Raw genomic sequence first — 120,877 nt, 5'->3', positions numbered from 1 at the left:
AGTTTCTGCTTGGCTAGTATGAATGAAACACATTTCCTGTGGCATAAGTGAAAACCAGAACAATAGTTAGGAAAATCAAACTGCAACAGATGGAGATCTTTACAGAAAACTACAACCAAACAAAATTCAGGGCTATGGAGACTAGTTCCAATGGATACATCTACCAAACACTACCAAATGTAAGCTTCAGAGAACATTGAGGAAGGGGGTGTGTGTGAAGACTGTAAGAGCCGGAGGAACAGTGTTCTATGAGACTGTCTCCTAGGAATGTCACAAGTTATACTTATAAAGTATTACCAACATGACTGCCAAAACATGAACTGAACAAGGACAACTATAGATGAGCTAATGTGAATGAGGGTGGAGAAGCCCAGGATGCCTCAACCCAACACAAAGAACTAAGGAATGCAGAGAGTGGGAGGAGAACACTAATTAGCTATCCAATACCAAATGACCAGTCCTGAAAACATAAATGTACAAGTAACATTATACAGACTGTGTAGGTTTACGAATAACAACAACAATTAATGGAAAAAGAGGCCATGAATTTGAAAGTGAGTAAGAAGGGGCATATGAGAAGGTTTGGAGAGAGGAAAGAGAAGGGAGAAATGTTATAATTTCAAAAATTAAAAAAGATAATTAAACCAAACCATAACTTTTCAAGTAATAAGTCATTAAACATTAGAAAAGAGGAGTGAAGAATTCTTCATACTAACAACAAAATGCATTCTCTGAAGTGAGGGAGAAGCTCAACTACCAGTGAATGGGTTACACACCTGACTGTGCTACTGAGAGAGAAATATCTCAAGCAGGATCCTGGTGATATTCTCAGTGATAAATTCGCCATGTTGTCCCATTTTTGATTTGGGAAGATTTCTAAAATATGCACTGACTATTCCTGTCCTCATGGAACAAAAATTTAGGGCAGGGGCACTGACTCATGATGACAAGAAACCAAACACATTAAAAATTAATTCTACCACAATATAGTTTGTAATGATTCATCCTTAGAAAGACTTTAAATATGTGAATATGAAGTGGCTCAGCCATTTCCAAAGAGAAGGTGTAAATATAACTTTATTGTCAACTTGAATGGGTACATTTTCAAGTCCAAGTACTAGGATTAAAGGTTTTTGTCAACACACCTGGCTCCCTGTCCAATATTTTTTTTTTTTTTTTGGTTTTTCGAGACGGGGTTTCTCTGTGGCTTTGGAGCCTGTCCTGGAACTAGCTCTGTAGACCAGGCTGGTCTCGAACTCACAGAGATCCGCCTGCCTCTGCCTCCCGAGTGCTGGGATTAAAGGCGTGCGCCACCATCGCCCGGCTCCCTGTCCAATTTTTATGTGAATTCTAGAGATCTAAATTCTAGTACTCATGCTTGTGTGGCCAGCTTTTTATCCACGGAGCCATCTCTCTAGCCCTATGGTAAGCTTTGCATGTTTTACAATCCTAATGCATTCACGTGCACAGTCACCTGTTGTTAGGGTCCCATGAATCCTAAGCTTGCTTAAAACTATTAATATAGCTGAAGGTGACCTTGAAATATTGACCTTCCTGGCTCCATCTCCTAAATGCTAAGATTTTAGGTGTGTGCTACTATGACCAGTTTATATGGTGCAGGGGATCAAACCCAGGGCCTCATGCATCCTAGGTAAATACACTAGCACCCTCAGCATCTAGAACCAAATTTTATATTTTATGCTAGGAAAACAAACAAACAAAACTCTCATAAGTTCAAAACTTGGCATTCTTTAAACATATCTTAGTATTGGCTGCCTAAACAGCATGCTCTGTGGAGATGGCATCACTTGGATAGAAAACAGTGCAGTGAGGAATTGCTCAGAACATGGCCAGGTCTTCCAGGCCACGTGGTAAGGGTTGTCACCGCCTGAAAAAACCACAGACCAACAAAACATGAACACAACATTATCAGGAACCCACCTTCAACTCCATCATTTTTGAGAAGCTGTTACTCTTACTGCTCCAAAGCACCCTGTACTACAGCAAAGCCCTGCATGGTTCAACCCTTGCTGTAATTTACATAACAATATTCCTTGAAAGCTCACTAAAATATTCTAGGTTAGACTATCAAATGATCTTTCAGATCAGATTTCAGTTGGCTGGTCACACAGTAGTAGTAGTAGTAGTAGTAGTAGTAGTAGTAGTAGTAGTAGTAGTAGTAGTAGTACTGTTCAAGTTAATCCAATGCTCTTTTTTTCCCTAAATGTTACTGGCTGGAGTCAGCCCTGCCCAGTCTCTGATCCTGTGTCCCTCTCTTCTTAAAAGCACCCTAAGGCATTTCTGGCATTTATTCTACTTTTCATCCTCAAGAAAACAGATTTTTCTAGATTGGAGTGTCTTATTCATTTTGGCAGGCCTTTCAAGTACCAGATAACATACTTTTGGTTTACCCTAGGATGCTGCTGTGACTAAGAATGCCTTGGGTATGTGGGCTCAGTGTATAGAAATCACAATGTACTCTAGAGGGAGTCTATCTCTTCCTGGGAGGAGTGTCCTGTGTACACCGTGTTGCCTAGGACAACTGCCTAATCTCAGAAGTCCAGATCCTCTCTACATTAGATACACTTATCTCTGTAGCTGTCCTGATTTTCAAATTCTCACTGAACCCAGTTTTGGTTAAAGATTTTAGGGCACTTTCTCAGGCTGCTATCCCTGCCCAAACTAAAGTGCTGCTATGTCTCAGCTGACTTGTCTTTCAGTTATACTGTTCCCTGGACTACTGTTTGTGTCTCACTTCACATTCACTTAGCTATCTTCACACCCAGCTCTAGCCAGAGCTACTTTCTACAGTTTAGTTCTCCGAGGTAGTCACCTGTGCAGTTCCTGAGTGCACATCAGCAGCATTCTAGCTGCAAATGTAAGCTGCCCAACTCTCTAGATGACTTGGCCCACAAGCTGAATCATCTTTCCCATGTAATTTCTGTAATTCATGAATAGGATTTCCTGCCATCTGTAAACCAAGAAACTCCTGGATACTTGTTTTTTTTCTTTTTATATAACTCCAGATCCTCCTAGTAGTCAGCAACATTTATTATTTTCTTCACTCTTTCAGGACCACCTTTGGTTTTCTACTCTCTTGCTAGTTCCCACTTTTCTTCAATCCTATCTTAGACTTTCCTGTTTCCAGCAATCCCTGGCAGGTTACTGATACTAGAAGGAAGTTTTCATTAGCATAATTTCCTGCATTATATTCCACAAAGGTTCCCATTGCACAAAGCAAAAAGGTGGAACAGCAATTCTGCTCTGCTTCAAACTAAATGTGTGTTCAGCTGTTCACAATTCTCCCTTCTCTCTACTCATGTTGCTTATTCCAATTAGCTTGTGATCAAACAGAGCACAGAAAGCAATTCTGGGATGTATGTGTCTCAGATCAATGTAATAAGATGGCCGTGGGTCAAGCCTGGGGCCTTCCCTGAACTGGAAATTGGGTGACAAAGATAAGGATGACACCCACTGCCACAAAATCCACAGTATGGTGACGGCAAGTGGAGCTTTTAGAACACAGAGGAAGGAACCTAAGTGCAAAACAGAAAATGCAAAGCATTTTTATAGTCTTTGGTCTACCTGTGCACAAGTCAGATGCTAAATTTTTTGAGAATATGGGTTTTTAACTATAAACACAAAAGCATTTGAGTATTCTAGGCAGTGCCAATGTTTGTGACTAACTTTCTGTCACTCTACTTCCCCTTGGCTAATATCTGTTACTCTATATACAGCAGGTTACTAGTATTCCATGGGGAGAATGTATTCTCCTACAGGATGAAAATCCATGCCAAAATGCTGCTGCTTTGGTGGGAGACACCTTGCTCCTAAGCTTCCAGACATACAAAATTTACTTGTTGCCACTATTCACCAAGGACAGGAGCAGATGTGAAGTGGTGTAAACCTGAGCCTAGGAGACAAACTGCAAGTGCTGCAGATGCCAGAATTCAGGAGGTGGAGCTACCCAAGCCCTATGGAGCCCAGAGGATCGTATTATGAGTGACTGAGATAATGGACATTGAGCTACAGGATTTGACGTATACTGCTTAATTTTAATTTTGGGTTTTGTTTTCACTGTTTCTATGTCCTGGTTCTCCCTTTTAGAGGAAGAAAGTATATACCTTTTTTTTACTTTGTAGGATCCCAGTTAAGAGACATTGATCTTTTAAAAGAGACACTGAACTTGTAAAGTGTTGGAAGGTGATTTGTAAAGTTGTACTGTATTTTATAATGTGATATTAACGTGAACGCTAGGAAACAAGCAAGAAAGGAAAAGTTATGGTTTAACAGTGACATGTTTGTGTCAAGTTAAGAGATGGAGCATGCTGGTTAGTTTTTATTGTCAAGTTGATAACTTAGTGTCATCTAAGAAGGAGCCTCAATTAAAGAATTGCCTCAGTAAGACCGACCCATTTCTATGTCTGATATAGACTATTTTGATTGATGATTGATTTTGGAAGGCCCAGCTGCACCCCACTGTTGGCAGTACCATCCCCAGGCAAGGGGATCTAGATTGTGTATGAAAGCTATCTGTGTATGAGTCAGAGAGGAAAGCAAGCCAGTAAAGCAGCTTGAGTTTCTGTTTTGACTTCTTTAAATGATAGGCTGTGACCTAGAAGTTGAAGTCAAATAAATCCTTTCCCCTGAAGTTGTTTTTGGCCAGAGTGTTTCATTAGCAACAGAAAAACAGCTAGAGTAAGAAGCCCTGGCTTCCAGATGTCTTACATGCCCTTGGAGCACAGACCTACAATATCTCTGCTTCCTCCTAGCTATGGAGCAAGAAGGCAAATAAGTCTTAGGACTTCATCTTTTGGCATGAAGTCAGAGCCTCCACTCAGGAGTAGGAGATTATAGGACAGATTGAGACTGGGTGTGGTGCCAGTAAGAAGTCTGATGTGGCACAAGGGTCCAAAAAGGATTCTTACCCCCCATTTTTTGATATGCTATTTTTTGTAGCCCAGTCTGGCCTGGAGCTACACAGTTTAGGCTGGCCTCAAACTTGGTAATTTTCCTGTCTCAGCTGCCAGAGTGTATAGATTACAGGTGTGTGTCATATCCAAATAGGGTTTTTTTTCTTATCAACTACTATGCATTGAGAGGTACAACTCAGTGGTAGCAACTAGAATAAAGGTATGGACGCTCCCACGGGGAAGAATTTGCTTCCAGGGAGTGCTTATCTTTGTTCCAGCACCAAGTAGTTTTCAAGAAGTTGTTCATACAAAGATCTTTTGGCTACTCCTCAGGCTTGCTTAGTTAAAAAAAAGACAAAGACAAAAACAAAATAAAAACAAAAAAAGAGAAAACTTGTGAAACTGAAAGCTCTTCAGTTTTGGGTTGATGCTTCTTCTAAGTCATCTTCAGTTTTCTGCAAGTTCAGCAAGGCAGATTTATTGAAGTCACCTACCTCTCAAAGCAGCACAGAGAAAAGTCCTTCCTGCCATACATGTCGTATGGCTCCAAATGGGCCTCACTAGAACAATTCTGTACTGTGAATAAAAAAGACAACAAAATAGCAAATGGCCCATTTTAAGGGCCCACTTCAAAAGACATCTATTGCCATATGGTGCCTTTAAAGTGTAGTTTAAGAAGCAAGCATCAAGCAAGGTACACAACTCTAATTCCAGAACTCAGAAGTTAGAGGTAGGAAGATAAGGATTTATGGTCAGTCTGGGTTACATGGAGTTGGAGGCTAGCTAGGGCTACACAAGCCCTTGTCTCAGAATGTAACAAAACAAAGAAAAACCCCACCCCTGAAAAAACAACAACAAGCAGCAGTATTCCCCTGTCATGACAGGCAGACACAAGTCATTTCTCACAGGCAAATGTTCCCAGTGCGTACCTTGTACTTTTATGTACAGCAAAGGTACACTGTGTCTTTGAACTAAACGCAGCAGTCATTTCCCTACCCTGCTGAATTCAACCAAGCATCAGAGATGCTGGGTCATGGCTTTTTATGCCTGAGGCACTAAAGGCTATTTGAGAGGCCAATGACTTCCCAATATTTCTCTCTACACAGTGATACACTCTTCTATCAGAGGAGCATCATGCACTTGGGCTTAGTTCAATTTGTTATTGATTTGAGTATTCTCTTCCTCATATGCTATCATATGCAGAACTTCCATATGCTTCACTCTATCAGAACCATCACACAGATTCCATTTTACTACCTAAAATGAATTTAGAGATTTATTTATTTATATACTTTATGTATATGGGTGTTTTTGTTGGCATGTACTTGTAAACACCAGAAGAGGGCATCAGATCCCATGGAATTGTAGTTAGATGGTTGTGAGCCAACATGTGGATTCTGGGAATTGAATTCAAGAACTATGCAGTCAAATGCTCTACCACTGAGCTATACCCCCCGAATTCAAGAACTATGAAAGAGCAGTCAGTGCTCTTAACCACTGAGCTAATTCTCCTGCCCTTCCTTCCTTCCTTCCTTCCTTCCTTCCTTCCTTCCTTCCTTCCTTCCTTCCTTCCTTCCCTCCCTCCCTCCCTCCCTCCCTCCCTCCCTCCCTCCCTCCTTCCTTCCTTCCTTTCTTTTTTTCTTTTTTGAGATAAGGTTTTTCTGTAGCTTTGGAGCCTGTCCTGGCACTAGCTCTTGTTGTAGACCAGGCTGGCCTCAAACTCACAGAGATCTGCCTGCCTCTGCCTCCTGAGTGCTGGGATTAAAGGTGTGAGCCACCACTGCCTGGCTCTAAAATGAATTTCTTATAGGGTAGAGAGAACCTACTCCCTGAAAAGATTTCCCAACTATTCATTTGACAAAGCATTAACATTTGAAAGATGAGGAACACAAAACTTCAGCAACTAATTAAACTGAGTAAATAATCTAAACAGATTTTTCAAAGAAAGAAGTGTGTAAGGCCAACAAGTTTATAAAAATATTGGCAGAGGCAGAGAGGCCAATCTCTGTGAGTTAGAGATCAGCCTGTTCTACAGAGTGAGTTTCAAGATAGCCAGGGTTACACAGCAAAACCCTGTCGTGAAAAAAAAAATAGCATCATTAGTTACCAAGAACATGTAAATATAAACTACAATCATGGTGACTGATACCTGTAATCCTAGGATTCAAGAGGCTGAGGCTGGAAGCCAGCTTAGTGATAGAGTGTTGCCCAGCAGGTGGGTGATCAAGATCTATCCCTACCATCACAAAAATCAAACAAGCAAACAACTCTGATGAAATATCATCTCACCTCAGCCAAAAAACAAAGCCGGAACTTGGGAGCTACTTTTATCAGTAAAGTGTTTGCCAATTACCACCAGAACCCATGCTTTAAAAAACAAAAAACAAACAAAACAAAACAAACAAACAAAACCAAAACCAAACCAAAAAAACAACAACCAAAAAAAAAACTGGAGCAACTTCTGTATTATTTAATGATCTCTCTGCTTTAAGGTAAGATAGACAAGCTGGGTAGTGATGGGCACACTCCTTTAATCCCAGCACTTGGGAGGCAGAGGCAGTTGGAAAAACCAAAAAAAAAAGAAAGAAAGAAAGAAAAAGATAAAATAGACTTGTAACAAGCATTTCTGTCCATCTACCTATCTATCTACTTATTTATTTGAGACAGGGTTTAGCTGAGCATTTCTTTTAAAATGAGTGTCCTGGAACTAACTCTGTAGACCAGGCTGCTTTCCAAATCAGAGATCTACCTGCCTCTGCCTCCCAAGTGCTGGGATTAAAGGCATGTGCCAGTATGCTCTGCTAATATTTGTCTTCTTAAATCTGCTTTTCTGTATTTGATAAAATTAAAAGACATAAATAAACGTTATTTGCTTCATTAAAAAAAAAGCCTGGTGTTATACCCTGTAATTGTAACCTCAGCAGGGGTGGTGGTGAATAACATTAAGATGACAATGTGACTGTATTTAAGACCCATAAAACAAAACAAAATCTTGTGTCTTTTTTTCTCCCCCATGAGACAGGGTTTCCTTGTGTAGCCCTGGCTGTCCTGGAACTCACTCTGTAGACCAGGCTGGCCTCGGTCTCAGACATCAACCTGCCTCTGCCTCCCAAGTGCTGGGATTAGAGGTGTGTGGCACCACTACCTAGCTAAATCTTGTGTCTTAAAATGCAACTACATTGTCCTCTTAATGTCATAGTTCAGGTTTCAGTTTGCAGTGCTGGGGGCTAGGGTCTTGCCCATGGTAGGCAAATAGTCTGCTACTGAGCTGCACTCTGAACACCAAGGCAGAATAAAAAGGAAAAACCATGCAGAGTACTTTGTGACTACAAGGACAGAAAAACAGAAAACTGTAGTGATATTTTGCTTGTGTTTTAACAAATTAAGTTTGCCTGAAGATCAGAAGAAAAGCAAAGCAGTCAGCCACTAAAGAGTTCTTACTGTGCCGGGCGTTGGTGGCGCACGCCTTTAATCCCAGCACTCGGGAGGCAGAGGCAGGCGGATCTCTGTGAGTTCGAGACCAGCCTGGTCTACAGAGCTAGTTCCAGGACAGGCTCCAAAACCACAGAGAAACCCTGTCTCGAAAAACTAAAAAAAAAAAAAAAAAAAAAAAAAAAAAAAAAAAAAAAGAGTTCTTACTGTTACCAATGTTCAGACCAAAGGGGCAATCCCATCCTCTGACTGCATCTCCAGACTGTATCTGTCTCCACCAAACACCAGGCTGCATCCAAGGTCCTGCCTCTTCCTGCCTTATAGTCCCCTCTCCTCCCAGCCATATCCCTTTCTGTCTCCACCTTCCTAGTGCTAGGATTAAAGGTGTGAGTCGTCACTGTCTGGCCTTTAGTAGCTTGGTTCTGCACTCTGATCTTCAGGCAAGCTTTATTTGTTAAAACACAAACAAAATATCACTACATAAAACATCCAACAGACTTGTGGAAATTAAATAATGAACTCATACAAACTAAAGGAAAAATATTACAAGGAAAATCAGAAACAGATGTACAAAATAAAAGCAAAAATCCAAAACCTATGCAGCAAAAGCGGCTCTAAGCAAAATGTAAAGCTAAAACTTATATTAAATAATTTCTAATCAACAACCTAACTACAAAAGAACTAAACCAAAATCCTTTAAGAAAGGAAAGAATAATAAAGATCATAGCAGAAATAAAAAAGAGTGTAGCAAAAGAGGCAGAAAATCTAATAAACTAAACTTAGTTCCTTTTTGTGCAGTGTTAATTATCAAGGCCAAGGTATACTAGGCAAGTGATTTGCACTGAAGTACAACCCACAGTATCCAAAGTTGGCTCTTGCAAAATATTAACAGAGCTTTAGCTAGACAGGCAAAGCTGTGAAAAGACTGAAATAATCCAGAAAATAAAATGAGGCTATTCTTGTCACCCTTAAAGAAATGAAAAGGAATTTTTAAAAAATAATGTGGACAATTGTATCTTAAAATCTTGTTAATCAAAATAACTGAAAAAATTCTATAAAGAGAAAATCTAACAGGACCTAATCAGTATTAGGAAGCTGAATAGACATACAGCTAGTAGTTTAGTCATTGAAAAACTGCAGAGAAGCTGGGTATAGTTGTGCATGCCTTTGCTTTAATCCCAGCACTCAGCAGGCAGAGGCAAGCGAATCTTTGTGAGTTCAAAGTCAGCCTGGCCTACACTTCAAATTTTAGGACAGCCAGGGCTATGTAGAGCAACATCTATCTCAAAACACAAATACCAAACCCCCAAACAAACAAGCCTCAAAAAGAGAGAGAAGGAGAGAACTGTGGACAAGCAGCGTTATAGTCCTCAATTCCAAATTTTGGGGTGGCAGGAGACTTCCTTGTATCCACTTCAGTACCAGTCTGGACTATAGACCCCTCCCTAACCTTTGTCAATATCGGTGCAAAATTACCTTCAACAAACAACAAACACCAGCAAATCCATTAACCGATTTTTTTTCAAGCCATTAACTACTTCTTTTGGAAAGCACACCTGTTGTGTGTTGCCTCTCATATTTCCTCTCTTTCTCTCCTCACCTCTTGGAGCACTACCTTTTTCCACAGAGCATGGTTTGTTTGTTTTTCATCCTAATATCCTGAGTAAGGGTCCATTCGACCACGACCACCCCCAATTCCATTGCAACTTACACACAAAACTCCATTCCCTGCTAAAATGCCAAATTAGAACTACCCTAATAAATACCAGGAAATACTGCTCACTCAGTCAACCGAGTTCTAGATTTTTCCTTACTAAGGAGGTCTTGTAGGCTTCCAGAACCTTTGGCCACAAAGTAGTCAGGGGAGTGCTCCTGCGACCAGGGCTGAAGATGACAGTACTTTATGGGCATCTAGCAGCAGTAGGTGATCCCAGAAGGCAGAAAATGGGGGATAACGGCAGGTTCCATTCACCTCACAACTTCAGTAAGGACCGGAAGAACTGCATGGTAAGGTAATCCCAGGCAGCAGGTAGAGGGACTTATGGCCCTGATGGAACAGATTGGCAGGCAGTTGGCCATGTCCCAGCATCGCGGGCCATCCCACCACCGGCCTCAGCTTCTGACACACTAGCAAAGCATCATGCTCCGCCGCATTAAATGGCTGCCTCAGCCTGTGACTCTCCGGGAACTAGCTGATCCCTCCGCACGCATGCCACAGGCTTACGCCTCAACTCTACAAGTCCATTCCTCCGCCACAAGTCCGTGACTCAGTTATAAGTCTATCCAGGTTATATATCTATCCCTCCAAGTATATATATATCCCTCCACCATACATGTACTCTTTTGTTGTTGCACATATAGTCTTCTACCGCACTGCACGTGTAGTCTTCTTTTTTTGCACGTGCATTGCCGCATCACATGTATCCTTCCGCTTTCCACAGCTGCGTCTGCTTTTCACTGTAGGTTTATCCCTCCGCCACACGCCTATCTGCTGCTTCTGTGTGGCCATTTCTAAAGAATTTTGAAATCTATCGTTTGAATTTTCAGTTCTCTACAGACTAGTTCTAGTTTTTTAAAAAATATTTTTCTTTGTGTTATCAATTCTTCAAAGGGGCTATCTCCATGTTCAGGTACAGTTTTCCTTCCGGGGTGATGAAAAAAGTTCTGTAATTAGAGGATAGTTGTGACTGGAGATGTAGAGAACATAGTGAATGTTGTAAAACTGAAGCTTGCAATTTAAAATAGTTATAATTGTGAACTCGATATTCACAATTTATCACCATATTAAAAAGTACACCTCGAAATTCCAACGTTTTCGGGTGGTTACTCCTCACATACAGTAGCCCAGCCTCCAAGAGGTTTTTTAGCTGGTGATGTGAGCTGGCCATCATGAGACTTTAAGATGTTTCTGAGCTATTTTCCTTTCTAGAACGTTCTGTCCAACAAGCCCGGAGTGACTGTTTAGTCCAAATCTGTCCTGTAACTTGACCGTGGAGCCTGACTTGGGTGAGTTTCCGTTATAGTAGAATGTGTACACTTTTTCTTTGAACTTTTGGGACGAGTCTCTTTCACACCAGCATGGCACCCAGTCTCGGTGTGCTGAAATTCAGTAACATGGGAGTCCAAATGCAGTATCTTGAAACAAAAGTTAGGAGTTCCGGTGTAAGAGCTCCAAAGTTATCACCCGATTGCCACTGGACTTTGCTGTTCTTGCTAGGTTAAAAGATTCCTGCATTTAATTTTCAGTAGATGCTGCCTTATTTAGCATGGTAAAGAATCTGAACTGATCTTATTTTCAGAGTATGTGAGTATTCTTTTCCTTACATTCTCATAACTACTGGATATTATTAGTGCTTTTAATTTTTGGCAACCTCATGGATAAGTGAATGGTATTTAATTAATGCTTCGATTTGCAAATTGCTAATCAATTTTTAGTGTTTTTAATTTTTTTATTTTTTATGTGTATGAATGTTTTGCCTGCATATATGTATGTGCACCATATATATGTCTGGTGTCTGAAGAAGTCAGAAGAGGGCTTTGAATCTCCTGAAACAGGAATTATGAATGGCTGTGAGCCACCTTCTGGGTTCTGGGAATCCAACCAAGATCTTCTGTAAGAGTAGCAAGTGCTCTTAACCATTGCACAGTTTCTCCAACCCCCTTATTATTTTTTTGTGAAGTATTTGTTTTTCATCCGAAGTTCAGCCTATCTGAAGTATGTGGTACTATCTTTTGATGTTTTATTGTTCTTAGATTACTAATTTGTATGATTTCCTTAAATATGATGTTAATTAATCCTTTACTACATATATTTAGTCTTTGTCACTCAATCTATATCTGTTTTTAGTTTTTAATGGTAAGGTAGATATTTTATTTTTTTAAAAAAGTGAAAAAACCCTAAATTTTATCTTTTTTTCTTCCTTCCATACAGTAGGTTATTAAGAGTTTTTAAGGTAATAAAATATGTAAATCTTTTTTCATGACATTTAGGCCTGAACATTGCTTAGAAAGGTCTTCTCTATTCAAAAATTGTAAAATGTTTATTATATACTTTTATTTTTAAATTATCCATTTAATTAATTTATTTTATGTGTATGAGAGTTTTGCCTGCATGTATGTGTGTGCTCCACATGCATGCTTAGTGCCTAAGGAAATCAGAATAAGGGATCAGATCCCCTGGAACTGGAGTTACAGATGGTTGTAAGAGTTACCATGTGGGTGTTGGGAACTGAACCCAGGTCTTCTGGAAGAGCAACAAATGCTTTTAACTGCTAAGCATCCCTCCACCCACCTCTTTAAAAATATTTTTAATACCTTAGTGGTTGTGTTTCTTATGTTTAGTTCTTTATTCTTTCTGTATTATATTCTTGTACTAAAAGTAGCACTCTTGAGTAGCCTAAGACCCTAATTCAGTATTTTCTCCCAATTTTCTTAGCTTCTTTGCATTTTCTCTTCTAAACTTTGAAATCAGTTAATTTAACTCTCAAGATATTCTCATTTGATGTTTTTGCTTATTTGGTTGGCTTTCTTTCTTTCTTTCTTTCTTTCTTTCTTTCTTTCTTTCTTTTTTTGAGATAGGATCTCACTGTGTGGCCCAGGCTGACCTTGAATTCTTTCTGCTGCCTCCGAAGTAATGAGATTGCAGGTATGTGCCTGCAATCTATACATGGTATACACTATACATGATACCATTTGATTTTTAATTGTCATTTCATGGAATGTAGAAATTAGTAAATGGCTGGGATATTTATAATATTAAGTAATTTCCCCAAGATCATGATATATAGCTATTTATAATTACAGTTTATTAACATCCTATTTTATATTTTTTTTTGTTGGTGATGGAGATCAAACATTAGGCCCCATAAATCCCAGGTAAGTGCTCTATTACTAAGATACATTCCAGCTCTTTAAAAAAAAATCCATTTAGTATGTATATGCATGTGTGTGTAGGTCAGGGGACAACTTTATGGAGTTAGCTGTCTTCTACTTTTTTGTAAGTTTAGGGGTTTGAACTCAGGTCTATAGGCTTTCATGGCAGGCAACCTCACCCACTGAGCTGTCTTTATGGCTCCTCTTGTGGATTTTTTAAACACCTGGTTTCAGTAACCTAGGCTGACCTGAAACTGGAGATCCTCATTTCTCAGTTTCCCAATTGCTGGGGTTACAGGTGCCACTAGGCTATGCTTTCTTTTTTATATTTTTATTTACAGTGATATTACTACTACTACTTCTATTACTATTTTGTTTTTAGAGACAGGGTTTTTCTGTGCAACAGTCCTGGCTCTCCTGAAACTCCTCTGTAGACCAGGCTAGCCTCGAACTCACAGAGTTCTGCCTGTAGTGCTGGGATTAATGGTGTATACCACTACTGCTTGGTTTACACTTTATTATTATTATTAGTAGTATGGTGTGTGTGTGTGTGTGTGTGTGTGTGTGTGTGAGAGAGAGAGAGAGAGAGAGAGAGAGAGAGAGAGAGAGAGAGAGAGAGAGAGATGCATGTGTCCATGCTTGCATTTGAATACAAATGCAGGAATATATAGATACACAAACACACATATATGGTGCATGTGTGCGGGTGTGAGAGGACAACTTTCAGTAGTTGGCTCTTTCTACTATAAGTTCTGAGGATCCAAGTTAGGTTGTCAGGCTTTGAAGCAAGAACTTTTACCTACTAAGGCATTTCTGCCAATCCTTACCCTGAATTTTTTTGCTTTTACTTTTCTTCCTAATTATTTTTTATTTCATGTGCATTGGTATTTTGCTTGCATTTATGAGGGTGTTAGATCCCCTGGAATTACAGTTGTGAGCTGCTCTGTGGGTGCTGGGAATTGAACCCAGGTTATCTGGAAGTACAACCAGTGCTCTTAACTACTGAGCCATCTCTCCAGCCTCCTTTTTTTGCTTTTTAAATTATAGAAGCAGGGACAATTTCTTAAGAGACAGTATACTTCCAAGGGAGAGGAAGCAGGGCAGAGCAAATAAAGTTTTAATTCCTTTCCTTTTTTTTGTTTTATTTTCTTTGTGTTTTGTTATTTTGTTTGTTTACATTTAGGTTGAACTTTACTTTTGTTGATTTGAGACAGGGTCTAATGTGGCCAAGGTGGGACTCAAGCTGGCTGAGGCCAAGGTTGAGCTTGAAGTTTGCTCCTCCAGCTTCCTCTTTTTGGAGGTGCTGGGATTAAAGGCCTATGTGCCTTTATCACCTCATTTTAAGCAATGCTGGAATCTAACCCAAGGCCTTTAGTGTGCTAGATGGGCCCTCTGAGCAACATTCCCAGCACTTTCTTTTAGTTACTTATTTGTGTATGTGTGTGTGGGGTCATGTGAGTGTTCGCATGTCATACACAAAGTGGAGGCCAAAGGATAAGTCAGTGGGAATTAGTTTTCTTCTTCCACCATGTAGGTTCCACGAATGGAACTCAGGTTATCAGCTTGGTGGCAACCACTGTTACCCTAGGAGCCATCTCACTAGCCTGTTTTTTAAATATAAATTTATTATTATTGTGTGTGTGGCAGTATGTACGAAGGTCAGAGAGCAATTAATTGGAATCAGCTCTTTTTCTCCACCTTTATGTGGGTTCTGGGGATTGAACTCAGATTGTCAGGTTGTACAGCAAGTGCTTTTTACCCATTAAACCATCTTGCTGGCCTCTGTTTTGTTTGCTTTTTTGAGAAAAGGTCTTGCTATGTGCCCCTAAACTTCTAGGCTTAGACAACTGAGGGGCTGGGACTACACTGTGTGTACCTCATGACTGGTTCCTTTCTTTTTTCTGGACCAAGCAAGTTCCATTTTTTTCCTTCTTGATTGTTTGGATGTTATATATTCTGTTTCTGTTCTAGTAGTCAGTGATTACTTTTAAGTTTGTGTGTGCGTGGTGTAGCATGTGTGGTATATATATACATATGCGTTGTGTATATACATATATATGTGCATACAGTAGTGCACACATGCAAAGGCTAGAGGAGGCTGTCTAATTTCCTCTTCTATCACTCTTCACCTTATTTTTTGACACCAGGTCTTTCACTGAACCTACACTGGTGACCAGTAAGCCCAAGCGATCCTCCTGTTTCCATTCTTCCACAGCACTGGGGTTACAGGTACAAGTATGGCCATTCCCACTTTTTAACATAGGTACCATGATCTGAAATCAGGTTCTCATGTTTTTGTAATTACCCACTGAACCATCTCTCCAGTGCCTTACTTTGCATTTTTTACACCAACATATTTCTTCTCAATTTTGAGCCTTATATTGTGTCTATAAAATTCCCTCTAGAAAAGTTTATAAGCAAATTTTTATTCTTCATATTTACAACTCTCTCCTTGAGAAATTATTCAGTTTGTTCACTTGCCAAAGGTATACATGAACATAGTTTAAGTGTATGTCAACAAAGTTTTCTATAAATAGCCAGATAGCATTTATAGAAAACTTAGGAGCCTTAGGTTGTGGGGAAGTAAATAAAATGGCTCTGGGAAAATAACTTTCTTTTTATGAATATCGAGGTTTCTTTCTTGATTTTCTTTTTTTTTTAAATGTAGCCCTGGCCGTCCTGGAACTAGCTCTGTAGACCAGGCTGGCCTCGAACTCAGATTTGCTTTCTCTATCTCCTGAGTGCCGGGCTTAAAGGTATGTGCCACCACTATCCAGTTGAATACTGAGGTTTCAATGCCATGTAATTTTTATATGTTCTGAATTGTCCCATTTCTTTTCAAATATTTAAAAGGTATAAATATGAGCCATGCAGGAGGCAGAGGCAGGCACATATCTGTAAATCCAAGGCTAGCCTGTTCTACATAGAAAGTTCCATGGCTACATAGAAAGAACCTATCTCAAAAAAAAAAAAAGGTATGCATGCCGTTAAAAACCAGGTAGTGGACCTATAGGGTAGATTTTGTCAACTCTTGGTGCTAGAGTTAAATATTTCTACTAAGCTTATTAACCAAAACTTAGCAACTTGATTTTTTAATTAAAGGATGATATCATTTAACATTAAAAATTAGCAACATCAAGGCTCCAACTACACCCTGTCCACTCTCCAGAATCAAACAATTTTCAACATTTTTGCTGTTTTACCTGTCACTTGCCTCAAGTTACCTAAACAATTTGATGATATAATCCTGATTAATTGTCTTTTTGTATTTTAGGAACTGATGTTAACTTCTTAAAGAAAAGATGATGATATAGCTCTTTCACATACCTTCTCTCTATCCAACACACACTTCATCTTTGGCCTTCCTTCCTGCACAGTACACAGTGATGATTTCAGGCGCATCATTTCTTGGGATTTACATGGCCAAATCTTCAAATTCAAGGGGATACTAGTTAGAAATGAATAATTAATGTGATTTATTCTCTCTCTCTCTCTCTCTCTCTCTCTCTCTCTCTCTCTCTCTCTCCCTCCCTCCCTCCCTCCCTCCCTCCCTTCCTCCCTCCCTTTTTGTTTTCTCAAGACAGGGTTTCTCTGTGTAGCTCTGACTGTCCTGGAACTCACTCTGTAGACCAGACTGGCCTGTGCTTCTGCCTCCTGGGTGTTGGGATTAAAGGCATGTGGCACGACTGCCAGCTTTTTTTTTGAATTATTTATTTATAGTGTTCTGCCTGATTGTATGCCTGCACTCCTGAAGAGGGTACCAGATTTCATTATAGATGACCCATCATGTGGTTGCTGGGTGTTGAACTCAGGACCTTTAGAAGAGCAGCCAGTGCTTTTTACCTCTGAGCCATCTCTCCAGCATGTGATTTATTTTCTTTCCTTGTTTAACATTTTCTTTTCCTTGGAGTCAATATTTGTACCCCCTTCTGCTTGTCCCCTATTACCTGTATTGAGTTCAGCACTTCCACCAACTGTATATACAAAAATCTTCTACCTATGTATTAAAATTACCCTGACTGCTCTTTGGACTGGAGAGGGAGGGGGAGAGGAGTGGGGGGTAGGGGAGAGGGGTGGGAGGAGGGGGAGAAGAGTGGGAGGAGGGGGAGAAGAGTGGGAGGAGGGGGAGAAGAGTGGGAGGAGGGGGAGGGAAATGGGAGGCTGGGAGGAGGTGGAAATTTGTTTTTTTCTTTCTTTATTGTCTTTTTATCAATAAAAAAATTTTTTTTTCTGACATTCTACTCACTTGGTTCCCAGTAGTTCTCTGAAGGAACTTTGTTTGTATGTGTGCAGGCTAGGAGTAGACGTCAGGATGTCTTCCTCTATCTCTCCCCTATATTTTTTATAACTTTTATTTAATAATTACCTTATGTATATGCATGTTTTGCCTGCTTGTATGTATGTGCACCATATGCGTTCCTGGTACCAGCAGAAGGCTGAAGTAGGCATCAGGTCTCCCGGAACTGGAGTTATGGATATTTGTAAACTACCATGTGGGTGCTAAGAACCGAACCCTGGTCCTCTGAAAGAACAAATGCTTTTAAACATTGAGCCATCTCTAGCCCCTCCGACTTCTTCTTAATTCCTTCCTTCCTTCCTTCCTTCCTTCCTTCCTTCCTTCCTTCCTTCCTTCCTTCCTTCCTTCCTTTTTGAGACAAGGTCTTTCTCTCAAAACCTGGAGCTCACCAATTAGGCTAGGCTGGCTGACCAATGAGCCACTGCTATTCTTCTGTTTTTACCCCTCAGCACTGGGGTTACAGATGTTGGGGATCCAAACTCAGGCCCTCAATTTATCCACTGATCCACTTCCCCAGCCCCAAAGGAGCCTTTAATTTGCTTTCCAGGCCTGTTGCCCAATTATGAACACAGGCTCTCCTTTTGTCATCTGGGAAATAAAAAATGTTTGCTTTTCTACTTCCTCCTTCCCCTCTCCATCCCTTCATCTAGTACCCTGTTTTCTAAATCCCTTGTTCATTGTGGTGGTTCACTATATGTGTCATAAAAAATCTGGAGAAAGATTGAAGAGGAAGTAAACCACTTTGGTTCTGTCATGTCTAAAAATGTTTCACTGTACATTCACAGTTAGGGTTGGGAATGTGAGCAACAAGTTTTACCTTATTTGAGGACTTGGGTTCAATACCTAGAATGGGAAAGGGTGAAGGAAAGTAGAGGTAGGAGAGACAACAGAAAAGAAGGCAAAGGAAATGGAAGGGAGAAAAGGAAGGAAAAGGGAAAAGAAGACTCCTTAACTCAGAGAATGGCTTTGTTATAAAATCATTTACCTTTCAAGCTTTGAAGGCATTTCTTCATTGGCTAGTGGTTGTGCTGAAGACATTCTGATTTCCAATTCTTTGAATCTGACTTGATTTATGTTTCTCCAACAGCATATCTCTTACGGTACTGAAGAACTGTTCAGCCATATTCTTGATTTTACTGATGCTATTAAGAAGTCAGATTGCAGGCTAAACGTCATGGTCTTAAAGGTAATATGTTTTTACCTCTCTAATATCTTGTCTCTTTATACAGATCTATTTCTGAGTTTGTTTTGTTCTACTTGGAATTTACTAAGCTTCTTAATGTGTTTATTTGTCACCTTTATTAGTTCTAGAAAGTTCTTATGGATTACCTTGTAATATTCTATCTTCTCACTCTGGTACAGTGAGAAGATTTTTATTAGGCCTCCCCATCCTGTCTTCTGTTTCTACTTCAAAAAGTTTCTATTTCTTTATATTTCTGTGCTGGATTCCAGATAATTTTTTTCAGCTGTTTTACTATTTAGCAACTTTATCTAATCATATAAAATCTGCTATTAAATCCATCTATTGAACACTTAAAACATTTTTTAAAATCGCAGAATCTGGCATACAAAGGTGCAGAAAACATAAACATGTATCTTAAGAAATAATAAGTAACTGCTATCAAGCACTACAGTCTCCACCTGCCTTACAGTCACAATCCCCTTCAGGGAATTCTTCCTCCTGATGCTTGTACTCCTCACGACTAGGTTTTGCCTTTATAGTTTGTCCTCTATGTAGACATCCCTATACAACCTCACTGCATTTTGCATGTTCTTGAAATTTATCCAAATAGAACAAAGCACAATGTGGTTTTCTGTTCAACATTATGCTTGTTAAGATTCCTTACTATTTATCAAGGATGCAGTTTATTTCCTTTGTTGTATAGTAATGTATTGCCCTCATTTGACTCCCTGACTATTTTGTCTCATTAATGCTCAGAAAATAATGTGTGGGGCAAATGATTTTAAGAGTGGATAAACCTGTTAGCATAGAAATTTTTCTAACTACCATTTCCTCAGAAGTAGCAATACAGAAAGCTATATAGATTAATGGGAAGAAATTTACTGCTACTTTAAAAGAACAGCCCCTAATAAGTGAGAGACGTAACTCATAATTCTTGGAAGAGATAATAGGAAGATAGGTTCAAGGCCAGGAGAGGCAGATGTAGAGGACAAATTTTACCCATTTGAGTTTGTAGTAAGTTATGGGCAAGGAGTTAAGTGTTTAAAAGGCAGGAGTTCAGGGCCTAAGAAATGAACTCCATTTCCACACAGTCTGTGTTTGGTCCATCTTGAATACACAAGCCTTGTACACATCACTGTCTATGCACACATGCATTTTTTCTGAAGTGACTCCATACATTTTCAAATCTTCTATTTGAAGCTCACAGAGGACCTGTTGCATGTTTTATTGTTTCCCAATGCAGGTGGAAAGCAACAAGAGCTCAAGTGCAACCCTCCCTCTGAACATGCCCTCCTACAAGTCCCTGTCCTCCCGTGAGGATTGCCCTAGCAGTCACACCAGCTTCTCAGATGGTGAGCTTACCCGTAATGTGAGGGAAGGTGTCAAGCATCGAATCTTCTACCTCTCAGAGCAGCTGAGAGTGGAGAAGGCCAGTAGGGATGAGAATACCATGAGCTACCTCAAGCTGGTATCCAAAGCTGACCGACACCAGGCCCCACATATCCGGCAGGCCTTTGAGAGGGTGAACCAGCGCGCCTCTGCCACCATTGCTCACATAGAACGGAAACTCTATCAGTGCCACCTGCAGCTGAAGGAACTGGAAGAGGGCTGCAACACTACAAGCTCAGTGCTGAAAGTGGAAAATGCTGTGGACAATCATAAGCAGCCTGGTGATAAGGTCTCATATTCCAAGTTGTCCAAGACAGGTGGGAAAGATAACCTGCCCCTAAACATAGCTAGGCCCTCCTCTCTGGAGAGTCACTTGACAGGCATGCAGCAGAGGAAATTCTCAGACAAAATGTATGTGGTTCAGCAACGAAAGCTACTGTTGCAGAAGATGAAAGAAGAACTGACAGAAGCGAGGAAGGTCCATGCTGGCCTTCAGGTCTCCCATCAAAGCTTCAAGGAAAGTCATGTGACTGATGTTCGGGAGATACTGGAGTCCCTCCAGGAAAAGAAAACCAGGTGAGGAAAACCCCTTTTTACACCTTGACTCCCAAGACATGAAGCAGTCGAGATAATCTGAGATCCACCTAAGAAGGGTTGAGAAGGAGAAGGTGAGAAAAGCAGGTCTGTGCTTCTCTTTGGTGCCTGTTACCTATAGTGGAATGAGTGGTTCTTTTTGCCTCCTGCCCCACACCAACCTTTGCCCCTTGCTGGTTAAATAGGCTGTAGCTAGGGTGCCTGCTATGCAGTCTGCTTGGTGCAATGGAACAATAGAGGCATCCATGTGCAGTGGGAGCCTGGCAGACTGCTAGTATTAGAGAGGTAATGTCCCCTAGGTCCCATTTGCTAGAAAACTTTGTTGGGACTTAAATCTAAACTGGAGTATAATGTCAAGCACTGGATGTATTGGATATTCAGTTTGAAAGTGACTACCTTTTGTGGGTGCTTTCTCTTCAATATGGTGTGGCTTGAATTTATTTTTACCTCTGACAAAAAAGGGATCCAACATTTTAAAATAGATGCAAACTATGAATTTGCTATCTAGTGCTTTCACGGCCAGCCTTTGATACATAGTGAGACCCTGTCTCAAAACAACAACAAACAACAAAACATAAATGTAGACTTTCAATGGTTCCATACCACTCCCATTGTACTCCTTCTTTGGTTCCCAACCAGCCTTGGATACCTTGACCCCTCTGATGTCACTGTCAAAACATTTATCATAGTCAATGACAAATTAATTCAAATACACTTAACATCCTAGCAAGAGAGGGAGAGGTTGCGTTCAATAATCCAAGAGTCCCAGCATATTCATGAAAATAAGGACTCTGTTGTCATTTTAGTGCCTACGCACATTAGGAGGAAAATGCAAATGGAACCATTGTCTTGAATTTTCCCAAGGACTACTAGGAGCATTTATTGTAACATGGACAAGCCTGGCTTGTTTGTTGTTGGGGTTTTCTGTCCTGCCCTGTACCCCACAACTGTTTAGCTCCAAAGAAAATCACACATAGATCTCTGTAAGTTATAAAGCTGATTGGCCCATTAGCTCTACCCTCTCACTGGCTAACTCTTACATCTTGATTAACCCATTTTTCTGATCTATGTTAGCCATGTGGCTCAGTACCTTTTTTCAGTGGGGCAGATCATATCCTGCTGCTTCGGTGGTCTGGGCAGGAGTGGGAGGAATCAACTTCCTCCTTCCCAGAATTCTCCTGTTTTTATTGTATCATTTTTATTTCCTGTCTGGTTTTCCCGCCTATACTTTCTGCCTGGCCAATCAGCATTTATTTAAAACATGATTGACAGAATACAGACAATTCTCCCACACCAATTTATATATTTTAAGAATCTGTGAGTGAAAATTAGTGTCATAAAGAAGCCTATCATTAAGTAAACTAGCCACTGAGAAATACAGGTTTCATTACTATTATTATTTTTATTCTGTCTGTTCATAGACACATATTTCTACTTTAATTTTACATATACATATGTGATTTTATGCATTTTTAGCTCTTTATTTTTTGTTTTTATTCGCTTCCATTTTTTTTGAGACAGTGTTTCTCTGTGTAGTCTTGGCTGTCCTAGAACTCACTCTGTAGACCAGGCTGGCCTCAAACTCAGAGATCTGTCTGCCTCTGCCTCCCGGGTGCTGGAATTAAAGGTGTGCACTAATATACATCTCTGTTTTTAGTTTTTTTTGAAAACCTTCTACTGATGATCTCCATAGTAGCTGGGACTAGTCTTATATTCCAACCAAAAATATAAAAAGAGTCCTTTTTGTCCACATCCTCACCAGAATCTGTTGTTATTCTGACAGTCATTCGGGGCTCTCAATGTACTTATTATTTGCTTTGAGGTGGAATACCTTTTATATGTTTCTTGGCTATTTATGTTTTATCTTTTGAGAACCATCTGTTCATTAACCAATTTATTGAGTTGTTTTGAATGTTTTAATTTATGCATTTTGTGGGTGTGTGGGTGTGTGCATGTGTGTACAGCACACAAGTAGAGGTCTGTAAACAGATTGTTCCCTGTCCCACCTGTTTGTTCCCAAATAATTGACTAAGAGGCTTAATATAAATTATAAATGCTTGGCCAGTAGCTCAGGCTTATTAATAACTAGCTCTTACATTTTAATTTAACCAGTATTCCTTATTTACAATCTGCCATGTTTTAGTATATTATTAACATGACACGTTCATCTGCTCCCTCTACATCTGCCTGGTGACTCCAGATTCTACTCTTCTCCTTCCCAGCATTCTCAATTTGGCTCTCCCGCCTAACTTAATCTTGTTCATCTATTGGCCAGTCAGCTTCTTTATAAGCCAATAACAGCAACAAATCTTCACAGTGTACAAAAGAGTATTCCACATCACTCTTACACTTAAATTAACCCATAATTCTTATCGCTGCTTAGTCTTGTGGCTTGGTACCTTTTCTCAGTACAGCATTCTCATCTTGCTTCTCTGCAATTGCTGATTCTCTGACTCTGCACTTCCTCTTCCCAGCATTCTCAGTTTGGCTTTTCAACCTAATTTCCTGCCAAGCTACTGGCCTGTCAGCTTTTTAAAAATTTATTAGATTAAAAAAATACCAACCCAAGTTCCCACTCCCCCCTCCTCCCATTCCCTTCACAGCCCTCCCACCGTACCCCCATCAAATCCTCAGAGAGGGTAAGGCACATTGCTTTGGAGAAGGTCCAAGGCCCTCCCTACTATATCCAGGCTGAGCAAGGTATCCATCCAAAGAGAATAGGATCCCAAAAAGCCAGTACATGCAATAGGGATAAATCCCGGTGCCATTGCCAGTGGCCTCTCACTCTGGCTAGCCATGCAACTGTCAACCACATTCATAAGTTTGGTCCTATGCTGGTTCCTTCCCAGTCCAGCTTGAGTTGGTGACCTCCTGTTAGCTCAGGTAAACTATTTCAGTGGGTGAACCCATCATGGTCTTGACCTCTTTGCTCATATTCTCATTCCTTCCACTCTTCAGCTGGACTTTGGGAGCTCAGTCCAGTGCTCCAATGTGGGTCTCTGCCTCTGTTTCCATCAGTTGCTGGATGTAGGTTCTATGGTAATATTTCAGATAATCATCAGTCTGACTACAGGGCAAGTCAAGATCGGACCCCTCTCCTCTATTTCTTAGGGTCTTAGCTGGGGTCATCCTTGTGGATTCCTGGGAATTTTTCTAAAGCCAGGTTTCTGCTAACCCTATAATGGCTCTCTCAATCAAGGTATCTCTTTTCTTGCTCTTATCTTTGTCCTTCCTCCAACTCGACTATCCCATTCCCTCAAGTTCTCCTCAACCCTCCCCTTCTCCCCTCCTATTCCCCTTAACCCTTCCTTCTCCTCCCACCCCCATGCTCCCAATTTTCTCAGGCAATCTTGTCTGTTTCCAGTTTCCAGGTGTGTCTATCTGTGCTTTTCATTGGGCTCACATTATTACTTAGCTTCTCTAGGATCATGAATTATTGGCTTAATGTCCTTTGTTTATAGCTAGTATCTACTTAAGAGTGAGTACATACAATATTTTGGGGTCTGGGTACTCACTCAGGATAGTGTTTTCTAATTCTATCCATTTGCACACAAAATTCAAGATGTCATTGGTTTTTTGTTCATCTGAGTAGTATTCTAATGTGCAAATGTGCCACATTTTCTTTATCCATTCTTCGGTTGAAGGACATCTAGGTTGTTTCCAGGTTTTGGCTATTACAAATAATCCTGCTATGAACATAGTTGAACAAAGGCTTTTATAGTATGATTGAGCATCTTTTTGGTATATGCCCAAGAGTGGTATTGCTGGATCTTGAGGTAGGTTGAGGTAGGTTGACTCCCAATGTTCTGAGAAACAGCCATATTGATTTCCAAAGTGGTTGTATGAAGGTGTAAGTCACAAACAATGCCACACCAGTTTGGAATTATGATTAATAGGGTGGTATTTATTTAAAGGGGAAAAAACTTACAGATCGCTGTCCCAGACAACAGCCCTCTACGCAACCAGGAAGGGAATCTAGTCGCCGGCGGAGCAGGAAGTGAAGAGAGAGAGGTGAGGGAAGTGGCCCCCTTTTTAAAGGGAGGGAGACCACGCCCCAATGGGCTGGTATCTCAGCGGCTATAGGCTGGAGGAGTGGGAGGACCTCCCCGCAACACCTCCCCCTTTTGTTTAAATAAGAGAGTTCTAAACCTACTATGAAATTATATACAATAAGTACAAATATCCTATTCTAACTAGCTTAGGTCTTGTATAATAAATAACTTGGCCAAGTCATGAGAGAAAGTAACTACATTTATATAGTCTTCAACCGCATCGAAGATCTGAGAAGGGAAATAATGTTACCTGGGTAATTAGGAAGTTCAGTAAAACAACTTCCAAAACATGCAACAAATCACAGAGACAACTAGCTACCTGGGCAATCACCCAAAGTCACGTTAGCAGCGTTGAAGCAACCAACTTTGGCTAAGGCCTAACATAACTGACATACCATTTTCAAAGGCAAGCAACTTTTCAAAACTATCTTACCCTGTCTTGGCAGGATATGACAGTCCTGTTTTATCCATTGATGCATGCTCTGTATCTCTGTCAGTGGTTGAGGTATGGGCATTTCTTTGCCCAAAGGCCAGTTCTGCCAAAAAGAAAGGCTCCAGGTGGAGTGTCTTTGGTGCTCAACATTCTCTCCGAATAGAGTGGTGTTGCCAGGAACAATTGTGTCTCACTACCACAAAACTCTGATTTAGATTAAAGGCCATTTTCTACAGCTCTTTGAAGAAGTTGAAGATTATCTCTCTCTCTTTTTTTTTAATATTTATTTATTTATTATGTATACGATATTCTGTCTGTGTGTATGTCTGCAGGCCAGAAGAGGGCACCAGACCTCATTCCAGATGGTTGTGAGCCACCATGTGGTTGCTGGGAATTGAACTCAGGACCTTTGGAAGAGCAGGCAATGCTCTTAACCACTGAGCCATCTCTCCAGCCCCGAAGATTATCTCTCTATACTGAGTATAATCTCTATATATCTAAAGAACCTGATTAGTCTAATTATAAATGACAAACTTAGATGACTATTAATCTATATAATTCTTAATATCTATCTAACTTAAAGACTAAGAAAATAAACGACTGTGAAACAAATGAGGACAATGACCTCCAAATATAAACAATGTACAAATATACATTGCAGTAGGTAAATATATATCAATACACAAACATTATATAAGTATCTTAATCAGAGGTAGAAATGTACACTGCAATATGGTAAATATATACAATATCAATACAATATATGCCAATACATAAAAAATGTTTTAAACAGAGGTAGAAACATGCATGCATACAATAGTCAATATAATTTAACTTTGTATCAATATACAAGAATCAATACCAATATATTTGTCTAAAAACAGTAACTCACAATTATAAATCTATTATCCCATCATCCCTCTTTTTTTTTTCAAAATGATCCCTGAGCTTATAAAATTCCTCCCCCAACCCTCAATCATATACTAATTATAATCAACCCCTAAATGATGTCCGTAACCCAAGGGCAAACTTTACTGGGAGAGGGGACGTCGTCCTCTAGAATTACTTCCAGCTGTCATGGGGGCGACGTTCTTTCTGGGGGATCCTGTGAAAGTGAAATGATGGTTAAATTTCAAGATCAATGTCTTTAAAAATTGCAAATAGTCTCTGAGTATTTTGTGCAGGTCTGGCCAAAATGTTGTATAAGATGTGCACCATTTCAGCTAACCAAGTTGGAACTGTCTTGTGCAGCTGGTACCCAAAGCAGGTCTTGTAGTAGCGCTATCAGTATCATGACGTCATATCAACCAGGTGGAGCTGTTGTTATGGGGCCCCATCTTCTTCCTGGAAAATTCAAATGTCACTTCAGGAAAAACTCATTATTCATTGTGAAAAACTTAAACATTAATCATATAGACATATATAGACATATATGTATATATTCACTGAAAGGCATGATAGATATATTCAATGAAAAGTATGATAGATATGAAGAAAAGCAACGATGTTTTCTAAACTCATATTTCTTTCTTTCCCATATTATGGCTCTTGACATGAGACAGAAACTCCAGAAACTCTGGGTTTTTCTCTTACTAACAGGCTTGGAATTGGAGAGGGACTGAGCCAGAGTCCAACTTCAAAACCAGCTTTATAAATTTAGAAATATGGTTTAATATTACTTACACAATCCACTCAGTTTTCTTGATATTTCCTATTGGGCAGGTATTTTTCCATCTGTCAGTATCCAAACATCCAGGGTCCTTGAATTTTTCAAAGATGAGTGTTTTCCTGTGGAGATAAGAACAGAACCCTGCCCCCATTCTATATGTTTTTCTTACCACCTGTATGAATATCATCATTGTGGATGAGTTGTCATTTCTCCTTTCCAAGAGGTTTCTCCTCTTCAAATCGAAACTTTATTAATTTTGATGGTATCCACAATTTTTCTTCTCCTGTGGAAACAAGAGCAAAACCCCTTCCCCAACGTAGCACATCTCCTGGCTTCCATTGAGAGGTCAGCACATCTTTGAAATAAATCGGTTGATTTAGTTCAGCAGACTTTTCCATTATTCAATGTCTTTCTGCTGCTGTCATCCCTTTCTCATTAGTGTTAAGAAAATTCAAGGTTAATGAAGCATTATGTAATCTATTTCTGGGGGTATTTTTGGTCCCTTTCTGTTTGTTCAGCATATCCTTTATAGTACGATTTGATCTTTCTATAACTGCCTGACCTGTAGGATTATTTGGTATACCTGTAATGTGTTTTATATTATAATAATCAAAAAAGCGTTTCATTTTCTTAGATACATATGCTGGACCATTATCTGTCTTTATTTGTGCAGGTATACCCATGATGGCCATAACTTCCAATAAATGTGTGATTACTGAATCAGCCTTTTCTGAGCTCAGGGCAGTAGCCCATTGAAAACCTGAATACGTGTCTATGGTGTGGTGTACATATTTTAATTTACCAAATTCCATAAAGTGGAACACATCCATCTGCCAGATTTCATTTCTCTTAATACCCTTTGGGTTACTCCCTGCAGGCAACGGTGTTTGATTATAGAAAGAACAAGTAGGACATCTCTTTATAATGTCCTTAGCTTGTTGCCAAGTAATGGAAAATTCTTTCTTTAGGCCTTTACTATTGACATGATGCTTCTTATGAAATTCTGAAGCCTGCAACACACTTCCAATCAATAATTGATCAATCTCAGCGTTGCCTTGGGCTAGAGGACCAGGCAGACCTGTATGGGACTGGATGTGTGTTATGTACATCGGACAAAGCCTGTTCCTGATTATGTCTTGTACCTGGATAAACAATGAAGTCAACTCTGTGTCATCTGGTATAAATTCGGCGGTTTCAATATGCAAGATAACTCTTTCTGCATATTGTGAATCTGTAACTATATTAAGAGGTTCTTTAAAATCCCTTAGCACCATAAGAATGGCATATAATTCTGCCTTCTGGACAGAATTATAAGGGCTTTGTTCCACCTTACTCAATTCATCTGACTTGTAACCTGCTTTCCCTGATTTATTTGCATCAGTATAGAACGTACGGGCTCCAGTTATTGGAGCATCACGTACAATTCTAGGAAGAATCCAAGAACTTCTTTTTATGAGGTTAAATCTACCACTTTTGGGATAGTTGCTATTAATTTCTCCCAAAAAATTAGCACAAGCTCTTTGCCACGGTTCATTGTCTTCCCATAACTTTTTTATTTCTTCAGTAGTTAAAGGCACTATAATTTCTGCTGGGTTTATACCTGCTAGTTGACGAAGTCTCAGCTTACCTTTTATAATTAATTCAGAGAATTTTTCCACATAAGTTTTTAATTTTTTACTTGGTTTATTAGGTATAAATATCCACTCTAAAATAATATCTTCCCTCTGCATTAGAATCCCTGTAGGAGAAATTCTGGAAGGCAATATGACTAGGATGCAGCTAAGATTTGGGTTCACCCTATCCACATGTGCCTCCTGTAATTTTTCCTCAATCATTGTCAGTTCCTTTTCTGCTTCAGCTGTCAGTTTTCTTGGACTATTCAAATCTTTATCACCATCTAAGGTTTTGTTTAAATGAACTATTAGATCAGGTGTTATCCCAACAGCTGGTCATAGACTGGAAATGTCTCCTAACAATCTTTGGAAGTCATTAAGAGTCTTTAACCGGTCTCTCCTAATTTGTGCCTTTTGCGTTTTAATTTTCTCTAACCCTATTCTGTAACCTAGGTAATTAATAGAATTTCCTCTTTGAATCTTTTCAGGGGCAATTTGTAATCCCCATCTAGGCAAGACTTTCTTTTTTATTTATTTATTTATTTTTAATTTATTTATTTATTAAAGATTTCTGCCTCTTCCCCCCCACTGCCTCCCATTTCCCTCCCCCTCCTCCAATTACCCCCCCCATCAGCCCCGAAGAGCAATCAGGGTTCCCTGCCCTGTGGGAAGTCCAAGGAACCCCCACCTCCATCCAGGTCTAGTAAGTTGAGCATCCAAACTGCCTAGACTCGCACAAAGCCAGTATGTGCAGTAGGATCAGAAACCCATTGCCATTGTTCTTGAGTTCTCAGTAGTCCTCATTGTCCGCTATATTCAGAGAGTCCGGTTTTATCCCAGGCTTTTTCAGCCCCAGACCAGCTGGCCTTGGTGAGTTCCCAATAGAACATCCCCATTGCCTCAGTGTGTGGGTGCAAGACTTTCTTTACTTCTTCAAACATCCTTTCTAAAGTATCTTTATTTGAATCAGCTAACAAGATGTCATCCATGTAATGATAAATTATGGACTTGGGGAATTATTTACGAATTATTTCCAATGGCTTACTTACAAAATATTGGCACAATGTAGGACTATTGAGCATATGCTGTGGGAGAATAGTCCATTGATATCTCCTATTAGGCTGAGAATTATTATAAGTAGGCACTGTGAAGGCAAATTTTTCTCTATCCTTTTCTTGTAACGGTATAGTGAAAAAACAATCTTTCAAATCAATAACTATAAGAGGCCATCCTTTTGGTAACAGAGAAGGCAAAGGAATTCCAGATTGTAGTGGGCCCATAGGTTGAATTACTTTGTTGACAGCTCTTAGATTGTCACCATTCTCCATTTACCAGATTTCTTTTTTACAACAAACACAGGAGAATTCCAAGGGCTGGTTGATTCTTCAATATGGTGAGCATCTAGTTACTCTTGCACCAGCTGTTCCAATGCCTGTAATTTATCTTCAGCTAGAGGCCACTGTTTGATCCATATTGGCTTCTCAGTTAGCCATTTTAAAGGTAGGGCTGTTGGTACCTCTAAAGGTTTGGTATTTGCTGTATGTTCTTGTACAGCCTGAATGGCTGGTGACCTTTTTCCATAATACCTCATCATATCTTTCCCAGAATTATGAGTTCCTGGAACTACAGGAATGTTAATCTGGGTATTCCAGTGCTGTAGCAGGTCACGGCCCCATAAATTTATGGCAATATTGGCTATATATGGCCTTAGTCTTCCTATTTGCCCTTCGGGCCCTATGCATTCAACCCATCTTGTGGTTGGTTTTACATGAGATAGGGTTCCAATTCCCAGGAACTGAACATCTACCTCTTGAAGAGGCCAATTTGGATGCCAAGATTCTGGGTTAATGATACTTACATCCGCACCTGTGTCTAATAAGCCTTCAATAAAAGTGTCATTTATACAGACTCTTAGCTTTGGTCTTTGATCATTAATAGAAGTCTGCCAAAATATACGTTTACTCTGTCCTACTGGGTTTTTTGATTCATCCTCCACACGTAATTCATCATTTAGACCAGTATTACTTTTTACAGCAGAAATTGGAGCTTTTAATTTTCTTGGTGATGCACGTTCTCCACTGTGACTGGGAATGACTGGGCCACTGTTGGCTTGGGGGCCTGTGAGAGGCCCCCCAAGGAGTTTCCCGATGATATCGGATTGCCCCGTCTGTCTGTTGTTGACCTACATTCGTTGGATCAATGCCGGCCTTTACAGCATCTCCTACATATACCTGAAGGCCGAGATCTCCTATTTTTGTCATTCCCAGAAGAGATATTATTCCTAGAAATTCTTTGCCTGCAATCCCTTTGCAAATGTCCTAATTTACCACAATTAAAACACCTGGCAGTTTGATGTCTCCTCATTGCTTTGGAAACTGCTTCTCCTACCCAAGAGTTGTTTTGACTTGTATTTTCCTGATAGCTAAGGATGTTGAACATTTCCTTAAGTATCCTTTGGCTATTTGAGATTCTTCTGTTGAAAATACTCTGTTTAGTTCTGTACCCCATTTTTAATTGGGTTATTTAGAATTTTAATGTCTAATTTTTTGAGTTCTTTTTATATTTTGGAGATCAGTCCTCTATCTGATGTGGGGTTGGTGACGATCTTCTCCCATTCAGTGGGCTGCCTTTTTGCCATATTGACTATGTCCTTTGCTTTACAGAAGCTTCTCAGTTTCAGGAGGTCCCACTTATTTATTGTCGCTCTCAGTGTCTGTACTACGGGGGTTATACGTAGGAAGTGGTCTCTTGTGCCCATGCATTGAAGGCTATTTCCCACTTTCTCTTCTATCAGTTTCAGTGTGGTTGGATTTATATTGAAGTTTTTAATCCATTTGGACTTGAGTTTTGTGCATGGCGATAGATATGGAGTTGATTATTGTTCTTTCAAGGTCTGTGAAGAATTGTGTTGGGATTTTGATTTTGATGGGGATTGCTTTGAATCTATAGATTGCTTTTGGTAGGATTGCCATTTTTACTATGTTATCCTACCTATCCAAGAGCATGGGAGATCTTTCCATTTTCTGGTATCTTCTTTAATTTCTTTCTTCAAAGACTTAAAGTTCTTGTCAAGTAGATCTTTCACTTCTTTCGTTTGTTAATCCCAATATATTTTATGTTATTTGTGGCTATTGTGAAAGGTAATGTTTCTCTGATTTCCCTCTCAGCTTCTTTATCATTTGTGTATAGAAGGGTTACTGAATTTTTTGAGTTGATCTTATATCCTGCCACATCACTGAAGGTGTTTATCAGCTATAGAAGTTCTCTGGTAGGGTTTTTGGGGTCACTTATATACACTATCATATCATCTACAAATAATGAAAATTTGACTTTTTCCTTTCCAATTTGAATCTCCTTGATCTCCTTTTGTTGTCTTATTGCTATTGCTAAAACTTCAAGAACTATGTTGAAGAGATATGGAAAGAGTGGACAGCCTTGTATTGTTCCTGATTTTAGTGGGATGGCTTTGAGTTTCTCTCCATTAAATTTGATGTTGGCTGCCGGCTTGCTGTATATTGCTTTTATTATGTTTAGATATATTTTTTTATATCCCTGATCTCTCCTAGACCTTTATCATGAAGGGCTGTTGGAATTTTTCAAATGCTTTTCCAGCATCTAATGAAATGATCACATGGTTTTTCTTTCAGTCTATTTATATAATGGATTACATTGATAGATTTTTGTATGTTGAACCAGCTCTGCATCTCTGGGATGAAGCCTACTTGATCATGATGGATAATTTTTTTTGATGTGTTCTTGGATTCAGTTTGCCAGTATTTTATTGAGAATTTTTCATCAATGTTCATGAGTGAGATTGGTCTGTAATTCTCTTTCTTGGTTGAGTCTTCGTGTGGTTTTGGTATTAGGGTAACTGTAGCCTCATAAGAAGAGTTTGGTAATGTCCCTTCTGTTTCTATTATGTGGAACACTTTGAGGAGTATAGGTATTAGATGTTCTTGGAAGTTCTGGTAGAATTCTGCAGTAAAACCATCCAGCCCTGGGCTTTTTTTGGTTGGGAGGTTTTTGATGACAGCTTCTATTTCCTTGCAGTTTATAGGTCTATTTAAATTGCCCACCTGGTCTTGATTTAATTTTGGTATATGGAATCTATCTAAAAATTTGTCCATTTCTTTTTCATTTTCCAACTTTGTGGAGTACAGGTTTTTTTTGTAGTATGACCTAATTATTCTCTGAATTTCCCCATTGTTATTATGTCCCCCTCTTCATTTCTGATTTTGTTAATTTGGATGTTCTCTCTCTGCCTTTTGATTAGTTTGAATTAGGGTGTATCTATCTTGTTGATTTTCTCAAAGAACCAGCTCTTTGTTTCACTGATTCTTTGGATTGTTTTCTTTGTTTCTATTTTGTTGGATTTCAGCCCTCAATTTGATTACTTCCTGTCTTCTACTCCTCCTTGGTGAGTCAGCTTCTTTTTGTTCTAGAGCTTTCAGATGTGCTGTTAAGTCAATAATGTGAGCTCTCTCCATTTTCTTTATGTGGGTACTTAGTGCTGTGAACTTTCCTCTTAGCACTGATTTCATAGTGTCCCATAGGTTTGGGTATGTTGTGTCTTTATTTTCATTGAATTCAAGGAAGACTTTAATTTCTTTCTTTATTTTTTCCTTGACCCAGGGTTGGTTCAGTAGTTCACTGTTCAATTGCCATGAATTTGTAGGCTTTCTGAAAGTAGTATTGTTGTTAAATTCTAAATTTAATCCGTGGTGATCTTATAAGACACAGGGTGTTACTCCAATTTTTTTGCTGTCTGTGGAGGTTTGCTTTGTTACTGAGTATATGATCAGTTTTAGAGAAGGTTCCATGTGGTGCTGAGAAGAATGTATATTCTTTTGTGTTTGGGTGGAATGTTCTATAACTGTCTGTTAAGTCCATTTGATTCATGACATCTGTTAGTTCTCTTATTTCTCTGTTAATTTCTGTTTGGTTGACCTGTTCATTGGTGAGAGAAGAGTGCTGAAGTCTCCTACTATTAGAATGTGGGCTTTGATGTGTGATTTAAGCTTTAGTGAAGTTTCTTTCACATATGTGGGTGCTCTTTGTAGCGGCGTAAATGAATGCAGACAGATTGTAAAAAATATACACAGCTTTAATGGGGAAATAGACTTACAGTACCACGGTTCCTGCGGAGAACAGGAAGCAGAAGGGGCGGCTGGGCGCATGTCCAGCAGATTTATAGGTAAACATTAGTCTGAGGCAAACACGCCCCCTAAGGCTGGGCTTAACCCTACATCTCCCCCTTTTGTCTAAATAAGACAGAACTAAACCAAATACAACTATATACAATAATAACAAATAATAAATATAACAAGCAATATTGAGGACAAAAGTTTTGCTAGACATTCTATCTCAAGGAGTCTAAATAATGTAGAGAGTAACTACACTTATATAATCTTCAACTCCGTCAAAGATCTGAGAATGGAATAAATATTACTTAACAAACAAGAGATATCCAAAATGTGCAACAATTGACAGAGACAACTGACTACCTGGGCAATCACCCAAAGTCTCGTTTGCAATGTTGAGTCAACCAACTTTGGCTAAGGCCTAACATAACTGACATACCATTTATAAATGCAAGGAGCTTTCTTAGAATTATCCTACCCTGTCTTGGCAAGATAAGACAATCCTGTTTCATATCTTCGTCAGTAGTTGAGGTATGGGCTTTTCTTAACCAAAAGGCCAGTTCTGCCAAGAAGACAAGCTCCCAGTGGAGTGTCTTTGGTCCTCAACGTTCTCTCGGGAGTAGAGTGGCATTGCCAGGAGTACTTGTGTCTCGTTGGCACAGAATTCTAGGTTAGATTAAAGGCCATTTTCTACAGCTCTTCGAAGAGGCTAAAGATTATACTATTTATACTAAATATAATCTCTATGTATCTAAAAGACCTGATTAACCTAAAAATAAATATGACAAACATATAATTCTCAATACCTATCTAACTTGAAGACTAAAGGAATAAACAACTGTGCAATATATGAAGACATGATCTTCAACTGTAAACAATGTTATTATATAAATAATATCAGAGGTAGAAATGTACATTGTAATATGGTAAATGTATCAATACAATATAGACAAAGTTATAAGCATACTCTTACACAAAAATAGAGGTAGGAACACTCACATTCAATATTCAATATATCAATATACAGGAAACAGTACCAATACAATTTTCTAAAAACAGTAATTCACAAATACCAATCATCCCATCAAACCAGTTAATCCTTTTTTTTTTCGAAAATACCTCTAATTCCATAAAATATCTCTCCATCCCCTCAACCCTGAACCAACCACTAAAAGATGTCCCTAACCCTGAAGGCAAACTCTGTTGGGAGAAGGGATGTCGTCCTCTAAAATTGCTTCTAGCTGACATGGGGATGACGTTCTTCTTAGGGGCTCCTGTGAAAGCAAATGATGGTAAAATTCCCAAATTAACCTTTGACCTAAGAAAATTATAACTATTCTCTGAGCGTTTTGAGAAGGTCTGGCCAGAGTGTTGTCAAAAATGTGCACCATTCGAAATGGTGCAGCTGGTACCAAAAAACAGGTCTAATTTTAGCGCTTAAAAATATTCATGACGTCATAAAAACCAGATTGAGTTGATGTCGTGGGGCCCCATCTTCATCCTGGAAACCTTAAAGATTACTGTAGGGAAAGTTGTTGCTTGTTATGGGAAATTTAAACATTAACAACAAGGACATATAGTGACGTATAAAAAAAGGCACAGATATGAGTAAAGGCAAAGAAAGTTTATCAAGTATATAATTATTCTTATTCTGTCCCATTTCATGGCTCCAAGAAGTTCTCTTTATGATCCTTTTCATATGACCCATTTTGCCACAATTAAAACATTTGGTATTCTGGTGTCTCCTTTTACCATTGGAAATTGCTTCTTCTACCCATGCTTCAGTGCCATAGTCAAATGTATCAACATTCAGTGTATGTAAGACCCATTCTTCCAAGGGCGCTGATCTGAGCTTTAAAGGCCCCCAAATCCTTTTGCATTCTACATTTGCATTTTCATAAGTCAAAGACTCAATCATTATAATTCTTGCTTCTGGGTCAGATATCCCTATTTGTACAGCCTTAGTTAGTCTTTGTAAAAAGTCACTAAAGGGTTCTCTCTGACCCTGTTTAACTCTGACAAATGATTCCATTCTCTGTCCTGGGAATGTACCCTGTCCCAAGCCCTTAAGGCTGCTGTAGTACACATGGAGAGTGTGTTTTCATCCAAATTAGCTTGTTACTGAGGGTCGGAAAAGAGCCCTTCACCTAGAATTTTATCTAGGGAAATGTCAATTCCCTTCGCTTTTTCCTGCTGTTCTAAAAGTCTAGCCTCTTGCCTGAATAAGCATTTCCACTTCAATTGCTGTCCACTCTCAAGTACCGCAGAGCTCAGCTGAAGCCAGTCTGAGGGGGTTGCTCTGCTTGTCGTGGCCCAAGATTTTAGCATCTCTTTAACAAAAGAGGCGTGTATCCCAAAAGTCATGATAGCCTGTTTAATTTCTTTGAGATCATTCATACGGACAGGCTCCCATGTATCTTCCTTGATGACCCTAGGGTTTCTGGAACCAATCACCTTCTCTGTTGTTATTACTGGAAAGGCAGGTAGAGCTGTAGGTAGAGCTTTATGGAAATTGTCCCAGAGGGATTTACCCACAGATGAAGTTAAAATTTGCCTTTTTACCCTTTGCTCTTCTTCATCAGAATTTAGAAATTCCTCAATCTTTTCAATTCTATTCACCATTGCCTTCTGCAATGTCTGAATCTCCTGTCCAGAATTATGTTCCAAAGCCTTCATTGAGGATTTTAAAGTATGAAGTTTGTCCATTAGAGATAACATCTCATCTTTGGACATAATTTTCATGGCATGAATTGTGCCTTCTTGTATTGACAATCTTTCCGCCAATCTGTCATAAGCTTTAGACAAAATTCGATTGTCACATTCAGCAGTTTTGATTCTCTCAGTTAATGTTTCAGTTCTTACAGAAAGGGACTGAAGCTTACGATCCCAATTAGCTGTTCCTTGTTCCATAGTAATGAATTTCTCCTTAACATCAGCCTGTACCTTTTCTAAATTTTGCTCAGTTGACCAAGTCATGTTAAACAAAGATCTGCTCTCTTCCTGGAGAACTTCAAACTGATTCTTGAGAAGATTGTTGTCATTCTCAATTGTTTTTAAACATTCAACCTCTGCCTTAAGAATCCTGGATTCTTCTCATAAAGACTTTATCATATTTCTATTATCAAACCACATAGTACCAAGGAAAACTACGAATCCCAGAAAGATCCATAGATGTGGGATGACAGACACCTCCTGTAAAGTCTCCCACATGGTACACTCAAAAATTCTGTTAAAGTCTTGAATAGTAACGTTTTCAGACATTTTATTTATAAAAGAAAATTTTTTTTACCTGCAATGACCAGTTCCTGCCAGTGGTGGCGAAAGAGTCCACTTGAGTCCACGTGTCCTAAGACTGAAACACTTGACTCAAAACCGAAAGTTGGAGCAGACACCAGGCTGATAAATAGCAATGGGGGGGGGGGAAGGCCAGGAAGCCCAGCAGAGCCAAGGCCGAACTAAGCCACCCGCGGGGAGGGGACGCAGAGCATTTACATTTAAAGTTGTTTTCTTCTACTTCTTCTGGGTTAAGATGATCAAGTCTTCCTGTTGTGTTACCACTGGGTTCTGGTGTTACCATGTTGCTTTTTAGGTTGCTGAAGGAATTCTTGCATTGACACCTACCCATGTCTTTCTTCAAATGTGGTGAGCAGTGTCTTTGATTCTTGGTCCAATCCTTGCAGTGGCTATCTGAGTGTTTGGGAGTTTTTTTTCCCTCCGGTCTGCTCTGTTCTGTCAATGTCTGTCTCAGAAAGCTTCTGAGGTCTCTATAGGCCTGCTCTCTTGGTCTTCTCTCCTGGTTTGCTTTCGGTGCTCTTTCTTAGTCCCCTCAGTGTTATAGCTATTGGTCTCCTCAGTTTTATAGCAAGCTCTCAGCTCTTAGGCGGGGTGTGGTTAGTCACTTGGGGGGTCCATTGATTGGGTTTGGGTTTTGGGGGAGCCTAGCTGCAGGAAACTCTCTGCTGGCTAGCTAGAAAACCCAAGGGAGTTGGGGAGGGGCCTGGGGTTTTGTCCCACTGTGAAGGTCCTATAGAGTGGGGTGTCCTGATGCGTGGCTGTTCACTTGCCTCTTAAGTCCCCTCAAGCCGGGCGATGGTGGCACACGCCTTTAATCCCAGCACTTGGGAGGCAGAGGCAGACGGATCTCTGGGAGTTTGAGACCAGCCTGGTCTACAGAGCTAATTCCAGGATAGGTTCCAAAGCCACAGAGAAACCCTGTCTCGAAAAAACAAAAAAAAGTCCCCTCAATATTGGAGAGAGATTGCAGGAGGATAGGTGGGTTTGGGGTGGGGTGTGGCTAGTAGTTTGGATGGACACTGGATGTGTTTCGGTTTTGGGGGAGCCCAGCTGTAGGAAACTCTCTGCTGGCTGGCTAGAAAAGCCGAGGGAGGTGGGGGAGGAGCCCGGGGGTTTGTCCCACTGTGTAGGTCCTAGAGAGTGGGGCATCCTGTCCTGTGGCTGTTTACTCACCTCTTAAGTCCCTTCAGTATTGGAGCAAGCTGTGTCAGAGTTCCACCGAAGCTGCAGGAGGATGCTGTCACCTTTTTTTTTAAACCAATGAGAATAATAGTCATAGTTTAAAAAAGATTGTTCCACAGCAGAGGTCAGAAGACAATTTGCAAGAGTTTGTTCTCTTCCTTCCACCATGTAGGTCCCAGAGCTCCAATAGGGGAGTGCTTGTTTACCAAGCGCCCTCATCAACACCGACTGAATTGTTTGATTTCTTCTAAGTTTTTTTTTTTAATTCATTGTAGGCTGGGTGGTGGTGGTGCAAACCTTTAATCCTAGCACTTGAGAGACAGAGACAGGCAGACTTCTGTGAGTTAGAGGCCAGTCTGGTCTAAAGAGCTAGTGCCAGGATAGCCAGGGTTACTCAAAGAAACCCTGACTCAAAAAGCCAAAAAAAAAAAATCTTTGTTTATTACAGATACTAATCATCTGTCAGATGTATATCTAGCAAAGATCTCCCATTCTACAGGCTATATCTTCACTCAATTACTCTCTCTTTTGCTGTATAGAAAGCCTTTTAATTTTAAGAAGTCCCATTTGTCATTTGTTTACATTATTTTTTCCAGAATTATGGTCTTATTCAGAAAGACCTCGACTATGTATCTTTTTAAAAAACAATTTATTTAACTTTATTTTATGTGCATGAGAGTATTATATCTCCTGGATCTGGAGTTACAGACAGTTGTGAGACACCATGTGGGTGCTGGGAATTGAACCCCGGTCCTCTGTAAGAACAGCCAGTGCTTTAACCACTAGGCCATTTCTCTAGTCCCCCCCCATGTCTATGTTTTAAAGCATTTTCTTTACCCTTTCCTTTTGTAGTTTTAGTCTTATATTATGGTTTTTGATCTATTTGAGATTGACTTTTTAAAAACCGGATGAGAGATAGGAACCTAGTTTCATTATTCTAATTTTCACAGCACCATTTGTTGAAGAGGCTCTTTTTCTTTTTCTTTTTTTTTGTTTTTTGGATTTTTCGAGTCAGGGTTTCTCCGTAGCTTTTGGTTCCTGTCCTGGAACTAGCTCTTATAGACCAGGCTGGCCTCGAACTCACAGAGATCCGCCTGCCTCTGCCTCCCGAGTGCTGGGATTAAAGGCGTGCGCCACCACTGCCAGGCTAAGAGGCTCTTTTTCTAACATAAGATTTTTTTTTTGCATTTTTGTCAAAATCAAATGTCTATAACTGCATGGGTTTATATCTGAGTCTTTTATCCTATTCCATTGATATCTGTTTCTATATGGTACCATCTTTTTTTTCTTACTATAGCTCTGTAATGCATTCCTTATAATCAGGTGTGGTGATACCTTCAACATTCTTTTTTTTTTTTTTTTAAAAATCGAGATTGCTTTGGCTATGTGGGGTCTTTCAAACTTCCATATAAATAATGACATTGTTTATTTAATGGGCAAGGGAGATGGCTCAGTGGGTAAAGTACTTGCTGTTGAAGTATGAAGGCCTGAGTTCAGATCCTCAGCAATCAGATAAAAATCTGGGCATAGTGGTGCATTCCTATAATCCCAGTATTGGGGTAACAGAGACAGAAGAATCACTAGGGCTTGGTGACCAGGTAGTGTTACAAAATCAGTGAGTTCTAGGTTCAGTGACAGACCCTGTGTTCTAGTTTATTTTCTGTTGCTATAAAAAAAAACCCCATTCTAACCAAAACTACCCTAGAGGAAGTAAGAATTCATGTGGCTTACATTGCCAGGTTAGACACAATCTGTCATTGAGGAAAGTGAGGGTAGGAACTCAAACAGGAGCTTAAAGCAGAAATCATGAAAGAATGCTGTTGTCTGTGGTTTCTGTCCTGCCCAGTTCCCGCAGCCGTTAAGTCGCAAAGAAATCATACAGAGGTCTACATTAGTTATAAACTGATTGACTTCTTATTAACTCTTTTAACTTATATTAACCCATTATTCTTGTCTATGCTAGCCATGTGGCTTGGTACCTTATTCAGCAAGGCAGTCACATCTTGCTTCTTCTGTGGTAAGGTCACAACTGCAGAGGAATGGGGTTCCTTTTCCCCAGAATTCTCTTGTTCTCATTGACCCACCTCTACTTCCTGTCTAGTTGTCCTGCCTATACTTCCTGCCTGGCTACTGGCCAATCAACATTTATTTAAAATGTAATTGACAGAATACAGACCCCTTTCCCACACCAGAATGCTGCTCATTGGCTTGCTTGAAGACTTATGCTATATGCTACACTGGCTTTCTTTTTTTTAAAAAAAAAATTTATGTGTCTAGATGTCTGCATATATGTCTGTGCACCATATATATGCAGTGGACATGGAGGCCAGAAGACGGCATCAGATCCCCTGGAACTAGGTTGTTAACCACCATGTAGGTGCTGGCTATCTGGACATGGATCCTCTGGAAGAGTTGTTAGTACTCTTAACCATTGAGCCAGCTCCACTCAGCCCAACTAAAATTTTTTAAACTGAAAGTTCTGTAACATTTAACAAAGTTAAATCTGTACTCAAAAGGAGCTATTGTCTGAAAGGATTTTCTGTATTTAAGACTGGCCCCAAACTTGTAGCTGAAGATGATCTTGAGTTTCTGATCCTCCATCTCTACCTTTTAAGTGCTGAAGTTACACCACAAGCAGCTGCAGCTACAGTAATGTTTATCATTGTAGTTGTTTTTCCTCTTATAATTTGGTATTAAGGTATCTGTTAAGTGTTGCCCTAAGCCAAGTGTGGTTAGAAACCTAGAACTCGGGCACAGGCAAGATAATCACTATGACTTTGAGGCCAACTGGGTTGACATAGCAAGACTCAAAATGAAACAAAACCAAGAGTGGCAATAAGCTAAAATAACCATTCTCTAGGAGATGTTGGGGTTCTTGTGTCAGGGAATACCTAAAGAAAAGGTGAAGCTAAAATTTAGCAGAAAGCAGAGGAATTTCATTACTCATAGGTGAGGTGTACTGGCTGGAAGTAGCAGGGAGCCAGCCCCTGACCCTCTGTGCCCTCTCTGGCACTGTAAGATGATTGGTACTACATATGGCTTCTACATACCAGATGCCAATAGCACCATCCTACCTTGGCTTCCTTTTGTTGCCATCACATAATGCTCCAACTTGGTGCTTTAAATAATCTGAATTTATTCTCTCACAGTTTTATAGGCTAGACATCTAAAATTAGTTTTACTAAGCAAGGTTGCACTGCCTTCTCTGCTTTCTGGTGGTGCTACATACCTTAATTTGTGGTCATATCTCCAAGACTGGAATCACTCTTCATTTCTCTGTTTCTCCTCTCTATGTCTCTCCCCTCCTCTCCTTTCTTTTCATTTTCTGTCTTCCTTGTTTTGACTTTCTGAGACACGGTTTCACATCTCTCAGACTGCTCTTAAACTTGCTATGTAGTTGAGGATGACCCTGAAACTTCTGGTCCTCCCGCCTCTGTCTGCCAAGTTTTGGGAATAGAGAATGCCACTACACATAGCCCTTCAAAGTTCTCATTTCTTTGTCTTCACAAGACCTTCTCTATGTGTGTTTAATCTCTATCTTCCCAAGACTGAATGTGAACTAGTGGTTTAGCTTTATGGTAGAGCACTTGCACATCACACATAATCCTTGGACTCCATCTCCAGTGCTACACACAAAGAAAAGAATACTCATGATTACATTTAGGGTCCACCCACATAATTTCCACATCTCAGTATCTTTAACTATATCATTTCTAGAAGGACTCTTTTGGGGATTAAGACATGGCTATCTTTTAGGGAACCATTTTTAGCCTGCCAGTTCTCTTCAGTTTGTGACAAGCAAAGATTTCTCCAGACATTTCCAAGTATTACATGAGGAACAAATTGCCTCCTAGAGCCATTACCCTAAGTATATGAGAAGAGAAGTTGTAACTTAACATTTCAATCTCTAGTTATTGGTGATGTCGAGCCTTTTTTATCTGCTTATGGCCATTTGTACATTTTTCTTTATCAAATTCCTATTGAAGTCTTTAGCTTATTTTCAGGCTGTATAGTTTTGTCTTTCTCTTGTTGAATTATAAGAGCTCTTTATATCTTTTTATAAATACTAATCCTGTCAGATAGGCAATTTGAGATCCCCAATCACTCAGGAGAGGATCCTGGATTTAGGTCAGGTCTAGCATCCTCTCTGCTAGAGCTGAATAGCTTTAGTCAAAGATTAAAATAGCAATACTTGTTTCCAAGCTGGTTTTTCTTTATTTTATATTTAAAAGCCACATATGAGTGAATATATATGATATTTGTCTTTCTGGGTCTGGGTTACCTCACTCAATATGATGTTTTCTAGATCGATACATTTTTATACAAATTTCAAGATGCCATTTTTTTCCTCTATGTAGTACTCCAATGTGTAAATGTACCACATTTTCCTTATCCATTCTTCGGTTGAGGGGCATCTAGGTTGTTTCCAGGTTCTAGTTATGAAAAATTAGCAGCAAGTACTCTTAACCACTGGACCATTTCTTGAGTTCTGTAAGTGGTTTTTTAAAAAAAATTTTGGGTTTCAGGTCTTATATTAAGGTCTTTGATTTATTTTGAGTTTTTTTTTACTTTATTTACCACTGTCATATAGTGAATAATTGGAGGGGCACATGTGAGGAGTTCAGAACACAGTTGTATGGACTCAGTTTTCTCCCTCCACTTTTATGGGGATCCTCAGATTTACCAATATCATCCTTTTGCTTAAATTAATTGTTTGTTAAAAATAGGAGTGTAGAGTACAGTAGTGTGGTCGAGAAGCACTATTTTCTTTAGCTCTTTATAATGCACAATTACTATCTATGAATTGTCTGGCTTTCTCATCCTGGAATGCTGCCAAGGAGTTGATTTACTAGTTACCTTTTCTGTCGTGGTGATTAAAAAAGTCCTGACAAACTCAAGGGAGAAAGAGCTTATTTTGGCTCACAGTTTGAGGGTAAAGTTCATCATTTCAGGGAAATCATGGCAGGAGGAGCTTAAAGGTCACCCACAGTCAAGAGACAAAGAATGATGGATGTGCATGCTCAGTTCTCTTTCTTCTTTTAATAGTTTTTGTTACATTTATTTATTTCTATGTGTATATGGGCACATTTATTTATTTCTATGTGTATATGGGCACATGTGGAGGCCACAGGGAAACTTTCAGAAGTCAGTTCTCTCCTACTATGTCACCTTAGGTGGTCAGACTTAGCAGCATTTGTCTTTACCTGCAGAGTCATTTTACCCCTATTTTATTTTTAAAGGATGTCTTTGCTGGGCATAGATTTCTGGGTTAGGATTTATTTCTTTGAAATACTATACATTTGGAAAACAATCTATTCTGGTTTTTCTTTGTGTTGAAAAGGCTGTATTAATACCACTGAACGAGAGTAAATACCACTGTGACAAAAAGTTTTGGTCAAATTAATCAACCTTATTTTCTGTCTGACAGGGCATCTCCCTAAAGCAAGGACTGAGAGAATAGCATTGTAAACAGAAAAAAGTAACTTCATAAAAGGAATTTGGCAATGCCTCTTCTGTTTCTATATTGTGAAATACATTAAGGAGTATAGGTATTAGGGCTTCTTGGAAGTTCTGGTAGAATTCCGCATTGAAACCATCTGGTCCTGGGCTTTTTTTTTGGTAGGGAGGTTTTTGATCACCTCTTCTAATTCTTCGCGACTAACAGGTCTATTTAGATTGTTCACCTGGTCCTGGTTTAACTTTGGTATATGGTATTTATCTAAAAAAGTGTCCATTTCCTTTACATTTTCCAGTTTTGTGGCATATAGGCTTTTGTAGTAAGATCTAATGATTCTCTGAATTTCCTCTGTGTCTGTGGTTATGTCCCCCCTTTTCATTTCTGATCTTATTAATTTGCAAATTCGCTCTCTGCCGTTTGATTAGTTTGGATAGGGGTTTGTCAATCTTGTTGATTTTCTCCAGGAACCAGCTTTTTGTTTCATTGATCCTTTGTATTGTTTTCTGTGTTTCTATTTTGTTGATTTCAGCCCTCAGTTTGATTATTTCCAGTCTTCTACTCCTCCTAGGTGAGTCTGCTTCTTTTTTTTCTAGAGCTTTCAGGTGGGCTGTTAAGTCTCCAATGTGAGCTTTCTCTGTTTTCTTTAAGTGGGCACTTAGTGCTATGAACTTTCCTCTTAGGAATGAGACTTATATAGCTCAAAAATGTCAAGGCTAGGAAGTTTCCAAGGGTTTTTGGTTACAGTGGAACTTGTCAGAACATCTCAACATTATTTGGCAGAACACCTTATTTTATCAGAATGGAGGTCAGAGTATGGTCAGAGTAGAGGGTATGGAACATGTCAAATCCCAGAAAATGGTCAAGATACTGTCAAACTTAAGTTTTACAAAAAATAGGAATGAACTTATTTTGACCTTGTAATAAGATGGCTTCTAATCTTAAAATGGAGTCAAGCTGGTCTATCAGTTGCTGCTGTTTAGATGGTGATGTTTTGAATATGATCAGTTTTATCTTCCTCTGGCTCCTTTTTTTGGAGTTTATAGGATTCTGTTTTGAGACAGGGTTTCTCTGTGTAGACCTGACTATCCTGGAAGTTGCTCTGTTTTGGTGGTCAAAGGTCTTGCTGCAATGATGTTGTGTATGATTTTAATCACCTTAGCCCTGCTTTTTAAATGTTGTTCTTTCTATGAATCCTTTGGTTTTCTTCTTGTTCTTTTGCTGGTTTCTTCTATTTTCTATGACCTTTACAAGTGGGAATATGTCAGCCAAGTTCTGTAGCTCATTCTTCCTCACACTGCCTCAAGATGTTACAAATGTTGCTTAATGAAATTCTGGATTTCTCAAAGAAAGCTCAGTAGGCACAAGCTGATGATTTGAACATCTAAGAAAGTAATGAGGGAGAAGAGAGAACAGAGAAGGTTGGATTGATTAATCTGCTGCCAGTTGACATGGAACCCCTATGTGGGGTAAGGAGAGGTAGCACAGTCTGGCAGGGTTATTATTCAGAGCCAAATGGGGTTGAAGGGACAAGAATCCCATTAGACACTTTGGACTTGACCTCTACTCCATCCCTGTTAGCTAATTGCACCATAGTCACAGCAGAAACTTTGCCAGCCCTTCATGATGTTCCGTTTTCCTGGCATCTTCAAGCTCTGAGTTATCTTGTCACTGCCCTTGCCTAAATTCCCAGAGTTTTTCATCCCTGTGTTATCTGTTCATTAGTCTTCATTAACCCACTGAGATCTTTATCTTGCCACTTCATAGTAATGATAATTTAGCAAACTTTTTAATTACTTAATATTACACATTGTTATCAATATTCTCACCCTTCTAAACACAAATTAATTCAATGACTTGTCTAACCAAGTGTTGGAGATACTCTATCCTATGGTGAAATGATCACAGAACCAGTCCTGAACCATTTCTCCAAATCTATCGATTTATTTTTATGTATTTTTCTTATTTATTAGGAATTTATGTATCTTAATTATATTCATTCCTCACTATTTCCCCATCTCTTCCTAGATGCACTCCCTCTCCAACCCGTTGTTTTTTTTCTTTTTAAAGGAGAGACTATCTTGAAGCACCCGTTTTAGTCCTCAGACTCTTAAAATTTTCTGCCACTTCTTCCACCATGTTCCCTGAGGCTTAAGTGTAAGGATAGTGTTGCAGTGTATTAGTTGGGGACAAGCACCTACCATCAATTGATCTCTGCTTTTTGAGTAGTTGTGGCTTTTTGTAATGATCTGAATCTACTTCAAAAAGAAGCTCCATTAATGAAGGATAGGAGCTAGATTTTATTTTTTTATTTTATGTGTATGGGTGTTTTGCCTGTGTGAATTCCCATGCATCATGTAGTGCAGTCTTCAGGGAGGTGTCAGATCTCATGGATTTGGAGTTACAGAGAGTTGTGAGCTATATTTGTTTTGAGACGGTTCTCATTATGTGACCCAGGCTGTCTTTTAAATTTATCCTACTGTCTTAGCCTTCCAAGTACTGGAATCGGAGAGGTGTGACACCACATGGGCTTGGAGATATTAGGCATCCTGTGTTTTTCATGTGACTGCCATTCCACATACTTTATTGGATTCTATTAGTCCACAGACAGACTACTGATGAGTTGTTTCCATCCACCCTTATGACTTTCTATCCAACCACTCCACCCCCAGTCTTCAGTTTTCCAGCCTTCACTCCGCTTCTCCTGTATAATCACCTGCCTCAGGCTCCTAAGTGGTGTTCTTCCTAGTCTTGTCAACACTATGTCCATTGCCGATTTCACTATCCAGTTATATTTGATGCTTGTTATTATTATACCCTTTCAGACACGTTCTAACCTGGGCTCCTAGGTGAGTCAACTATCATGGGAACTCTCTTGTCTTACATGACTTTTCTTTTACTCCCTATGGCTTTACTTTGACCTGGGTTCAGGGTGATACTACTATGCCTGTTCTACATGGCCCTTTCTGTATCTAGCTTTCTGTTTTTAACTTGCTCCAGGGTGAAAGCCACTGGGTTCTAATTCAACATGCCAATAGCCAGTTCTCAGAAATGGCCAAGACTGTATTTCTGAAATAAATTGTGTTAGAGTAATGTTTTTTTTTTTTGAAAATTTTGTTTTGATTGTTTGTGGTACTAGAGATAGAATCCAGGGCCTAGCATGCAAGAGTATGACTCCCTTCCCTGACCTCACAGGGTGGCAACTCTGCCTTCCTATGGGCTTCATGGAGGAGTCACCAATTCTAACTCAGATCAGACTTTCCTTTGATCTGCCTGGAATGAAAGGATCAGGGAGTCCTCTTTGGTAGCCTGTTTTCTGTTTTCTGGCCTGTCCTTCATGGGGTCCAGAAGAGGAACTTCAAAAAAGTTTTTCTGTTGTAAATAAAATCTTAACACTTGCCACACATTTCCTTCAAAGCCTTTTAAAAAGAAGAAATAAAACTTCAAAAGATTCAGTTGTATTAGCTAGGATGTAGTTCAATGGTCAGGTGCTTGCCTAGTTTGTGCAAGACTCCAGGTTTCATCCACAGTAACACAGACACAGACACAGACAGACAGACAGACAGACAGACACACACACACACACACACACACACACACACACACACACACACAGAGAGAGAGAGAGAGAGAGAGAGAGAGAAAGAGAGAGAGAGAGGCAGGCACTCTCCTAGTATCTCTTACTCCAGGTCCTTTGTCTGACTTCACTACCCTCAATGGGATGCTAATCATTTCTCCTGGTACCTTTTTCTCCAGGTCCTTTGTCTGACCTCACTACCCTCAGTGGGGTGCTAATCTCTTCCATGCATGCTATAATACTTTCTTATTTATGTTTGTATACATAACAGGTAGTATTTTTTTCTTTTTTTAACAGGTAGTATTTTTGCTTGCATTTTTTGAATATCTGTGTTGAGATATAATTTGCATGTCATAAAATGCACCATTTTAATTGCATTTCAGTGGTTTTCATTAAATTTACTGAGTTGTGTAACCATTAATACAATCCAATGCTTGCTTTTATTTGAATAACTTTATCAAATTATAATTCACATCCTTTTTATTTCATTCATTTAAAGTATACAATTCAGCTTGGTTTAGTCATACATGCTTGTAATCCCAGCACTCAGGAGGCAGAGGCAGGAGGATCACAAGTTCAATGCTAACCTAGACTACAGGGTGAAATTCTGTCTCTCCCACCCATGTACACAGTTTTAGTGGGGTTTTAGTACATTCACAGTTGATCCATTATCTAACCTCACTTTTTTATTATCTCTGAAAAAAATAAACCGTATTAGCAGTCACTCCTTGTCACCCTGATTCTTAGCTCCTGGCACCCACTTATTTGTTCATGTTTATGGACATTACATACAAATGGAACTTACTCTGTGATCTTTTGTGACTTCCCATGCTCTATAATAGATATACATTTATGGAGGAACTACTGCATCCTCAACACTGCTCCTGGTAATGTTTGGGGGATTTGATAGCTTAAATTTTCTTTTCTATATTTTCTAGTATATGGAACATTTGGTAAAACTGTTACTAGAGAGTAATTGTAAATAATATGTATTTGTGTAACTGTTCTCAGGCAGAGGTAGAAGAAGCAGTCATCTTTGACTGAGTTCTAGTGGGCAGTGTGGTGCGGGTGGGGGTAGTAAATCCAGCTGCAGTGTACTCTCTGCCAGCATGAGCTCTGAGTAAGCTACAGAGGGAATGTTATTTTCTCTCTTACTTTCTAGACAATCACTGATGGAAGAACAGGTGAATGATCACTTGCAGAGATACCTGGATGAGATCTGCCACCTTAAACAGCATTTGGCATGCACTGAAGAGAAAATGGCCTATTTGTCCTATGAAAGAGCCAAGGAAATATGGGTGAGGGAATCTGGGAGAAAGGGCTGGGGGAAGGGGGCATATATGCTCCCAAGCCAAGACAAGAGAAGATCTTCTAACTGTGCCTGCCCTGATGGTGCAGTAGTAACCTGCACCTTTGCTTTAGAACGAGTAGTGTCTACCTTGCATGTCTGTATGAGCTCCACTTCTCACCATGCAGCCAAGCTGCTTTGTGAACTTTGGACTCTGCTTCTGATCCTGTAGGGGCAATTACTAAGCCATAGTGTTGTGTGATATTTTGTTTGTGTACTGACAAATCAAGCTTGCCAGGAGATCAGAGGGTGGAGCTAGCCACTAGTTAACCATAGAAACTGGGTAGTGGTGGCACACACCTTTAATCCTCGCACTCAGGAGATAGAGACAGGATTTTGGCTTCTTTGGACTGAGGAACAAGAGAGGAAGGAAACAACTGGCAGCTGCTCCTGGTTCTTTGATCTTCAAGATTTTTATCCTGATATCTGACTCCCGGTTTTTCATTGATTAAGATTAATTAGATTAATGCTTCACCATAGCCTGGAGTCTGTGACCTAAAGCTCAGGGGTAAGGCCTGACAAGCCCAAGGGTTACTGAGATATTTGCCATGCTGGTAGAGGGGAAGCTTCTGGGAACCTCCTTTTTGGGTCTAGCTTCCTGCCCCTCAGTCCTTTCACGCTCATAGCTCCTACCTAGGTCCTCAGTCTCAGCAATAGACAAGGACCAGGACCCCTGAGCCTAGAGCTCCACAGTAACTGTTTGTCTTTGCTGTGTATGTCCTAGAAGTTCTCTCTTTCCTAAAAGATTCAACTCATTGGGTGGGATGGCACAGGCCTTTAATTCCAGGACTTGGGAGGAAGATGTAAGCAGATCTCTGAGTTTGAGAATAGCCTTGTCTTCATAACAAGTTTCAGGTCACCTGGAACTATACAGTGAGATCTTGTCTTAAATAAATAAATAAATAAGAAAAGAGAGAGAGATAAAGCAGAAAAAGAAGTGTCTCAACAGTACTTTTTGAACATCCCTAAGCAAATGAATTTACTAAATTAGATAAGTACATTTTTGTTCATTCTTCTGGTGAGAATATATGTTTGTTACCTACAGGATGTAATGGAGACTTTCAAGAGCAGAATAACCAAACTAGAAACTCTACAGCAAGCTACCCAACTGGAGATGATGGCCAGTGTCAGAACCCGTCCCAAAGACTTTTTGTTCAGATTCATAAGCCTGCTTCTCACACTGACCACTATCCTCTTGGTCTTGGTCTCTACCTTGTGTTCTTGTCCCTTGCCACTGCTCAGTTCACGCCTGCGCGCGTTCACTCTGTTAGTGTTAATTGGCCTTGGGACCTTGGTGTGGCAGAAGCGGCATATCATCTCCATCACGGACTGGCAGGCCTGGATCCTCCTTAAGTGGAGACCAGACTTCAAGGATGCTAAGCCTCAATTAGATGTACACTGATGGGCAAGGAGTATCATCCACCTGAATCTGTTCATTACTTCCCTCTTTCCAGATGTTGAGGGCATCCAGTAAGCCCTCCCTAGAGAGCTACTTTGTTACTGTCACTTTCTTAATTCTGTAACCACCTGCCCAGTGTGATACATGCAGATGCCAACTTGCCTTCTCCTTCCAGTTTTCCATGATCTTTTCATAATATCTGTAGACATGGGGATTGGATTAAAGTGAAATAAACCATATGTTATGGTCTCTTTATCTACATTGTACTGTCTCCAGGTCTGGTGCCTGAACACCCAGTAGCTTAGATAACCCCAAACTGTAGTGGCCATCTCTGGGACTTTGATTGGGCATGGGGAAATTATGTTTATTTCACAAGGATGGAGGAGAAGGGAGGCCAAAGCTTTGGTGGATGGGACAGGTTGGAGGCAGACCTCATGCAGGCGACACTGAAGAGACAGATGAGACTTCTGTTTTGGAGGTGCTGGAAAGTTCAGAGCTGTCATCAGTCTTCTTTCCAAAGAGCTGTAAGATGCAGTTTCGAAACTAGAAGGACAGAAAGCATTATTCATCAAAGCAGAAAGGGCTAGTGCACCATGCTAAAGGTGAAGCTTGGAACATGGTACTGTCACTTAGTGGATGTACACCTTCCCTTCTCCCATTGAGAATACTATGAGTGGGATGAGGAAGGCTCAGCTCATTCTTTATACATATGAATGCAGGAGTTATGCATTATCTAATTTAGTAGTTAATGGTGAGTCTAGTTGAATTGTGACCAGTCCTAAAAAATACCAAATCCTAATTACTGGAACCCATGACTGTGCCTTTTTTGGAACTGGCACATATATGTTAATATGAAGTCATATTGGATAAGCATTGTCACTAGTCCAGTGACCAGGGTTCTTGTTAGAAGAGGAAGATTTAGACAACACTACACATACAGAGAAATAGCTATGTGAAGAATAATATTGGGGTAGCATGTCTGTAAGTCATAGGACAAGGAAAACTAGAAGAGAGACACAAGACTGCTACTGTCTTAGCACCCCCAGAAGGAACAATAATAATGCTGACTCCTAGACCCCAGATTTCTCGCCTCTGGAACTGTGAGAAACTTAATTCCTATTTTCTTGTTTTGCTTGCTTGTTTGTTCATTGCACCGCTAGAAATTTAGCTTAGGACTTTGTGTGTACTAGGCAAGTACTTTGCCACTGAGCTATGGGTCTGTTGTTTTAAGTCACAAAGCTTGTGGAATTTATTGTGGTAGCTTTAGGATACTTAGGCAGTGACCAAACCAATGCCATCTAAGGAGCCCAAACTACAAACAAAGTTTTGAGAGCCCAAACTAAAAATGTCACTTAATTTCAGTTCTATTTGTGACTATTTCCACTCCCTCTAACATTAAAGCTTTTGAAATGAAAACATGTGTTGACATTGACAACATTAGAGATGGGCTAAATAACAACATAGACTTGGCTGAAAAACTGGCAAGTAAGGCAGGAAATTCATTCAGCATCTACTTACCGAGTTCTCACTTCATGCTTGACTCTATTCTGAACAAGAATGGAATCCACTGTTCCAATATTCTTGGAATATAGCAGAATGAGTGAAAGCAAAATTTGCACACCTGCCCACCTTTGTTTCCTGTCTTTAACAAGCAACTCTTTCTAGGACTGCTTTCAGTTTCTGGCAGAGAATATCTGGGATGGAGCACTTGCCTGGCATGTACCAGGCCCTGTGTGCCATCGTAAGCAGTAGAGGAAGGAAGACGGTAGAGGAAAGAGGAGTCAATTGGAAGGACTCACAGTCTGATGAAATGAAAGACCCCAGTGAACACTTCTGATTACTAATAACTCACATAGTAAATGTCCCTTAATGAAGTGCATGTGATGAATTCAAGGAAGAGGAAAGCAAATGGCATTCAAGAGGTGATGAACTTCTTCAGGTTTATCTGTAATCTAGTAGGAGGATCTAACAGTCATGAGCAACTTGTGTTAAAGTCCAATATGGCAGCTAAGAATGGTTGCCATCAGACAAGACTTTGGGCAAAGCCATAGCACACTTTCTCTGAACTAATTAATGATCTAATAAAAGCATAAAAGCTCTTGACCTCTTAGCTAGTGTAGCCAAGAAAGTCTAAACTTTTAAGGAGGCAAATATCCCAAAGTCAAGGTTTGAAAATGGAAAAATTTAGAGTTGAGTTTGTAAACAGAAGAGGAACAGGACTAGCTAGGGTCATTGTGTGCTCACTGAGTGCTTAGTACATCTGAATTATAGTGGCCCCTTTAGAAGATTTCTGCCCGTCGTTGTGGGGTCATCAGAAGGGAAGAACTTGCAGTGTCCTGCACCTGAGTAGCAGACTCAGGTGGAGACAGTGCAAAGATTCCAGAGCTCATGGTTGAGAGGAGGAATGGAGAGTGCGGGTTACATGCAGAGCCTTTCCACACTCATTTTCTTGGAGGAGCATCATCAACCCCAACCCCTAGGTTCTCCACAAGGCTTTCTCATTGATGACTTGATTCCAGGTAAGAACCTTCACTGAGTTATGGACCATTTTGATTTTGATCTCTTGCTTACCTGCCGGTTCATAAAGACATAGATAATGGGGTTGTAGATAGTGGCACTTTTTGCAAAGTAGGATGGTATGGAGGCCACAAGAGGGTGGAAGGCATAGCCAGGGTGGGCAGTAGCAAAGCATGCAAAGAAAGTATAGGGCCCCCAGCAGAGGCAGTACGCAAAGACCATCACCACCACCATGCGAGTCACCTCCTTCTCGGCCTTCTGGGTGGACTCAGATTCCTTCTGTTGCTTTGCCACCTAGAGAAGATAAGAGCAGTGAATGGGGGAGTCAGTTAGGGCTCTAGATCTAGAGGGACTATTGCTATTGCTCAGGTACAGAGTCAGGATATTAACAAGAAGAGGTAAACCTAGGGCTCTACAGGGAGTAGGAAGTGGTCCACCCAGTATCCCAACCCTGCCTCCCACCCTCAGTCAGAGAATGACCTGACTTGGGAGCCAGAGTGGTCCTGGAGCTTTGTAGGAGTTCCTGTAGGCCTTGAGGTGACAAGTGGCTGGCTTGGCCAAGATCAACCCTCAGACCAGACTTTTGAATCTGTTCTCTGTAGTTTCACAGAAGCTTGTGAAGGAGAACTAAGGAGACTAAGCTTAGGCTTTATATAATCCTTTCCAAGAAGATCTAGTCTTGTGCTCAGGTTTGAATCTGGAGTCCTGGGACTAGCCCTAGAAGTCAAGTTTCTTTAACTAAACATGGCCTGGCAGGGTGCCCAGTGGCAATACAAGAGCCAAAGTCACACTTCTCCCAGGCTTTCTAGAGGATAGGGGCCAGATATTATCTGCCATGGAATGCTTGCTGATGGCAGATAGCTGGAAAAGGAACAATGAGTGCTAGAATCCAGGGAGAGCTGCAACAGCAGTGATGGGTTTTGCTAGCCAAGAGCTAATTCTATGAAAACTTGAAAGAAACTCAACGGGAGCTAGCTAAATTTATTCTGATACAGGACCACCAACCCAGGGACCAAATTGTAGCCTTCATCACGAGACACTAAGGTGAGTAGAGCTTCCTGGTGGAGCTTGTGATTTTTTTCCAAAAACAGCTTATAAATACCTGTTCATGCAGAGGTGAATATAAAGCAGAAAGTCCCTCCAGCTTGCTACACGGGCTCCCAGCAATGAATAAATGGAACATGAAGTAAATGGTAGGGGAATTGTTTGACAAAGGGACAATTTATGCTGGAGATGGAGACCAACAGAGGAGCACAGAGCTCTCAGATACAGTACCCAGCTCATGCATCCCCTTACTATCATTTTTTGCAGGGGAATCCCTAGTGGTAGACTGGTCTGGGTAGGGATGTTGGTGGGACAGTACTGCAGACAAAACTGGCTCCCTGAGATGGAGCATCAGACACAGGACAGTGGAGAGCAGTGGTTTGAATGAGAATGGCCCCATAGACTCATATTTGAATGTTTGCCCCTAGTTGGCAGAACTGTTTTGGAAGGATTTAGGAGGTTTGGTCTTATTGGAGGGGTAAGTGTAGTGGTCTATTATTTGTATTTTGATACATCTGCCTGAAGACCAGAGGCAAAGCTAAAGCCACTAGAGGTCTGGCAATGGTGATACATGCCTTTAATCCCAGGATTTAGGGCATAGAGTCATATGGATCTCTGTGAGTTCAAGGCTACCCTGGGCTACACAAGATCAATGCAAAAATAAATCCAGGTGATGGCGGCCTACACCTTTGATTCCAGTACTAGGGAGTCATATGCTCTTAATCCCAGCACTAGAGGGAATATAAAATGAGGGGAGAGAGAGGCTGTCTGTCTAGTTTGTGGTTGCCCAGCCTTGGTAAAGGTAAGGCTTCTTTAGTGGCTTGACTGCTTTGCTTTTCTGGTTTTCAGGTTGAAACCCAATTTCTGTCTCTTTTTTAAAATCATGCTACAGGTAAGCTTTGAGGTTTAAAAGACCATGCCAGAGTTAGTCTCTCTCTCTCTGCCTCCAATTTACAGATTAGGATGTAAGCTATCAGCTATGCCTTCTTGCCTGCTGTCATGCTCCCCACGACGATGGTCATGGACTTGCTCTGAAACTATAAGAATCCCCTAACTAAATGTTTTCTTTTATAAGAGTTGTCTTGGTCATGATGTCTCTTCACAGCAATAGAACAGTGACTAAGACACAAGGGGGAATTATAAAACAGTTTAAGCCAGGTGTGGTGGTATACACTCAGGAGGCAGAGGCAAGTGAATCTCTTTGAGTTTGAATCTAGCCTGGTCTACATAGCATGCTTCAGGCCAGTCAGGACTCCAGAGTGAGGCCTTTTCTCAAAAGAAAAGTAGTTTAAGAGACCCAGGTGAGGCTGGGCAGTGGTGGCACATGCCTTTAATACAAGTACTTGGGAGGCAGAGGCAGGCGGATCCCTGTGAGTTCTAGGCCAGCCTGGCTACAAAGCTAGTTTCAGGACAGGTTCCAAAGCTACATGAAGAAACCCTGTCTCAAAATGATTTGTGATCATGGCAGTGTAGAGGCAGGAGAATTACTAGGTGTGCCTCTGAGCTTGCCTGGACATCTTACTAGTACGGGATGAGGACAGGAGGGTGAAGGGCTTACTGCTCGGATGGCCAGCCACACTTGGAGGTAGCAGAGCACGATGATGCTGAGTGGGAAGATGCAGCACGTGACCATGAGGACCATCATATAAGACTGAACACCAGGGTACGAGGTGCCGCTGAACACATCTGGGCCACAGGATGTCTTCAGGCCATAAGGCCAGTACCTAAAGAGAAGGGCCAGCAGCCCATCCTAATTCAAGCTGGGGCAACCTAGAACCTGCCCAACCAGCCAGGGCATACCCCTGATTAGAGTCAAAGGGTTTTTACATGGGGAAGAAATTAACCACTGAGAAGTGAACAAGTCAATGACATTTCATATCTGCACAGTGTTGTATTTTCAGAACATTTTCATTACCTTAAAACTCTTGAGTAGGATTTCTAAATCATTGTCCATTATATGCTGCATTTCGTCTTTCTTCTCTTTGTGGCAAATTATGCGTAATATAAAATTTGCTGTTATGACACTGAAGACTTTTCCAATATTGCACAATTAGCATTACTACCTGGTTCCAGACTATGTAGCATTTAAAATGTTAGGACTTTTCATGACAGTGAGACACATTTGCTCCTGGCAGCACCAATTACTTCAAGAGGAAGATGGGCATTGAAAAAACTCCTTATGGAGTTTGCTAGCCATTTGGGTAAGAAACTGATCTTGCCTGGACTTCTTGATGAACTGGACATGCAGGACCCACAGAGAAATGACTGCTAAACTTGTCTAAAGGTGAGATGGTCCTTTAGGGTTCCTGCTTCATGAAAGAGTCTGCCAGACATTCTGCAGGACACAGAAGAAAGTGACTAACAAATTGCCAATATAGGCAAAACTGTCTTTTAAATGTCTTGCTCCATGAAAATGTCTGCTGGATACTATGGGCCTGTAGGCTGAAGATGGATGCCCCAACAATACAGAACTTTGGGTGACTGTCCAGGTAGAGAGATGTCTCTGTCATTTCTAGAGTTTTGGAAGTTGCTTACAATGTACTTCCTGTTTATTTGGGTAATATTATATCCTTCTGGAGTCTTTGATGGAGTTGAAGAATAAATGGTTATAGTTATAGTTTTCCTTAATTATGATAAAAGACAAAATAGATATAAATATTGTAACTGTAATTCTTGATACCTGTTTTGTTATATGTAATTTTACTATGTTAAAGTTAAAACCTTCCTTTTTATTTAAAAAGAAAAGGGAAAATGGTGTGGGAAGTCCTTCTGTATATGTGTTGCCCTTATTGGTTAATGAATAAAGAAACTGCCTTGGTCTGTTGATAGGGCAGAGTAGAACTAGGTGAGAAAAACTATACTGAATGCTGGGAGAAGGAAGGCGGAATCAGAAGAAGCCACCACCAGAGATAGACATGCTGAAACTTTGCTGGTAAGCCACAACCATGTGGTGATACACAGATTAATGGAGATGGGTTAGTTTAGGATATAAGAGTTAGCCAAAAATATGCTTAAGCTATTGGCTAAACAGTATTGCAAATAATATCATTTCTGTGTGGTTATTTCAAGTCTGGGTAGCCGGTAACAAACAAGTGGCTTCCTTACAACAATTTTCAAAAGAAAGTGAGGAGGCTTCACCTTTCTCTTACTTTTTAGAAACACCTATGAAAATCTGAATTTTTTCTGAGGCCATTATGCCAGGGCTGTAATGAAGGAACATTCTCACTGGGTAACCATGGAGATGAAATTAGATGATCCAGTCTGGGCCTCCATCAGGGTTAGCACTAGGACATTCTTAGTTTCTGGCAGCCATTGTGGTTCTGGAGAAAGACAAACTTTTTACAAGGCTTATTTCACAGAAAGAATGAGCCTGGCCAGGATATGATGACCTGGTGTACCTCCCAAGTGACCTCTGAAGGTGGTAAGCTAAAATACATGAGAGGCGTGGCACAGAACTTGTAAGAGGGCGCTGAAATCTAAATGTGCCCTATATTCACTTACACTATAGCTCTAGGTTGGGAATTTTTAATTTTCTTAGTTTTCTTGTGAGATTCTTATACTTGAGATAAACATTTACATAGTCTAGGAAGTGGGCCATAGGGCCCTTTTGATAGCAAATATATCTACAATTCATGTGCATGCTGCACTGGGAACCTGGGAGTTTCCTCTCTCCTTAGAAGCAAGGTGCCATACAGGCCCAGAAACCAGCAGTGGCTTGACCTTCCTGGAGATCACAGTCTGACTCTCCCCACTTGGTCCTACAGGGCCTACTTTCCTCGCATCATTACACCCTTACCTGCTCCAACCAAAGATTGGTGGGGCTGTCCACAAAGCAGACCAGACCCATGAAAAGACAATTCCCACAGTAGCCAGCTTCGCGTCAAATCTCACATTGCCAAAGGGCTTGCAGACCACCAGCCACCTCTCCCAGGAGATGATGGCCAGGGACCAGAGGCCTGTGATGCCTATGGTGGAGAAGAGAAAGACCAGGGCTTTAAGTCAAACAAACGATTGTTCACACTACTTCGTCCTACTAGCCAACAGCTTTCAAGAGTCTCTGATAGCTACCAGACCAAATCCTTTGAAATGTTTTCAGGTCCAGAGTGAAGTGGACCTCTTGGTGAATTGACTTTTCTCAGTCCATGGTTTTTTTTTTTTTTTTGGATTTTTCGAGACAGGGTTTCTCCATAGCTTTTTTTTGATTCCTGTCCTGGAACTCACTCTTGTAGACCAGGCTGGCCTCGAACTCACAGAGATCCACCTGCCTCTGCTTCCCAAGTGCTGGGATTAAAGGCGTGTGCCACCACCGCCCGGCTCTCAGTCCATTTTTATGACGTGAGTCTCACCTTCTTTTCTCATCTCCTTCAGGCTCTTGTGCTTTGCTTCGCTGCTAAACTCAGTGGCATACCGTCTTTCCCTATGTCTTCCTACTCTCTTCCTCATCATCCTTCTGCTCAGGAACAGAATGTCCTAGCTCTCAGTTTAGTCTGAATCATAGACTCTTGAGGCTGGTACCTTAGAACTGCACACCTCAGCCCCCAAAAGAAGGAAAAAAGGCTATGGCCTTGTACTTATGTGTCCACTGGGGCCCTTCAAGAGCTTTTTGTCCTCTTGGCCCCTGGTAATTTCTTCCTCTGATGCCCTTGATAGAGTTCCTAGAAGCCCAAATCCATACTGCCGTGACCACACTGAGGTGTCATTGCTTCAAAGAAACAGAACATGTCATATGTACCCTTCCTGCTTGTTTTCTTATGCCCAAAGGGTGTGCATGCAGGCTTCAGAGACCCATGAACCAGGATGGGGAAAAGTATTGTTCATTCACCCCACTTCTAAAGGACACTCTGTATTACCTTCTATTGTGAACTAGGCAGTGTTAGAATACTCCTGACTCAGTCCACTAGAGAAAGGACAGATGTTTTCACATCACTCTATTGAGGTGGCAGACATTATAAAATGTCATTCCTGTTCATTGTCACTTAACTGGATTTTTATTGGTAGTCAGATATCAGATCCTTATTTGAAATACGAGTACAGAACACTGTTGCTAGTTGTTTTAGTGCATAATTTTAAAAGATATATTTATTTTAATTTTGTGTATATTGGTGAACAAAGAACACTCTATGAGTAGGACAAAGGTAAGCCTAGTAGAAGCAGAGCCAGACATGAGGATGCCACTTGGGAAAGGCCATGCAACCACTAAGGTGCACATCTCTAATTGAAGTCACTGGAACCTGGGAGATAGACTTTCTTTACTTGATCTTTCCTGATGACTCTACCATATAGATTTGAGGTATTGTCTACTACTCTCTCTGGTCTGAACTTAATCTGCCCAATGGGTGAGGGGCAAGGAGAAACAATGGTGATGAACAAAGAGGGTCAGCTACTGGTAGATGCCTGCTGGGTACACAGCTACGCAAGTGGGGTTCCTACCAGGTCTATTTGTGGGCTTCCCACCCCCAGTTCGGACCTCTCAAAGTCTTTGCTTATATACATGGCATTTAAACCCTCCATCCTCATATATGATCAGCAGAGCCTGTCTTCCAGACTAGATAATCACTCTTGGACTCTCCTTACCCATTTAGAGATAAGGTAAGAGAGGGGTAATGGAGACACTGTGTTGTTACCAACTAGTTACCGGGATCTTTCCAGCACAGAGCCTAGCGCTCTGGTGCTTCTTAATCATTACTTTTTAGAGTGTGTATGTGTGTGTAGCCATGGAGTGTATGTGGAGGTTAGAGGACAATTTTTAGGAGTTTCTCTCTTTCTACCATGTGGGTCCTAGGAATCAAACGCAGCTCATCAGGCTTGGCAGCAAGCATCTTTCCCCATTGAATAATCTCATCAGCCTTTAGCTACCTAACCTAAGCAAATCATAGCCAACAAACAGGTCTTAGTGATGGTTGTAAAGAAAGGTGTCAGAATCCAGTCAATATCTCAAAAGCTCTGGCGTCTTTCCCTGGGAACAGATCACCCATTATTATTAATCAGTCAGGATGAAAACACACATATCTCTGATTTGGGTAGGAGTTCATGCAAGGTGCCCAGAGCCTGCTCTTCGTATGATTCTGGAATTATCTGACTCATGATCTATCTCTTCCCACATGAGCCCCACAGTCTAAAACTGGGTACATATAGTTAGAGCCTGTGTCAATGTTGGACTCAAGCAAACAGTTGAAAATGTTTGCTCAGGTGGAAGAAGCCTTCAGAATTTTGTGAGCCTGTCCTCCAACCCCTGTGCTGCCTGTGATCCAGCTTTTACCATGAGTATATACTGTGCTTCATACATGTGTGAATCTTGGGGTTTGTAGTATGGGTTTTTTTAGGCACACCAGGTTGTGTCTCCTTCAGCTTACCACACAAGGAGACAACGTAGCCTTCCAATACGCACAGAGGGTGGCCCAGCACGAAGTAGCCATAGATTTGGTTCACAACACTGATACTGCTGGCAATGGTGGTCTCTGCTAGGTCAGCAACTGCCAAGTTCACCAGAATCCAGTTCAGAGGATGGCGCAGCTTCTTGAACCTCATGGTGGCTACCAGCACAAGTCCATTAGTGAAGACAGACGCAACGACCACAAGGATCATCCAGGTGCTGGTGAGGTGGTACACCCACCTGGGAGCAATGTGATAATTGGGGCCTTCAAAGGGACCTGGAGGCAAGAGGTACAGAATAAAGGAAGCACTGTACAAAACTTTAACAGCCACATCAGCATCTTGATCCCACTTTTCCTTGCTCTATGTGAGCCCTGCACTGTGAGCCCTAATTCAGAAGGACTGGTGTCCTTATAAAAGAGGAACATTTGCCACTGCTGCTTTTTGCCAGAATAATTGGACAGGGTCACAAGCCCCAATCTCTGCTACTGTATAATAAAGTTTCACAGCACTAGGAAAGTACACACAGAGCCCTATGCTTGCTAGAATTCTGCAAAATTCAGAATTTTGTGAGCCTGTCCTCCGACAACAACAACAATATCAAAGAAACAAGGGAGAGGAAACTGGGATTGCTATGTAAAATAAAAAAGAGTGTTTTTTAAAAAACAAAAATAATCTTGTTGATTTTCTCAAAGAACCAGCTCTTTGTTTCATTGATTCTTTGAATTGTTTTCTGTGTTTCTATTTTGTTGATTTCAGCCCTCAGTTTGAGTATTTCCAGTCTTCTACTCCTCCTGGGTGAGTCTGCTTCTTTTTTTTCTAGAGCTTTCAGGTGTTCTGTTAAGTCTCTAATGTGAGCTTTCTCTGTTTTTTTTTTTAATGTGGGCACTTAGTGCTATGAATTTTCCTCTTAGCACTGCTTTCAAAGTGTCCCGTAGGTTTGGATATGTTGTACCTTCATTTTTGTTAAATTTAAGGAAGTCTTTAATTTCTTTATTTCTTCCTTGACCCAGGGGTGGTTCGGTAGTTGACTGTTCAGTTTCCATGAGTTTGTAGGCTTTCTGAGAGTAGTATTGTTGTTAAATTCTAACTTTAATCCATGGTGATCTTATAAGACACAGGGGGTTACTCCAATTTTTTTGTATATGTGGAGGTGTATGTCTGTCATTTAAAAAAAATGGAACCCGGGCTGGAGAGATGGCTCAGAGGTTAAGAGCATTGCCTACTTTTCCAAAGGTCCTGAGTTCAATTCCCAGCAACCACATGGTGGCTCACAACCATCTGTAATGGGGTCTGGTGCCCTCTTCTGGCCTGCAGGCATTCACACAGACAAAATATTGTATACATAATAAATAAATATTAAAAAAATGGAACCCTGTTGTTGGAGGCCACTTGTTCATTCCCCAGCCATCCAGACTCCTGAAATAACCACACAGAAAAACTGTATTAATTAAATCACTGCTTGGCCCATTATCTCTAGCTTCTTATTGGCTAACTCTTACATCTTAATTTAACCTGTCTCCATTAATCTGTGCATCACCAAAAGGTCGTGGCCTACCAGCAAAGTTTCAGTGCATTTGTCTCTGGTGGCTCCATGGCTTCTCTCTGACTCTGTCTTCTTTCTCCCAGCATTTGGTTTAGTGTTCCCTGCCTAGCTCTGTTCTGCCCTGCTCTGCTATAGGCTCAAAGCAGTTTCTTTACTAACCAATGGTATTCACAGCGTACAGAGGGGAATCCCACATCAGAACCCCTGGTTATCAAAACTCAAACAAGTGAGCCTAAATGCACACATTCAGTCAGTAGCATAACTCCAGAGAGAGGGATTGAAGGCACAGTGTCTCAACTATACAACCTAATGACATATCCCCAGTGTGAAAGGACAGGTACAAATGTTACGTCTTTAGTAATCCTATTTACATTTTAAAAAAAAATTATTTATTTTATGTGTGTAGATGTTTTGCCTGCATGGTGTCTATTCACCATGCTAATGTAATTTCCACAGAAGCCAGAAGAAAATCCCTTAGAACTGGATCTTACAGATGGTTGTGAGCCATTTTGTGGTTGCTGGGAATTAAACCTGGTACCTCTAGAAGAGTAAACAGTTAATCCATCTATCCAGTCCCCTAAAAATTTATTATCACTTTTTTATGTGCATGGGTGTTTTGCCTGGATGTATGTCTATGTACTACGTGAGAGGCCAGAAGCAGATCTCCTGGAATTGGTGTTACAGGTTTTGTGCTTGTTTGTTTTTGTAAGAGAAAGGGTTTATCTAGGTAACAGGTCTGGCTGTTCTGGAACTTACTTTGTAGACCAGGCTGGCTTCAGATCCACAGAGATCCTTCTGCTTCTGTTTCCCAAGTGCTGGGACTAAAGTTATGTACAACTACCACTCAGTCAAGTACAGATGATTTTTAAGCTGCCATATGGATGCTAGGTAGGTCCCTGGAGGAGAAATAAGTGCTTCTAAAGTTTGAGGTGTCACTCTAGCCCTTAGTCATCTTTTCTTGGTGTGTGTGTGTGTGGGGGGGGTAAGTACAAGTATCATATAGGTCAGGTTGGCCTCTGACTTGCTTATTTAGCTGAAAGTGGTTTTGAACACATGATTGTCCTACCTCTCCCACCCAATTTCTGGGATTCCAGATAGGTACCACCATGACCAGTAGATATTATTGTTTATAGTAGTGTTGCTATCACTCTTTTGAGATGAGTCTGTATGTGTTCTGACATAAAGAAAATGAGTAAAATTATATGACATTAAGTTCTAATTCCTGGATAACAAGATTCTTATTGGGAGGAAAAGGAGAGAGATGTAAAACCTATGGTCTTTATTGGTGAACCAAATCACTATGGGAGAATGGAGAAATAAAAGAAAAGAAAACTGGGCATGGTGGTGCATTCTCAAAATCTCACACTCAGGAGGCAGTGGCAGGAGATTTGGTCATGAGTTTGAGGCCAATCTTGTCTACATAGTAAGTTCTAGGCCAGCCAGGCCTATATAGGGAGACCTTGCCTAGAAGCTGAGGGGGAAGAATCCAGCATACACCCTACTTTTCACGCAAGCTCGAGTACTGGTCCTGTAGTGGCATGGGCACTATAGGCGTAGTACCATATAGATCGAGGTAGAGGGCAGGACTGTTTCGGCTTTTTACACTCTTTGTCTGGAGAGAAGCCTTTCTATTCAAGTTGACAGTGTTCTGCTTGAGCTGATGTCCCAATAAAGTTTTGCTATCGAAGCTCTTAACCCAGGGCTTGCTCTCACTTCTATTATTTCTGTCAAAGGATCTTGCCCCTGCTACCAGTTAGACATTCAGATCAACTGTTTGCAAACAACTTTTTTTTTCTGGTTATAGTACTGCATGCCTATAATCCCAGGACTCTTGAAGCTGGGTCAGGGGATTGTGAATTCAAGGCCACTGGGGGATATAAAGTCCCAGGATGGCTTCAGAAGCATAAGAATGCTCTGGCTCAAAATCAAAACAAACAAACACAGTATGGGTCTGTGGAGATGACTCAGTGTGTAAAGGCACTTGCTTCAAACCTGGCAATTTGAGTTTGGTCCCAGGGACACACATAGTGGAAGAAGAGAGCTCACTCTCACAAGTTCTAACCTTTATGTGTATATTGTATATGCCCGCTCAGATAAATAACTAAATTTATGTGTAAAAAGTATGTGCAAAGCATAAACTTTTTTTGAGTCAAGGTCTTGAGAGCTATATATCATTGGCTGTTTTGGAACTTGCTATAGATAAGACTGACCTCAAACTCACAGAGATCCACGTGTCTCTGCCTCCCAAGAGCTAGGACTAAAGGTGTGCACCATTACTACTAGCTGATTTACGTCTTTGACACAGGGTTTCATGCATGGCAGACTGGCCCCAAACTCCATACGTATCAGAGGATGACTGAACTTTTGATCCTTCAGCTTCTACATCTGAGGCATTGGAATTACAAGCATCTGCTACCACGACCAGTTGAAAGTAAGATATTTCTAACAACAACGAAGATAATGCATAATATCCAGGAAACATTGCTAAACTTTTGGTATTAGGATGGCATCATAGTTATGTTTTGTAGAGGCCTTTCATCTTAGAGATACATCCAAATTGCACACAAAAGAAAGGATATGATGCGTTAGATTTGTGTCTAAGATTCAGGAGGAGCCCATAAGACGAATCAGTAGGTAAAGGTGCTAGTTGCCAAGCTGGACAAACTGAGAATGATCCTGAGCCCCACATGGTGGAAAGAGAACTGACTGCCCCAAGTTATCCTCAGACCTCTACACATATGTCCCCAGGTTGTTCTCTGATCTCCACATGCAACACACACTCTTCTCTCTCTCTCTTCCCCCCCTCAATAAATACATAAGCAAGCAAATGAATAAATAAAATGCAAAACTAAAATAAAAAGAATCAGGAAGAAAGAGAGTGGAAGGATCACAGATGAAATAAGATAAAAACCATGGAAACTAAATAACAAGGACCTGACTTCATGATACTCTCCTTATTATTTTGAATATGCTTGAAGCTTTGCACAAAACAAAGCCCCTGGCATTAGAGAACAGGGGTGTTGTGCCTCACTGAAACCTGGAACCACACCAACCCTGTGGAGGTGAGGTACAGAAACCTAACTAGTCTGACCTGAAGTCCCTGTTCCTACAGTGGTGACCCTGGCAACCCCAGAGCAGGGTGTTGCCAACTCAGGGCTCTAGGGAAGCTTTAAGGAGAGACCTGGTGCTGGTGGATGGGGCTGCCTTCAGTCGTTCGATAGTCCCCAGCTTTTTGCGTACATAGCTTCTAAAGCTACCCCAATGAGTCCTCAGTTCCTAGGACTGCTCAAGATAGAAAGATCATTTGTTAGCTCTCCTCCTCAGAAGTGAACAGCTTTGGTGGTGTGCCTTGGGCCCTAGGTTGGATAATATAACTCTCACAACGTCTTCTAACATAGTCATTTGTCTTCTGCTACAGCCTTTCCAGTTTCCTTATCTGGTGTCCCGCACACTCAGATGCCTGCCAAACTTTCCCATTTCTTTGAATGGATCTATGTTCCCCAGACCACCTTTTAAACATCTTTGAGGCTTTAGAGGATACAAAGACAAACTCTGTTATTTCCCAAGGAGAAAGATCTTATGAACCCTTCCAAGGACACAGATTTCCAGAGGCTAGGGGAAGTGCGTGTGGTTTTAGGATGAGCGTTCTTTTATCTGTCCATGATGACATCATCATTAAAGCTAAGGGAGATAGGGTTATGTAGAAGAGAGAAATTAGGGGTGACTGGTAGCTTTTAGCACAGCCACCCTGGTCTGGTGACTGAACCTCCAGGGCATCTGTTGCTCACCTCTGGTGCTGTTGCTGTTCGTATAGGTGAAGATGCTTGCTTGAGTGCTATCCTCATAGTGGTCTGGTGTCTCTCCTCCTGTAAGCCTTTGGGTCATGGCTGTAGAAAACACTGTTCTTGGAATCTGCCAGAGTTGGCACATTGCATGTGGGGTTACAGAACTTTATATCAGCCTGCAGGATCAGTCCAGGACTCCTTACCTTAAGGGCTCCCAAACCCTTCACCATCTGATCTCTTAATTGGGCCTAGGACTTAGATTACCCCCTCTTACCCTCACTTCCCTGTTCCTGAGTTCAACCCACAGGGGTGGCTCAGGGCCATTTGCCCACAATGGAATCTGGATAATGCACACCACCACCCATTCCACCCCTAGCTTGCAGAAGAGTTTGTGGGAGTCTGTATGTCTCCCATCTCTTTCTCCTACTGTAGGTCAGGCAGGCCCTAGGATGGGGTTTGTAGACTAGAGTGTTGAGCAGGAAAGCAGCTCCAAAAAGCCCCTGGAAACCTTTCAGACAGAGGCCTGGAAAAAGACTGTGTTGCAGGATAGAGGCTTTGGTTTTTTTGTTTTTGTTTGTTTTCTGGGATTTGTGCCACAGTGTGTGTTAGCAGGACTGTTCCTGTCTGTGCATCTCTCTTTCGGCTTCAGTCCTTTTCCTCTACCTCTACCAGCTGCAGGTCTTACCATCACCAGGGGCCCATGGAGTCTTACCAGAAGCTTGGCACAGCATTTGAAAGTGCCTACATCACGCCTGACCTTTGACTACACCTGGCTGCTGCCTGCTTCTTGACAGTGTCTAGACAGGACACCTCACTGTCCTCCTTTGCTCATAGCAATGTGACTCCTACTGGCTCCACAATTAGCAAGAGCCACTAATTCCTTGAACATGGCCAGTTACAAGCAAAGCCTTCCAATTTCCTGCTGTGCCCTCCTCAGGAAACACATCCCTTCTTTAGGGTTCTACCAGCTCCTCTCTTCTTGGTCCTGAAATCCAGTTGCCTTGAGGAACCTTCTTAAGGTTGACTTTTGGGGCTCAGTAAAGTCACATGGGCTAGTGGACTTAATGTCCTATCCTCCATGATATCATTCTTCAGTACTCCTGGCTCCAAGCTTAAGGCTGGAGCCAGGTAGAATCTCTGTAATTAACCCCCTCCACCCCCAAGAATGGCTCTTGGAATTAATTGATGCACTCTGTGTCAGTACCAAGCTAGGGGCTCTGTGTGGAATTTAATTCCAGCCACAGCCTTGCCCAGCTGTAGTCTGAAAACCATATGTCTGCGCAAAACTCACACACATATGTGCATAGCAGCACTCTCCAGATGAGACTCAAAAGTCTATGAACAAATGAGCAAATCGGTCACACAAAGGAATATCATCCCTCCATCTCAAGGAATGAAGTGGTTTTTATGCTACAAAGCAAATGAATCTTGAAATAGTATGCTAAATAAAAGAATGCAAACCCCAAAAGCCACATAGATTCTAGGATGGCAAATAAAAACAGAAGACAAATCTATTGAGACAGAAAATGGCTAAGTTATTGCCAGGTCATGGGAGGAGGGGAAATGGGAGTCACTTTTTTAAAACATTAAATCTTTATTTCTAAATTCTTTGGGAAGGGGTCAAAATTGATGCTACCTTTTCAATTGGAGGGCACTTGTGATACAGGATTTTGGAAAACACCACTTAAGAGGTACACGGAAAGTTACCCTAACTACTGCTCTGTATCTTTTGATTTTTGTTAGTCATGATAAATCTTTTATTAAGAATTTAAGGTCTGGAGAGATGATGGTTCAGTGTTTGGAAGCAGTGGCTACTCTTCCAGAGGACCTGGGCTCAATTCCCAGCACCCACATGGCAGCTCATAACTGCCTGGAAATCCAGTTTCAGGGGACCTGACATCTTTAAACAGACAACATGCAGGCAAAACATGAATGTGCATGAAATAAAAATAAATTAAAAAAATTAAAGCTATCTTAGTAGTATGTATTGATTTACATATTAGAGGAATTAGACATAAAAGTTCCACACCGCTCAAAGACAACCTCTTTTGCCCACCCCTCTCCTTTCCCAATATACAGAATATTTTTAAAGATTTATATTTTGTTTTTATCTCCAACATACTGTTTTTATTAATTATTTGGGAATTTCGCACAATGTGCCCCATCACACTCGATTCCCATTCCTCCCAGGTCCACCCTCCCACCCTTGTGTTTCTCCACAAAAATACCCCAACAAGTCCATCTTGTGTTGCCCATATTGTCACTGGAGCATGGTCAAACTCCCAGTGGCCAGTCCCTTATAGAAAACTGAGTCTCCTCCACCCCTCCCAACCCCTGCTGGAAGCCATCCCAGTTTTTAAGAGCTCTCTTCAATGGCTTCCTGTTGGGACTGTTTCTTTTTTGTCTTTTAGGAGGGGGTAGGTTGTCACAGAAACCTTCAATGTCTCTCGTTCTCAGTTATGAGTCTGCAGTTATAGAAACCACTGTAAAAGAAACTTCCTTGCCGATAGCAGCCATTGGCAGCACAGATCACAGAAATCAACATGGCCTTAACAGCAGCATGGGACCATGGACATCAAACGGTCTCCAGCGGTAACTTGGATTACAGACATCCACGTGGTTTCAGATGGAAGCACAGACCACAGATCATGGACTCAGAACTGGTTATAACTCTACTTCCAGGGGATGTAATGCCCTCTTCTGGTCTCTGTGGGCTCTGTATGCATGTGGTATACAGACATTTTGCAAGCAAAACACATATGTAAAAATAAATATTTAAAAAATGTTAAATTAAATTTATTTATTTGTTTGTTTGTTTATGTGTAGGGAGAGCACGTACCATGGCATGTATGTAGAGGATAAGAGGAAAACTTGTGATGTTGTTGTTTTTTCCTCTTTTGGCTTTTTTGGGAGCCCGCCACCCAGCTCCCAAATAAATACACACAGAGTCTTATTCTTTCTTATGAATAATGTCTAGCGTTAGCTTGGCTTGTTCCTAGCCTTCTTTTCTTAACTTAAATTATTCTGCCTACTGTTTGCCTTTGGGATTTTTCCTTTTCTTACTTCTGTAATCTTACTTTCACTCTGACTCCGTGGCTGGCTGTGTGGCTGGGTGTGTGGCTGTGTGGCTGGCCCCTAGTGTCCTTGTCTCCTTTCCTTGCTCCTTCTTTCCTTCCAGATTTCCCCTCCTATTTACTCTCACTGCCTGCCAGCCCCGCCTATCCTTGCTCCTGCCTCACTATTGGCCATTCAACTCTTTATTAGACCATCAGGTGTTTCAGACAGGCAAAGAATCACAGCTTCACAGAGTTAAACAAATGCAATATAAAAGAATGCAATACATCTTTGCATCATTAAACTAATATTCCACAGCATAAACAAATGTAACATACCTTAAAAGAATATTCTATAACATGTGGGAGTCAGTTCTCTTCTATCATGTGGGTCTCAGGGATAGTTAGACTTGGCAGCCTGAGATCCATGTGGATGTACACAGTCTGTGCCACTGCCTGCAGTCTTGGTGAGTCCCCAGGATTTGTTGCCTCAGGGTGCCATGTTGATGTGAGTGGCATGTGTAAACCACCTGAGGCCATGTTAAGGCATGTGGTCAGTGCAGCTGCTGAGAATTATGATGTGGGTCAGTGATCTTGATAAGGCCAACGGCCTTGTTAATGTCTGTGGCCTGTGTTACCACAGAAGCCCATGTGTATGCCTGTGGTTGGAGCTGCCCTTTGAAGCCTGTGGTTGTGAGAGAGCTAGTCCCATCCTACCCGGGCAGAGATCCCCTCAGCTGACGGTTTCTGGTGGGGAAGCAAGGCTCATCCTCTCTTGGGGGACTGGTCACTAGAGATTTGACCATGCTCCAGTGAATATATGGACAGCACAAAATGTATTTGGTTATTTTTGTTTGTTTTTGCTTTTTGTTTGTTTTGTTTTGGGGGGAAGGTCACAGGGGAGGGGGGAAGACATAGGAAGACTAAAAGGTGAGTGCAATCAGGGTGCATGATATGAGATTCCCAAATAATCAATACATTTTTTAAAAGAGAGGAAATTCTGATACATGCAGTAACATTAATGGCTGGGAGGACATGAAGCCCTATGAAATGAACTAGGCAAAAAAGACAAACATGTGAATTCTAGGAGGTCCCTAGAGTAGCCAGATTTATAGCAGTAGGCTGGTGATTGGTAGGAACCAGATGACAGGGCAGTTGAGAGATGGTGCTTCATGGGTGCATCCTTTTAGTTGTCCAAGGGGAACAGGTTCTGGAGTTGAAGGTACCAACAGTTGCCCAGCAAAAGAATCATGCTTACTCCCATTGGACTTTCCATGTGAAAATGGCTAGAATGGTAGACTTTTTATGTGTTTTATCACTATTTTGGAGATGTCGAAGGCAAAGGTCAAATAGTTCTTTGTATTGTAGCTTGTCTTCTAGATGGAGCTGAGAGCTGAATGAAGGTGAAAGACATCCAGCAGAAGCCCTAATAATTCCAATCTTGTGGAGTCACTTAGGAATGATTAAAAAATAACAATGGCAATGACCATCTAACTCTCCAACGTGGAGAGCAGGCTAGATGTCATCACAATGCTCTCTCATCTTCCAATTGATTGTTAGGGCCCAGCAATATCCCCTTGAAGGTCAGCTTTCCAGACCCCCGTGAACTTGTGGTCCCTGATCTGTGGCTTCTTTTCTGAATCACACCAGGCAATTGTGTGGCTGCTCTGAGTTTTCATAAGCTTTGGTTGAATTTCTTCCAGGATCCCTCAAATTGACTCTCCATTCTGGCAGTGAACATCCAGGGCTGTCACATTGTTGGAAAGTGATTGGTCAAGGGGTTCTTTATTCTCTAGCTAAATCAACTGCTGGCTGTTGATTTTAATTCCTGCTGGATGGAATTAAAAACTGAATGAAAATGGCAGGAAACCCTCAGAACTCCCAGTAAACTCTCCTTGTGAAGGTAAAGTGCTATATAAGTTTAGAGGAGTTTGGTGTTTGGGAGAGCTTCCAACCTCACTTGAGATCCAGAGCTAGCCCTCTGCTTGCCCTGCCTGACCTTGTGCAATATTATGCTGATGACATCTTACTGTAGTGCCCCCAAATCCTGGGGAAGGAGTATAGAGGTGGGAGGGGAAAGAGGAGGTGGAGTAAGGTAGTGAGTTCTAAGTCTTGCACTGTGGGGTGCTAATTGATGATTAAGGCTAACAGAAGATCAAGTCTTGACTTAGCTTAAAGCTGATTACTGCCTTAGAAAGTCTGGAAACATGTGCAAGAGCATGTGAGCTCCCCAGCTCTAGTGAGATCTCTGGGGCTCCAGCAAGAGGGTGGGTGGAAGAAGAGGGGCCTTGGAAAGGGAGATGAATGGCAAAGGTGGAGAAAAAATGGGAATGTAGAGGGACAGGGCCATGGGTCGGGGGAAGAGAAAGAACTTGGGTTTCAGCATCCTTGCTCTGTACCACCCACCCCAGCATTATCTGCCATACGTGTGCCAGCTGCTATCCTGGAAGTCTAGAAGATTAGATGTCACACTTGTCTCTAATCTGACTATTTCTAAATGATTGTACAAAGGAGAGCTTATTAGGAGTTCTGGGGACTGCCTGTCACCTTCATTCAGCTCTCAGCTCCATCTAGTAGGTCAGGGACTTTACCAGTAACAGTCAGTGGCTGATTTTGCTAGAGAACGAGGAACCATTTGGTAGTTTCCTTTGACATGTTCCAAATTGTGGATATATATATATATATATATATATATATATATATATATATATATGTATGTATATGTATATATATATATGCTGTGTTCATTGTTTTTCCTTTTGTGGAAAAATAATTTTAAGTTTTTGAAAAATTCTTCTTTCATACATTACATCTCACCACAGTTTCCTCTCCCTCCACTCTGCCCAGTCCCGCCCCAACCCCCTCTGTCCCAGATCTACTCCTCTGCTTCCCTTCAGAAAAGAGCAGGCCTCCTAGTGATATCAACTGAACACTGTTAAGAATTTTCTTAAGATGCCAAATCTCTCTGCCAACACAAATAATCCCAATCAAACCAAATCAGACCGAATCAAAGAGGCCCATGTTCAATGGAGTGTGTCCAGGTGGCCCTGGGAAAACATGGAGATGGGAAGAGAAAGAGAAGGGAGGCCACAGGAAATCCGGAGACCAGGTGATCATTCTCTAGGGGGCAGTTTAAATAGCCTGTGGGAGTAGTCTTGACCTTCCCTGGGGAGGGGTTACTGTTTGGCGGGCTTTCTTGACCCTTCCTGGGGAGGGGTCACTGTTTGGTGGGCTTTCTCGGAGGTGGAGTTTGGACTAAGGCAACTCCCAGGGAAGCTGGGGTGAAGCCCCCAGCCAGACAATCCGGACTTTTTCTATAAACGGGTGTTAGGGAGCTGAGGTGATGCTTTTGACTACACAAACATAGCATACCAAGTTACAATAAGAGTAGGTACAAACCCTCATATTAAGGCTGGACAAGACAACCCAGTAAGAGGAAAAGGGTCTTAAGAGCAGGAAAAAGAGGCAGTGTGGCTTTTTCTGGTGTTAATTGTTTTAAAGTATAGAGTTCAGCATATTCACATCACCAAGGCACCATCAAACCCAGCAGCCATCTCCAGAACATTTTTTTTTAGCTTGCAAAACTGAAACTCAGAACACATTAATGCACTAGCTCGCTGCTCCTTCTCCCTTCAACCCTGGCAACTATCCCTCTACTTTATGTGAGTTTGGCTGCTCTGGTGACCTCCTAGAAGTGAAATTACCAATATTTGTCCTTTGCTACCTGGTTTCTTTCACTGAGAATCATGCTTGCAAGGATCATCCATTGCCCTTGACTTTTGATTTGGAATAGACTCAAACCTATTGAATTTTTTTAACATGGTAAAGTATGATTATATTTTAACTTCTTTTCCAGGCTTTAAAAAATAGTGTGGTGTGGTGTGGTGTGGTGGTGATGGTGGTGGTGGTGATGTGTGTGTATATGTCTGTGTTGAGCATGAGGTCTATATTGTGTGTCTTCCTCAGTTTTTATTCACCTTATTTTTTGACATAATTTTTTAAATTGATTTTTTGAGAATTCACATCATGCATCCCAATCTCATTCATTTACCAATCCTTCCATGCTTGTCCTCTCTACCCTTGTATCCACCTCCAAAGAAAAGGAAAGAAACAAAAAGCCACTTGCTTCTGCATCTTGCCCACCTCTTTATCACTTATTTGTTTATTTTAGTAGTTTGTCCATCATAGTGGCATTGGGAATAGTGTGTCTCACAGTAGACCCTTTTGCCTAAACAGCTTTACTTGCAAATGCTCATTGCAATGTGTTGTTGGTCTGGTCCAAGGCCTCTGGCTTCTGCTACATCATCAATACTGGACCCTCACTGAAATGCCTCTCAGATATCCTGCTGTTGGACTAAGTCATAGAAATCCTTTGGGTATGGTTCTGCAGGACTGATCCCTTTATGTGCTTCAGCAGGTCATAGATGGGGTAGTTGTTGGGATGGGCCAACTCAAAACTCTGCATGTGGGCCTGGGTAGTAGCTGTATTGCTCATCCTGGGCCTCCATCAGAACCTATTCCCCTCAGGAGAGAGGCAGGGCCATTGGGGCCAGCTCTACCACTCACACCACCATCTATTTGGCCACAATGCAGCATGCAAGGGACAGGGTCAGCTTCTCAGCACGTGGCCCCAGCAAGGGGTGGGGGCAGCTCTTCCAGGGCCAGTGATGGGCGGGGCTTACTTAGTAAGGCCCTCAGACATCATCAAGGCTTTAGGCAGCAGTATGGACTTCTGGCATCTGTACTAGCACATGAAGTGCTCCACTTGTCTTTCCTATTTCTCCGTGTATTTGCTCATTATAGTGCCTTCCATCTGTGGTGGGGAGGCCTCTGGCCCACCTGTATTTTTCTCTCGTGGAATCTGGAGTTCATTGATTCAGCTAGATTGGCTGACCAGAGATCCCAGGAACCCTCTCACCTTCACCTCCCAGGAACAAGGATTACAGGCATGTACGACTACATGTGTTTCTGGGATTGAACTCATTCTTGCATGGCAAGAACTTTACTGGTGAGCTGTCTTCTCAGCCCCTTGCTTGTGACTTTTTTGAAAAAGTTATTTTACCCTAAGTACTCCAGACACCCGTAAAACACACCATAAGTATTAAAAGAGAGATAAATAGAGAGACACAGAGAGAGTGACACCCACAGAGCATCATGTGTGGCCTGCACCTCTAGCATTTGGAGGGTGAAAGCAGGAGGATCAGGAGCTCAAAGGTATACTCAACAACATATCCAGTTCAAGGCAAGCCTGGGCTACTTCTAAAAACAAAAAGGTGAAGTCTGGATCATTTCATCATTTTTGTGTGTTTTCTGCATGGTTCATCTCAGAACTTGAAGATAGTTGAAGTTCTTACCACTCTGGCAGCTGTTTTCCCACAACCTGTCAATGCTTCCTCCTCTGTATCATCCAAAATTCTCATCTTGAACACATGGTTTTACCCTGTCTGATACAAGCCTTGTAAGATGTTGTTTTTTTCTGACTGTTGCCACATCCACATCTGTGACTTTGAGCAAAGTAGTCATTACTTCTAGAATGCCATGCCTGAATCATGGTGTCAAGGATACTATTTACCACAGAAGAGGGGATCTCACATTCTTGAAGGAAGTGCCAATAAACAGGATGGAGGACGGGGTAAGGAAAGCAGGATGTAGATGATATGGTGTGCAGTGAGAAGGGATGAACTCTTCCAAACAACAAATACAAACAAGGAAAAAAATACAGACCTAAGAAATTCTCTAAGGCCTAGTAACTCATAAGCAGGAGAATTCAAGGTCACAGGTGGTCCAATTTTAGCTTATGTGAGAAGTGTTGTAGAATATTATTTTAAGGTGTGTTACATTCATTTATGCTGTGGAGCATTTTAATGATGCAAAGATGTGTTGCATTCTTTTGTGTTGCATTTGTTTAGCTGTTTGCCTGTCTAAAACACCTGATTGGTCTACTAAAGAGCTGAACAGCAAATAGCTAGGAAGGAGAGGAATTAAGTGGGGCGGCCAGACAGAGAGAATAAATAGGAGGAGAAATCTAGCCTTGAGAGAAGAGGGAGGAGTGAGAAAATGTGGAGAGGAGGAAAGCAGGGGCCAGCAACGCAGCCACACACAGCCAGCCATGGAGTAAAAAGGGAAGAAAGGCACATAGAATAAAGAAAGGTAAAAAAGTCTAGAGGCAAAATGTGATTAAAGAGAAACAGAATGATTTAAGTTGGAAAAGCTGGCTAGAAATAAGCCAAGCTGAGATTGGGCATTCAAAAGTAAAAATAAGTCTCCATATATTTATTTATGAGCTGGGTGGCGGGAGGAGAAAAATAAAAACTACAGAGGATGGTGTGAATACAGGATGGTGTGAATATAGAGAATCCAGGGGAGAAATATGTAGGGCAAGAAGAAGCCATTGTCTCAAATCTGTGTGGTTAAAAATATAATTTACCAGGTATGTAAAATAAAAAGATTGTTTTTAAAAATAATAAAATAACAAAAACTTATTTTCATTTTCTGTGTGTATTTGCCTGCATGTATTATGTGAACTGAATGTGTACCTAGTGCTCATGGAGGCCAGAAGAGACCATCAAATCCCTTAAAACTAGAGTTATAGATGTGAGCCACCTTGTGAATGCTGGGAACTGAAACTGGGTCCTCTGAAAGAGCAGCAAGTGCTCTTAACCACTAAGTCTCTTCAGGCACACTGTGCACATTTTTCAAGGAGACTAAGCAACTTTATTCCAGACAATTTGGCTGGTAAAATAGACAAATTCTTAGAAAAATACATCTTACCAGAATTAGAAGAGATCTTATCTATTAAAAATATCTAACACATAATTTCAACTCCCCCTCCCCCCCCAAAAAAAATCTCTGTTCCAGTTTTGATTCACACTGAAGGTGAAATAGATGTTAAGGCTGGGGATGGAAACATTCTGTCTGTATGTTGCTTTTATTGGTTAATGAATAAAGAACTGCTTTGAGCCTATGGCAGGGAAGAACAGAACTAGGTGGGGAAAGCTAGGCTGTATGCTGGGAGGAGGAAGGGCGGAGTTAGGGAGATGCACTGGAGCCCTGGCCAGAACCAGACATGCCAAAACTTTGCCGGTAAGTCACTGCCAAGTGGTGATACACAGATTAATGGAGATGGGTTAAATTAATATGTAAGAGTTAGCCAATAAGAAGCTAGAGCTAATGGGCCAAGCAGTGATTTAAATAATATGGTTTCTGTGTGATTATTTTAGGTCTAAGCTAGCTGGGCGGCTGGGAACCAACAAGTACCTCCCTCCAACACATCCATGTGCCCACAAATTTCAAGATGTCATTATTTTTTTCTGTTGTGTAGTACTCCATTGTGTAAATGTACCGCATTTGTTTATATGGTGGATTACATTGATAGATTTTTGTATGTTGAACCATCCCTGCATCACTGGGGATGAAGACAACGTGGTCATGGTGGATGGTTTTTCTGATGTGCTCTTGGATTCAGTTTGCCAGTATTTTATTGAGATTTTGCATCAATGTTCATGAGTGAGGTTGGTCTGTAATTCTCTTTCTTAGTAATGTCTTCATGTGGTTTGGGTATCAGGGTAACTGTAGCCTCATAAAAAGAGTTTGGCAATGTTCCTTCTTCTATTGTGTGGAACAATTTGAGGAGTATTGGTATTAGTTCTTTGAAAATCTTGTCAAATTCTGCACTGAAACCATCTGGTCCTAGGATTTTTTTTTTGGTTGAGAGGTTTTTGATGACTGTTTTTATTTACTTAGCAGTTATAGGTCTATTTAATATGCCTATCTGGTCTTGATTTAATTTTGTTAAGTGATATTTATCCAGAAAAGTGTCCATTTCCTTTATGTTTTCCAATTTTGTGGAGTACAGATTTTTGAAATATGGCCTGATGATTCTCTGGATTTCCTCCATGTCTGTTGTTATGTCCCCCTTTTCATTTCTGATTTTGTTAATTTGGATATTCTCTCTCTGCCTTTTGGTTAGTTTGGATAAAGGTTTGTCTATTTTGTTGATTTTCTTGAAGAACCAACTCGTTGTCTCATTGCTTCTTTGTATTGTATACTTTGTTTCTATTTTGTTGATTTCAGCTCTCAATTTGATTGTTTCCTGTTGTCTAGTCCTCCTGGGTGAGTTTGCTTCTTTTTGTTCTAGAGCTTTCAGGTGTTCTGTTAACTCACTAGAAATTTTTAAGTTTCTTTATATAGGTATTTAGTGCTATGAACTTTGCTTTTTACACTGCTTTCTTTGTGTCCCATAAATTTGGGGTATGTTGTGTGGTCATTTTATTGAATTTTAGGAAGTCTTTAATTTCTTTCTTTCTTTCTTTCTTTCTTTCTTTCTTTCTTTCTTTCTTTCTTTCTTTCTTTCTTTCTTCATTGATGCATTGGTGGTTCAGGTGAGCGTTGTTTAATCTCCATGTGTTTGTGGGCTTTCTGAAATTAGTGTTGCTGTTGAATTCTAACTTTAAGCCATGGTGATTGATAAGATACCTGGGATTATTCCAATTTTTTTGTATCTGTTGAGGTCTGCTTTGTTACCGAGTATGTGGTCAATTTTTGAGAAGGTTCTATGAGGTTTTGAGAAGAAGGTATATTCTTTTATGTTTGGACGGAATGTTTTGTAGATGTCTATTAAGTCCATTTGAGTCATAACATTTGGTAGTTTCCTTATTTCTCTGTTATTTTTCTGTCTTGGCAGAACTGACCACTAGTGAGAGTAGAGTGTTGAAGTCTTCCACTATTAGTGTGTGGGGTTTAATGTGCGATTTAAGCCTTAGTAATATTTCTTTTACATATGAGAGTGCCCTTGGATATGGGGCATAAATGTTCAGAATTGAGATTTCCTTTTGATGGATTTTTCCAGAGAGAAATATAAAATGTTCTTCCTTAACTGTTTTGATTGATTTTAGCTTGAAATTTATTTTGTTGGACATTAGGATAATTACACCAGCTTATTTCTTAGGTCCATTTGATTGGAAATTTTTCCCAACCCTTTACTCTGAGGTGATGTCTGTCTTTGAGGTTGAGGTGTGTTTCTTGTATGCAGAAGAAGGATAGATTCTGTTTGCTTATCAAATTCGATAGCCTGTGTCTTTTTATAGGTGAGTTGACTCCATTTATATTAAGGGATATTAATGATCAGTAATTGCTATCTTCTGTTAATTTAGTTTTCATTGTTGGTGATGTTATCATGTGTTTTTCCCTTCTTTGGGATTTGCTGCTGTGAGATCATCTATTGTCTGTGTTTTTATGGATGTAGCTGACTTCCTTGGGGTGGAGTTTTCTTTCTAGTACTTTGTGTAGGGCTGGGTTTATGGCTAGGAATTGGTTAAATCTGGTTCTGTCATGGAATATCTTGTTTGTCCTTCTATGGTGATTGGAAGTTTTGCTGGGTATAGTAGTCTCAGCTGGCATCCGTGGTCTCTTAATGTCTGCAGAAGGCTTTACCAGGACCTTCTGGCTTCCATCGTTTCTATTGAAAAGTGACATGTAATTCTAATAGGTCTGTCTTTATATGTTACTTGGCCTTTTTCCTTTGCAGCTCTTAATATTCTTTCTTTATTCTGTATGTTTATGTGATGAGGAGACTTTTTTTTGATCCAGTCTATTTGGTGTTCTGTAAGCTTCTTGTATCTTCATAGGCATATCTTTCTTTAGTTGGGAAAGTTTTCTTCTGTGATTTTGTTAAATATATTATCTGTGCTTTTGAGTTGGACTTCTCCTTCTTCTATGCCCATTATTTTTAGGTTTGGTCTTTTCATGGTGTCCCATATTTTCTGAATATTTTGTGTTAAGCATTTGTTATATTTAATGTTTTCTTTGACTCGTGTGTCTGTTTCCTCTATTGTATTGTCAGCACTTGAGATTCTCTCTTCCATCTCTTGTATTCTGCTGTTTATGCTTGCATTTGTGGTTCCTGATCATTTACTCATGTTTTCCATTTCTAAAACTCCCTTGGTTTATGTTTTCTTTATCGTCTCTATTTTGGTTTTCAGGTCTTGAATTGTTTTTTTTCACCTGTTTGATTGATTTTTCTTGATTTTCTTTAAGGGATTTGTTGATTTCTTCCAATTTTTTGTTTGTCTGTTCCTCCACTTCTTTGAGGGAATTTTTCATTTCCTCTTTAAGGGCCTCAAGTATTTTCCTAAAGTTGTTTTTTAGGTAGTTTTCCCCTGCTTCATCTGTGTTGAGATGTTCAAGTCTTGCTGTTGTAGGGTCACTAGTGTTTACTGCTGTTGTGTTACTCCTTGTGGTGTTGAGTGTGTTCTTACCTTGTCTACCCATCTTTTGCTCCAATTGGTGCAGCTGGGGCTGTGTCACCGGTGGTCACTTCTCAAGGTGATGTGGGTCTGCTTGCATTGACTCTGGTGGAGGTGGGGCAGGTGGGCAGGCCTTCCTTGACTTCTGGCTAAGGCCCCCAATTTATTTTTTTATTGAGACAAGGTCTCACTATGTAGCCCTAGCCAGGAACTCACTATGTAAATCAGGTTGGCCTTGAACTCATACACCTGTTTCTGCCTCCCCAGTGCTGGGATTAAAGCCGTACGCCACCATCCCTGGTTGTTTGAAGCCTTCTTTTAAAAATTCAACAGATGGAGTCCATTACCGAATACTGTACCCATTCAAAATGCAGAATTGTGGAGCCCATTCTCACTGGATATAGTTACAAAACACTCCTGCACCTAAGGTGCAGGAAGAAGGGGAAGAAAGATTGTGAGCCAGAGGATTGAGAATCTTGCTGTGAGATTGTGTTTCCTAGGAATTGTTGACCGGGTTTCTGTCCTCCCATCAGGTCCCACAGCCATTTAGCCCCAAAGAAATCACACAGAGGTCTATATTAATGATAAACTGATTGGCCCATTAACTCAGGCTTCTTATTAACTCTTATAACTTACATTAGCCCATTATTCTAGTATATGTTAGCCACATGACTTGGTACCTTTTTCAGCGGGGTAGGTCACATACATATCTTCCTCCTTCTATAACTGGACAGGACTCCAGAGGGAGTTCCCCTCTTCCCAAAATTCTCCTGTTCTCATTGACCCGCCTGTACTTCCTGTTTGGTTGTCCTGCTTATACTTCCTGCCTGGCTACTGGCCAAGCAGCGTTTATTTAAAACATAATTGACAGAGTATAGACAATTGTCCCGCACCAAGGAATGTCAGAAATTACACCCACAAAGTCTCACCAACATGGCTGCCCAAACATGAGCAGAACAAGGGCGACAACACTAGCCATGCTAACATAGATGGGGGAAACCCCAGGAGGCCTGAATCCTGCCCAAAGAACTACAGGACACTAAGGAACACAGAAGGTGGGAGAATAATCTTCTCCAGGGAAGAGCACACCAACTGGTTATCCAGTGTCATATGGTCAGCCCCCCCAAACATAGATACAAGTAATATACAGAGTGGGCAGGCTATATTTAGGGATACACATGTAACAGGAATTAATTTAAAAAATCCAAGAATTTAAAAGAAAGCAAGAAGGGGTATATGGGAGGGTTTGGAGGAGGAAAGGAAAGGGAAAATGATATAATTATATTATAATCTCAAAAAAACCTCAGGTAGTGGTCTTGTTACGTTGCCCAGGATGCTCTGAAACTCCAGGGCTCATGCCTATTTCCTGCCCCAGCTTCCCAAACTGAGGCTATAGTCACATGCCATCAAACCGAACTTTTCGATATTTTACTTTCTTGCTTGAAAAAGTGTCATATTCCAAAACAATCCATTTTTACAATCTAGTGTAGAGTCACACCTTAGACTGTACAGAATTTCCCCTCGGTTAGTATTTCCTGTTTAGTTTACAAAAAATCTTTTAAAAGAGTGTATTTTCCAAAATCATTCACAATTGAACTTTATTTACTATGCAGTCCCTGGAGTAGCCAAATTCATAAAAACAGAATGAAGGATGGATGACAGGGCCCAGAGAGGAGAGAACAGCATGTGGTTTGTGATTCATGGGACCAGAGTCTCACTTGGCAAAATGCCAATGTTCAGGTGCTAGATGGTGATGTTTCATGACTGTGTGATTATATGTGATACCACAGAACTATAAAGTTAGAAATGTTTAACATGGTGAACTTTATGTAGTGTTCAATTGATCACAGTTAGTATTAAAACAGCTTAAGAGAATTCTCCATTATACTGCCAACTGCATCTCAGCCTAGTTAGTGTTTCTCTTGCTCTCATAAAACACAGCATTAAAGCAAGTTGGGGAGGAAAGGGTTTATTTGCTTATACAACCACCTCACAGTCCATCATTGAGGGAAGTCAGGGCAGGAATTTTAATAGAACCCTGGAGGCAGGAACTAAAGCAGAAACCTTGGAGGAACACTGCTTACTGCCTTGTTCCCCATGGCTTGCTCAGCCTGCTTTCTTAAATCATATTTTATTACTTTGTGTGGGTGCAGATACTGGAGGACAACTCGTGTGAGTCAGCACTCTCTTTCCACTATGTGGTCCTAGCTATTCAACTCAGGTTGTCAGGCTTGGCAGCAAGTGCCTCTACCAGCTGAGTCATCTCCCTGGACCCTCATCTTGATTTCTTATACTACTCAGAACCACCTGCCCATGGTGGAATTTCTCACAGTGGCCTGGGCTCTCCCACATCAATCAGTAATCAAGAAAACGCCCCCACAGGCTAGTGGGGCATTTTCTCGGTTGAGGTTCCCTCTTTTCAGATGACCCTAGCTTGCAGCAAGTTGACAAAAACTAAACTGTACACAACCCATGATTAATATGAAATAAGGCAAGGGAAAAATTACTCTTTTAAGTGCGAAGGGTACTGCTAATTCTTGCCTGTGAGAACCTGAGCAAAAAGAAATATTCTAGTTAGCACTGAGGCCTCTGATAGGGCTATGTTAGTGCTGCATGGCTGTTTACTCCAGGATTTCCCTTATAGCTTATTTACATAGTACAAGAACAGATTCAAGCCCAGTGAGTCCATGAGGGTCGCGGAGAATATTTAAAGTCATTGCTGGTGATCTTCTGCTTGCTACTGCCCAGACTGTTTGCTTTGTGGGCTTTTCCCCCTTTGTGCAAATGCAGTACTTTTACTTTTGTTCTCACTGTTGATGTTTGAATACACGCAGTCTCCTAGACGACAGCCTTAGCCCAGGCAAGCCCCGAAACCCCAAGGATCTGTGGCTTCCTCGACTCTCGGGCGCCCTCTCCTGGTCGCAGCGCGGCCTGGGCTTCCAAACCCACTTTCGTTTTCCTAGTTTTTGCTCCTCTGGCCTTAGTGGCTAGGGCTTTGAGAGTGGACCCACACATCTGCATGCAGGTGTTTTCAAGCACATCTGGGTATTGTTCTGCTGAATTGGATGCGGGTTGGTATGTCCTGGAGATCGCTGAGACCCTTAGCATCTTCTGGTTGCCTTGCCACACCTTGGTGACCTGAATTGGTTGGGGTTTTTTTGTTTTGTTTTGTTTTGTTTTGTTTTTTGGTGTCCTAAACTCTGCATCCTTATCTGCAGTTTGTCAGTTGTCTGCATTCTAGGTTCTTGAAAATTGTAGATTGTACTGTGCTTGGAGAGAGAATCATTTTTCTCTTTGTGTGTGCGTGTGTGTGTGTGTGTTTAAATGCTTTTAGAATTGAAACACTAAGATTTTTGTTGCATTCCTGCTCTTTCCTGAATCCAGGAATCTCATTGCTTTTTTTATTTAAAAATTAAAAGAAGCCAAGAGTCACCTTCAATCCCAGCACTTAGGAGGCAGAGGTAGGTGGGATCTCTGAGTTCAGCATCAGTGTGGTCTACACAGTGAGTTCCAGGACAGCCAGGGCTATACAGAGAAACACTTCTTCAAATGATTAATTGAAAAGGACATAGGAGAGCGCTAGAGGGATGGGGCAGTGGGTAAAGTACTTGCTGTGTAAGTATGATTCCCTGAGTTTGGATTCAGAGTGCTGGGCATGCATGTAACTCCCAATGAAAAGAGAGCTCCAGGTTCAGTGAGAGGCCCTGCCTTCAAAAAGAAAAGGGCAGAGGGGCTGAAGAGATGGCTTGGTGGTTAAGAGAACTGGCTACTTTTTCACAGGACATGATTTTGATCTTACAACCATCTATAACTCTGATTGTTGCCCTTGTCTGACCTCTGCTAGACACACACATGGTGCACAGACATACATGTAGGCAAAACTAATAATAAAAACATTTTTTAAAAAGTTGGAGGGTGATAATGATACCTAAATTCAATCTGGCTTCCACAGCACATGTGTATGTAAGCATACCCAAACACACAGCCAGCTATATTACTTCCCATCTCCATCTCCTATGACTGGGATTAAAGGTGGGAGCAACCACCACTTGGCTGTTTCTCTTTTAGAATGATTCAATCTTGTGGATCCCAGGGTGGCCTAGAACACACAGAGATCAACATGCCTCTGTTTCCTGGAATTAAAGGTGGGCTAGAACAATCCCCAGAAAGGGGAGAGACGGGTCAAAAGGACAGGGCTCCAGGCACTGGGCCCCGTTCTGAGCAGCTGCTAATGAAATGTGTGAGACAGTAGCCTGTGATGAACAAATGCTCACAGTACTGACCAGAAGCATGGAGGCAGGCGGTCCTCCACCAAAAGGGGGTGACTTGTGAGGATGAGAACTCTGTAGATTTGGTCCCTATATTCTCATCTGTGTCCTCAGGGAGCTGGAGCTATTTTGTGAGGTACCTGGAAGTTGGGGGTCACCTCATTGCAATAGCCAGACTGGAGTCTCTCCTCCACCTTTCACCATGTACAGTCTGGTTAGGGGTGGGGACCACTTTGTGAGCTTTCAGAAAGAGAGATGGCCATTCCACACTTTCAGAGTGGAGGTGAGCACTTTAGGAGGCAAGAAATGGGCCCTTTGAGGAGAAGCAGACCCTACTGAGGCAGCCCTTGCCGGTGGACAGCATAGACACAAGCAGGGCCACATAAGCAAACAGGAAGCATCTGGTTCCGTGACTGCTCTGCCTAGGCTCCACCTTCTGGAAGGCATTCGCTGAGGGAATGAGTGTCACTTAAATTGCAGGGTGCAAGTAGGACCTGGGTGGACCATGGAAGGCCGGCTATGGTCAGCAGGTCCCCAGGAGCCTAGTGAAGTCAGTGTGGTGTGTGCAGCCCCAAAAAGGGTTGTCCTGTGGGAACTAGCCTCTTCCCCTCCCCGTGGACCATCAGCCTTCCCTCTCATGGCCTACTTCTGAGGTCCAAGAGATGTGGAGACAAAAGGCTTACTGGGGAATATGAACATGGGGTCTGAAAAGCCCAGGTGCATGGATGTGGGGGTCTGAGAGGCACATTTGAATGGACATGGGGTCTGAGAAGCCCAGCAGAATAGACATGGGGTCCCAAAAGGCCAGTTGAATGGACTTGGGGTCTGAGAAGCCCAGCTGAATGGACGTGGGGTCGGAGAAGCCCAGCTGAATTGACGTGGGATCACAGAAGCCCAGCTGAATGGACATGGGATCCCAGAAGCCCAGCTGAATGGACGTGGGGTCCCAAAAACCCAGCTGAATGGCCATGGGGTCCGAGAAGCCAAGCTGAATGGACGTGGGGTCCGAGAAGCCCAGCTGAATGGACGTGGGGTCTGAGAAGTACAGCTGAATGGACGTGGGGTCTCAGAAGCCCAGCTGAATGGACGTGGGGTCTCAGAAGCCCAGCTGAATGGACGTGGGGTCCGAGAAGCCAAGCTGAATGGACGTGGGGTCCGAGAAGCCCAGCTGAATGGACGTGGGGTCTGAGAAGTACAGCTGAATGGACGTGGGGTCTCAGAAGCCCAGCTGAATGGATGTGGGGTCTCAGAAGCCCAGCTGAATGGACGTGGGGTCCGAGAAGCCAAGCTGAATGGACGTGGGGTCTGAGAAGCCCAGCTGAATGGACGTGGGGTCCGAGAAGTACAGCTGAATGGACGTGGGGTCTCAGAAGCTCAGCTGAATGGACGTGGGGTCCCAGAACCACAGCTGAATGGACGTGGGGTCTGAGAAGCCCAGCTGAATGGACGTGGGGTCTCAGAAGCCCAGCTGAATGGATGTGGGGTCGGAGAAGCCCAGCTGAATGGACGTGGGGTCTCAGAAGCCCAGCTGAATGGACGTGGGGTCTCAGAAGCCCAGCTGAATGAACATGGAGTCTCAGAAGCCCAGCAGAATGGACGTGAGGTTGGAGAAGCTCACCTGAATTGACGTGGGATCCCAGAAGCCCAGCTGACTGGACGTGGGCTCCCAGAAGCCAGGTGAATGGATGTGAGGTCTGAGAAGCCCAGCTGAATGGACGTGGGGTCTCTGAAGCCCAGCTGAATGGACCTGGGGTCCCAGAAGCCCAGCTGAATGAACGTGGGGTCTCAGAAGCCCAGCTGAATGGATGTGGGGTCGGAGAAACCCAGCTGAATTGACGTGGGGTCCCAGAAGCCCAGCTGAATGGACATGGAGTCTCAGAAGCCCCGCTGAATGGACCTGGGGTTGGAGAAGCCCAGCTGAATGGACGTGGGATCCCAGAAGCCCAGCTGAATGGACGTGGGGTCCCAAAAACCCAGCTGAATGGCCATGGGGTCCGAGAAGCCAAGCTGAATGGACGTGGGGTCCGAGAAGCCCAGCTGAATGGACGTGGGGTCTGAGAAGTACAGCTGAATGGACGTGGGGTCTCAGAAGCCCAGCTGAATGGACGTGGGGTCTCAGAAGCCCAGCTGAATGGACGTGGGGTCCGAGAAGCCAAGCTGAATGGACGTGGGGTCCGAGAAGCCCAGCTGAATGGACGTGGGGTCTGAGAAGTACAGCTGAATGGACGTGGGGTCTCAGAAGCCCAGCTGAATGGATGTGGGGTCTCAGAAGCCCAGCTGAATGGACGTGGGGTCCGAGAAGCCAAGCTGAATGGACGTGGGGTCTGAGAAGCCCAGCTGAATGGACGTGGGGTCCGAGAAGTACAGCTGAATGGACGTGGGGTCTCAGAAGCTCAGCTGAATGGACGTGGGGTCCCAGAACCACAGCTGAATGGACGTGGGGTCTGAGAAGCCCAGCTGAATGGACGTGGGGTCTCAGAAGCCCAGCTGAATGGATGTGGGGTCGGAGAAGCCCAGCTGAATGGACGTGGGGTCTCAGAAGCCCAGCTGAATGGACGTGGGGTCTCAGAAGCCCAGCTGAATGAACATGGAGTCTCAGAAGCCCAGCAGAATGGACGTGAGGTTGGAGAAGCTCACCTGAATTGACGTGGGATCCCAGAAGCCCAGCTGACTGGACGTGGGCTCCCAGAAGCCAGGTGAATGGATGTGAGGTCTGAGAAGCCCAGCTGAATGGACGTGGGGTCTCTGAAGCCCAGCTGAATGGACCTGGGGTCCCAGAAGCCCAGCTGAATGAACGTGGGGTCTCAGAAGCCCAGCTGAATGGATGTGGGGTCGGAGAAACCCAGCTGAATTGACGTGGGGTCCCAGAAGCCCAGCTGAATGGACATGGAGTCTCAGAAGCCCCGCAGAATGGACCTGGGGTCGGAGAAGCCCAGCTGAATGGACGTGGGGTCGGATAAGCCCAGCTAAATTGACGTGGGATCCCAGAAGCCCAGCTGAATGGACATGGGGTCTCAGAAGCCCCGCTGAATGGACCTGGGGTCGGAGAAGCCCAGCTGAATGGACGTGGGGTCCCAGAAGTTCAGCTGAATGGACGTGAGGTCTGAGAAGCCCAGCTGAATGGACGTGGGGTCCCAGAAGCCCAGCTGAATGGACGTGGGGTCCGAGAAGCCCAGCTGAATGGACGTGGGGTCTCAGAAGCCCAGCTGAATGGAAGTGGAATCCGAGAAGCCCAGCTGAATGGACATGGGGTCCCAGAAGCCCAGCTGAATGGACGTGGAGTCCCAGAAGCCCAGCTGAATGGACATGGGGTCTTATAAGCCCAGCTGAATGGACGTGGGGTCCCAGAAGCCCAGCTGAATAGATGTGGGGTCTCAGAAGCCCCAGCTGAATGAACGTGGGGTCTCTGAAGCCCAGCTGAATGGACGTGGGGTCTCAGAAGCCCAGCTGAATGGATGTGAGGTCCAAGAAGCCCAGCTGAATGGACGTGGTGTCCGAGAACCCCAGCTGAGTGGAAGTGGGGTCCGAGAAGCCCAGCTGAATGGAAGTGGGGTCCGAGCAGCCCAGCTGAATGGAAGTGGGGTCCGAGAAGCCCAGCTGAATTGACGTGGGATCCCAGAATCCCAGCTGAATGGACGTGGGGTCTCAGAAGCCCAGCTGAATGGACCTGGGGTCCCAGAAGCCCAGCTGAATGAACGTGGGGTCTCAGAAGCCCAGCTGAATGGACGTGGGGTCGGAGAAGCCCAGCTGAATGGACGTGGGATCCCAGAATCCCAGCTGAATGGACGTGGGGTCTCAGAAGCCCAGCTGAATGGACCTGGGGTCCCAGAAGCCCAGCTGAATGGACATGGAGTCTCAGAAGCCCCGCTGAATGGACCTGGGGTTGGAGAAGCCCAGCTGAATGGACGTGGGGTCGGATAAGCCCAGCTGAATTGACGTGGGATCCCAGAATCCCAGCTGAATGGACGTGGGGTCTCAGAAGCCCAGATGAATGGAATTGGGGTCTCAGAAGCCCAGCTGAATGGACGTGAGGTCTGAGAAGCCCAGCTGAATGGACGTGAGGTCTGAGAAGCCCAGCTGAATGGACGTGGGGTGCGAGAAGCCCAGCTGAATGGACTTGGGGTCCCAGAAGCCCAGGTGAATGGACGTGAGGTCTCAGAAGCCCCAGCTGAATGGACGTGGTGTCCGAGAAGCCCAGCTGAATGGACGTGAGGTCTGAGAAGCCCAGCTGAATGGACGTGAGGTCTGAGAACCCCAGCTGAATGGACGTGGGGTCCCAGAAGCCCAGCTGAATGGACGTGGGGTCCCAGAAGCCCAGCTGAATGGACGTGAGGTCTGAGAAGCCCTGCTGAATGGACGTGGGGTCCCAGAAGCCACATCTGAATCACACAGGCCTAGAGCATACAGGCTCGACTGTATGTGTTCACAGTCCTCCATCCAAGGTGAGAGTGACTGTGGGAAGAAGCTGCCTCAAGCTTCGGCAGCATCCACATCCGGGGACCTAGTAGGGCTCCGAGCCATTTTGTGAGGCTCCAGAAGGACCCAGCCAGGCTCGTCTTCCTACATCCGGGGACCTGGAAGGGCTCGGAGCCATCTTCCTTGGAGACCAGAAGGGTGTCGGCCACATCGCGCTCCAGGTATCCAGGCATTGAAGGTCTCACAGGCATTTTCTGAGGGCCCTGAAGGGTGTGAGGGATGGATGAGGTGCCTCCGGCATCAGGATATGGGGGTTTGGAGCCGTTTTCCTGAGGGTCTAGAAGGTCGAAGGGTGAGGGCCAAAGCGGGCTCCTTCTATCCGGGGCTGAGGGGCTTGGAGCCATTTTGTGAGGTTCCCGGGAGGGAGACCGTCAGGCTGTGCTCCTTCCATCCGAGGCCTGGGGGACTTGGAGTCATTTTGTGAGGTTCCCGGGAGGGAGAACATCAGGCTGGGCTTCCTACATCCGGGGATGGGGGCTTGGAGTCATTTTGTGAGGTTCCCAGGAGGGAGACCATCAGGCTGGGCTTCCTACATCCGGGGCCTGGGGGGCTTGGAGACATTTTGTGAGGTTTCCAGGAGGGAGACCGTCAGGCATCTCGTGCCGCATTAGGCACCTTGGGCGCTAAAGTCCTAATCTGTGGTGCCTGGGAGTTGGTCAGAGGATTCTTCCTGCTCCCTGGAATTGGGAGCCTGGAGCCGTTTTCTGACCTGACTAGAAGGGTGACGGCCATGCCGCATTGTTGCTGTGTCGACCAGGCTGGCCTCGAAGTCAGTGAGGTCTGCTTGCCTCAGCCTCGCTAGTATCGGGGTGAAAGGTTTGTGCCACCACCTCCGCTCCTCTCAAAGGAGTGACTTTTAAGAGGTCCGGTTAACCTGACAGTGGCTTTGCATTCAGCATGTCTGTGGGACCCTACTGGACTGAAGAAATGCGCTCTGCCTAGAAGGTACCCAGATGGTATTTCCACTGTGGTGCACCTGGAGGATTTAACCTGTTTCCCCCTCCTTCCTCCTTGTATGTGCTGTGCCTTTCCTTCTACTGCACTCTGTGAAGGAGGAGGGGGATTTGTCCTGGGATAAGGCCTCAGAGATGTAGTGGGAAGGATCCAGGGCCACCAAGGAGGAAACAGTCAGACCTCTGATATAAGACATACAAAAGCAGCCCTTGCTGTCAGCACAGACTAGCTATGGTGTCGACTGTGGAACGCAGGTATCACCTCTGACTTGGGGTTGAGGGGATGAGGTGGACGCTCACAGGTGGGTTGGACCTGAAAGATGGATCTGAGAGTCAGGAAGGGCGTTGTGAGGAACAAGGAGGAAGGAAACTTCAGAATGTGTGAGAAAATGCAGGGCCTGCCCCCTTTGCCCATCTTGAGCAGTCGGGGCCCTGGCATATCCAGAGTCGAGACAAATTCACATCTGTGTCCTTCCTCAAGACTGTGAGCCTTTTCAGCGTCGGGGGCCACCACAGCCCAGAGGGGAGCAGGCCTGATCGCCAGAGGTGATATCCATTTTCCATCAGGACTCCAGGTGAGCTGTCACGGTCGGAAATGAACATGCAAAGAGGGCCCTGTTCCCCAAACAAGAAGACTTCATAAAGCATGGGCACCGCTCTTCTCATGCGGGGGAGTGGGGGGATGGGGGGTGGGGGGGGAGGGTGCGAGTGGGGGCTTCTGTGCCTGGCTTCCTTGGACTGCATGACTTGGGTTGAGAATTCTACCGGGAATGATGATTTTGTTCCTAGGGTTGATATCAGATCAGCAGTGGCAGCCACGTCTGGAGAGCAGCAGGATTCTGCAGAGTGTGGGCCTCCCCTGAGGACTGAATCTGAAGGGAAGAGCCAGAGGACCTCATTGCCTGGGTACGACCCGGATTCGATGCCCAGGGGCACCAAGGGTTTGCGTACTTCAGCACGCTAGAGTCCTTGTAGAGGTGGGAGCCCTGTAGAGATGAGCCCTGGACACGTGGCCATCATGGCTGTTCCCCCACCAGAGTTGATGAGCTGTGCCACCAGCTCTTTTCTCCTGAGAGGATGGTTATAGGGCCGCTAGGTATGGAACTTCACCAGAGCAGGAGACCTTGTCTGAGCCGAGTTCTTGGTTAAGTCAGCCCCTGGGAAGTTCCAGGAAAGGATCCCAGGAGGCAAGTGAAGGAGACAGTGGTCCCTCCAAGGACTTCCCTGAAGCCCTGTCTCACAGACATCCTGGGAGGGGCTGCAGGGCTGAGTCTTCTGCCCTGGTTCCAGGGAATAGTCTAAGGGAGCTGAGGGGCCTGCTAAGAGCACCTTGGCCTGGGTCATCAGAGGGAGGCTCGGGTCTGTGAGGAATCATGGTGAGAGTTGAGAGAGTCCCATCAGCCAAAGACAGAGAGTACTGCCTACCTATCTGCCTTCCTGAAGGCTGTGGGAAAATGGAGACTTTCTTCCCCTCTCCCATTCTTCTTTCTTTCTTATAGGCATAGTCTCTTGCCTTAAAGACGTGGGACCCAGGGGTCACGGGGAAGCTCCTGGAACAAGCCATTGATATAGGTGAGAATCGGGCTGGTAGACTGTTCTAGACCAAATGAGTCACACTGAATCGACCTAGCTCTCTTAGCTCTCTTAACTTCTGCCCCCACGAACAGGTGTCAGGAGGTCTAAGGTGTCCTCACTGCCTTCTGTTCCCTCTCAGAGACACAGAAACTTGTTTTGAGACTTTACACGAGAAGAAGCACACACCTGGGGAGCTTCCAGCCTCTCAGAGGCACAAGCAGTACCAGAGTACTTTGGCCATAAGTGCACTCCCCAGGCAAAATCCTGTGACAGGTGCTTTTTGAGAGTTGCCTAGGGAATAACTGTCAGAGTCCTCTCATCCTCTCCCTTCCTCCCCCAGGTCTGTGAGTCTTCATCTCTGTGAACTGCACCTGCCTGTCCTGCCTGTGTTCCCAAGGGAACTCAGCATGGATCCTACCAAGATCAGCCAGGGCCTCCACCTCCCTGACAGCGCTCAGTCCCAAAGGGAGGCAAGGGGTCTGGTGGGAGCCCAGGTCCCCATATCCGAGGCAGGGGAGGAGGAGGCCACTGCCACCACCTCGGGGTGTGTGTCTCTTGGAGGAATGCTGAGTTCTCCCCACAGTGCTCAGAGAGCCTCTTCTCCCACCGCCATGGGCTTCATTGCAGTGGCACCATCTGCTCAGGCCTCTGGCAATCAAGGTAGCCATGTGGCTAACCCCGAGCCTCCACTGCAGAATGGGCTCAATAGCAAGAGTGTGGATTTGGTTCTCTTCCTACTCCTCAAGTACAGGAGGAAGGAGATAACGACTAGGGCAGAAATTCTGCGCATGGTCATTGGAGATCATGAGGCACACTATTCCCTGATCTTTAGGAAGGCCGCTGACTGCATGCGGCTGATGTTTGGCCTTGAGATAATAGAAAATAACCCCCTGGGGAACCCCCGTGTCCACTCCTACTCTCTTGTCCATGCTCTTGGGATCACCTATGACGGGATGCAGCATGGTTTCCCAGGCATACCCAAGACAGGCCTGGTAATAGTCATCCTGTGCATCATCTTCATAGAGGACGACTGTGTCCGTGAGGAGGTGCTGTGGCCTATATTGAATAGGATGGGGCTCTATGCTGGGAGGGATCATTGCTTGTGCGGGGAGCCCAGGAGACTCATCACTGAACATTTTGTGCAGGAAGGGTATCTGGAGTACAGGCCGGTGCCAGATAGTGATCCTCCCAGCCATGAGTTCCTGTGGGGCCCGAGAGCCCATGCTGAAACCACCAAGGTGGAAATCTTCAAGTTTTTTGCCAGAGTTGTTAAGCAGGATCCCATATCGTACGTTTTCCCTATGCAGAGAGATGAGATTGAGAGGTCTGAGGCCACGATCCCCCAAACAGTGGCACTCGTGCCCTGACCAGCACACATTCTACTGCACTGGCAATTTCCAACCAACATCAGGTTGGGCGGAGTCACATCTAAGAGCTGTACCCTCATTGAAGTGCAGGTGGGAGGAGTTGGGACCCTTTTCTTCTTGTTGTTCTGACTGGGTGATTTGGGCATTCTTGGTATTTCAAAATGTTGCTACTTTTACTGCAAGGTTCATTAGGTGGAGATGTTTTCCTTGTACAAATGGAATTAGGAAAACATGTATTGTTTATGCTGATTAGGAGAATTTTATCATTCTGTAAACACTTGAGAATGACTCATATCTAACTTGTAACCTGTTTCAAGATACTGTGGCATTCTAATTGGGATTACCCACTCAATGGGAAAGACTTGGGATTTTCATGAAAAAAGAATAAAATTATTTTTGATTGCCTTACTAGTTTTAGCTTCCTGTTCTTGTTAGCTTGTGAAAATGAGAGTTAAAATCAGGTGAATGCAGTCTCTTCCCCATCCCTTCACTGAGCAAGCACCTGCTCTGTGAAAGGACCTGTGTTACCAATAAGATGTGACAAAAGGATTATCCATCCTTTTCTGTGACAATGTCAAGTTCAACAGCAACAACCCTGTCAGAAAGAACGTGGGAATTCCCCTTAGGTCACAAGTGTAAGCACAGGAACTCTGCAGAGAGGTCCCCTAGGGTGAGAGTAGTCAGTGGTATAAGCCAAGGCATTTCATTATGGGTCTCAGAAATAATAGGCAGGACCAGGCCCTTGGGAGGAGATGTGAATGACTTAGGACTATGAGAAGTAAAACTCCTCTGAGCGGTCACTGTTGCTGGTGGACTTGGCAAGGAGGACTCAGGCTGGGGTGTCACTCAGTGATTGAACACTTGGATAACACAACTGGGGGGTTGTATCCTCATCCCCTCAAACAAATCCAAAATGTACAGAGAGTAATCATGTCCTGGTGCTAGAGTTACAGATGAACACTGAACACTTGGATAACACAACTGGGGGATTTTATCCTCATCCCCTCAAAGAAATCCAAAATGTACAGAGAGTAATCATGTCCTGGTGCTAGAGTTATAGATCAACACAGCCCATGTACTGCATGGTTTACCCCCACCCTCTGCAAGGGATTCCTGACCCATGTGGTACAATTATGAGAATGCGAATCCTAGAGCTCCTAGGAAGATCACTTCTGCATCCCTAGTCAAGAGAGACAGAGCTGACTACCAAAATAACTTTAACCGCTTATAATGTGTATTAGTGTTGTGCCTACATGGTAATGTATCATACATGACCCTGGTGCACTCAGAGGAAAGAAGAGAGCATAAAACCAGAGTTAGAGATTGTTGCAAGTCTCCATGTAAGTGCTGGAAACTGAACTTTTGTCCTCTGCAAGAACAGCAAGTTCGTAGTCAAAGCTCCAGCCCTGGACAAGTTTAAGTTAATAAAATTATTCGTCTATGTATACATGAGTGACACAGTTTACACGGTCATCATAAAAGGACAAGATCTCTCTCAAAAATTTCTCGTTTATTCTCCAAACACCTTATATATCATCACATCAATTGAGCAAAAAAACACATTAGGCTGTCTCCTAGACAACCAAGTACATGGCTCAAGTCATGTCCACATCTACCTATATGTTAACAGTCATGTAGGCCATAAATTAACATCTCTATAAGACATCCTCCAAATTTCAAAGAAAAAAAAACACCAAACCTCTTAACTCTTAAGTCATCAGCTTCAGCCAACATCTCTTCTCAGGTAATCTACATTTATAACAAAAAAAAAAAACTAGGAACAACATATCCTGGCTATTATTAAACAGAGACAGCTTGTCTACAGAGTTACGTGATCAGCTCAGACCAGGCTTATGGCTCTTGTGCCATACAAAAATATGGGCTTACAGTGTGAGGGTGTATACATACATCACTCAGTGCTGGTGGGGATGCCAGAGGACATACATCAAGTTGGCTCTTCCTTCCACCTTGTGATGACCAGATCTCACTTGTTGCTGCTGTTGGAGTGTGTAGTCAAGACTGGCTGACCTGAGAGGTTCTAACCCATTCTGCTTCTCACAATCCCATCAAAGTAGTGCTAGGATTCCAGGTGCACCCTGCTGCATCCCAGTATAATGCAGGTTGCAGGGAAGGAAATGATAACCTCAGGCATGAGCAGCTATCGCTTTTATCATCTGGTCCATCTCCCCAGCCTTAAGATTGCATTTTAGCTCACTTATCTTTAGTGTAGTTGTGCACCCTGCTGCATCCTACTATGTTGCAGGTAGCAGGGAAGGAAATGATATCCTCAGGCATGAGCAGCTATCACTTTTATCATCTGATCCATCTCCCCAGCCTTAAGATTGCATTTTAGCTCACTTATATTTGGTATAGTTGCAACCCAGATTTCAACATGTGTCCAGTGAGTGGGAGGATTTAGTGACATTTATTCATGGAATATCATTTTGTTTCCATAGCTATCCCATGTCCACCTTTCACTATAGTTTTTCTCACACAAGCCACTTGGAACCAGGGCTTTACTGGCAGACAGATAATCAGGCCATGCTGATGGGCATTCCATTAACCATCTGAGGAACCCAGAGGCTCCAGCATTGGGAATTGTCATGTGATTCTAATTGGTCTTAACAATAAAAACCCCTAGTCTGATCTTAGAGGATGAAAGCTGAAAGGCCAGAGAAGCGGAGCATCCAGCCCCTTGTTCTTACCTCCACAAAATCCTCATACTGAATGGGGTATCGTCTCTCTACAAGTCCTCACACTGAATGCCTTGAGCTCCTGTCTCCTCCTGCTGTATATTCCTCTCTCCGCCCAGGCATATCATTTCCTGTTTCCACCTCCCCAGTCCTGGGATTAAAGGTGTGAGCCACCACTGCTTGGGTCAGTTTCTCATTACGCTGATTCAATCTCAAGTAGCCCAGAGTGGCCTTGAACTCACAGGGATCCCTCAGCCTCTGTCTTCTGCTGGCTGAGATTAAAGGTGTCTGCCACCACTGCCTGGCTTCTTTGGCTAACAGGTCTAGCTGGCTATACACTCTGATCTTCAGGCAAGCTTTATTTGTTAAAGTACAAACAAAATTGTCACATTTCCCCATTATGTGTCTAAAATAAAAAAGAAAGTTATAACAAATATACGAAAACCTATGTCCAATAAGTACAATGGCTATATAAAATACACACATGCAATAAGTACATCAACAATGTCTATTCCATTTGCATTTGACAAATTCAGATAAAGTATTCCACTACATATCCCATCTTGGTGAGTCCAAATGTTGTGCATAATTCACTTTTTATTCTAACGTGTATTACTGCTGTGGGACAATAGTCTGTACCCTGTCACTTGTATTTTAAGTAAACGCTGATTTGTAGTAATAAGAGAGGCGGGGCTGCGTCCCCAGCACCCTGGCTGCCTGCTAGCTTATGCCCCGAAATAACAACACACAAATTGTATTCATTTAAACACTGCTTGGCCCTTTAGCTCTAGCCCTTACTGGCTAATTCTGATATACCGATCAACCCATCTCTAATAATCTGTGAGCACCGGTCTTACTGGGAAGATTCTAGCCTATGTCCATCCTGGGTCGGAGCTTCATCGCGTGTGTCTGCCCGGGAGCGGGGCATGGCATCTCTCTGAGGTGTCTGCCCCCGAGAGGAGAGCTGTCGAGTCTCTGAGCTCACTTCCTCTTCCTCCCAGCATCCTGTTCTGCTTACTCCTCCCCCCTATGTTCTAAGCTATGAGCCCAAGCAGTTTGTTTATTACTTAACCAATGAAATCAACAGATTGATATATGACACTCCCACATCAGGAACTATAAGTGGGGCAACCAGGCAGGATGTAGAGGTGGGGCAAAGAGAATTCTGGGAAGAGGGAAGTTTCAGTCTGCAGTCCTCACCCAGACACAGAGGAAGCCAGACACAGAGCAAGCAAGATGTGGCTGCCTCTCCGAAAAAGGTACCAAGCCATGTTGCTAACACAGACAAGAACAATGGGCTAATATAAATTATAAGAGTTAATAAGAAGCCTGAACCAATAGGCCAATAAGTTTATAATTAATGTAGGCCTCTGTGTATTTCTTTGGTCTGAATGACTGCAGGACTGGGTGGGACAGAAACCTCAGGCAACACCTTACCAACTGAAAAATATCTTTTAATGTCTTTCAACTGTATACACTTGACATTTCTTTAGTAAAATTCTTTTCTGAGTGTGGTAAACAAAGAAAAATTTAACTATAACTATCTAGTCTTCACTCCCTCAGACACTTGAGGAGGAAATAATATTAACTTAATAAGCAGGAAGTACAAGCAAGTGATTTCCAAAATTTGTGAAAAATGACAGAAACAGCTGGCTGCCTGGACAGTCACCCAAGGTTTCTCTGTAATGTTGGGGCATCCATCTTAAGTCTATAGACCTAGAATATTTGACAGACTTTTCTATGAAGTAGTATTTTTGAAGGACTGTCCAACCTTGTCTTGGCGAGGTTTGGTATAGTCACTCTCATTTGTGTCCTGCTTGTCCAACTGGACAGCAAACTGTCAGCAGTTGAGGGAAAAGTGCTTTCTTGCCCAGTGACTTACTTTTGCTACAAAGAAAGTTAGCTCCATTTGGAGTTTCTCTGATGCCCACCATCTTCTCTGAAGTAGATTGGTGCTACCAAGAGCAGACATGTTTCTTTGTCATAAAAAAAATCTATGCTGTTAAAACATCTATAATACCATATTCTGCAGATCTCTGAAGTGTTTGAAGACCACCTGTCTACCTAAAATATTATCTTTTTGATCTTGAAGAAAATGCCTAACATGACTGCAATTTCAAATGTAATAGGTGTCTAATTGCTAACTTGAATTTTCTTATTATTGGTAACAATAGCTTTCAAGAGCTAAAAGATTGTATTACCTTGTTAAATGTGTTGTGTAGGTACAATACCTTGAACAAGATTAGAAATGTATGTACAGTATGTTCTAATGACCATAATCTTAACTTTGTGTCAATATACAAAAATCCATATCTGTGTAAAAGATTTAAAACTTGTAGTGGCATCTTTGTTTTAAAAGTAGATTCTTAATCCCAGCACTCAGGAGGCAGAAGCAGGTGGATCTTTGTGAGTTTGAGGCCAGCATGGTCTACAAGAGCTAGTTCCAGGACAGGTTCCAAAGCTACAGAGAAACCCTTTCTCAAAAAACAAACAAAAAATAGATTTAATAATGTACTTTTTAATCCTATTTCTATAGCCCCATTTTTAAATTCAGAGTAGAGTCAATAATCTTCCCTTATATCTCATCATATCCTTATTCCCCCTTTTCTTTTTTCTTTTTTTTAAAGATTTATTTATTAATTATGTATACAGGGTTCTTCCTGCATGTATGCCTTCAGGCCAGAAGAGGGCACAAGATCTCATTACTGATGGTTGTGAGCCACCATGTGGTTGCTGGGAATTGAACTCAGGACCTCTGGAAGAGCAGTCAGTGCTCTTAGCCTCTGAGCCATCTCTCCAGCCCCTATTTCCCCTTTTCTTTTCAAAACAAGAACCCTGAATCTAAACGCTTTTGTTCAATTTTTTTCCTTGACCATTACCAATTTGAATACAACTTGTATCCAAACACCCTGACCAGCTGGGCGGTGGTGGCGCACGCCTTTAATCCCAGCACTCTGGAGGCAGAGGCAGGCGGATCTCTGTGAGTTCGAAACCAGCCTGGTCTACAAGAGCTAGTTTCAGGACAGGCTCCAAAACCACAGAGAAACTCTGTCTCGAAAAACCAAAAAAAAAAAAATAACAACAACAAAAAAACCACCCTGACCAATGACAAATATCCATAATCCCCGAATGCATAAAATCACCACCAGACCTCTTGGGAATTCTGGTGCTGCCTTCTTAAAATTACTTTCTCCTGTGTTAGGGGTAATGGCATCTTGAGGGGATCCTGAAAAGAAAATTTTTGGTTAATTTTCAAGTCCTGAGGCGGTAGCCGTATCATTTGTTGTCCAATCTCTGCATAATGGGAAAGTGCAGAGCTTGTCCCAAGTCCCGGCTAGAGTAATCTGTGAGCCTGGACCATCTCAACTAGCCACCTTGAAATTGTCTTGAGCAGTTTGTAGTCCAAAGCCGATATTTAGGAGACATTTTTCAGCTTAGTGGTGCTATCATTGTCCTGATGAAATCATGGTTGTGAGGCCCCATCATTCTTTTGGAGACTTCAAAGATTACTATTATGTGTGCTCATGGTTCACTGCAGAAAACTGACAGAGACTCAAACCTGAAATCATATACAGGAAGGTAGATGGAGCCTTTTTCTAGAATTAGTTAGTACTCTATATCACCATTAATATCATGACTTTTTAGTTTAAAAATATGCATGTATAATAATCTTATTAGTTTGGAGATGTTTATACCTTAAGAAACACTTTAAAGAGTCAAAACAAAATCAAAGGATTATGAAATTAGTGGCAATAAAATATTATTGATCTTCTGTTCCATATCAGGTGGCTCATCTGACATGAAACGGAGATTTTGGATTTTACTTAAACAGCCATGCTTGGGTTTAGAGAAGAAGAGAGCCACACTCCCACTACAAAGCCAGCTTTAATTCGAGTTGGACTGGGACTACAAGAAGGACATTTGCATTATATGTCTGTAGAGACCTACAGAAACAAACATTTGGGAAGATTTATAAAATTTTATCCTGTTGGAAATGTGATATACCAACAGGAAAATTTACTCTTTTCTTGGGACATTTGTTTTTTCTGTATGCTTTGTCCATTTTCTTCAGAGGCTGGTTTGGGAGGTCCGCCTATATATGTTTTTCTTTTATTGGTTAATGACCAAACTTTTTTAATTTATTTTTAATTTATTTATTTATTAAGGATTTCTGCCTCCTCCCCGCCACCGCCTCCCATTCCCCCCTCCCCCGATCGAGTCCCCCTCCCTCATCTTCTCGAAGAGCAATCAGGGTTCCCTGACCTTTGGGAAGCCCAAGGACCGCCCACCTCTATCCAGGTCTCGTAAGGTGAGCATCCAAACTGCCTAGGCTCCCCCAAAGCCAGTATGCGCAGTAGGATCCAAAAACCCACTGCGATTGTTCTTGAGTTCTCAGCAGTCCTCATTGTCCGCTATGTTCAGCAAGTCTGGTTTTATCCCATGCTTTTTCAGACCCAGGCCAGCTGGCCTCTTGGCCCATAGCAAGGCAGAACTTGGCTAGGCAGGGAAAACTAAACTGAATGCTGGCAGAAGGAAGGCAGAGTCAGAGAGAAGCCATGTAGCCCCGTTGGATCTGGATGGGACTTTTACCCCGGTAAGCCACAGCCACGTGGTGACACACAGATTACTAGAAATGGGTTAAATTAAGATGTAAGAGTTAGCCAATAAGAAACTAGAGCTAATGGGCCAAGCAGTGATTTAACTAAAACAGTTGTTGTGTGGTTATTTCACAGTAGAGCAGCCAGGGACAAACAAGCGTCCTCCTACAACAAGAAGTCTCATTTGTCCAGTGGTCTTCAGATTCCTTCAATTCTCCTGAAAAGTCAGAAACAAAACCCTTCCACAACCCTTATTTTGGGGGAGGATACCTTTTTGCAAGTTATATACGATCAAATGAGAAGCATTTGTTAATCATATAAGTTAGTTTAGGTTGATGAACTATCACCCTATATAATCAAAGAGGTCTCTCTTGTTTAAATCTAATCTTTATCAATTTTGATTCATGGTTTCTCCTGAAAGTTTTGTTTTATTTTCTAAAGAACAGTGAGGTTTCTTAGCACAGGCATTAGGTTCTTTAATTGCTCTGAGAAAGAGTTTCCTCCATGATGACAGAAAACAACTGAACCTAATTTCACATGGGGGCCTGCAAGAGGCCTCTGAAGTAGTTTCTGGATGGCAAAAGGTTGTGTTGACTGTCCCTTTTTGATCTATATTCATTAGTCCAATCCCCGCCTTTGTCACACCTTTTGCATAATCCCGAAGGGAGGGGCATTCTATCAATTGTGCTTAGAAAAAAGATTGTTTCTAGGAATGTCCTGCTTGCAATGAACTTTTTAGGTGAGCTTGTTTACTGCAATTGGAACATCTGACGTTTCCATTTTTCTTCTACCTCTGGAAATTACCTCTCCTATCCAAATATCATCATAGTCATGAGATCCAATATTGATTGAATCTTGTATCTATTCCTCCAAGGTGCTGATGATCTTGCCCTTATAGGCCTAAATTATCCTTTTGCATTGTGCATCAGCATTCTCAAAAGATAGGGATTCAATTATTATTGGTCCAGCTTCTGAATTTTGTATCATTCCATTTCCCGCTGAAGTCAATCTTTGAAAGAAATCAGTGAAAGTTTCTTTTTGGCCCTGTATGGCTTTAGTAAATGACTCAATTTTCTTTCCTACTTCTTCAATTCTCTCCCAGGCATTTAAAATTGCTATACAACATAAAGCCAGGGTGTGGCCATCATATAGAGATTGCCTTTCTAAATTAGCATAACCTCCTTCTCCAAGAAGTTGGTCTTGGAAGATTTCCACACTGCTAGTCCTACTTTGTTGCTCAGTGGTCTTGACCTCATCTTTCTACCAGGTCCTCCAATGTAATTGGGGGTGAGGCTCCAAGACTGCTGTAACCAAGTCTTTTCAGTCTTGAGTGATAATTCTATTACAAGTTGACCAAGAGTTTAACACCTGCTTCACAAAAGGTGAACACATACCGTATGAGACCATCACTTCCTTTTCCTCTCTAACCTTATAATGCAATGCTGGCATTGGTTCTCCTTTAAATTCCTCTGCCTGGATTTGAATATCTCTATGATCTGTTTTAATAAGTTTTTCTAAGGCCTGTATCTTGGCACTCATATCAACCAACTTTTATAGAGATAAACCAAGAATTATCAAGATGATAATTAACATTATGTCAATCCCAGTTAATCTGATTATCCCTTCATTTAATTGATCTAATTGTTCCAATTTTAAATCACAAATTGCATAATCATACAGAGACCTAACTCTCTCCTTTGTAATAGTGTTTCCTATTTTTTGATGTGGGAAAAACTCTCTTTTAGCTAATTCCTCCCTTTAAGAATTCCCAGTTGCCTCATGAAATCTGAGGTCAATAACAATTCAGATAACGATGAAGTGTGAGGCTGACTGCTGCTGCATAGAGCAGGAGAAGCCCAAGCAGGTTTCAAGGCAGCCACCTAGTTTGGCAGCAGCCCAATAAGGAGGTCCAGGAAAGGCCCACAACCCACCAGGAGAAAACAAGCCAAAGAGACAGCCGTGTCTGCTCTGGGGAAACGTGCAAAAGCAGGTAACTCCTGTGGCATTTGGAGAGCAAGTGCCTGTGGACTTTGCCACAGAGAGGCTGTAAGAGAAAAATTCAGACACACTCAGCAGGCTTGGGGAAAAGAGGAAAGGAAACCTAGGTAGTGGGGCAGGGACTCTGGCTGTGTGTAGCTTCAGCCTGTGCCGGTGGCTGCAAAGTCATAGGCAAGAGGTTTTTTGTGAACTCGTCCCTAAAGTTGGGTGCTAAATGTAGCATGAATCTACTCGATCTTAATAATAAAAACCCGAAGTCAAATATTAAAGGGTCACAGCTGAAAGATCAGAGAAGCAGAGCAGCCAGCCACTAGCTCTTCTTCTACGAAATCCTCAGACCTGTCTCTACAAGTATCCTGTCTCTACAAGTCCTCAGACTGAACACTGTTTCTATGAAACCTCAGACTGAATCCTGAGCTCCTGTCTCTTCCCACCTTAGGGAATGTCCCTGTTTTCTTCCTAACAAATGGGAAGCTTGAGAGGAGACCAGGAATCTGCATGTACCTGTAACCCAGGTAGTTCTCGCCCCTACCAGACCAAGGCCATATCTCTGACAAGTACAGGGCTCTTCCTGGTTCTTCATAAACTCTTATCTGTTGTGCTATCGTCAGCAAAGCATCTGCACCTGAACTACTGCAATTTCAGCTACTAACTGTGGCTCTGCAATCACTCCACAACAGTTCAGGCCAAGGCCTGGCAGTGAAACAACATTTGGTGCCCAACATGGGGGCAGGTATACCTGAACAAAGGGCCTGAGAAAGCGGAGAAAATTTCCACACATGGAGCCTAGACACACCTTTCTAGCAACCCCACTCTCTGAAGTATGAGGCTTAGCTCTCATAGAAAGGCAAACAATGACCACATCCCAAAACTAGTAGGGTATCCTGCTGGACAGATCTGAGAGAGCCATAGTCAGCAGTCAATACTGTGTGCTAAGCAGAGCCACAGAAGGAGACTCACTAAAGAGATGTAAAGTGTATAAATATTAAAAGATAATTTGATAATGCAAATCAGAATAGAATAGAAAGTGAATCAGGCACAACCTTTTGAACTCATCAAGATAGAATAGATATGGAATATTTTCTCTTAATTTGTCAAATGCAAATGGAGTAGACATTGTTGATGTATTTATTGCCTGTATATATTGTATATAGTTATTGTATTTAATTTATATAGTTTTCTTATACTAGTTATACCCTTCTCTTTTATTTTAGACAAAAAGGGGAAGTATAGTGGTATATTATTTGTGTCTTAATAAATAAAGTTTGTCTGAAGATCAAAGTACAAAGCAGCCACACTAGTCAGCCATAGGGGCCAGGCAGTGATGGTGCACACTTTCAAGGCCATCAGCCACACTAATCAGCCATAGAAGCTGGGTGGTGGTGGTGCATACCTTTAATCCCAGCACTAGAGAAGAATGTAAGATGGGAGGAGACAGGTGTCAGTCCGAGAATTTGTGGAGGCAGGATCGCCCATTTTGGTCTGAGGTAGAGGTAAGAGCCTGTAGCTGGCCACTTTGCTTTTCTGATCTTCACCTTGAACCCCAATATCTGTCTCTGAGTTTTTATTATTCATGCTAATATTTAATGAAGCCTCCTTAAGAAATTAAAAATATATCTAATATCTTGCAAAAACTCAAAACATTTTGTTTGCATTATATTTTAAACTGAAATAAAATTCGAAGAAGTCATTAAGCTATCTTTAAAATGGAAATTAAGAAAATTTATTTGGAGAGTTTTTTCTTTCAGCTACTGAGGATTGAATCTAGGGCCTCGTGCATGCTAGGCAAGTACTCTACCATTGAGCTACATCTGCCGCCTTATTCATTTCATCAGTTTTTTAAAAATTCATTCATTTTTATGTGTACCACTGTTTTGCCTGCATGTATGTTTGTGCTCCATATGTGTGCCTGGTGCCCACAGAAGCCAGAAGAGAGCATTAGAACCTCTGAAACTGAACTCCTAGACAGTTGTGTGCTGTTATGTGGGTGCTGGAAGTTGAACTCAGGTCTGGAAGAGCAGCTGGTGCTCTAAACCATTGATCCATCACTCCAGTTCCTCATGTGTTTCCCTTACAACACAATATTTAAGCAATTTGGAATTTATGATTAAATTTATGATCAAACCCAGCTCTCCATGCTTATCAGCAAGTACCTTTACCTGCTGAGCCATCTCATCAGCTTAAACTGGAAAACAAACATCCTAAGGGACCTTGTCATGTTTATATACTGGAACACAGCCCAGATTCCAAGAAATAGGACTTTGTGTGTGCTTTGTGTGTGTATACGTGTATGTGCATGTTCGTGCATATGTGTGTGTGTGTGTGCGTGTGTGCGTGTGCGTGTGTGTGTGTAGGCCAGAGGTCATCCCTCAGGTGTCATTCTTCAGGTGCCATTCACTTTCTTTTTTAAAATGACAGGGTCTCTTGTTGGCCTGGAACTTTCCAAATAGGTTAGACGGTCTGGCCAGTTTGCGCCAGTGATCTTCTTGTCTCTTTCTCACCAGCACTGGAATTTCAAATACAAACAGCCACACTTGGCTGTTATTAATTAATTGAGTTCTGGTTATCAAACTCAGGTCTTCATTCTTTCAGATAAACACTTTAATAACTAAGCCAGCCCTCCAGCCCCCCAGAAATAGGGCTTTTGCTTTGTTCATTGAATGACAAGGGGAACAAACAAAAAACTTCAGAGGACCAGAAAGGACCAGTGGCTCTCAGACATTTATAGGCAAAAATCATAGAAGTCAGCTCAATGGCTGAGACTCTTCCCCAACTCTCCTGTATGCCACTACATTAGCAGCAGTTTGCCTAGGGAAGAGAGCGGGAGACTGGAAACCTTCAGTGTGCCCTGCCAAGGTTCTGTTTAGATAGCATCTAACCTGAGGCCAGTGACTTTAGGGGAAACCTCTAAAATGTGTAAGCTATGATATCAGCCAAGGAGACACTGAGTATGTGTCCAAGTGCATTGAAGCAGCCAGCTGGCAGAAGGTACAGTTCCCAAGATTCAGAACAAAAGGAGCATATAGGTAGTTGCTTTAATAGATACAACAGGTTAGTTACCCACCGGCTAAAACTCTGCCAGTCAGTCAAGTGTGGTGGCAAGAACCTGTAGTTCCAGCTACTTGGATGCCTGAAGCAGAGGATTGTTTGAGCCCGGGAGTTCAAGATTATCATGAACAACATAGTGAGAACTTGTCTCAAAGCAGCAGAAAACTACTCTGTGTTTATGAGGTGTGTGGGTTTAACCCAGAAACATCTCCAGAAAACACCAGATGTAGGGATCTTTCTTCTTTACTTTGTTATTTGTCTTTCTTCTGTTTTTTCGTCTCCTTTTCCTACCTTCCTTCCCTCCTTCCCTTCCTTCTATGCCCAGACTGACCTAGAACTCTTTCTTTTCATGCCTTAGCCTCCTGAGTGTTGGAATTATAGGCATGTTGCACCATGTCTGGAAGGTATAGGAGACTTAATTAGAAATAATGATTAACATAACTATTAGCATCTGTCAGAAATAATAGAAGCCAAGTGTTTTGCAAATATGACAATCCAGTGTTTTCTTTTGTTTTGTTTTGTTTTTGGTGTTTTGAGACAGGGTTTCTCTGTGGTTTTGGAGCCTGTCCTAGAACTAGCTCTGTAGACCAGGCTGGTCTCGAACTCACAGAGATCCGCCTGCCTCTGCCTCCCGAGTGCTGGGATTAAAGGCGTGCGCCACCACCGCCCGGCCCCAGTGTTTTCTTATAATGAAGTTCTGTTTAATTTTGGAGAAAATTGTGTTTTATCTTAAGTTTAGAATGAAATGCATAGAATCTTGGTGTCATTTTTAATTTTTTGATATTTTATTTTTATTTTATGTGTATGGGTGTTTGCCTGCGAGTATGTATGTGTATCACATATGTGTAGTGCTTACAGAGGCCAGAAAAAGGCATTGGATCCTTTGGAACTGGAGTTACAGGCAAATGGGAGCCATCATGTAGGTGCTGGGAATCAGAAATCTAGGTCCTCCCAAGAGCAGGCAGTGCTATTGATCACTGAGCCATCTATCTCTTCAGCCCCTTTCCTGGCAGTTTAAATTCTAGTTACAAATTTCATTAGCAGGAAGCAGAAATGCCAAGGGAAATCAAATGGCAAATAGAAAGTGATGAATAACCTGAAACTGGAATGAAGGGAGGAGTGGTTGTTTTGTTGTTTTTGTGTTCGGAAAACATGTGAAGTAGCCTGGCTGGTCTTAAACCTTCTCTCTAGCTGAGGACAACCGTGGACTTTGGACCTTCTGAGTATTAGGATTACAGGTGTGTGCAATCACAGCTGGTCTAATGGAGTTCTGGAGACTGAACCCTGGATTCCGTGAGTGCTAGATAAACATTCTATCGACTGAGCTACAGTACCATCAGACCTCAAGATTTTAAAACAAGGATATTGTGAATAGCTATTTATCAGTGTATTTGAAAATAGAGTTGTGATGAACAAATTTCTAGGGAAAAAAACTATTGCCAGTATCTATTAAAGAAAAAAATGGAAACTGTGTTTGGCAGCACACACCTTTAATTCTAAAACTTGGGGAGCAGAGGCAGAAGGATTTTTTTTAAAGATTTATTTATTATTTTTATTTTTACTTTATGTGTATAAGTGTTATACCTGCATGTATATATGTGCATTTCTGGGGCCAACAGAGGTCAGAAGAGGTCATCATATCCCCTGGAACTGTAGTTCCCAGTTGTAAGTCACCATATGGGTGACAGGCAAGCAGTAAACTCAGGTCCTCTACAAGAAGAGCAATTGCTCTTGATGGCTGAACCATCATTTCAACCCAATTTGGGTTGTTTGTCATTGTTGTTAAGTTTTAAGAGTTATTTATTGGGGGCAGGGTTTCACTATGTTGTCCTAGCTGGCCTGAACCTCACTATGTAGACCAGGCTGACTTTGAATTTCCAGAGAACTGTAGCAGGCTTTTTTGGACTGCCAGCCCCTATATCATAACACAGAGACTTACAAATTATGAATGCTTGGCTTTAGCTTAGGCTGGTTTCTAGATAACTTTTTAAAAAACTTAAATTAACCCATCTCTATTAACAGTGAGATGCATCTGCTCTTGGCAGCACCAATCAACTTCAAAGAAGATGATGGACATTGAAGAAACTTGTGGGAATTCATTCCGCCAATAGCTTTGGCATACTGGCCTTAAGGTGTGGCTTCTTGTCTGTGGACATGATCTCTTAAAAGGAGAGAGAGAGAAGTTGCATGCTCTCTTGGGTTATAAAGACTGGGTCAGGTAGCATAAAGCAGAACATGGCCAGTTCCCAGCTTTGTGAGTCTATTTTCCCCAAATCATGATAGATAGATAGATAGATAGATAGATAGATAGATAGATAGATAGTAGTTTGTTTTCTTTATGGCAAAAGCTAGCCATTTGGGCAAAGAAACAGTCCTTGCCTCAATTACTGACAGTATACTATCTAAACTGGACTAACAGGATGCTAAAGAAACTGAGTGCCGAACTTTGCCAAGGTACAATAGGCCAGTCCTTCAAAATTCCCTGCTCCTCAGATATGTCTACTAGGCCTGTAGGCCAGAGGTGGTGCCTCAACGTTACAGAAAAACCTAGGGTGACTTTCCAGACAGCCTGATGTCCCTGTCATTAGGTAACATTTCATCCTTCTGGGGTCTTTGATGGAACTAAGACTAGATAGTTATAGTTATATCTTCCTTTGTTATGATAGAAGGTAAATTAGGTATAAAACTTTAGACTCACAAAAATAAAATAGATAATAGAGCATTTTCTTAATTTTTGTCAGATACAAATGGCATAAAGATATAATTGTAGTTCTTACTTAATAACTTTTTTGTTACATATAATTTTACTATGTTAAAGTTAAAAACCTCCTTTTTTCAATTAGACAACAAGGGTGAAATGCTGTGGAACACTCTTTGCACAGTGTAAATATGTATTGTTCTCATTGTTAATAAAAAACTGATTGGCTGGCTGGGCGGTGGTGGCGCACACCTTTAATCCCAGCACTCGGGAGGCAGAGGCAGGCGGATCTCTGTGAGTTTGAGACCAGCCTGGTCTACAAGAGCTAGTTCCAGGACAGGCTCCAAAACCACAGAGAAACCCTGTCTCGAAAACAAAACAAAACAAAAAAAAACCTGATTGGCTAATAGCTAAACAGCAAGTATAGGCAGGACAGCCAGTCTAAGAGGATGATGGGAGGAAGAAGTGCAGAGTCAGAAGTTGCCAGAAGATGCAGAGAGAAGATGGGGTATGTCCTACTGAGAAAAGGTATCAATCCACATGGCAAAACATATAAAAATATGGATTAATTTAAATGTAACAGTCAGCTAGTAACAAGCCTAAGCTATTGGCTGAGCATTTGTTTTTTTTTTAAATTTATTTATTAAGGATTTCTGCCTCCTCCCCGCCACCGCCTCCCATTTCCCTCCCCCGATCAAGTCCCTCTCCCTCATCCGCTCGAAGAGCAATCAGGGTTCCCTGACCTGTGGGAAGTCCAAAGACCGCCCACCTCCATCCAGGTTTAGTAAGGTGAGCATCCAAACTGCCTAGGCTCCCCCAAAGCCAGTTCGTGCAGTAGGATCAAAAACCCATTGCCATTGTTCTTGAGTTCTCAGTAGTCCTCATTGTCCGCTATGTTCAGCAAGTCCGGGTTTATCCCATGCTTTTTCAGACCCAGGCCAGCTGGCCTTGGTGAGTTCCCGATAGAACATCCCCATTCTCTCAGTGTGTGGTTGCACCCCTCGCGGTCCTGAGTTCCTTGCTCGTCTCCCTCTCCTTCTGCTCCTGATTTGGACCTTGAGGTTTCTGTCCGGTGCTCCAATGTGGGTCTCTGTCTCTGTCTCCTTTCATCACCTGATGAAGGTTAATATTCAGGAGGATTCCTATATGTTTGTCTTTGGATTCACCTTCTTATTTAGCTTCTCTAGGATCGCGAATTATAAGCTCAATGTCCTTTATTTATGGCTAGAAACCAAATATGAGTGAGTACATCCCATGTTCCTCTTTTTGGGTCTGGCTTACCTCACTCAGGATAGTGTTTTCTATTTCCATCCATTTGTACGCAAAATTCAAGAAGTCCTTGTTTTTTACTGGTGAGTAATACTCTAATATGTATATATTCCATACTTTCTTCATCCATTCTTCCATTGAAGGGCATCTAGGTTGTTTCCAGGTTCTGGCTATTACAAACAATGCTGCTATGAACATAGTTGAGCATATACTTTTGTTGTATGATAGGGCCTCTCTTGGATATATACCCAAGAGTGGTATTGCTGGGTCCAGGGGTAGGTTGATCCCTAATTTCCTGAGAAACCGCCACACTGCTTTCCAGAGTGGTTGCACAAGTTTGCATTCCCACGAGCAATGGATGAGTGTACCCCTTTCTCCACAACCTCTCCAGCAAAGGCTATCATTGGTGTTTTTTATTTTAGCCATTCTGACAGGTGTAAGATGGTATCTTAAAGTTGTCTTGATTTGCATTTCCCTGATCACTAAGGAAGTTGAGCATGACCTTAAGTGTCTTTTGGCCATTTGAAGTTCTTCTGTTGAGAATTCTCTGTTCAGCTCAGTGCCCCATTTTATAATTGGGTTGGTTAGCCTTTTACGGTCTAGTTTCTTGAGTTCTTTATATATTTTGGAGATCAGACCTTTGTCAGTTGCGGGGTTGGTGAAGATCTTCTCCCAGTCAGTGGGTTGCCTTTTTGTATTAGTGGCAGTGTCCTTTGCTTTACAGAAGCTTCTCAGTCTCAGGAGGTCCCATTTATTCAATGAGACCCTTAATGTCTGTGCTGCTGGGGTAATACGTAGGAAGTGGTCTCCTGTGCCCATGTGTCGTAGAGTACTTCCCATGGCTGAGCATTTGTAACTGATATAAAACTCAATGTGTTTATTTGGGAGCTACTGGTGGGGTAGAAACTTCCAACTACACAGAGGTCTATGAGTTCAAGGCCAACCTGGCATACAGAGGTAGTTCTAGGACAGTAAAGGCTACATAAAGAAACCTTGCCTTGAAAAACCAAAAAGTAAATAAAATAAAAAACTAACCACCATAATGTGGGATATGAATGAAAATTCCTTCACCCCAATAAGCCTCTCTGCTTATGCAATAATTTGAATCAGACCAAATCAAATCAAATTAGAAAAGCCCAGGTTTAATGGATACAAACACTCCCAAAGGGCTTTACAGCCCCCCTCCCCAGAGAGGAAACAGGAAAAGAAGACCAAAAAACCATGTGTTTGTTCTCTGGGGAGCAGTTTAAATACCCTGTATGAGTGGCCTCGAGCATCTCTGTGGAGGGGCCATCATTTGGTGGGCTTTCTCGGGGGCAGAATCTGGACTGAGAGAACTCCCAGGAAAGAGGGCTTGGGGTGGAACTTACACCCAAACATTCCAGATTCTTTGGATATATGGATGCTTGGGGCTGGGGTATGGCTTCTATCCAAACATTTCAGAATCTTTGGATATAGGGATGCCAGTGGCTGAGGTGAAACTTCCACCCAAACATTCCAGACTCTTTGGGAATATGGGTACCAGTTCAAGTTTGGCTACTTCCTGCAGGCATTGGCGATGTAGGGGAGGGGAGAGTTGGGGGTTGGTGAGCTCACACTCAGCAGGAGATATAGCTGGAGAGACATCCAGTTAACTACTATCCTGGAGACCTCAAGGCATCTGTTTCTTGAGAGAGATGAGAAGGCAGGTTGCTAGGAGAAAAAATAGATTGCTATTATTGGCCCTATAAATGGGGATAGTCATGGGAAGGGTGACTAACTGCCAGAATGAAAGGACCAGAGAAGTGCCCTGGTTGTACAGGAGAGGCAAGGATGAATGAATGAAATGAGAGCAGATGTGCCCTTTAAAATCAGATTTCAGTTGTTGGGTAGGTGTCCATTTGAGCCAGGAAAGATGGTACCTATGGTGAAGTCCCAGGAGCTGGTGCAGATGCTGGTGTTATCTGGAGGGCCCTCTGCAGGTTGGCCTAGGCCCAGGCAGCAGGAGTGCCATTGCTCACAAATGGGTGGGGTCAAAATAGGCTATGGAGACTGTTAGTTTTCACCAGACCAGATTTCTTGATATAGCAGCAGAACTTTTCCCAGGAACCTGCAAGTATCTGTAAGATAGCTGGAACACATTCACATCTTGGTGTCATAGCAAGAGGCTATGGCTTTAGGTTAAAAGGCATGGACATTTTAGAAGACAGTTAAAGAAAATTTAAATTTTTAAACCTCTGAAGTTACATCTGAAAAAAAGCCTGTGAAAGAGGCACATCTGTTTGTACTTTTATAGCAGGAAATTTAACTAATGTAGTAATAAGCTATCAGTACCTTAAGTCTCAAATGTCATCAGACAGATGTGAGAAGGATAAGTAAATGAGCAGAAGTGAGACAGCTTTTCTTCCAGCTACCCAGGCAACCCCAAGTCTCTCTGTGGTCTTTGGCAAACACCAGTCTCAGAAGCAGTACTTGCCTTTAGCCGCTAAGCCCAAGAAGCTGTTGACAGATTTTCCTGTGGAGGTAGGGTTCGGTCTACCAGTCTTGGCAGGATGAGATGATGGTGTAGTAATGTCCATTTTAGGCAGGGTCCAGGCAGCTTTTTGCTATGTGAGTAGCTTTGCCATATATAAAGGCAAGCCTCCAGGAGGAAGTTCTTCTGCAGCCATGCATCCCCTGAAGGAGCTATAAGATGCTGCTGGAGTTGGCATATCTCTCGATCATAAGAAGCTCTTTTGTTAAATGCCATTCTCATATCTGTAGCACTTGAGAATCAGGGTACCGTGTTACCTGTCAGGTATATCTAAATTAGACATAAAAGTTAAATTTAGACATACAGTTTACCCAATTAGGTACAGCTTACCAATGTCAGTAGAGGCAAGAAGATTAGAAAGAATATTTCAGTAAGCCAAAGTATATTGGGGGTGGAATGTCTCCTTTGTAGGGCCAGCACACGTGGGTACCCTTACTAAAGATCTTGCTGAGGTTGCTGCTTTGAGCTTAACCCAAATGGTGGTTATCCATGTGTCTGTATTTTTCCAGAGCTGTTGTAATTTGGAGTTACAAGTTTTACAGATTTTAAAACAAGCACACATACATACGCAGAATAATAAATAAATTTAACTTCATTTAAAAGACATCCAAAATATACAAATAACTCAACAAAAAGTCAACAATAAGCAAAGAATTCAATTATAATATGGACAAAAGATATTAACAAACCCCTCAATCAACAAAGGCATACAGATAACAATGGTCACAATTCAGATCCCTGACAACACCAAATGCTTTAGAAGGAGCAACAGGGATTCTAGTTCCTTGCTGTTGGGAATGCAAAATGATCCATCCACTCTTAAAGGCAATTTGGCAGTTTCTTACAACATCCAGCAATCATACTATTTGATATTTACCTAAGGGAGTAAAAAACTTCACACAAAAATTTACACATGGATATTTATAAAAGCTTTATCTGTAATTGCTCAAAGTTGGAATCAAGCAATAGTAAGTGAATAGAAAATTAAACTGTGATATGTTCCCTTGATGGTCTATTATTCACTTCTCAAAAGAAAAGAGCATTAAGAACAATTTTTAATTATTTTGCTTTATTCATTTTACATATCAACCACAGTTCCCCCTCCTTACCCTCCTCCTGCCTCCCATCACCCCCCACCTCAACCCACCCAATCCACTCCTCAGAAAGGATAAGACCTTCCGTGAGGAGTCAACAAAGCCTGGCACATTAATCCGAGGCAGGACCAAGCCCCTCCCCCCTACATTAAAGCTGAGAATGGCATCCCACCATAGGGAATGAGATCCAAAAAGCCAGCTAATGCATCATGGATAGATCCTGGTTCCATTGCCAGGGGTCCCACAAACAGACCAAGCTACACAACTGTCACCCACAGGCAGAGGGCCTAGTTCGGTCTCAAGCAGGCTCCCCACCTATCTGTCTAGAGTCTGTCAGCTCTCATGAGATTGGGTCCACTGTCTCTGTGGGTTTTCCCATCATGAGCTTGACCCCCATCATGAGCTTGACCCCCTCCCTTGCTCATATAATATTTCCTCCCTCTTTTCTACTGGACTCTTGGAGTTTGGCCTGGTGCTTGGTTGTGGATCTATGCATCTGCTTCCCTTTGCATCTGAACCCTGGATGAAGGTTCTATGATGACAATTAAGTAGTCACCAATCTGATTACAGGGGAAGGCCAGTTCAGGCACTGTTACAGGAGAGGAACCCAAACTGTTGCAAAGGAGGGCCCCTTTGTGGTCACCCGGCTAGCTTAGCCCCTGAAATAACCACACAGAAATTGTATTAATTAAAACACTGCGTGGCCCATTAGCTCTAGTTTCTTTTTTATTATTTATTTATTTATTTATTTATTTATTTATTTATTTATTTATCATGTATACAATATTCTGTCTGCATGCCAGAAGAGGGCACCAGACCTCATGACAGATGGTTGTGAGCCACCATGTGGTTGCTGGGAATTGAACTCAGGACCTTTGGAAGAGCAGGCAATGCTCTTAACCGCTGAGCCATCTCTCCAGCCCCTAGCTCTAGTTTCTTATTGGCTAATTCTTACATCTTAATTTAACACATTTCTATTAATCTGTGCATTGCCATATGACTGTGACTTACCGGCAAGATTCTAACCAGCACCCATCTCAGGCAGAAGACCCATGACTTCTCTCACTCTGCCCTTCTTCCCAGCATTAGTTCTGTCTTCTCCGCCTACCTAAGTTCTGCCTTATCAGGCCCAAAGCAGTTTCTGTATTCATTAGCCAATGAAAGCAACACATGAACAGAAGAACCTCCTACACCAAGGTACCCTCTCCACTATTGCTAGGAGTCTTAGCTGGGGTTCTCCTTGTGGGTTCCTGGGAATTTTTCTAGCACCGAGTTTCTCCCTAACCCCATAATGCCCCCTCTATCAAGATATCTCTTTCATTGCTCTCCCTCTCTGTCCCCCCCCCCCAATTCAACCATCATGTTCCCTCATGTTCTCATTACCATCCCCTCCCCTCTACTGCCCTCTGTCCCCAGTTTACGCAGAAAATCTCATTTGTTTCCTCTTCCCAGGGTGATCCATGTGTCCATCTTAGGATCCTTAAGAACAACTTTTAAGGTGGGGGGTGGAGAGATGGTTCAGTGACTAAGAGCACTTATTGATCTTTTGGAGAATCTTGGTTTGGTTCCCAGCACCAATATGGTAGCTCACAACTTCCAGTGATTCAAGTTCCAGGGGCTCCATCATCTTTTTCTAACCTTTATGAGGTCCCCTGCACACATGTGGCACACATACACTCAGGCATACATATAAAATACATATTTGTCTTAGTTAGGGTTATTATTGCTGTGATAAAACACCATAACCAAAAGCGAGCTGGAGAGTAAAGGGTTTATTTTTCTTACAGTCCCACATCATTGTTCATCATCAAAGCAATAGGGCAGAAATTCAAGCAGTGTAGGGACATGGAGCTGATGTAGAAGCCATAGGAGAGTGGGCATGCTTCCCATGGCTTGCTCAGCTTGCTTTCTTAAAGAACTCGAGATGAGATGGTCCCACACACAATGGGCCAGGCCCTCCCCCATCAATCACTAATTTAGAAAATGCTGTACTGGCTTGCTTACAGCTGGATCTTATGGAGGCATTTTCTCAATTGAGACTCCCCTCATTTTGATGACAGCTTGTGTCAAGTTGACATAAAACTAGACAGCACACACACACACAGTTTAAAAACAGTGCTCTGCAATGGATTCTGGGTGATAATGATGTGTCAGTTTAGTTCATTGAGTATATGGAAGTTCCACTATGGTGGGTGTCAGTAATGAGGGAACTATGCATGTTGGGGGCAGCAGGTATGTGGGAATTTTTTGTAATCTTTTATCCATTTTGGTGTGAAAATACTGCTGCTCTAAAAATAAATATAAAAATAAAATAAAAATAAGCCTTCAACTCTCTATGTAACCAAGGATGACCTTGAATTCTGATCTACCTGCCTCCACCACCAGAGTCCTGGGATTATAGGAGAGTACCACAACTACCCGTTTATGTGGTGCTAGGGATGAAACCCAGGCCTTTGTGTGCAGCAGGCAAGTACCTTACCTACTACACTGTACCTGCACTACATCCCCAGTCTCAAATCCATCCTTCACTTTTCTCATATCCTGCAGGATGGCCTAACTAACAAACAGCTATTTGGAGTCCATACTAGAGGGCAGATTCTGCTTATCATAGTGGCAAGGGGGCTCATGGAAGAGCCAGTGACCAATATTAAGCCCCTCGAAAAGACCCTCAAGAGGTTTCAAAGGATAAAAAAGAAACAATACATTCTTGGAATAGAAATTTAATCACAAAAGGGATCTACTTTAGGATTTAGAATTAGATTAAACTTCAGCTGAAAAAAAATCAATGTTTGAAAATAAGTAGAAAACAAGAACTATGAGAGCCGAGGAAGTATAACGTCAGAACACAGGGAAAGCAGAGAATTAGTACCAAACCTGGGTCTTTGAGAACACAGAATGAAGACACAAAGAGAAAACAACAGTCAACCTAAGCAAGAGAAAAAACAAGAGAAAACAATACTTAGATCAAAATTGGGAAATGACAGATATTGATGAAATCTCTAATCTCACAAAACCTCAAAAACTGACGCCTTTTTCAGGTTCACTATGACTAGAAGTAGCAAAACAATTGCAGCTTCCCAGAATCCCCAGTCTACTCCCTCTCTCTTCTCATTGGCTAGAACTAGGTCATGGACCACATTTCTGTGTAATAAGGAAATGAGTGGGTGAGAGAATAAAAGCAGAACTGACCAACAAGCTGCTGGAGCTGTTCACACTATACTTAGTTCCCTTTGAGAATCCATTTGTTTTTGTTGGTTGTCTATTTTGACAGAAAACCTGGATTTGTTTCATCACTGTCTTTACATAGCATTTTGACTTATCTCGTTAAAGGACGTTTTCCTGTCTTGGCTGAACTTTTATGTGTCTATTGAAGAACCTATAAATCGGGTATTCTTGGCAGAACTTGTGTGTGTGTGTTTTCTTATTAAGTTCCAGCACAACTCACAGGGAAATTTGGGTATCATTTCAGGGTCCCTCAAACCTATTGCACTTTTGTTCCACTCTTTTATCTCCTTTTTGGTGATTGTCTTCTCATGTTTTGTAAATATTAACCCCAACAATGTAAAATTAAAGTGTAGCTTTTTTACATGGTCAAAGATAATATCACTATTGAAAAATGGTGGCATAAATCCTTGGACTTCCCACAGGGCAGGGAACCCTGATCGCTCTTTGGGCTGATGAAGGAGGGGGACTTGGTTGGGGGAGGGGGAGCGAAATGGGAGGCGGTGGCGGGGAAGAGACAGAAATCTTTAATAAATAAATAAATTTAAAAAAAGAAGTTAAAATGTGTGTTTAAATTTACCAGGAACTAAAGATAACCACATAGAGTTGGGCATGGTGGCTGATACCTGTAATCTCACATTTGGGAGACTGAGGTTAAAAGCACTAATGTCAGTTTGAGACCAGTCTGGGCTACAGACTGAGATCCTGTCTCAAAGAACCAAAAAAGGTAGGTGGAGAGGAAAGAGGAGGAGACATGCTAGAGTTGTATTTCATTCTCATGAGTCTAATGATGATCCCTGGACCATTTAAAAAGAGAAGTTTTTTATCATCAAGGTCCCAACGTGCCTTCTTTTTTATGTGCTATTGATTAGAAAATTATGATAAATTTTTTTGCTTTGTTTCTGATATTGATTGTAATCTTGTGCAGTTCATTTTGGTTGATGTTTCTAATTACAATTTCTTTTCTGTTCCTTGTACAATTCATTATCTCTCCTACTCCTTCTTTGGTTAGGGTGCTTTGGAGACAGGGTCTGTTGTATCCCAGACTGACTTAGAACTTGGCAAGTAGCTGAAAATGACCTTGAACTTCTGATCCTCCTACCTCTACATTCCTAGTGATATACTATACAGGAGAATATTATCACCTCCAGTTTATGTGGTATTGGGATCAATCCCACAGGTACATCCCCAACCCATATCCAGCTTTTTCAATCTCCTAATCACATCTTTTAATGTATTGAATTCACAAACATAAAGCTAATTTTCTTTTAATTCTTGGACTCCTCTTTCTCAAAGCTTGCTATTCCCAGGACTTCTGCCCACTTGGCATTCCTGGGATCATCTATGACTGCTTTTCCTGGCATAGATTCACTATCTGGTGGATCCCACCACTTCCTTCTTGGCTTACACTTTTCTTTTGCTTCAGAACATCCTCAAATAGCTTCCTATGAAAATGTATTTTATTAACTCATATATATCTACAACTCCTTATTTCATTGTCACACTTGATGGGTATTTTGACTTGTACAGGATGATATTATTGGCAACCATTTTCCTTTAGAATTTTCTTGGCAAACAAGGTTTTATTGAGAAATAGCCTCCCATATCAGAAAGGGGTCCCTAATGATGGATTGTCTATATTCTTGTTGCCCTCTTATCTTTTGTCATCCAGTGTTCTTAGACACTCTGGTGCTAGTCTCTCAGCTGTTCCTTTTTCTCAGTTTTTAATATTCAAATTCTTGCTGGGCACTGGACTTCCTAGAACATCCCCCAAAGTTCTCATTTTTTTCCCTGTCTTTTTTAAAATTTTATTTCTCCCATTGTTTGTCTTTGCTGTTTCACTGTTATCTGATAAACCTCTACAGTCTTTCTCTTTAATTTTTATATGGAAATTTGAACTTAAGTAATCTTAACTTTTTGTTGTGCTGGAGATTGAATCTGAGAACATATACAGGCCAAGCAACCACTGAGATACATCTCCAGCCAAATAATCAAATTTTAATTCTTTTTGTTGTTGTTGTTGTTTTCAAAACAGGGTTTCTCTGTGTAATGTTTTTTTTTAAACAGGATTTCTCTGTGTAACAGCTGTGACTGGCTGTTCTGAAACTCATTTTGTATACCAAGATGGCCTTAGTCTCCCAGAGATTCACCCACCTCTGCCTCTTGAGTGCTGGGATTAAAGGTATGTGCCACCACATCTAGCTTCAAAATTTAATTTCTAAGAATTTCTTTTTGTCTCTACCTGATCTTTTATATTATGTGCTGTTCCTAGTTATGGATACAATATTTTCTCTTAGTTCTCTGAATATACTAATTAAATTTAATCTTTTTCACATATAACTTATATTTCCTGAGACTCCAAATCCTTTTTTTTTTTCAGTATTGGCTATTAAAGCCAGTTTGTTTTAGACAAAACTGGAATTTTTTGTATGTTGAAGACTTTCTTCCAATTTCTTTTTCTTTTTCATGTTTGAGAGAGGACAGGTTCTAATACTATATCTCTGACTGACCTGGAACTCTATGTAGTCTAGGCTGGCCTCAAATTTGTAGTATCCTCCTGCTTGTCAGTCTCTTGAGTGTTAGGATTACAGGTGTGACCACCACACCCAGGCTCCTTCTCCTGATTTTTGATTATATTTAGTAATTATTTATAAATAATAAAGAAGGGTTCATAAGCTATTATGGATTTAATGTTCTGTTGGAGAAATCGATCTGCTTTCCTGATCCAAATGGCCTCTGTATAGGGCAGAGGGTGAAGGAGTGGAGATCATAGACCCTACGAGCCAGAATGAGGAAGAAATTACTCAGGAGTTGTCAGCATCCATGCTGAAACCCTTGATTCTCTGCAGATGTTATTTAGTTTCTTCATAGAACAGTCAGATGTTTGCTCGGTAGGCTTGTGCCAACTCCCAGCTCCAGTCGGTTGGGGTAGAGTGGAGTTCCAAGTGAAATGATCATCCAGCACCAGGGCATATGCTGAATCCCTGTGTGTCTGGTCCTGTTATATTTAATTTTTCTATAACTGTAGATTCAGACTCTTTGCTCTTAAACTTGTAAAGTGTCCTCTATCTCTTCTGCAGCTGCCTTGTCAAATATTTTCAGCTGGATTTTCCCAGCTACCTTATTTCTTAAGTAATTCTTCTCTCTACTCTCTCTCTCTCTCTCTCTCTCTCTCTCTCTCTCTCTCTCTCTCTCTCTCTCTCTCTGTGTGTGTGTGTGTGTGTGTGTGTGTGTGTGTGTGTGTGTGTGTGTATGCAGGCAAACATGTGGATATGGGTGCATATGTACAAGTGTATGTGGAGACCAGAGACAACCTCCAGTGTTGCTCCTCAGGAACCATCTGTGGGGGGTCCCTACAAGTTCTACTGCCATCAGGGAAACAAAATGCAAGAGGTAAAGAAGGAAATCCAGTTCAATAAGATTTAGTTAGCCTGTGTTGGTTCAAGTTTCTAGAGCCTAACCCCAGGCGGGTTTGTTTGTTTAGTTGGTTGGTTTGTTTTTGGTTTTGTTGTTGTTGTTGTATTTTGATGTTTTTGAGACAGGCTTTCTCTGTGTAGCTCTGACTATCCTGAAACTCTCTCCATAGACCATGCTGGTCCCAAACTCAGAGATGCACCTGCCTCTGCCTCCCAAGTGTTGGCTTTAAAGTTGTGTGCCTCCATACCTGGCTCTAGGCAGTTTATCTTAGACATATGTAAGTACAATACAGTTTTGGAAAAAGTTTTCTGGTAACAATGATTTCAAACCCACGTGCAGGCTGAAGATGGAGGCCTAACTACATAGATACTCTCTTGCAACGTACATGTGACCTCTACCATGAAGATGGGTTCTATAGCTTAGGGACCTGGGGTCTGGTGTGGCTCAGTCACGCGGATAGCGTTGAGGTCACCAGGCTGTAACGTCCATGGGCCATCTCCCCTAAGGATGGGCTCTGTTGACCGAGAAACCAAACTAAAGGTGAAGGTCTAGGGAGAGAGAATCAAACATAATAATCTGGGAGATCCGGGTGTGGCCCAGCTCTGCAGACAGCACAGATCACCAGGCTGTTAACAGCATCCTCTCCAGGTCTTCTGGTTGGAAAACAGACGTAGGCATCCCTTCTGTTGAAGAGACAAGCCTGTGTGTTTAACATTCCTGATTCCAACAGTGCTTGTCTGTGAGCACAAAGATCTCATACCCTCTACATCCACCACTTTTTGAAGATTGTGTCTCTCACTTGCCTGAAACTTACCAAGTAAGCTAGGCTAGATAGCCAGCTTCAGGATTTTGCTTGTTGCTGCCTTCCCAGGATGTTGTAGAATATGTAAAGATGTTTTGCATTTGTTTTACCCTGCCTGCCTAATTGATTGGTCTAATAAAAAGTTGAATGACCAATAGCTAGGCTGGGCTGGTGGACAGAGAGAATAATTGGGAGAAGAGAGGAGAGACAGGAGAGAATGAGGGAGGAAGAGAGACACACCAGGAACCAGCCAGTTAGACAGCCTCCAGCCAGACACAGAAGAAGGAAAAGTAAGACATAGAGAATGAAAAAAAAAAGGTAAAAGTCCTAAGGCAAAATGTAGATGTACAAATAAGGTTAATATAAGTTATAAGAGTTTTAAGAGTAAAGAAGGAAAGCTTTCAGCCAGGCAGTGGTGGTGCACCCCTTTAATCCCAGCACTCAGGAGGCAGAGATAGGAAGATTTCTGTGAGTTTGAGGCTAACCTGGTCTACAGAGTAGATTCCAAGACAACCAGGGCTGCTACTCAGAGAAACCCTGTCTTGAAAAACAGAAGAAGAAGGAGGAGGAGGGAGGAAGCTTTGAGAGCATGTGTACACAGTCATAAATGTGTGATTCATAAAAATCAATTCATATATTGTTTTTCTTATTTTACCTTTAAATATATATTTATTTTATACATATTAGTGTTTTACTACATAAAAGTGATTGGTTTTCATTTTGTTTTTGTTTTTGAGGCAGGGTCTCATATAGGCTAGCCGGTCTTGAACTCCTAATGTAGCCAAAGATGACTTTGAACTTCTGATCTTCTTGCCTTTACCTCCTGGATGCTGGCTTTATAAATGTGCACCACCAGGCTGAGTTTATGTAGAATTAGAGATTGTCTCAGGGCTTTGAACATGCAAGGCAAGCACAATACTACTGAGTAATACTTCCAGCTTCTGGGGTTTTGTTGGTGTGTCTAATGCATGAATAGCTTTAGGAGATGTTCCATAAGTATCTAAAGCAAAATAGTGTTTATACTTTTGTGGCATCGTCTATTACCTTCAATTTAGGATTCTGTCATCTTTCTCATTTTTCTTTGTAATTTTGAATTTATTCTTCTAAAATATGTCGACAAATTTTCAAACAGAGTAAATGTGCTCTAGCTTCCATATTCCTAAAATCCTTCAGTTTGTTGAGGTTATGTGTACTATATTTTCCTGCTTGAATCTCCCCATAGCAATTGAATCCAGGGAGTCACACATGGTAGAAAAGTGCTCTACCATTGTTCTTTATTTGTAGCTGGAAGTTTCTCTTCCACCTGCCAATTCCCAAATAACCACTCTGAGGCTTAATATCAATTACTAACTGTTTGGCCTATTAGCTCAGGATTATTTTTAACTAGCTCATACATTTAAATTAACCCATTTATATTATTCAGTATTTTACCATGAGACTTGTGGCTTGTTACCTCACATTTTGCTTCTCAGGTAGTTGTTGGTATCTGCCAGACTTGGCCTTCTTTTTCCCTTTATCTTTGCTTGGATTTCCCACCTGACTCTATTCTGCCTGGCTATTAGCCAAAGCAGGTTTTTTTTTATTAACCAGTGGTAATAAAACATATTCACAGCATATAGAAGGGCATCCCACATAATTTATCCTCAAACTTTATATCTCTATTTTAAAGGAATATTATTTTTAAATGCTATAATCCCATTTTTAAAATGGATTTTTATTCTCCTAGTAAAATATTTTTGGTAAAGTATGTTTTTCTACTTTTAGTGACAACATGAACTGTGTCATTCAAGTCTTTTTAAAATCTAATTTAAGGAACTTAATATTCTCTTTGCCAGGCACTCAGGAAGCAGAGGCAGGTGAATATCTCTGAGTTTAAGGATAGCCTGGTCACAAAGCAAGTTTCAGGACAGCCAGAGCTACACACACACACACACACACACACACACACACACACACACACACACCTGTCTCAAAAAAAAAAAAACAAATCACAGAATTTCAAAAATGGCTTGGCATCTTCCCACATTACTCTTCTCAATGCAGGATTCACTTGTTATAGTCCAGAAAAGCTCTTGGGTTTATTTATTTATTTGTTTGTTTAGGGTTTTTCAGACAAGATTTGTCTATATAGCCCTGACTGTCCTGGAACTCAGAGATTCACCTGCCTCTACCTCCCAACTGCTGCAATTAAAGGGATGAACCACAATAAAAGGCTCAAAGATCTTAAATTAATTTATGAAGGTTGGCATTTTTATGTTGACTTTTCCATTCCAGCAATATGGTATTTGATTTTTTTCAACATCTTTTAACTATTTTGGAACTTTAGCCAGTAAGCCATAGCCATGTGGCCATATACAGATTAATAGAAATGGGTTAAATTAATATGTAAGAGCCATAAGAAGCTAAACAGCACATCTGATAGCACTAGAATAAACAAGCAAACACACCCAAGAGAAGTAGATGGCAGGAAATGGTCAAACTGA

The 120,877-nt window shown here is 42.0% G+C and overlaps 3 protein-coding genes across 3 annotated transcripts; 2 read left to right on the top strand and 1 right to left on the bottom strand.

The window, feature by feature from the left end:
• Positions 1–18,688: 18,688 nt before the first annotated feature.
• Tex28 (testis expressed 28) lies at positions 18,689–49,846 on the top strand. The gene is made up of 4 exons (XM_075958672.1): positions 18,689–18,700; positions 19,941–20,662; positions 48,259–48,394; positions 49,490–49,846. Exons 1-4 carry the CDS (start codon positions 18,689–18,691, stop codon positions 49,844–49,846), a joined length of 1,227 nt encoding a protein of 408 aa, XP_075814787.1.
• Positions 49,847–50,275: 429 nt separating this feature from the next.
• Positions 50,276–65,207, bottom strand: LOC142841382 (medium-wave-sensitive opsin 1). The gene is made up of 6 exons (XM_075958216.1): positions 65,111–65,207; positions 59,758–60,054; positions 57,201–57,369; positions 54,963–55,128; positions 52,415–52,654; positions 50,276–50,386 (listed from the first exon to the last, which is right to left on the bottom strand). Exons 1-6 carry the CDS (start codon positions 65,205–65,207, stop codon positions 50,276–50,278), a joined length of 1,080 nt encoding a protein of 359 aa, XP_075814331.1.
• Positions 65,208–90,083: 24,876 nt separating this feature from the next.
• Positions 90,084–91,043, top strand: LOC142840261 (melanoma-associated antigen 10-like). Its single transcript, XM_075956866.1, has one exon. It carries the CDS (start codon positions 90,084–90,086, stop codon positions 91,041–91,043), a length of 960 nt encoding a protein of 319 aa, XP_075812981.1.
• The last annotated feature ends 29,834 nt before the right edge of the window (positions 91,044–120,877 follow it).

The sequence above is a fragment of the Microtus pennsylvanicus genome, chromosome X (assembly GCF_037038515.1).
Source record: "Microtus pennsylvanicus isolate mMicPen1 chromosome X, mMicPen1.hap1, whole genome shotgun sequence".
In the NCBI taxonomy this organism is placed as follows: Eukaryota; Metazoa; Chordata; class Mammalia; order Rodentia; family Cricetidae; genus Microtus; species Microtus pennsylvanicus.
Note: the sequence above shows the minus strand (reverse complement) of the source record. Positions and strands in the feature narration are given on the sequence as shown.

Bases quoted from the DNA above. Each gene is read 5' to 3' on its own strand.
- Tex28 (XM_075958672.1), top strand. The intron at 20,663-48,258 runs GTGAGGAAAACC...CTTACTTTCTAG, and splicing joins CTCCAGGAAAAGAAAACCAG to ACAATCACTGATGGAAGAAC. The intron at 48,395-49,489 runs GTGAGGGAATCT...TGTTACCTACAG, and splicing joins AAAGAGCCAAGGAAATATGG to GATGTAATGGAGACTTTCAA.
- LOC142840261 (XM_075956866.1), top strand. From the start codon at position 90,084: ATGGATCCTACCAAGATCAGCCAGGGCCTCCACCTCCCTGACAGCGCT.
- LOC142841382 (XM_075958216.1), bottom strand. From the start codon at position 65,207: ATGACCCAAAGGCTTACAGGAGGAGAGACACCAGACCACTATGAGGAT. The intron at 57,370-59,757 runs GTAAGCTGAAGG...TCTCCACCATAG, and splicing joins CTACGTTGTCTCCTTGTGTG to GCATCACAGGCCTCTGGTCC. The intron at 55,129-57,200 runs GTAAGGGTGTAA...CCTTCTCTTTAG, and splicing joins CCAATCTTTGGTTGGAGCAG to GTACTGGCCTTATGGCCTGA.